Source organism: Pongo abelii, chromosome 2, assembly GCF_028885655.2.
Source record: "Pongo abelii isolate AG06213 chromosome 2, NHGRI_mPonAbe1-v2.0_pri, whole genome shotgun sequence".
In the NCBI taxonomy this organism is placed as follows: Eukaryota; Metazoa; Chordata; class Mammalia; order Primates; family Hominidae; genus Pongo; species Pongo abelii.
In genome coordinates this window covers 31,383,685-31,527,863 of record NC_085928.1, presented here as the reverse complement: position 1 = coordinate 31,527,863, position 144,179 = coordinate 31,383,685, and the positions used below count along the sequence as shown (strand labels likewise).

Here is a 144,179-nt window from a genome sequence, read left to right as displayed (position 1 = left end):
GAGCAAGCTGAAAGGAAAATCAGAAACCTGGGTAGCAATAAATAAGGGATCATCTAAGTAAAATGGTCTAATAGTAGATATTTCAAATGCATTAAGGCAAAACATTGAAGGAAGACAGTAAATTTAGTTTATTTGGATGGTACTGAAATTCAAAGGCATGCAGGGACATGGTGACAAGTATATCAAGAGCTAAACAACAGTCTTAACATCAAGGACATTTACCTATTTTTCTTCAATTGAACTTAAATGTGGGTAACTGTCTTCTTGCACTTGCATCATTTTCTTTGAGAGAGGATCAGGAATAACTGCCTAACTACATTGAACAGAATTTGGTTAGTATTACTTTCTCCTTCAATTAATAAAAAAAGCAGTTCTGGATATTCAAGAAAATTAAAATATTTGGTTCATTTTAAATATTTTGGGGTAGTTTTCAAACAAATTGAAATAATGCTGATGTATTTTAAAAGTTTTTTTATTTCATCCTATCAATATTCCATGAGGTAAACAGGGTAAATACCACTGTCACTATTTCATTTTAAAGAGAAGGCACAATTATGATAAATGAATGAGGTAATGATAAATGTTCATAATTACATATCGAATCAGTAACAACATTCTTTTATTATTTTAAAAAGGAGAAAAATATAGTTTTCTTAACCTATACCTTCAAATCCTAGTTTCTAACATTCTCTAAGAAATGTATGCTTCCTGCCAAAGAACTCAGATATCATTTGACACAAATATTTATTAATATTTACGAAATTCAAACAAACAAAAAAAGAAATATAGAGACAGGGAAATTATTTTATTTTTTCCCTTCCCAATATTCTCCACTTTCTTTCTTTCTTCAGTTTTCTTGTTTTATTGTTTCTCCCCTGCTAAGGGAAATTGCAGGGAAAGGGTGAGTGTATGTGTGTGTGTGCCTCTGTGTGTTGTGTTTGTGTGTGTGTTTGTGTGTGTTTGTGTGTGTGTCTTCCTTAGGTTAATAAAGCCAAACCAAATAGATAAATAGATTTCTGTTATTCACAGTACTGCTAAGTCAAAATTCACATTTTCATCAGGTTACAGGAAACTTAATAGACCGTGACCTGTAATAAGTAACAAAATAAGATGAAGAGGCTTTAATAATTATATGTTCATTTTTAGAGAGGCGGCCAAGGCTGTTTTCATGGTAAGGCATTACTAAATGTCACTATTCGCCTTTCTGTCCTAATTCTCTGTAAATTTGTATTTGAAAAGCCTCAATTATCTAATGAAATTATTTGGAAATTATTCATTGAAATAAGTAGTTTTCCAAAAAGCACTCTGGTTTTCCCTTTCATAACTGTCAGTGGAAATCTGTTCTTCACCAAGGTTTAATGTACATCAATGAATAGCCCTGGAGACAATTCTTCACCCTTTGGGCAATTTTTCATAGCAGAGGGCAGTACTGTTTGAATTTAAATGATGTTGCACTCGAGGCCAATGGTAATGAGCTAGCTCTCAACTAGACATTCATTAGATATTTTTATCATCTGAATATAACCATAAGTACTTGATGCTAGCTACCACAGCCTTCATATGAATTATAAATATAACATTTAAGTTTCTTTTTAGAGGAGAAACTATATTTCTTCTGTGAATGCAGAAGCAGATAGAGTTAAATAATATGATCTGTTTACCAAAAGTGCCTGCCATCAGAAGAAAGCAAAATGTTTGCAAAATGAGAATTGGCATGACAACTTGCTGTTTTTTAAAAAAATCATTGTCTACACTATGAGATGCATTTCTGAATACAGAATTAACCTATTAGCCCAATGTCAAATAAAGCTTCCAACTGAATGCCCAATTACTCACTCAAGAGACCACCTCCAAAATCATCTGGGCAAAGGTTTCTTTAAATACACCAGCCTGAAGGTCGGCAGTGGAGGTCTATGATGCAATAAGGGAAAAAAGAAATGCACAGAGAATTCAAAGCACTCTCATTATTTTCCTAACTTAAAAACAACAACAAAGAAACTTTTTAGTCTACAATTAACCACACATCTATCCCAGTAGATTTTAACTCCACCAGTGGGATTGTATGGAGACCATGTTTACTACCAGGAGAATGTACTCACCCTAAGACAGTACAGTAAGTCCAGGGTAAATAAATCTCCCATGCTAAGGTATCCTCCCCTGAATTTCAGTGATTGTCCAGGTGTTGATATCACTAATTGCTTTATGCACATGACCTATTGTTCTCTGTGCTAGCTAAATTTTTAGTAAAGGAAAAAGCCGGTGACGCATCTAATTTTAGTAATGAAAGCCCTGACTATGCCATCTGCTCACCTGCTGCATATATGCATAAATGTGTCATTGCAAAAAAAGTATTTAAGTAAGGGTTATCAGCCTTTAAGAATTGTAATGAGACCACCAGGTAAAGAAAAAGGTCACAACTTACATGCTATGCAAAGTTCCCCTTTTTGGAGGCCCCATCCTAAATCATCTCTGCTATATAAAGACTTTCACAGTACCGCTGTTTTCTGTACTTTGAAAATATTCCTCAGATTCCCCAAGCTTCCATTTTTTCCTAATAAACTTCAACCCACCTGACTTCATGTTGTTTCATAGTAAATCAAATCCTGAGGGAAATATGAAAATTAATTTTAAAAGAGGTATAAACCTCAGTGAAAATAATCATCTACAGGAGTTCCATTCTGTCACAAATTCACATTCAGGCCAGAAGACTGATGCAGGATTTTTTGGTGCTGCTTTGCCAGCCAGAGATCTCCATGGCCTGACACACCCCCGCCCGGGCCTCTCTCAGCCCTGGGATCACTGCAGGAGGCACCCCTCCCACTCGGCCTACCAGTAGGAGCTCCTAGCTTGCACTTTGGCCTGGATCCCACGCTTGCTGTGGGATCCGTGCTCAGCCCGCAGCTGGGCCAAGCGTGCTGCAACCTGTCTCCACCTTGGGTGCTGGCATCTGGATGAGAGGAACATGGTGGCATTGAACAGGGATGCCAGCCACAAAAGTGTTGTTACAGCATGCTAAGAGCTCTTTTAGTCCCACTGTCCATAGCCTAACAAACAGGGGTGTGTTAACAGTTTTTTCGGTCCCATTGCCCCACTCCAGGCTGTGGCTCTGGGGCTGGCCTCGCCCCACCACTGGGGTCACGTGGGGTGGCCACTGGGTGGGTGTCAGCAGAGGGCAGAGGGCCACAGAAGTACAGCCTTTTCTGTACCCGCATTCAGCAGGTCCCAAGTTCCTGTCCCATGTCTAAGAAGAATGAGGTTACGCTGACAACCGAAGGGTGAGCAGGACAGAGAGTTTTATTGAGCGACAGCCCTCACTGGAGAGGGGACCCAGAGAGGGCAGCCCCTACCCAAAGTCATGTAGCTCCAGTCCAAAGGTGGGGCAGTCCCCAAAGTGTGCCTGAGTTCTGGGCTTTTATGGGCTTAGAATGGGGGAGTGCATGCTGATTGGTTTGTGAGTATGCAAAAAAGGCCAAAACAAAAGAGCTACTCAAACGTTGGCATGACAGTCTAAAAAAACAATTAAGGTCTGGGTGCAGTGGCTCATGCCTGTAACCCCAGCACTTTGGGAGGCTGAGGTAGGCGGATCACGAGGTCAGGAGATCAAGAATATCCTGGCTAACATGGTAAAACCCCACCTCTACTAAAAATACAAAAAAAAAATTAGCCAGGCGTGGTGGCGGGTGCCTGTAGTCCCAGCTACCCAGGAGGCTGAGGCAGGAGAATGGCGTGAACCCAGGAGGCAGAGCTTGCAGTGAGCTGAGATCGTGCCACTGCACTCCAGCCTGGGCGACAGAGTGAGACTCTGTCTCATAAAATAAAATAAAATAAAAATAAAAAATAAAAAAACAATTAGGGAAGAGTAGGTATATGTAAAATAGGTGAAAGGTGAGGATCAATCAGAGGAAAGCACACCAAATGTGAAGACAGTTTCTCAACCCTCTCTTTAAGTCCATGGATTTATCTAAGACTTGTAGCTTGGTTTTCAGGCTTCAGACTCTCTTTGGTTTGAAGGTTGGATTTCACCAGGCACCTGTCCCATCTGCCTAGGCATTTGACTGCCTCCTGCTGCTATCAAGATCAAAAGATCATGAGCAAAAGGATAGTTCCCCACATACAGATTACCTAATCATCTACACATTGAAAACATCAGAAAATTGACACAATCCTTGCAAGCACTTGATGAGTTCTATTATATAGTTAAACTTTGATCTCAAGGATCAAATTGTTCAAATTTTGACTTTGCTATGTGTGGGTTAGATGACACAGGACAGATTATTTAACCTACGTCTCAACTACTTGTATCCAAAATGAAGATAACAATAGTGTCTATTTCAAATGGTAATGGTCATGAAATGATTCCAGCTGACTAGTTGTAACAGGGACCACAAGGCCCACAAAGCACTTAGCACTGTTAGCATGCATTAAGTGTTTATTTTTATAAAAATTGTTGTTATACTGTGAACTAGACAAGATGCAGATATTCTAATCAATTTCTATGATTATTTCCTCCAGATACCACTTCCTTGGAGTTCAATCTTCTTAACTGCTTTATTTTAACTAATTAATCAATGTTAGGCGTGATCCAGTTTTAGTGAAGTCCATAGATATAAATCATGGGACATTTACGTTCCAGCCTAGGGTTTGCTAATGTTTTTTCTGTCACTAGACGGATAGTAAATATTTTAGGCTTTGAGAGTCAAATAATCTCTGTTGTAACTAATCAATTATCCCATTGTAGGGCAAAGTAGCCATAGATGATACAGATGACACAAAAAGGAATAAATGTAGCTATAGTCTAATAAAATTCCATAAAAATTTATGGAATCTGAAATTCCAATTTTATATTATTTTCATGTCACAAAATATTATTCATCTTTTGATTTTTTTTGCAAAAATTTAAAGTAAGAAACATACTTAGCTTGCTGGCTACACACATAAAGCAGGTGAGATGTATTTGACTCTCAGGCTATAGTTCATCTAATTCAGTTTTAACCCATTATTTGTGTTAACACTTTACCTGACGTATCTTGTATTTCAAGAAAAATTATATATAAATTCTTTCAAAATTACTGACTGTTTAGTAGTCAAATTAATAAAAATGCCATAGTAATTGCCTAGTATTGTGTGGTGATATTAACATTCCTAAGAGTTACCAATGCTAAGTATTCAAAACACAATTTGGCATATTCCTTAATTTTATTTTCCCTGAAAAGCAGAAATAAAGTAAAAAGCACTTTACACATCAGTACTGTGACTGCCCAGTCTGGTATAGAGAACGTGAACCTACCTGATCAATTTAATGAAATATCAACTCTGGATTTCAAGTGAACTCTAGAACTGACGCTAGATAATTGGAAAAATAAAAACATCTGTCCAGAAGGGGGAACTTGATCTTGACCCAGAAAAGGAAAAGAACTGGATACGGATAATCTAATAATATATTTCATCCTTGATTTCCAACATTACCTGCTTGATTAATTACGTGGCTTCATTTGAGGATGTGGAATATTTGATGTTGAAAAATTAACAAGGGAGAGATTGTCCAGTGAATAAAGGAACTCTATTACTCTACAGCTTTGCTCTTTGAGGAGTACTCTGAGGGTTTCATGAATATATTTTATCTGATGTTTATATTGCCTAGAAGCTCTTTAACTTGGAAAATGAGGGAAGGAAATGAAGACACCAGGGAGAAAAGGAAGGAAGTATGATAAATGTAAATTGGGCCTATATAAATTTATATTTAGAAATTCCAGAGGCTGACAGTCATTGATCATTCAAGAATTTAATCTCTGCCATATTAATTTTGAGGAGATGCAAGTTTTGAGTATAGATTAGTTGATTACAAGAACATCCATAGTTCCCTAAAGCAGGTGTTAGCAAATTACAGCTCAGGAGCCAAATTCACTTTCATCCTGTTTTGGTAAACATAGTTTGACCAGAATACAGTCATACTTACTTATTTATTAACTATGATGTTTTTGTGCTACAATGACAGAATTGACTAGATCTGACAGAAATCCTATGACCCACAAAGCTTAGGATATCTGGATCTTTACAGAAAACGTTTGCAGACCCCTGCCCTAAAACCTTACTACTGTAAGTGTGGTCTGGAGGGAATAGCTTATGCACCACAAGAAAGATTATTAGAAATGCAAAATCTTGGGCTCCACTTCAAGCCTCTTCAATCAGAATCCGTACTTTAACCAGCTCATCAAATGATGTAATGACACACACACGATTGAGTAGTACCATCTTAAAATAATTTCTTTTTATTTACAAACACATAGAACATGAGTTCATAAGCGGACATAAGGTTTGCCATTTTCTGGCATATATTTGTGAGGTGATATGGTTTGGCTGTATCCCCACCCAAATCTTATCTTGAATTGTAATTCCTGTAATCTCCCTGTATTGAGCAAGGCACCCAGTGGGCAGTGATTGAATCATGGATGTGGTTTCCCCCATGATTTTCTTGTGATAGTGAGTGAGTTCTCACCAGATGTGATGGTTTTATATGTGTTTGACAGTTCCTCCTTCACACACACTCTCTACTGCTACCTTGCGAAGAAGGTACCTGCTTCCCCTTTGCCTTCTGCCATGACTGTAAGTTTCCTGAGTTCTTCCCAGCCATGTGGAACTGTGAGTCAATTAAACCTCTTTCCTTTAAAAATTACCCCATTTTGGGCAGTTCTTTATAGCAGTATGAAAATGGACTAATACATGAAGATTAGACCCTAATGTTTTCTACGAGTTTTAAATCTTGGTCTTCATAAAGATTGCTTTGCATAGTCCACAACCGAAACTTCTTTTTATTTTTTTGAGCTGCAGTCTCACTCTGTCACCTAGGCTGGAGTTCAGTGGCATGATCCTGGCTCACTGCAACCTCTGTCTCCTAGGCTCAAGTGATTCTCCTGCCTCAGCTTCCCGAGTAGCTGGGATTACAGGCGTGCACCACCATGCCTAGCTAATTTTTGTATTTTTAGTAGAGACAAGGTTTCACCATGTTGGCCAGGCTGGTCTCAAACTCCTGACTTCAGGTGATCTGCCCACCTCAGCCTTCCAAAGTGTTGGGATTACAGGCGTGAGCCACTGCGCCCAGCCCACAACCCAAACTTTTTATGTGAAGATTGTGTTGAGAGGTCAAAATGAAGGTTGAAATATCTATAGGAACAGAACATTCTGAAAATACATAAGTTAGAATCTCTGTGAGTGTTGGAAGAAGGTGTTCTTTAAATTGCCAACAGGCAATGAATGTACTAAAACTAGTGGTGGTTCACACTCAGAAACCATCTAATTGAAACACTATTAAGCTACAATAATAATATTTTTAAAAACTGTTTATAGTTTTATAGTTTAATCAGTCTGAAGAGTTTCTTTATTCTCTTAATCAGATAATAAAGAGAGAACTTGCATCTCATCAGCATAGGTACATGTTTAAAATGGAAAATACAGAAATATGCTTATTGGATGATGGAAGTATAGCTCTATTTAATAGATATTTCATATTTAGTATTTTATTATTAAGCTTAGTTCAGTATAAGTGCACATTTTCAATGTCATGAATACATGGCATGAATGATGTGAGAAGCAATTTGCATTTATATAGCACCTTTCAAAGGCTTAGGATAGCAAAGCAAAGCATAAATGCTTGTGTAACTCTGCAATTAAGAATTCACTTCTAATTACTCCTACTTAAATGTGCAGTCTCTTTTTAATCACGACATTTTTACACCTGTGATTAAGTGCTCTGACAGAGCCTTAACCTTATCTCTAAAGCATGCAAATTGCATGACTGGATTTTGTAATGAAGGCTTAGTTTGCCAGTGGGGAAATGATCACAGACATGTAACACCAATAACAATATTAAAGACATAGCTAAATTTAAAAGTATCATTCTCTTGTATTATCTACTCATCCAGATCAAAACACACACACGCCAATGACTGTCCAGCTCCGGAGTATGCTTAAGATTCAGGCCCAGATGTACTTCTGCAGGAAGTTAAGAGATGAGATCTGTAAACCATGTTGTAAACGTATGCTTGCCTGTAGTAAATCTTTAGCTACTGGAGCTACAATTGCTAACATGTGTGAGATTCCTAGTTCTCTTGTATAACCAAGGGACTAGTAAATAACATGGTGTTAAAAAAAAATTGATATCCTACTACTAGGGGAAAGCACAATTCAGCTGCAACATATGGTTCTGGGAAGCTGCAGCCTCGTAAATGGAGCTGAGGAAAGAAAAGCAATTCTGGAAAGGTGGTTGTACCTAAAGAGAAGGCCCTGGTGACAGCCATCTACATAACTGACTGCAGTAAAGCTTGAAGCCCCATTTTCAAAAGCTGATTAGAATGAAGATTTATTAGGAACCTATGGTGATCTGGGGACCAGCGTAACACAAATAGACAAGGTTTTGTTCCTGAACCTTGAAAGGCTGCCAATATACAGCAGAATTGGGTATGCGTAGAAGCACAAATTTCAAAAATCCGTAGTCAATTGTGAAGAATTAGAAGTCAGAAGTTCTTGGATTTTTGTAAAGTATTTAATTGTGTGAAAAATAACTTTGAAATAGATCATCCATTTCAAAATCAGATATTGAGCCAGTCCAAAATATCAAGTATTGTGTGCATCTCCACTGATTAAAATAATAACATTAACAGCAATAACAATAATAATCAAGTAGGTGTGTACTTTCTGTACTCAGTACAGTACAGTACTTTCTGTACTCAGGAAGGTCACAGGATAGAGAAAAAGGGAGGAATAGGTAAACAAAGTGATGTGTGCTTCCATAAAGCTTTTGCAGTGTGCTATGAGAGCAAACAGGAGATATTTAATTCTGTTCGTCTTTGGAAAAACTTCAGAGAGGCAAGGCAATTTCAAATACCAGTAGGATTCTGCCAGTCATAATATTGGTGAAGCAGGAGTGAATATCAAAGAGTAAGAACATTCTAATATGAGTATTCACACAAATTCTTTATGTGACCCTTGACTTTGACCCTTGACATTGCCGTTCTAGCATATTAATTAGGAGTACAACCTCAAAAGTCAAATTGTCTCTATTTACTTCTAACTGTGTTACTCTGAACAAGTTACTTAACCTGCCTGAGTCTCAGTTTCTTTATCTATAATGGGGAAAGATAAAATATGCTTTAGAGAAATGTTGTGAGGACTTAACAATATTTAATGTAAAATAACTAGCATTTTGACACACGACTAATATTCAGTAAATGTTAGCTGTTGTTTTTCTTTTCTTTTTTTTTTAACTTTTGTTTCCTTTTAAGTAATGTTCCATTTAAGTAATTTCCAATATATGGTGAAAGAAGCAGCAAAACAAAGCCTCCTTTGCTTTAGGAAGTCTGCCTGTTTCTAGCATTAGGAGCAAAAGGTAGTGGTGCTGCCGTTTGAGATAAATAAAATATAATATCAACCACCATCTTTAAACCCACTTTATTTCCCACTCACATTTTTCATTATACATATCCAGTCTTTACAATAATCATATGAAGCAGGTAATATTACTATTATTCCCATTTTGCAGATGAGGAAACTAAAGCTTAAAGAAAACAATTCTCAAGTTCAAAGAGCCATTTTATGAAGTCATTATTAAAATTTGGGTTTCTAGCCAACACCTAAATGTTCATTAAGAACACCTAAATTTTAAGGGTGACAGTTCTTAATCACTTTTTTGAAATGTTCTTAGATAGACTTTGGTCCAAAATAATCATTCTTCACGAACTGAAGCATAAGGGGAACCTGGCTTCCATGTCCAGCAGGGTGGGTGGTCTAGGAATTATGAAAGACTCCCCTAACTAAAATTCTAAAATACTCAGAAAAAAACATATTTTTAATGACATGGGAGAGTTCATAAAAAGTCAAGAATTATGTGAAAGCAGAAATTCTGGGAGATAAATGATCAACAATACCAATTTTCAACAAGGAAATCTCTATTGAATCTTGGAGACTTGGAGATACCATAGTAATGGTCAAATGGTGTAGGGGAAAAATGCTAAAGCCTAAAGCTAACCAAACCTGGGTGACTTAATAGATGACTTCCACACACAACTAAGACCTTCAAAGGTAATCAGAAAAGAAGTGAGAGGAGCCCACGTGCCATGGCTATGATATCTCTCCATAATCCACAGCACAAAGAGCCAGAATGGATGGAAAAAAACATCATATTAGGATGGTAGTGAGTTAAAGGCTATTTTGCTAGTTTACTTCATGCTGCCAACCAATGGAGCTGTAGATTCATGCAGTAGTGTTCCTTTATTTGCCTTCATCTAAAATTTTACTATATGAATACTAGATTGCAATTGTATGGAAAGTAACTTGGACTTCCAGTGTAGGCTTGTTGACTAAACGATGATAATTTGGTAACAACAACAACAACAACAAAGTATCAGAAAGAAGAATCAGTCTCCAGTCTCACCTATCATTTCTCTGACCTATATTTGGAAATGCTCACTAGGACCCAATAATTTTGTTTCAGAACCGACATTCTTAATTTAAAGAAACTCCAGGAGTTAATATAAGTTCTGAGTCAAATTTGGGCTTTATGTTTCTTGAGTAGACAGCACCTTACCCTCACTGTAATGTTATCTCTCCATTTCATTGTTGTTAATTATATTGTACTTCAGTTTATGGCAGTTCCATTCTTTATATCCTTGTTCTTAGCCCAAGTAGTCCAAATGTGTCGACTGAAGAATATCAGAGACATGAGTCAGAAAAATGTCTAAGGACAAAACAATTTGGAGGTAGACATGAATATTTCCACTAATGGAGATCAGCCAGGATGTCCACACAGAGTGACTAAGTACATGAAGGGAGACAGAGAAAGTAGGTAAGAGTCGGTCAGAAAATTCATGTTTTTCTTACACACTAACAAAGCATAGACGTATCACTTGGGGAGTTAGAAACAATTACACATGACTCACACCAAGCATTTTAAAGCCACAAAATTTTCACAAAAGTATTCTACTGTTTCTCTTTCCTTCTATTCACACTCAAATATTCCCCCCTGCGTTTCACAAAAATATTCTATTGTTTCTCTTTCCTTCTATTCACACTCAAATATTCCCCGCTGCGTGTCTACTCTTAAGTTGGATGGTTATGGTAGGTTAGATTATTAAAGACTTTGAAAGCTAAGAAAAACTGTTTATATATGAGACGTTAGGGAAAAGACAGCCTTTGTAGATTTCTGAACAAAGGAATAGCATGAGGAATGTGGAACTAAGGGAACTTCAGAGTGGAAGGAATCTGTTAGATGAACTGGAATTCAAAATGGAAGTAAAAATTGTAATTCAGATCACATAGGGATTCTTAATATTTTCTTATATCAAATAGATTGACTACTGGTTGTTATGAGGTAGAGATTTTGTGTTTAGTTCAATTTAACTAACACTGATATTGTGCCTTCTGTGGGTCTGAGTGTCTTGCTAGCAGTTTAAAACATGGAGACAGGCATTATTGAGCTTTGCTTTGGGTTTTATCAATTTAAAAAACAAAATCAGTAGCCATATGTGCAGTTTTCTATGTATTACACTTTAGCCAAGAAATTCTGTAGAAATGTTTCATAAAACTTCTTTTCATCTGAAGTCGCTCAGATTCTCAGAATGGCAACTAGAAGGCTGAAGAGAAAATAAATTGAGAGTCAGATTATGAATCCACAGAAATTTACATGGCTAATAATTTTAAATTTTGAAGTCAGAAGGACATACATTGAATTCCTCGTTCTGTCATATATTAGCTACAGAATTTTGCATTTCTCTGGTAAAATGGGGATAGTAAGGTGATTCACAAAAGGTTTTCTGGGTGCAGCAAACTAGAAACTTTTGTCAAAATTATCTAGAATAACATGTAGCCCAGAAAACTCTCAGTATGTATTCATTTACTTCCTTCCTCAATATTCAAAGAAAAACTGGAAGCATAAATTGGAATTTCCAGACCTAATGGTCTTCCTTACAATTTCACACATCAACAGCTGATCTAGCCACTATTTTATTTTCACCCACAGCCACCAGCTTCTTACATGCATAGACAATTCTCTTATTGTTTTAGCGTGTTACACAGCCCTTTGCTATTTTACAAATCACTTCGGTTCACCTAGAACCAAATTTTTATCCACCAAAAGGATAAAAATAACTTTAAACAAAAGAAACATAATATAAAACTGTATCTCCAAAGCCAGAGAGCCCAGACTAGTTGTCCACATTAATGCAAAGAAAAATCATTAAAGCTCACTACAGGATAACATTGTAAGGAACCACTGCATATGTTCTTTTGCTTTATTCTGTTCTTGAAAATGGAATAAAATGAGACTTGCATTTAAAAAATCTCTCCCAATCTTAAAGTACCTTTCTATGTTGCTATGTAGGTTTTTATAATATTAAATATTCTGTTTTTCCTCCCGTTTTTCTTATCTTTTCACCATGCATGCTGGCGCATGGGTTCCAGTATTTAGCAGACCTGATTCAAATCCTGTTTGGCCAATTGCTGTCTCCCCTGAGAGAGTTACCTCAGTTCTCTGAGGCTCAGTGTATTTATATGAAAATGGACAAAAATATGCTATGGCATAGTTGTGAAGATTAAGTGAGATAAAATATTAAAACATTTGCATAGTTGTCTGATATAGGTAAAAATGCTCAATAAATATTAGCAGCGATTCATAACTATTATTACCAGGCATAGGGAATGGATGTAGTAACACCTATGTAAATTCACACAAAGTTTGAACTCCCTGAATTTCTTTAAGGCATTATATTGATAGAACTCTGAGAATCTAAAGGTTCCAGTCCACTCAGAGTCCTGGAAATTTGGACCTAAAACTGAATATTTTACCTACAATTGAATGAATATTTAGACAAAAACTGAAAAGCCAGAGACATTATGATATATACATAGGAAAATACTCGTCAAGATAGTGTAAAGAAAAGAGATATGAAGGCATAATCTTTAGTGGAAATAAACTGATTTGTTTCATGCACTCTTTAAAATATGTTATTCTGTACAGAATATAAGCAGTGTGATATCTGCTATAAAATGCTCACAGATATTTACAATCACACTTTCTAACTTATTGCAGAGCCAGCCAGCCTCAGGAAGGTGATAGGCCTGACACATACTGAGGTATGTTTCCTAAAAACCCCTCACAAAGAAAGATTTTAAAAATTGATACAGTTAAGGCTTTTTTATTAATAACAATTAAAGATAACTTTCAGTGGAAAAGAGGGGCTTATCACCAAAATAAAAACTCCAGACTGAGGAGTTGGTATAAAATTGGAAGTGTTGGGTTTTCAATTTTGTGTTTTCTGTTTATCTGGGCAACCTTAGACAAGTCACCCAACCTCTCTGAGCTTTAGTTCCTCCCCTGTCTTAACAGGTTACTGTGAGAAGCAGAATGAGATGATGAGGGTGAAAGGACTCTGTTAGTGTTTCTAACATCACTACTCCCTTGTATGCAATAGACACATCCACCCAGTTGCCACAGACATACATAAAGTGGCTTCTGCCCTATTCTAAGATTTCTTCTGATCCTCTTATTTTTAAATTTCTAGTATCTGCCCTTATATACGGTCTTGCTTGACTTTGCACCTCTAATTCCCTATTGTTTACCATGCCCCTATCTCATTCAATAGCAGACATCAAATGTCACACTACTAGGCTCAGACCCACAATCCCAGAAGAGATTGTGTTTAGAGGCTGACCTTTGGCTCCATCAACACTCTGCTAGCCAACACTTTGGCTGCAAGTTCACTCTGCTAGCCGCAGCTCTGGGGCACTTCTCTGGCTGTCTGTTAGTAACCACTAAGCTAACCCAATCTCATTGGCCAGGGAAAAGCTATGGAAAATAAACTGAAAATTGCTATCTCTATATGTCCATGAGGTTTAATACAGGAAAGCTGGTAGTCAAAAGTCAAGTTCAAATGCATTGGTCTCCACAGTGAAGAATGTCTTTAGCTGAATACAAGACTGGAGTCAACACTGACTGTCTCAGAGTTTTATCTCCCTTCCCTGCCACAGTCTAAATCATTCCAGTTCACAGAACCCTCCACAGCACAGGGAATAGCATTCGGAATATACTTCTCCTGGGACTTAAGTCCTGACCTAAGGATATGTGCTCAAAAGGCACAGGTAGAAGGAGTGAGCAGCTTCCAGGTGGATTACTGATTCTTGAGAAGGAGCTCCCATACTAGAAATGGTACAGATCATCCTGAGGACAGAATACTTGGCTGGATAACAGTGATACTGTCTATGCCACACTGCCTGTGGCTCATAAATTCCAGTAACACCAGGTTGGAAGGTAATGAAGAAAGCTCAGTTTAGCAAGAATATCCCTTCCAAAAGTATGCTAAAAGTCTCCATTAAAAAAGAGGACATTAAAGATACAACTACAAAAGAGCACTCTGCGTGCCTCCAGGGCTCTTCTTCAGGCTTGGATTGGGCACCCTCTTCAGGTAAAAGCAATCTTTCTCACCTCTCCAGGAAGTCCTGGGAACCTCTAGAGTTACATCATGGACCCCAGCTAACCATTAACTTGTGAGATATTGATCAAGTCACTTCATCCTCTTGACTTCAGTTTGCCCTTTTGTAAAATGAAGAGTTTTCTTCGATCTAAATGTCTGTGATGATATTCAGCCTTAAGATAGCAATAAGAATTAAATTATTCTTTTGTTTCAAATTAATGATTTTATGTTTGGAGTGAATGAATCTGTTCTGCTGAAGAGAATTCAGCATCTCAGACTTTGAGTGCTCTGCAAAAGCATTTTATGAATCAGTGACTCCCAAACTTTTCCCAAATCAGCATACTAAGAAATGAAACACATTCCCATTAGTAGCAGTGGCTCACCATAGTATTCATGCATATGGGTTAGGTTGGTTAGGTATCAAATGTATGTGTGAGCTGAAATTCTGCAGGTAATTCCTATATGTTCTTTTCATGTCATATTGAGAATCACTCTTACAGACTGACTTTATTACAGAAACAGATAGACTGCAAAAGTTTCAGAAGAAAAGAACTTCCAAGTGGCCAGTCTGACTGAAAGAATTAAAGATGAATCTATTCCAGGATGCTGACTTACATAGTCATTAGACAGCATCTGTGCAGCAGACTAAGGTATAAATATAAATCCAAAGAAAGGAAAACGTGAATGTAGAAGGCTTTAATTGTTAAGCTTTGTTAGTTTTTTAAATTAATAAGAAAGTTAATAATACTTGATTTAACAAATTCATTAATACAGAAATGTGGGAGGAAAAAACTTAGTAGCCTCCACCTATACTTTTCTTCAGTCCACTCTACCGAAGGTAATATTTACAGTGTGGGATGTATACATCTACATCATTCTCTGTGTTTGCACAAGCATATGGATTTGGTTTCAACAAAAATTGGGTAATACCATTATATATTTACTACTACTTGTTTTTGTGCTTTTAAATATCATGGCTTCCCTTTCTGGTTATTATATAGATAGTGATAGAGGTAAAGATGTAGGTACAGATAGAGAGGTAGAGAGAGACGAGAGAAACAGAGACAGTACAGAATATATTCATTAGTGAACCATTTCCTACTGATGGATATTCAGGCATTTTCAGCTTTATTTGTTAACATCAAAAATTACTGGCCAGGCAGGGTAGCTCAGCTCTGTAATCCCAGCCCTTGGGGAGGGTGAGGAAGGATAAATCACTCAAGCCCTGGAAGCAGAGGTTGCAGTGAGCCATGACTACACCACTGCACTCCAGCCTGGGTGACAAAGACAGACTCTGTCTCAAAAAGAAATTACTTAAAGAAATATCTTTATACATCTCCCTCATATCCTTATAAAAAGAAATTACTTAGAAATGTCTTTATATATCTCTCATATCCTTATATATCTCTCTCTTATTTCTTTAGGTTACAGTCCCAAAAGTGGTATTGTTGGACGAGGGGATGTGATAGTATAAATTTTAAATAACTTAAATTAATTTATTTAATGTATTAAAGAAAGCCAAATTTTTTCCCAAAAAACTTTGTGCTGACTCATAGTCTCACAAATAACATATAATGGAAATCTTCTCCTACATCCCCCAGCAATGGATACAATAATTTCTATAATTTTTGCTTAAAAGTGAAAATGGCAACAGCACTGTTGCCTACGTGTGATTTTTGACTAGTTTATTTGCAATTATTTTTCTCTAAATTACCAATTTGTGTTTATTTTTACATTTAGTAGCTTATTCTTTCCTTTACAATTTGTGGGAAATTTTTGTACACTGAACACATTTCCCTTTTGTCTAAATTAGTAACAAAAATTTATTTTGAGGGCTAGGCGTGGTGGCTCACGCCTGTAATTCCAGCACTTTGGGAGGCCGAGGCGGGCGGATCACGAGGTCAGGAGATCGAGACCATCCTGGCTAACATGGTGAAACCCTGTCTCTACTAAAAATACAAAAACTTATCTGGGCGTGGTTGGCCAGCGCCTGTAGTCCCAGCTACCAGGAGGCTGAGGCAGGAGAATGCCATGAACCCAGGAGGCGGAGCTTGCAGTGAGCCGAGATCGTGCCACTGTACTCCAGCCTGGGCGACAGAGCGAGACTCCGTTTCAATAATTAAAAAAAAAAAAAAAAAAAATTATTTTGAGAACAGATTTTTTAAAACTTAAAGTAACAAAGCTTTCTATGTCTAATTGTAATTCAAAATCTTGATATATTCTCAATTATATTAAGGATCATCTTCATGTGTAAATGAGCATTCACATAATTTGACTATTCACCACCGATAAATAAATATAAAGACGTTGTTAATTATTACGTGCTTGTACAAATTAACAACACAAGTTAGAAAGAAAATAATTTTTTCTTCTCAGCCTGCAAATGTAACCTACTGAAAATAGTTTCAAATAGCTAATATGGCTCTCAATAAAAAAAAATTTAATGAATGATTCATCCTTGGGTAATCTTCCACACCTATTCAATCAGCATATTTAAAAAATGGTACTTTCCTTTTCTTTCCCATTAATATTGTATTTTAATGCCCTATTTCAATGAAGTTTTATTTCTCCTTCTCCCATTCTTCCTTTCTTCCTCCTCTCACTACTTTCTTCTTTCCTTATTTTAACAATGTTACTTTTTTGATGGAATATTTCAATTTCAGTTACTTTCTTCCCTTTATTTTTTCTTTCTTTTATTTTTTAAATCAAATAATAAACAGTCCTTCAAAAGGAAGAGCAGCTAAGAATATATATTCTATCCTGTTAGAAAAAAGTATTCATATTGCCCACATTCAAAAGACAGGTAAGTGAGAAAGACTTTAAAAGTATCTTAAACATGTTTGAGACACATAGGTCAACTTGAGAAGATATCACTTCATTGTTTTCTAAATGTATGAGTTGAAGCAGGAAGTATTATTTCAGAGAAAAGAAAAGAGATTAATGAGGACAACAGCAGTGATGAATTGCATGTGCCTGTGATAAAGTCTGTTTGCAAAGAAGTCTAGATCCTATCAATCTAATGAAGATGCATTAAAACAGAATTCAAGGACTTGCTTTAAAAACATAAATTTTTCAAATTTTTATTCCATTAGACTTATTTTATTTTGGATTCCTATCATTTTAACGTACCATAAGTTGAATTATGAAATATTGGATAATCTTTCTCTTGTCACATTTTGATGACCTTGATATAAAAATGATATTTATTATTATTATATTATTCAAATGAGAGATTTCTCACAGAGAGACATCCATAAGATTCTTAGGTATTTATCATCATAGCAGATTGACCCTAAAAATGACATTATTCTGGAAAAGGCACTTAAGATGGGAGACAAAAATAAATAAAATGATACCTCAGTTAAAGGTCAGGACATGAATCTACAGAAAAGTTGGTCCTTTATACAATTGGCTATCATAGAAAGCACAACCAAAATATCAAGATACATCTCTACTGAGAAAGTAAATTGTCAAGCTGTGCACAGCCATATTTGCCATTCAACACATTTAAAGGAATTTAGTATTACTCGTAAAATTTTGCAGACATACAGACAAGAATTGTGATCCTCCATTAACTGTAATGATACCTATTATTATTGCTGACAGTGATTGAGCACTTACTATGTGCCTAGCACCTAAGGAATATATGAGATTTTCCAACCGGTACCCTAACAAGCCACTTAAATGAATCTGACTCCATTCATTTTATAGGGAGGAGAGGAAAGAGGAACTGACAGACCTCCATAGAGCAACACTACCTTGGGCTCATAGGAGGATAACATCTACATCTTTGGGCTAGTCTGATGACAGAAAGCTATAATGCCTGATTAATTGTGCTTCAAAAATGTATGGTGGGCCTGGCGCAGTGGCTCAAGCCTGTAATCCCAGCACTTTGGGAGGCTGAGGCGGGCGGATCACGAGGTCAGGAAATCGAGACCATCCTGGCTAACACGGTGAAACCCCGTCTCTACTAAAAATACAAAAAATTAGCCGGGCGTGGTGGCGGGCGCCTGTAGTCCAGCTACTCGGGAGGCTGAGGCAGGTGAATGGCGTGAACTCGGGAGGCGGAGCTTGCAGTGAGCCAAGGTCGCGCCACTGCACTCCAGCCTGGGCGACAGAGCGAGAAGCCGTCTCAAAAAAAAAAAAGTATGGTGACTGGTACCATATGAAGGTAATGGATCCTCTCCACTCTAATAAAGATAGTAGTAATCTTCAGGCTTTCTCCTCAGTAGCATCAGTGTTATATAACTTCGACATCTTGAAATGAGAATGAATAAAAAGAGAGAAGACAGAAAGATAGGGAAGAAAAAAAGAGACCTATTTAAATTTTTCTGAAATTTTACCTGCTGTTATACTCAGTGTCAATACAAATGTGTCCCAAGCAATAGATACAGTCAAGTCTGAAATAGTCAATGCTGGATGGTAAAACCTATTGAAAGACTGGGGCAGTAGTTTCAAGGGCTTCCTGATCAATGATCAATAGCTAACAGCATTGTTAGGAAGGCCAGGCAAGGTGATAATGAATTTCCTGATAACCTGAAGGAAAAATTAGAAGAATTAATTGAGGGTCACAGACACATTTACTAACAAAGGATTAGAGGACTGTATTGTATATAAACAATACAATATATATACATATACACATACAATACCACATACACACACACACACATTCACAGGTCAAAAGTACATGCAGCTCTCTACTCTGGCCTCATATAGAAAGTGACAACATTGTATATGTCTTCAATTAAGTCCAAATTCACTATCTTTATGAGGCTGATAACTTGCAACTTCTGAGTATCATGAAGATGACAAAGCTCCACCATAGGCTGTTTTGGAAAAAATATAACCCAAAAGGCAATGCTATAGACATAGAATTATTATACTGTTCTCTCCAAGAGATAGTCAGATTTCTTTCTATAATTCTAAAGTATATTTGAATTTATCACAGCTCAAGGGGCCATTTTCAGAATTAAAGCTGGTTCTTTCTTTTTCATTTCAGATTGGCTTTTATCCTAGCTACAGGGAGAATTATCACATAATTTTGATGAAATACTATTTGCACAGTTGTAACTTATATAAGTAATGTGTACAACTGCCTATGCAAAATCATTCCTATATTTGTGACAAGCTTAATGGCAAGAATTATTTAGCTATAGCTAAGCCCAATTTTCTATATATGGTAATATTTATGGTATGATAAGATGCAAACACCATTACACAGTTGAAAACAAAACTTTTTTTTTACTTTTTATTTTGAAATACTTTGAGCTTACAAAAGTTTCAAATGTAGTACAGAGTAAAGCTGTATAGGTTTAACTCCACTTCTCCTAATGCTAACATCTTATATAGCCACAGTATAATCATCAAAAGCTGGAAACTAACATTGATGAAATAATATTAACTAACTACAGACCTTATTCAAATATCATCAATTTTTTACTAATGTCCTTTTTGTCTGTTGCGGTATCCAATCCAGGACCTCCACATTGTATTTAGTTGTTGTGACTCTTTAGTCTCCCCCAGTGCAACAGTCTTTCTTGTCATTCATGAAGAGTACCGGTCAGTTATTTTATTTAATTTGTATTTGTTTGTTTTTCCTGTGATTAGATTGAGGTCATGTATGTTGAAAAAATAGCACAGAAGTGATATGATATACCCTTCTCCTTAATTTATAGCAAGGGGTACATTATGTTGATATATCTCATGATATGGTGATGTTAGCCTTTGTCATTGGATTAAGGTCATACCTGCCATAAATGTCTACTGTAAAAGTCATATCACATATCATAAGTATGTTATAAATACTATCATCCTGTTTTCTTGTTGCACAAATTGTTACAGCTTTGACATTTGATATTTCTTTACCACTTGCCCCATCTTTTATCTCTTTTCAACACTTCTTTATTTTCTGGCACCAAAAGATATTCCAGGATCCTCATATTTTTTTGCCCCAGTTCTGGAATCAACCATTCTCCAAAGAGCTCTGATTTCCATTATTTGAGAATGGACTTTGAAAGCATAATCTCAACATTAAGTGCTATCCTTATTACAGAGTTTTCATGGCTATGAGTTGTTGTTCACAGAAAGTTAGGAAATGTATGAATATATACTAACCCATGCTTATCTACACATCTACATTTAATTCATGCATACGTATCTATGTATGTATGAATGCATGCATCTATCTGTCATCTATTTATCTATCTATTCATCATATCCCATGAGTTGATACTCCTACCTCCTATTCCAATCCAGCAGAGTTTTTTTAAGCCTTCCCCTTTGTCTTATTTATATCATGTTTCTCCACCAGTGAGAAAGCTAGTTCTCATGATCTACAATATATTTGTTTATTTGTTCAATCTTAGTATACACAAAGTATTTTCAGAATTGATAGCCCATACTCTTGCAAAGAAATAGTGCAATAACTAGAGTACAGTACTGGAGTAATTTGTTTATTTAGCCTTACAGTATAAAGTCAAAATATTGTTTTACAAAGTTTTTTAGGTTAGTTCATTTCATCCAACTCTCTTCCATGTGATTATGTGTGATGGAAGGTCTAAAACTTAGCCCCAGTATTACGTGGTACCTTGGCATCTAGTAAAATTGGGAATGCTCAAATTCCCAGCCTCAAGTTCCCTGCTAACTCTTCCCTGACAAATGAGACCTGTAGCCAAATAATCTTAAAGGGAGCAGTTGCTCTTCCTGTTGATCCCTGAGTGGGGGATTTCAGTTGTCTGCCAGGCCTCAGAATAAGTCAAACAAGCCAATCACATCCTTGCATGGGAACCAGGGGTTTCTACCTGACTTTGTTCATTTTACATTTGAAAAATTTTTATGGATTGTTTTCAAAGTTTTTTATTTTAGTAAAGTAATTTTTTTTTTTTTTTTTTTTTTTTTTTTTGAGATTCGCTCTTGTTGCCCAGGCTGGAGTGCAATGGTGTGATCTCGGCTCACAGCAACCTCCGCCTGCCAGGTTCAAGCCATTCTCCTCCCTTAGCCTCTGGAGTAGCTGGGATTACAGGCATGTGCCACCACGCCCAGCTAATTTTGTATTTTTAATAAAGACGGGGTTTCTCCATGTTGGTCAGGCTGGTCTCGAACTCCGGACCTCAGTTGATCCGCCCACCTCAGCCTTCCAAATTGCTGAGATTACAGGCGTGAGCCACCACGCCCAGCCTTAGTACAGTGATTTTTTATGGCTTGTTTTTAAAGTTTCTGATTTTAGTAAAGTCCAGATATTTTAGTAAGTTTTTATGTTTGTTTGATTTGTTAAGAAGAAAGGCTGCTAAGTCTTCTTTTTCTCATAGAACCCTATATTTTCTTTCCCCCTTTACCACCCAATTGCCAAAAAGTACTTCTGTCTAGCTTTCCTGTTCTCCTCTAGAAGCTATGTCTGTTGAAGATACCCCTTTATTCATGCATATGTTGCCCATATCCTGTAGCTCACGCTCTTTTTATTTGAAAAGGATTCTCACTCTGTCATCCAGGCTGGAGTGCAGTGGCCCAATCTCAGCTCACTGCAACCTCCACCTCCTGGGCTCAAGTGATTCTCCTGCCTCAGCCTCCTGAGTAGCTGGCATTACAGGCACCCACCAACATGCCTGGCTAATTTTTGTATTTTTAGTAGAGCCAGGGTTTCACCATGTTGGCCAGGCTGCCTTCCAACTCCTGACCTCAAGTGATCCTCCCACCTTGGCCTCCCAAAGTACTGGGATTACAGGCATGAGCCACCACGCCCAGCCTGTAGCTCTTGCTCTTAACTACACGGAAGCTTTTGTAGTATTTTCAGACCTATGGTGAGAGTAGTCTTCATACAACAATTTTAGGTTAACATTAAGTCCCTCCATTCTCTAGTTTCCCATTTGTCTTCCCCACAGATTTTTATGGTCTATCTTGGTGCTCCAAGAACCCGGGAGGCACAGCAGGGATGGGGTCAGAAGTATGAAAGCTCATACATGAGAATGTGGGAAATTTTTTCTCTTTATATTCATAATTATTTGAACGTTCCAGCATTCTCTCTCTTCAAGTTATTCTGAGGTGAAGATATCCATGCAGCTTCATTTTTCCCTGCTTGTATTTTTTTGTATGATTAGTAAAAGACAGCAAGCTATAGGTGGCTGTCATTGCCTTCAGTCCTTGGTCATGCTTAACAAGATTTCTAAAGTTATACAATTTTCTATAATTAATGTTTCCTGTGCTGACTATTTAATATCCCCACCTCTGTCTAAGTCATTAGGTAGGAGAGAATTCCTGCTACTAACGATTTTCCAGAAAAGCGGAACCAGAAATGGCTTAGTGTAGATATGCCGAAGGAAAAAAATAGTAGTGATATATTGAAGAGTTAATCTAATCAGTTCTCTCTGCAAAAGTTAAATATTAATCCTGCCTGACAGCATTTGGAGAAGAGAAAAAGGCTAAACAAGTAATGACTAAAAAGAATGTCTTCTCATGCATCCATTACTTCTACTTGTGTGCTTCTGAATATTCTGTTTCACGAAGCACACAGAAATGAATATTGAAGTAAGGATCCATTACAGCCACTGACATGCAACAGAAGATGACTTGTTAACCCAAGTGAGCTTGCAGTAGAATTGATTCAGGGCAGTAATTGTTCATTTCCTGAAATCAAGGAGTCTGATGATTTTGACAGATTTCCCATTTGTAGATATATTCAGCTCCCAGCTTGCAGTAGTGCTAGTGAATAGCTACATCTTCTTAAATTCAAGTTTGTCAGTAACAGGGGCTGATAAGGCCGTTCTTCTCTTTGACCTTTCGCTATTGAAGGCAGCTCTAATGTCAGATTGCCCTGCACTCAGTGCATCAGTTAAACAAGGGTACAAATTTTAAAATATGTGTTTCATCCTTCATCCATCAAGCTTTGTGGAAATTTATCATGTAGTCTCTACTGAAAATGATTTACAAAAAATGATTTATGTGCTTCACGTGTTTGTAAGTCTGACATCATGCAGGGCAGAACATTTTACAGCTGTACAGACTGTTACACAGGCAGCCTAAAATGCTATTAGCAATCTGGTTGGATAGAAACAAAGATGGGAGAAATTTATTACAACTCAAAATTGATGATAGAAGGATCAAGGATCCTAAGGATCAAGAACCCTCCATATTCTGTTATCAGCATCTACTCACAAACAGCTAATGGGAAAGGGTAAAGGTGAGTATCAGAAACATTCGAGTGTTGGTATTAGGTGACCAAGAGAAAATTGAGTCTTTACTATATATCTTAATTATTTTATCAAAATTATGTCTAATTTCTAGACTCCAACTAAATCAATGACATATTTGGAAAATTATTTCTGCAATATTTTAAGTAATACAGCTGTTCCTAGGTATCATACTTGAAGACACTAAAATGAAACTTGGAGCCAGTTTAGTCAAAGACATCAGCCAGCCATTGTGAAATAGCAAAAATAAAAAGTTTTCTCAACCGATTCAAAGAATTGTTCATGGACCAATTAAAAGATTTGACTTAAAGCACAGAGCATCCAAATGACTAATGTACCTGTAACTTGAGACACTAAAGCGCAAAAAAGTGACATAACGAAAAATATGTCGTCTTAAGAATATTTTATGAGGCAGTTGGATTCTGGAGGAGTTGCAAGAAGTTGTAACACAGGCTCAGGAAATGGTTTTTTCTATTTGCACATTAAGCTTTAGAGGCCAAATTGACATTGCCCACTTGGGATAATGCTAAAATATACAGTATGTCCATACCCTTCAAGAAAAGTCCACTAATATGAAAATTATCAGTTCACAGGAAAGAAGCTCATGAATTGTTTTGCCAGTTTCCCTTGGTATTTCAATAGATTGTTTAGTTCTGTTTTGTTTTCTTTTTTCCTGGAACCATTTCTTTTCAGGGTGAGATGCCAGCTACTTACATGTAAAGAGGATGCATTTTAACTTATTTGTTACCAGTCAAACTTATGGGTAAACAGATGACTAAAGTGAACACTTCTGTTTGCAAATTTCTTAGAAAAAAGTATATATTTCAACTGTCTCACAGCTTCATCTATCACACTCTTACTGTTTTAAGTGTATTCTTATCCAAATAAAACCTCATTTCACTATTTTGTATACCATAATTTCGAGCAGTAATCTCCTTTAGCTCACCTGTGAATACCCAGTTGCTTACAAACTTCTGATGTCTAGAACTATGAAAGAATAAATTTCTGTTGTTTTTAGCCACCAAGTTAATTAGTAACATGGTACAGCAGCCTTAAAAAACTAATACGGTGTGGAACCATTTTGTCTTTCACTGTTAAGTGTGATATGGGCTATAGGTTTTTTATAAATGTAGCGCCTGAGTTTTAAAAGGAAATATGCCAGGGAAAAGGAAAGAAGTCTCAGGCCCACTGGAGAGAGAGATACCCCACATACAGTAGGTCTGCCGAAGGCTGCTTTCAACTGGATTAACTAGAACAAAAACACAGCCTGATACCAAAGCCGGGCAGAGACACAACCAAAAAAGAGAATTTTAGACCAATATCCTTGATGAACATTGAAGCAAAAATCCTCAATAAAATACTGGCAAACCAAATCCAGCAGCACATCAAAAAGCTTATCCACCACGATCAAGTGGGCTTCATCCCTGGGATGCAAGGCTGGTTCAATATACGCAAATCAATAAATGTAATCCAGCATATAAACAGAACCAAAGACAAAAACCACATGATTATCTCAATAGATGCAGAAAAGTCCTTTGACAAAATTCAACAACCCTTCATGCTAAAAACTCTCAATAAATTAGGTATTGATGGGATGTATCTCAAAATAATAAGAGCTATCTATGACAAACCCACAGCCAATATCATACTGAATGGGCAAAAACTGGAAGCATTCCCTTTGAAACCTGGCACAAGACAGGGATGCCCTCTCTCACCACTCCTATTCAACATAGTGTTGGAAGTTCTGGCCAGGGCAATTAGGCAGGAGAAGGAAATAAAGGGTGTTCAATTAGGAAAAGAGGAAATCAAATTGTCCCTGTTTGCAGACAACATGATTGTATATCTAGAAAACCCCATTGTCTCAGCCCAAAATCTCCTTAAGCTGATAAGCAACTTCAGCAAAGTCTCAGGATACAAAATCAATGTACAAAAATTACAAGCATTCTTATACACCAATAACAGACAAACAGAGAGCCATTCACAATTGCTTCAAAGAGAATAAAATACTTAGGAATCCAACTTACAAGGGACGTGAAGGACCTCTTCAAGGAGAACTACAAACCACTGCTCAAGGAAATAAAAGAGGATACAAACAAATGGAAGAACATTCCATGCTCATGGGTAGGAAGAATCAATATCGTGAAAATGGCCATACTGCCCAAGGTAATTGATAGATTCAATGCCATCCCCATCAAGCTATCAATGACTTTCCTCACAGAATTGGAAAAAACTACTTTAAAGTTCATATGGAACCAAAAAAGAGCCCGCATCGCCAAGTCAATCCTAAGCCAAAAGAACAAAGCCAGAGGCATCACGCTACCTGACTTCAAACTATACTACAAGGCTACAGTAACCACAACAGCATGGTACTGGTACCAAAACAGAGATATAGATCAATGGAACAGAGCAGAGCCCTCAGAAATAACGCCGCATATCTACAACTATCTGATCTTTGACAAACCTGACAAAAACAAGCAATGGGGAAAGGATTCCCTATTTAATAAATAGTGCTGGGAAAACTGGCTAGCCATATGTAGAAAGCTGAAACTGGATCCCTTCCTTACACCTTATACAAAAATCAATTCAAGATGGATTAAAGACTTAAATGTTAGACCTAAAACCATAAAAACCCTAGAAGACAACCTAGGCATTACCATTCAGGACATAGGCATGGGCAAGGACTTCATGTCTAAAACACCAAAAGCAATGGCAACAAAAGCCAAAATTAACAAATGGGATCTAATTAAACTAAAGAGCTTCTGCACAGCAAAAGAAACTACCATCAGAGTGAATAGGCAACCTACAAAATGGGAGAAAATTTTTGCAGCCTACTCATCTGACAAAGGGCTAATATCCAGAATCTACAATGAGCTCAAACAAATTTACAAGAAAAAAACAAACAACCCCATCAAAAAGTGGGCGAAGGATATGAACAGACACTTCTCAAAAGAAGACATTTATGCAGCCAAAAGACACATGAAAAAATGCTCATCATCACTGGCTATCAGAGAAATGCAAATCAAAACCACAATGAGATACCATCTCACACCAGTTAGAATGGCAATCATTAAAAAGTCAGGAACCAACAGGTGCTGGAGAGGATGTGGAGGAATAGGAACAGTTTTACACTGTTGGTGGGACTGTAAACTAGTTCAACCATTGAGAAAGTCAGTGTGGCGATTCCTCAGGGATCTAGAACTAGAAATACCATTTGAGCCAGCCATCCCATTACTGGGTATATACCCAAAGGACTATAAATCATGCTGCTATAAAGACACATGCACGCGTATGTTTATTGCGGCACTATTCACAATAGCAAAGACTTGGAACCAACCCAAATGTCCAACAATGATAGACTGGATTAAGAAAATGTGGCACATATACACCATGGAATACTATGCAGCCATAAAAAATGATGAGTTCATGTCCTTTGTAGGGACATGGATGAAATTGGAAATCATCATTCTCAGTAAACTATCGCAAGGACAAAAAACCAAACACCACATGTTCTCACTCATAGATGGGAATTGAACAATGAGAACACATGGACACAGGAAGGGGAACATCACACTCTGGGGACTGTTGTGGGGTGGGGGGAGGGGGGAGGGATAGCATTAGGAGATACACCTAATGCCAAATGGCGAGTTAATGGGTGCAGCACACCAGCATGGCACATGTATACATATGTAACTAACTTGCACATTGTGCACATGTACCCTAAAACACAGCCTGTAGAAAGCTGGTGAGAATATCTTTCAGTCTTGGCCTCAGCTCCAGAAGGAGCAGAAAACTTTTTAGAAACATATGTCCCCAAAGACACAGTAGCCAAAATATTCTTGAAAAAGAAAAAGTTGGAGGATTCACACTCTCAATTTCAAAACTTACCACAATGTTATAGTAACCAAGACAGTGGTACTTGCCATGTAGAACAATGGAATAAAAATGAGAGATCAGAAATGAATTCGTACAATATGTTCTGTTAATTTTCAATGAGGGTAAAACCCTCGTTGAAAACCATTCAATGGGTAAATAGTCTTTTCAACAAATGGTGCTGGAACAATTGGTATAGACATGACAGAGAATGAAGTTGGACCCCAATCTCAAACCACATATAAAAGATAACTCAAAATGGATCAAAGATGTATATATAAGAGCCAAAACTATAAAACTCTTAGCATAAAATATAGGTGAAAATCTGTGACTCTGGGTTGGGCAACAGTTTTTTAGATATGACACAAAAACCACAAACAACAACAACAAAAAATAGATAAATTGGACTTTATCAAAATTAAAATCTTTAATGTGTCAAAAGACACTATCAAGGAAGTGAAAAGACATAGACCGAGACAAAATATTTGTAAACCATATCTGATAAAAGTCTAATATCCAAAATATATACGTAACTATTATAATGTAAAAACAAAAATACACATAACCCAATTAAAAATAAGCAAAGTACTTGAATAAACATTTCTCCAAACACATTACAAATGACCAATAAGCACATAAAAAGAGTCTCACCGAGAACAGACAGAATTTATAAAATTCACCATGAAGTAAGCCATAATCCTGAACCAGAAACTAAGCAAATCCCACCAATTTTTTTAAAAAAAGTTGGTTTCATGCAGACCATTCTCTAACCAACATGCAATCAGAAATTGATAACAAAAAGACAGTTGGACTAAATACATTGTTTGGAAAATGAGATACTTCTAAATAGCTAACAAGTCAAGGAATAAGTCATACTAAAAGAGAAAATAGTATTTAAAAAAATTAGGCCGGGTGCGGTGGCTCACGCCTGTAATCCCAGCACTTTGGGAGGCCAAGGTGGATGGATCACAAAGTCAGGAGATCGAGACCATCCTGGCCAACACAGTGATATAGAAAAAATACAAAAAATTAGCCGGGCATGGTGGCGGGCGCCTGTAGTCCCAGCTACTTGGGAGGCTGAGGCAGGAGAATGGTGTGAACCTGGGAGGCGGAGCTTGCAGTGAGCTGAGATCGCACCACTGCACTCCAGCCTGGGTGACAGCAAGACTCTGTCTCAAAAAAAAAAAATTTAATATTACAGATCATATCTTATAGACAGCAGCTAAACCTCAAACACTCATATTAGGAAAGAAAAAAGACTCAATATAAATGACTTAACCAACTTAAGAAAGTGGAAAAAGAACAGAATACATTCAGATATAACAAGAAGAAGAAAAACTAGGAGCAAATATCAGTGAAATAAAACACAACTGTGTCTATTAATAATAAGAGGCGTTGGAAGTGGTTGCTCTGGATTGACAGCTGAGGCTGGGACACAATAACCCAAGGAAGTGCAGAGGCAGATCATGCTGAACACCATCTGTAGTCTTTCACCACATCCCCTGTACAGGTCATTTCTTTCTCATATCTGGAGCTGGTGGGAAATAAGTGTCCACAGAGTGAATAAGAAAGAAGGTGGTGAGAGAACAGACAGAATCTAGAGTTGAGCTCAAGATGCTTCCTTGTGCCTCTGTGACCAAAAATAAAGGAGCACTAGATGCCACGTGGGACTGTGCTTTTCTACCTGCCTGGGAGAACAAACAAACTACTATACAGACCTTGCACCAGCTCTGACTACAGCATTGTGCATTGCCCATCTTTACCCAGGCTTTCAGCTGTGTGCTCTCAGCCATTGCTAACTACTTGAAATATTTATAGCTTAACAGTGGTGTTTTATGATGTATATGTTCCCACAGGCCTGGTGAGTAGCATGGCTTATAAATCTATTGAATTTCAAAATAGATTTATATATTTTCTTTTGGCTATGCTTTACTGGGTGCTTACTCCTAAACCAACACACAGAAGATGGTGCCCTGTCAGGAGGGTAACTTGCCAATCACTGCAAGCTAACGAGCTAAGTGAGAAATAGCAAAGCATTTCAAGCTGAATAGAAATTCATCTTCAGATAAGTACTTCTTTCCAACTGAGAACAGAAATGTTGAATGCTTGCTTATGAGCAAAGTGTGCTTGTAAATGAGACACTTGCTTAATGCTACCTAGTAAATAGAGATGGTGATTCACAACTTATGACCAACATGTAGAAAAAGAATTCAAGTTGTGGAATATTATGCAAAATGCAAGTCTGATGATAGGTAGCAAACTATTATATTGTGTTATATCCTAGAAGACTGAAGCAACATAGAAATTCATAAAAGAGCTTTCGGGAACACTTGTCTGCACCCTTTAAACCACCAAAAATCTTGTATGCCCATGCATGTATGTGTATGTGAATATACATGTGTGTATGTATGTATATATTCATAGACATATTCATACATATTATTTTCAAAGTAACAAGGAATAATGCAATCTTTGCCATTGTTATTAACAAAAACTCTTACGGTTGATGTCTATCTTTCATAATAGAAGTATTTCTATATCACTTGGAGTTGAAAGTTATAGTTTCTTCTAAATCTTGAATTATTGGAACAAGCAAATAGGGATTTTGTTGCTTGAGTCTTCTTTTAGTCGGGCATTTGGTTATTACTTCCTTCTAAGGAAGAATGTTTCAGAGAATAGAAAATAGTTACATATATGGGGTCCAAGGTCTTTGAAAGCATATCTGCCTTAGGCTCCTCTATAGTCACAAATGCAGGCTGAATTCACTGGAATGGCAACCACATAGCCGAAGGGATACCCTGAAGGAATCTCAGAAATAGTTGTGTTTCAAAAATCCTTCTGTTTTCTTTCTGAGATCTCTTTTTTGAAAAAATCAGCATCAATATTTTTAGTAGTTTTAAATTTGACCAAAAAAAAATTGTTCATGAATGAATCAAGTCATATTTGAAAGCCAATTATATCTTTAGAACAAGAAGACCTTTATAACTCATTCATTTCTAGGAATTACGACATGTTTTCTTTTTTGAGACAGAGTGTCGTTCTTTCGCCCAGGCGGGACTGCAGTGGTGCTATCTTGGCTAACTGCAAGCTCCGCCTCCCAGGTTCATGCCATCCTCCTGCCTCAGCCTCCCGAGTAGCTGAGACTACAGACGCCCGCCACCGCAGCTGGCTAATTTTTTGCATTTTTAGTAGAGACTGGGTTTCACTGTGTTAGCCAGGATGGTCTTGATCTCCTGACCTCGTGATCTGCCTGCCTCGGCCTCCCAAAGTGCTGGGATTACAGGTGTGAGCCACTGCGCCTGGCTGAATTATGACATGTTTTCTAAACATGGAAGAAATAATAGCTCAAGGGCAAATTTTTGTATGGATTTAAAGTTTTATAAATATATATATGTATTTTTTATCCTATGAAAGTACTGTAAGACTGTCTGTTTCAGAATTTCTTTACTGTCATAGAATAATAAAACTAATTTGAAAAGTCATCAGCTGGCCAGGTGTGATGGCTCACACCTGTAATCTCAGCACTTTGGGAGCCCGAGCTGGGCGGATCACAAGGTCAGGAGTTCGAGGCCAGCCTGACCAACATGGTGAAACCCCGTCTCTACTAAAAATACAAAAATTAGCCTAGCATGGTGGCACACACCTGTAATCCCAGCTACTCAGGAGGCTGGGGCAGAAAAATGGCTTGAACCCAGGAGGCAGAGGTTGCAGTGAGCCAAGATCATGCCACTGCACTCCAGCCTGAGGGACAGAGGGAGACTCCATCTCAAAAAAAAAAAAAAAAAAGAATGAAAGAAAACCCATCAGCTATTTATTCCATTAGTATGTGTATCATTTCTTCTCTCAGTGGTCACCTGAGATGGATGTAATAGGCAAATGCCTTTGGGCACTGTATGTTATCTATAATTTTTTTATGTGCATCTCTGGGCTTTGGACTCTAACAGACCTCATTGTTCTTTTTTAACTAATTTAACAGGTTTATTTTGTTATCTGACTCTGAATTCCATCAGATCTCCATTCCTCCATTCTACAATTCAGAGACAAAGGAGAAGAGTGTATATTCACAGCATATTTTGGCAGCTCCTTCAACTAATATCTAGAGCATACCAGATAATAGCCAACCAGCATATTGAATTAGTTTTCTATTGCTGTGTAACAAATTACCACACACTCAGTGACTTAAATAATACCCATTTGTTAGTCACAGTTCTGGAGGTCAGAAATCTGTTATGGAGTGACTGGGATGTCAGCTTAGGGAATCACAAGACTGAAGTCAAAGTATTAGCCAGTCTGAGTCCTCATTTGGGGACTGGGAGGAAATCTGCTTTGAAGCTCATTCTCCTTGTGAGCCGAACTCAGTTCAATGTAGCTGGAGGACCGAGCCTCTAATTTTTTTTTTTTTTTTTTTTTTTTTTTTGCTATGCATCTGCAGGGGCTTCTCTTAGTTCCTAGAGGCTACCTGCATTTCTTGCCATATGGCCCTCTCTAAGTCCAAGTCAGAAATAGTGTGTCAAATCCCTCTAGTGCTTTGAAAGTCTCCCTCCAAGGAGAGCCCAGTCTCTTTTAAGGTAAGAGCTCATCTAATTAGGTTAGGCTCACCCGAGGTAAATTTCCTTAAAAGTCAACTGATATGGCTCCTTAATTACATCTGCAAAATATCTTCACATGGCGTCCTAGATTAGTGCTTGATTAAACAACTGATATGCACAGGATCATCTTAGTATTAATAGTTGGGATCCTGGGGTCTATTTTAGAATTCTGTCTGCCACACATATATTTGAACATTTTCTTAACAGCTACGTTATTACCTCCAGAAGCAACTTGTGCCATCTTTGGATAAATATAAAACTAGTTTTCTCCTTGATTATTAACTCATTGAAGGCAGCAAGCATGTATCACTTAGACTGGCATGCCAGGAACTCACACCAATCTTTGCACGATAAATGATAGTTTGATAGATACATAAAAACTCACATTGTTTAAAAACAATGTTTGTTTATTTAAAGTTTCCATTTTTGTGACTGAAAACCATTCCATTTTTGTGACTTAAACCCATTTTGTGACTTAAAACCATTTGGAGTCATATACAGCAAAGCTAATTTCTACTTTAAATATTTGAAATCATCTGATATTAATCTGTCTTCAAGATTTTTTACATTTCCAGACCACACATTTCTAATGTCATCAGTTTTTCATTACACATATTGCCTAATCACCACTGCCATCATTGTGATTTAATTTAATTTTACTGCTTTCAACTGGACACAATGCTCTAGATGATTTTTCCAATGTTGTTGTGACTGTTTTATTTGTATATTTGTTTCATTTGCGCAAATTATAATAGAGCTATCATCAACTGGGCTTGAACTCCACACCTCTATAAAGCAGTACAAGATGGTAATAGCATTTTTAGAAATCACATAAAACGTTGACTTATTGAGCCTATAATCTATTAAATTTCTTAACTTTTTAAAAACATGTACTGCTGTGAATCACGGCCTCTCGATACAAAGTGTACTGATTCTTATTAAATGTCATCATTAAATGTAACCTTTCATTTCAAATCCTTTAAGAGTGCTTGAGATCCTGATTGTGTCATTGAATGTATCATTGGTACATCAGCTCTTTCGTTCCTTTTGCCTCATGGCCCCATTGGCTGCGTGTCCTTTTGCATCTACAGTTTCCACTTACTCACATATGTCAAACTAAAATGTGAACTCAAACAGAACCAAGGAGAACAGTTCTCTGGACTTTATGTTGACATTAACTCAAGAAGCAGCACTCAGCCAGTTACCAATATACTTCATTATATTATGTCCCAACAGACCTCTCCGTATTTTAGCTACTTTAACTTTTAAATACTTACCCAATTCAGGTAAATTCAGATAGCAGTTTTCTAGCCAGTCAATTAAGTCATTTCAAGACACTACATCAAAGACAAAGTTATTATAAAACATATATTAAGCAATTTATTTATTTAACATCAATTCTGAACTGATCATTGAATTAGTTTATTATGTCGTTGTTCTTCCACTTTTAAAGTTAAACAGATAAGACCTGCCCATAAAAGGCGTATTTGAGATATAATTTTAAAATGTGAATTTGACCGTAAGATGAGATAGGAAGAGCTAATTCATTTGGTTAAAATTATATAACAAATGCAGACAAATATATTGTACAGATCTTTTCTAAAGCATCCATATATAATTTTTACTTAAATTTATATACCCATTATTTACCAATTAGTCAGAATTTATATTTCATTCTTACTAGCATTCTTTTATTATGCATATTTAATTGATTGATTGGCTTAATAACTCATTCAGTCATCAATTATTTATAAGGTCCTGGTATAAGTAATACACTATGCTAGGAAATTTATAGTTAATTTGATGAAAATTAACTATAATTTGTAATTATTAAAATATGTAACTATAACTTCTAATTGATGTTCAGGCTGGGCATCAGAGCAAGACCCCAACTAAAAAAAGTCTTTGTGGAACTGGTGACTTTTGAGTTATAATTTAGACGATAGTATGTGTGATAAATATGGAACAGAGAAATAATGAAGGTGAAGAGACCATTTAGAGGCAGACAGAATTGTCCTGACAAGAGACAATGAGAGTATCAATGTATCTGTGTGCTAGAGAATCCATATTTAGAAGCCAGATGTGAGAGGTTAGATTGGACTAAATATTCACAGAATCTTTTCTCATGGATACTAAAAATTTGACATGCAACACTATGAAATGTCATAAAACAATTCATAGTTTAATATTGATTAGTATCATCAGAAAGATAACAAATACTCAGAACTTTCTGCTGGGAGAGAGAGAGATAACATCCATTTATCCACTTACTCAATAAGATCTTAGCATTTACTATGTGCCAACTACTGTTACAAGCATTGGAGATAAAGAAGTTTTTGAGTCCTTCTCTTTAAGGCCTTTATAATCTACACATAGCATAATAAAATTATCTGTGGCATGATAGCTCATACCTGTAATCCCAGCACTTTGGGAGGCTGAGGCAGTAAGATCATTGGAGGCCAGGAGTTTGAGATCAACCTGGGAAACATGGTGAGACTCTATCTCTAAAAAAGAAAAAAAAAATTAGCCAGTTATGCACCTGTAGTCCCAGCTACTCAGGAGGCTGAGACAGGAAGATCACTTGAGCCCAGGAGTTCAAGGCTGTAATGTGCCAGGCACTCCAGCCTGGGCATCAGACAGAGACCCCATCTAAAAAAAGTCTGTGGAACTGGTGACTTTTGAGTTATAATTTAGACAACAGTATGTGTGATAAATATGGAACAGAAATAATGAAGGTGAAGAGACAATTTAAAGGCAGACAGAATTTTCCAGGCAAGAGACAATGAGAGTATTAAGTGTGTGCTAGAGAATTCATCTTTAGAAGCCAGATGTGAGACGTTTGATTGGACTAAATACTCACTGAATATGGGGGAGAAGGAAATGGAATAAATCAAATATGCACCAAGTTAAGCAGCATGTCTAGGAGAATGAGTCCTTTAACAGAAACACTGCATTTAGGAAGAGAAACTTAGGTGGAAAATACAATTATTTTAATTATTTGGATTGAAACGATAGAATATATATGTTGCCACTAAATTTTTAATTTCCAGGATGCTTCTTTCCATGTATAAGAGATTCTGACATTGGAGAAACAGTACTGTATGATGTTTAAAATCATGGGCTCTGAAATCAAACTGCCTGTACTCGAATTCTGACTTTGCCCCTTACTAGCTAAGGAATGTTGAGCCAGTTGCTTAACAACATGTACCTGTTTCCTCCTCTGTAAAATGGAGATGACCTCGAAAGTGTATATCTCATATTATTCTCATGAAGAATACATGAATTAATGCAACTTAAAACAATGCTTGGTGCATAACAGGCACTTAATACATCTACTCAGTTTATAGAGCTCCATCTTGACTAGACTCTTGAATGCCAAACTTAGATGTCCAACTTACTATTTGACTTCTAGCATGAACTCGACAAGAACAAAAATGAATGTATTAATAAAATTCTTCTTCATTTACCTTAAAAAAAAACTTGCTCCTTCTCCTGCATTCCCTATTGGAAGAAGAAACCTGAAAGTCTTCTCCCCATATATCCAATCAATTAGCATATCCTGAAGTCTTGATCTCCTTAATCAATCTCTGATCTGTCCTGTCTATCCTTATCCATGGTCACTTTTTTGTTCAGGCCACATTAACTCCTCTACGAGCACTACAGTAAGCTCCCAATTTGTCTATGGCTTTCACATCCACTAGACATTTGATATCTCTAAAATCCAAACCTTATCATAACCTTTCTCTGAATAGAACTTCTCAAAAGCTTGCCATTGGCCACACAATACAGAACAAACTCAGAGAAACATCCTCTGCTTGTTCTGCATGCTTGGACCCCTGTGTGTCATAACGCTACCACTCCAATCACCACCTCCAGTCACAGCACAGCTGGTAGTTCTTAGACCAAAACAAGGTGTTGTCCGCCTGTCATATTTGACACCATTTCCGAGCTAATAATATCCCTTTCTTTTTTCTCCTCAGTCCTTTTCACTAGGAATTCACAGGAATTTGTCAAAACTCAGGTCAAGGGTCACCTTTTACCTGAAACCTTACCAATTAATCCTCCTATCCACTGTCCAGCACTTTCTATGATCTGTCTTCTCTGAGGCCTTCATTACGTCCTTCGCATTTGCCTATTGGAGCACATGTTACCCTAATTAAATTAACATATTTAAATGTCAATTTCACTTAATTAGACACTAAACCTCTCAGATACACTTACGTTAACTTGTAACACAGCCTGGGACATGGGACACCCAAAACATGTTGATTGAATAAATGTTTGATACTTAAGGGGGCTTCATAACTAATTTAAGATAAAGTACAGTAAGGATCACAGCTATAGTTTTCATAAAAGAAAAAAATTAATCAAACTAGAAAGAAGATTGGGAATGGGTTTGGGTTTCCAGTTACTTCACAGATTACTTAGATTAAAGTTATACAGCACACTGCTAGAGAGAAAACATTTTGATACAGAAACACAAATGGGCTAATTTTTAAGTTAAAATAATTTCAGGATTGTTATAAACTCCCACCAAATGGTTTTGCACCAATTATTTTCTTCAAATTTTTACCACCTCTTTTCAAAGTAAAAATGTCAGCAATAGAATTTCACGTGCTCTTCTGTTTCTCCTAAATGTAAATTTCTACTGGTAAATTCTGCCCAATTAAGACACTTTATAACTTCTCATTAAGTAAATTTTCAAGGACAGAAAGAATTGTTAATAAAGATTTTCCTCCCTCAGTTATGTTCTTCTTTCCATAATACTTGAAAAGACAACAGTTGTAATGAACTTTGAGATCTTATATCAAAATGTATGCACTATATTTACAGCCTATATAGTTTCAGCTCAGCCAAAATATTTCCTCCTCTACTCCCTTACATGCTGAAAAATCAGGCAATATTTTAATCAGAGAAAATGTAGATGTACTGACTTTCTGTAAAAATAAAAGCAAAATTTAAAAATTATTATGATAGGCCAGGCGCGGTGGCTCACGCCTGTAATCCCAGCACTTTGGGAGGCCAAGGCGGGCAGATCACGAGGTCAGGAGATCGAGACCATCCTGGCTAACATGGTGAAACCCCCATCTCTACTAAAAGTACAAAATGTAGCCAGGCGTGGTGGCAGGTGCCTGTAGTCCCAGCTACCCAGGAGGCTGAGGCAGGAGAATGGCGTGAACCCGGGAGGCGGAGCTTGCAGTGAGCCGAGATTGTGCCACTGCACTCCAGACTGGGACTCCGTCTCAAAAAAAAAAAAATTATTATGATAGTACTGTAACACCAACATCATGTAACAATGCAAATACCTCTGCACAAGAATGTTCACGGCCAGGCGTGGTGGCTCATGCCTGTAATTCCAGCACTTTGGGAGGCCCAAGGTGGGCAGACCGCCTGAGGTCAGGAGTTTGAGACCAGCCTGGCCAATATGGCGAAACTCTGTCTCTACTAAAAATACAAAAAAAAAAAAAAAAAAAAAATAGCTGGGCATGGTGGCGGGTGCCTATAATTCCAGCTGCTCAGGAGGCTGAGGCAAGAGAATCACTTGAACCCAGGAGTCGGAGTTTGCAGTGAGCCGAGATTGTGCCACTGCACTACAGCCTGGGCGACACAGTAGGACTCTGTCAAAGAAAAAAAAAAAAAGCCAGGCGCAGTGGCTCAACGCTTGTAATTCCAGCACTTTGGGAGACCGAAGCAGGAGGGTCACAAGGTCAGGAGTTCAAGACCAGCCTGGCCAACATGGTGAAACCCCATCTCTACTGAAAATACAAAAATTAGCCAGGCTTGGTGGCGCATGCCTGTAATTCCAGCTACTCGAGAGGATGAGGCAGGAAAATCGCTTGAACCCAGGAGGCAGAGGCTGCAGTGAGCTGAGATCGGGCCACTGCACTCCAACCTGGGCAACAGAGCAAGACTCTGTCTCAAAAAATAAAATAAAATTCACTAATTAGGCCAGTAACAGAAAATAGTCTTTCAGAACTATTTAAATCTTTCTAATATAGATTCTTAATTTTTCTGTGGCTCTGAGTCATAACGATCCAAACTAATTTGTAGGTAAACACAATCAGTATCTTGGTCCTTTTTTAAAGGTCAAATAAGTTATTGTCAATTTTGTACATTTCCTAGTTAATGGCATAGAATTAAATTAAAATACATGACATTAATGGTATTAACATACTCTGTGATTGAATCACTACAAAAAATGGTATTGTTAATTAAAGTTATGCACTACCGGTTATGAAAATGCCCAAACTGACACAGAAAGCTGAGGAAATCATTTTTTTCTCTCCACAAATTAGATTGGGAGTTAGTATTCAAGAGATTAAAAAAAATTCTACAAGATAAGTACCTTAATGGTTTGCAAAACTGCTACATCAGATAACAAGAAACAGGTTTACAATAAAGAGTGAGGCTGTATCCCATAGCCTAAATACTGCCCTCGTTTTTGCCTTCTTTTCAGTGTTGAACATCTCAAAAGAGTTCTCTAAATTTGTTTACTTCACTTAGTATCCACTCCTCAGCCCACACCAATCCGGATTTTCTCTCTTCTGTAACAAAAGACCACTTGTTAAAGTCATTGATAATCTTCATGTTATGAATCCAATGGACCTTCCCATGGTACACTGTTGAACACGTTCTTTCCCAAGCTTCTGTTTCTTATCCAATGTGGGCTACTCCATTTGAGTTTCTTCTGCAGACTTTATCTTCACTGCTTGGACACTCCATGTTAAAATTCATAACATGTGGTCACAGAACACTCTCTTTTCTCTGTTCTTTGCCTGTGAAATTTAACTATAACTACGGCTTCATTAACAACCGGTCCTAATCCAGTGTTTTTGTCTCAATCATGGTACCACCAACCATCCTGTCAATTTTAATCACTACCTATTTCTAAGATCTGCCCCTTCTTTTTCATTGTAACCACCATCACCAGAGTACAAGCCAACAGTGTATCTTACTCTTAGTAATGCAATATACATTCTAATTGGCCTCCCTGCCTTCTTGTTTTCCCCAATGAGTTTTCTACACCACATCTAGAGTGATCTTTTCAAAATGTAAAAGAATACCATCACCACCACACCTTAAAACTTAGAAAAAACTTTCCACTGATTTTAGGATTACAATACTACTTTACCTTGTCCTTCAAGCTATAAAGTCTTGCTCTTACACACCTCTTTAATTTTATCCCACACCAACACCCCACCTCAGTCTGTGTTTCAGCCACAATTTCCTTCACGTCCTTAAAATCCCACTGCTCGTGAGCTGAGATCACGCCACTGCACTCCAGCCTGACAACAGAGCGAGACTCCGTCTCAAAGAAAAAAAAAAAAAAAAAATTCCTCCTGCTCCAGCTCCCATAGATCATTGCAGGGCTTTCTTCCCTACTCGTTGGCCCAGTTAATTCTTCCTCATCCTTTAGATGTCAGCTCACTAATCACTTAATAGGATACCCCTTCTATAACTACTCAGATATCCCTACATGTTTTTGTGGAAACTTGCAAACTTAAAGAAATTTTAGAAAATAAAACTTACAAAATGTAAACTAATGTGCCAATTTACCAAGTCCGCTTTGTTTCACCACCTCTGTCATGATCCTTTTTTTTTTTCAGGTGTTGTCTGTTTTAAGTATCTAACCATTGCTAGGCTTAATTCATTTATTGAAGAATCAACTTAATAATCCTAAATCTCAATTATAGCATATTATGTTGCAAAGTTATCTATTTTGTATCAAACACTGAATTTGGAAGGAAATTCTCATAGTAATCTTTTTATACTAGTAGTATGTTTCTGCTGCCAACTAGTCCGCTCTTTTTTTGAGTGCTCTAATCTTTTTCCTTCTACTTGGTTAAGTCCATTGAGGAAGAAAACTGACCAAGCTAGGGCAGTGGGTTAGCAAGAACATACTTTCAATGTTTTTTTTTTTATTTTTATCATAATTATATATTACATAATTTTAATCTTCACAATATTACATTGTCCCCCAGATGCCATATCAACTTGAGAAAAAAAAGTTTTTAAAAATAAAATATTTGGGTCTTATCACCAGAAAAATGTCTACTAGTATAATCCAAAAGATTTTATGTTATACAGACAAGAAAGCTTTTTCAGTTTCACCTTGTATTCACAATGCGTAGCTGAGTGGTAATGTGGCAGGCCAATTCTCCCTGACAATCACACAGTCACATCTGCAGGACAGTCACACAGAAAGGCCTGCATTGCACCCATTACACAGACAAATTTCTACAGCACTGCCTTAACATTGAACAAATAGTTAAACCTGGGGAAATCGGTGCCCAGACATCAAAGTTAGAAATGAAAAATACGGTCAGTACAAGCCTTGAATGGGCTTCTCCCTTGCTGGAGCAAGCCAAAATAATAAAAACAGTTTTACATTCCTACTGCCAGGACCCGTCTTATTGACAAAACCTGAGACAAGTCAAGGTAACAGAGGCAGTTGTCTGAATAGATTCACTAGAGAGTCTAAGGCAGCTCTCCGGACGAAGCAGTAAAGGAGATAAGATAGAAATAATCACTCTGGTACCACAGTAGACAGGCCTTGAAGGTACTAAGACCCTTTTAATCAGACTTAGCAAGCATTTTTTTGCCTCTGACTTCTAGTTGAAACAAAATTAGTTACCGATAGACTTAGGCAAATGCTATGCTGAAGGTAGGCACATAACCCCAACCTATATAAGCACTAACAAAATTGTAACACTTTGAGTTGGTCTGGTGGAATTATCTCCGGCCTTCTGCCTGTATCAGGTTACAGTAATAAATTCCCTTCTTTCTTAGTTTGTCTGCTTCTTGCTTCTCTGGGCCTCAAGAAAATGCAGCCAGACCCGGCTTGGTTCCAGGAACAATAAGGATAGTATTCAACTTTTAAAAACTTTTATCATGATGTTATCAAAACATCAGGACTTCAGTCTAGGCCTTGCTGCTCCCCACACAGAAAGCCAATCACTGAGACAAGTATTGCCAGTGAAGAAGTCTTTAATCAGGCACTGCAGCCCAGAGATAGGGAAACAATCTTGAATCCATCTCTCTGACTAAAATAAGGGGTTTGTACATAGCAGGGAAAAAATGTAACCATGTGTGGTAAAACAGGAATTGGGGGTGGTAAGAGAGAGGAGTTGGTCAATAGGAAGCAAATGGTCACTTAAGCAATCATGATGGGTGAGGGGTCTGACATCTCATCGTCCACATGTGAGGATCTAGTAAGTTTCAGTTCCTTGATACAATCTGGGAGTCCTGATGGTTGCCTCCCTGAGAAAGGAACTCAAATAAAACTAATGTAACCTTCTCAAATTTCAAAACTAGGAGTGTTAGTTTCTATGTTAATTCAAGAGAAATCATAACATCAGTTCTTTGGGAAAATTGGATGTTTTGTTAATGTATGTGTAATATTTTATGAGACTAATGTTCTATGGAATATACTCCAGGGAGGTTTGTTCAAAACAAATTAGAAGAATATAAAGATCTTTGGCATGTTATATGGTATAAAGACTTAGCACATAGTAAATCATTTTAAGAAGCAACTAAGACTTTTTCATAAAGAGGTCCATGAAAAATAACAAATAAAAATATTACAGTCAAATCAAACAATAAAATATCAGAACAAAACAAGAAACAGCACTGTACTTTGGAGTGTTTACAAAGTATAAGAAGAGCCTGAATAATGCAGGGAAGATAAATCCAGTCTGGATCAGAGATAGGTCCACAACAATCTAAAGATTTTCATCAATTTCTTAGCCATGAAGAAACTGAAGATTATTATAAGAATTATATGTATATTTGTCTCAATTTTCCCTTACAATAACATACAAGGAACTATATTGAAAATCAGTGTTCATTATTCGCATTCCAGAGTGTTGCTTCGCTGATCATCAACTAATCATTTCATTGTCTTTTCACAAAGTTTCACATTATGAAAACATCCAGATGTTTCAGATACACATCTGGCTTTAGTGGACCCTACTGACTATTGTAGTAAAAATTCCTAGTCATGTTGTAAGAATTCATATATGATAATTTCCTAGTTCTCAAGAGATTTTTTAAAGTAATTCAAACTATTAGCAGCTTATTATTATATATTATATATTATACAGTCATGTTCAGAAGCAGGCTCACTACACACACACACACACATGCACACACACATTCTGACTACTGCAGACATGAGCATTCAGAAATTTACACAGGAATGTTATTTTATTTATTGCAAGAGAACTAGGAGAGGACTGACTTCCAAAAATTGGAAGAAAGACTTCTCAATCGATTTTATTGAGTTGGGATTGCCCTCACACCAAAAGCAAGGACCATATAATTTTTTAAATGAGATATCAATATCCATAGTGACTATAAATGCAAATACCATTACAAAATATTAGCTAATATAATTCAGCAATATAAAAAAGAATCAGGCTGGCCGTGGTGTCTCACGCCTGTAATCCCAGCACTTTGGGAGGCCGAGGCGGGCAGATCACGAGGTCAGGAGATTGGGACCATCCTGGCTAACACGGTGAAACCCCGTCTCTGCTAAAAATACAAAAAATTAGCCGGGCGTGGTGGCGGGCGCCTGTAGTCCCAGCTACTCAGGAGACTGAGGCAGGAGAATGGCTTGAACCCAGGAGGCAGAGCTTGCAGTGAGCCGAGATCACGCCGCTGCACTCCAGCCTGGGCGACAGAGCAAGACTCCATCTCAAAACAAAAAAAACAAAACAAAAACAAAAACAAAAACAAAAGAATGATACACCAAGTGGGTTTATTCGTTTTTTTGTTTTTTTTTTGAAACAGAGTCTCCCTTTGTCACCCAGACTGGAGTGCAGTGGTGCAATCTCTGCTGCAACCTCTGCCTCCCGGGTTCAAGTGATTCTCCTACCTCAGCCTCCTTGAGTAGCTGGGACTACAGGCACATGCCACTGTGCCTGGCTAATTTTTTTTTTTTTTTTAAATTTTTAGTAGAGATGGGGTTTCACCATGTTGGCCAGGCTGGTCTTGAACTCCTGAACTCAGGTCATCAGCCCGCCTCGGCCTCCCAAACTGCTGGTATTACAGGGGTGAGCCACCATGCCCAGACCAAGTGGGTTTATTCTCAGGATGCAAAGTTCATTCAATATTTGAAAATTAATCAATCTAATCCATAATAGTTGTGTGAATCTATATAGAGAAAGCATTTGACAAAAACTAAAAACCCTAGAAAAATAGCATGACTAAAAACCCTAGAAAAACAGCAGTTGAAGAAAACTTACTCAAGTTTATGAAGAGCATCTGCAAAAAGTTACAGCTAATATTCTAATAAATGGTGAACTACTATAAGGCTTCCTCCTAGGATCAGAAACAAAATATGATGTGTACTCTGTTATTCTTTTTGTTTGTTTGTTCTGTTTTGCAGGTTGCCTTTTTGTTTATAAAAATTTTTTACTGAGGTAAAATATATGGACATAATTTACGATCTTTACCATTTTAAGTGCACAGTTCAGTGGTGATAAATATGTTCATATTTTCCCCCTTCATCCCTCCCTTCCTGGCCTCTGATAACCATCAGTTTAGTCTCTATCTTCATGAGACCCACCTTTTAGCTCCTGCATATGAGTGAGAACATGCAATATTTGTCTCAATGTGCTTGGCTTCTATTCAATATATTACTGGAAGGAAGTCCTAGCCAGAGCAATCAGACAAAAGAAAGAAATAAAGGGCATCCAAATTGGTAAAGAGGAAGTCAAACTGTCAGTTTTTGCTGATGATATGATTGTATACCTAAAAAACCCTAAAGCCTCATTCAAAAAACTCTAAGAACAGGTAAATGAATTCAGCAACGTTTCAGGATACAAAATTAATGTACACAAATCAGTAGCTCTGCTATAGACCAATAGTGACTAAGGTGAGAATCAAATCAGAAACTCAATCCCTTTCACAATAGCTGCAAAAAAATAAAATACTTAGGAATATGTCTAACCAAGGATGTTAAACACCTGTACAAGGAAACTACAAAACACTGCTGAAAGACATTAGACAACACAAACAAACGGAAACACATCCCATCCTCATGGATGGGTAGAACCAATATGGTGAAAATGACCATACTGCCAAAAGCAATCTATAAATTCAATGCAATTCCCATCAAAATATCATCATTATTCTTCACAGAACTATAAAAAAAATCCTAAAATTCATATGGAACCAAAAAAGAGCCCACATAGCCAAAGCAAGACTAAGCAAAAAGAACAAATCTGTAGACTTGACATTACTGGAACTCAAACATAATACTATAGGGCCGTAGTCACCAAAACAGCATGGTACTGCTATAAAAATAGGCACACAGACCAATGGAATGGAATAAACAACCCAGAAATGAAGCCAAATACTTACAGCCAACTGATATTTGACAAAGCACACAAAAACATAAAGTAGGGGAAAGAAGAGCCCATTCAACAAATTGTGCTGGGATAATTGGCAAGCCACATGTTGGAGAATGAAACTGGATCCTCATCTCATCTTATACAAAAATCAACTCAAGATGGATCAAAGACTTAAATCTAAGACCTGAAGTCGTAAAGATTCTAGAAGATAACATTGGAAAAACCCTTCTAGACATTGGCTTAAGAAAATACTTCATGACTAAGAGCCCAAAAGCAAATGCAACAAAAACAAAGAGAAATAGATGGGACTTACTTAAACTAAAAAACTTCTGACCAGGTGCGGTGGTTCATGCATGTAATCCCAGCACTTTGGGAGGCCGAGGCGGGTGGATCACGAGGTCAGGAGTTCAAGACCAGCCTGACCAACATGGTAAAACCCCATCTCTACTAAAAATACAAAAATTAGCCAGGCATGGTGGTCTGCGCCTGTAATCCCAGCTACTCAGGAGGCTAAGGCAGGAGAATCGCTTGAACCTGGGAAGCAGAGGTTGCAGTGAGCCAAGATTGCACCACTGCACTCCAGCCTAGGTGACAGAGTGAGACTCCATCTCAAAACAAACAAACAAACAAACAAAAACCTTCTGCACAGCATGAAATAATCAGCAGAGTTAACAGACAACTCACAGAGTTAGAGAAAATCCTCACAATCTATGCATCTGACCAAGGACTAATATCCATAATCTACTAAGGACAAAAACAAAGCTGACTGTTATTCATCATAATTCTGGAAGTTCTAACCAAAGCAATAAGGCAGGAAAACAAAATGAAAAGCATACAGACTGGAAAGGAATAAATAAACAATTCCTATTAGTAGGTAACATCATTGTCTACATAAAAAATTCCAATGAATTTACAAAAAAAACTTCTAAATTAATGAGTTAAACATGAATGCAGAAGAGAAGCTAAGCATACAGAAATTAATTGTATCTCTGTATACTAACAATGAACACATGGACATCAAAATTAAAAATACCTTACCCCTTACTAGCAGTCTGAACAAATGAACTACTTAGGGGTAAATCTAACAAAACATATACAAGATTTCTATGGTGAAAACTATAAAATACTGATGAAAAAAATTAAAGAAGACCTAACTATATCGAGAGACAAAGTTCATAGATTGGAAGATACAACATAATAAAGATGCCAATTCTCCCCAAATTTAACATACAATTTTAAAACAAGTTCTATCAGAACACAAACTTTTTTTTATATAGACATGCTCACTCTAAAATTTATATGGAATGGCAAAAGAACTAGAATAACTGAAAAGAATTTTGTAAAAGAAGAATAAATTGGGAGGAATCAGTCTACCCAATTTCAAGACTTATTATAAAACCCGTAGATAATAATTAAGTCAAAACTCAAAAGATGCTTAAATGTGAAATGCATAACTATAAAACTTTTAGGTAAGATCATAGGAGAAAAGCTTCAGTGTCTAGGGCTAAGCACAAAGTTCTCAGGCTAGATACCAAAAGCATAATCCACAAAAGGAAAAATTGATAAACTGCAGTTCTTCAAAATTAAAATATTAGCTCTGTCAAAGCTCCTATGAAGAGGCAGAGAAAACAGCTACAGACTGGGAGAAAGCATTTGCAAACCAATTAAAGGCTATTATCTAGGCTGTATAAATAACTCTCAAAACTTAGTAAACCAAAATAAATAATTGAATTAGAAAGTGGGCTTAAGATACAAAAATTTCACTAAAGATAATATGTAAATTGAAAATGAGTACATGGAACAACATTCGACAATTGATAAATTATGAAAATGTGATTAAAACTCTAATGAGCTATCACTATACACCTATTAGAATGGCTAAGATAAACTGTGACAATACCAAACGCAAAAACATAGAGAAATTGGATCCCTCAGACATGCTGGTGAAAATGCAAACAGCCACTCTGGAAGACAGCTTTCCAGTTTCTTAAAAACTAAACACACCACTACCATATAACTGGTAATTTGCCTGATATCCCATATTCCAGAAAAATGAAGACTTCTATCCATGCAAAAACATGTACGTGAATGTTTATAGCAGTTTTATTTGTAATAGTTAAAAACTGAAAACAGTTCAGATGACCTGCAACAAGTGAATGGTTAAACAAACGGTGATGCATTCATACCATGGAATACCACTGAGCAATAAAAAGCAACAAGCTGTAGATACATCCAATAATCTGAATAAATCACCAGACAATTATGCTGAAGGAAAAAAGCAACCCCAAAAGTTTGCATACTGTATGATTTCATTTACATGAAATTCTTGAAATGACAAACTATAAAAAGGAGCAGATTAATGGTTGCCAGGAATTAAAAGGAAACAATGGGGACAAGACAAATGAATGTGGCTATAAGAAAATGATATGAGGGATGGTTGTGGTGATGACAGTGTTCTGTATCTTGACTGTATTAATGTCAATAGCCTGGTTGTGGTATCATATCATGGTTTTTCATTGCTTCCACAGGGAGAACCTGATTAAAGAGTATATGACATTATACTTTTCAACTCCATTGTGAATCTATGATTATCTAAAAATAAAAAGTCATTTGGCCGGGCACAGTGGCTCACGCCTGTAATCCCACTATTTTGGGAGGCCGAGGTGGGCAGATCACAAGGTCAAGAAATCGAGACCACCTTGGCCAACATGGTGAAACCCCCATCTTTACTAAAAATACAAAAATTAGCCGGACATGGTGGCCTGAGCCTGTAGTCCCAGCTACTTGGGAGGCTGAGGCAGGAGAATCGCTTGAACCCGGGAGGCGGGGGTTGCAGTGAGCCGAGATCATGCCATTGCACTCCAGCCTGGGCGACAAAGCAAGACTCTGTCTCAAAAAAAAGTAATTTAAAAAATACTATAAAAGAGTAGGCAAATAATAAGAATTATATGTCTGAGAAACAAGAAAATATTTTTGAATGCTATTAGTAATAAAAATGCTACAAGTTCAAATGACAATGAGCCACTATTTTTTCCTATTAACTTTGAGGAAGTTTTTAAAGGTGGTGAGACCTGTACTTTTTTCAAAACCAGTGACATAATTTAGTTGACTGTGTTTTCTCTTTATTAGCAATGCATTAATTAATAGTACAATGCATGGCCTTTTAGAATCATTAAAACATGGTAAATGTGATGATTGACAATTTATACATTTACACATTTATTCATTCTTCCATTTAATAGACGTTTATCTAGAACATACTATGATCCACATACTTGGCCTTGGAAACTCAGGAAAACTTTTTATCCTAAAGTTTAAAATTATTTAAAAATGGGGGAGTAACACTGTGTACCTATTTTCTCATCAATAAAATAATGAGTTCAAATAGACAGCTTCTAACATTGGCTTTAACATTTTATAGTCTTTAAAAATTAAAGTATTTTTATCCATGAAAGGATTTTGGAACATTTTTTGTTCCTAAAAAGGTGAGACCCTGAACTTTTATACACTCTTGGTAGCAATGAAAAATCATGACAGACCTTCCGGAAAGCAATTTGTCAAGAATATTAAATGTGATATTTTTTCTTTTGATCCATTAATTTGATCCAAAGCTCAAAATTTTTCCTCTTAGTTCTATTCTAAGAGTCTATATGAATGAAATTATAACACATATATACACAAGTAACTTTGACATGTATCACAGTTAATAATTGGAAAAACAAAAGAATGGTTAAACTGTTGCACATTCATATAATGACGAACTGTGTAGCCAATAAATATGTTCTTTCAAGAATCTATAATAATGAGAAAATTTTCATCCCATAATTGTATAATGAGAATATTCTTATTGATTTTTCTGATGAATTTTTGTTAAAAAAATTAAAAACAATAAATGATCATGCCTCCAAAAAATTAGGTAAACCAAGCTTATTAGCAGCTTCTATAGCCCTAAAGGTCATTATAGAAACAGATTCACTACACACACCCACACCCACACACACACATACACACAAACACAAATATTCTGACTCACCCAGAGTATTCTCACATTATTGTTTTTTCATTTTATTGCAAGAGGGCCAAGAGAGACTATTCGGAGAGCAGAATTATACATATCAATATTCCTTTGATGGTTTCTTATTTCTCCTCTTCAATCCTTTCTTCCACAACAGACAGTTGATCCTTGGAGTCTACCTTCTAGGGACTATTAGGACCTTCCCATAGAAGACTGTCACTCAACGTCTTTTAAATTAAAATATTAATGAGTGGGAGCTTAAGGTATTATGCCTCCCAGATATGTATTATTTTTAAAAGGCATGTTAAATTTGGATAACACCTAAGAACCAAAAGAATTTATCACTGTTGGCGGAATTGCTGGCACCCTGGTAGATAAGATTATTAGGAGCATATAGCTGCATAGGATTTCTTTAAAATCACACCACATAGCCCACTCCATTCTGAAAAATGTGTAGATGTTTCACATACTGGAAAACAATGTGTGGCTGGATCAGCACAATCAATTCCCGTTACTGAGAAAGTAATTCAAATTCATATCAATGTGATGGTGAGTCAGGTTATAAAGGGATGTACGAAAAGTAGCATCCATATGGCCAACAAAATGTATTTTAATACAATGTGATAATAAAGGCATTATAAAGCAACTGATTCACCTTGAAAAGATTTTTATGGAGAATATGTTAAAGAAAAAAATAAGGCCAAGTTCATCAGTAAACCTCATCTTAATGTCAACCAAAGAGTAAGACAAGGTCCCCAGATGGACCTAGACAAATTCAGAAATCTTTTAAAAAAATCATTTAAGCAGAGTCAATTTTAATAGCTACATCTGTACTGGCCTCATGGGGTTCTCATTTATCAAACAAAATTAAAACTTTGTTTGATCAGCATTATGAAACCAGTCAAACTCCACAGTGCTTTGAGAACTATTCAAATCCAGTTGGGTAAAAAGGGAATTTACCAGGGAACACTGTGGGCTGTGTTCATTTCCTTACCTCCTTCATTCCAAATGGAACACTACTCTTGTTAATTTGAGAAAATTATAAGACTAGAATGAAAATAGCATCAGATGAATCCTGGCTATTTTCCCATTTATCCAAGTCCTATAACTCATCACAACTTTCCTTGTCTATTACAGAGGTTCAGGAAGGGGTTTTGTAAGCTGTTGTCCTAGGGGACCAGGCATTACTTAATATGCAGGTGCTTAAACCTGATCCCTGCTGAACAGGAAGAGACAGATTCTGAGACTCTATAGTGGCTGGTATTTGTTTTGCTTAAAAATGCTTCAAGCGTTGAGTCTCTGGAAAAACACAGGAGAAAAAATCATTTTCAACATTTTCTCTTTTCTTTCTGACAATGCCATTCTTAACTCAGTGAGTTAGAGATGGGCAAGCACAAATAACACCTTCTCAGCTTCCTCAAAATGCTAACAGAAGATAAAAATGTTATGCAGTGATGCTTAAAATGTAATGTCATTTTACAAAACTAAACCCATGAGTTCCTAAGTAGAAAAAATTGTTCCGCAAGAAAATGCTATAAATGCAATGCAGATAAGAGAGACATTGAAATGTAAGTAATCCACTCCCTAACAGACTCCCCTCATCAACCCATCCCTCCTCCCCACCTGTTTTACACAGAGAAAGAATAAAGATTTGTTTAAGATGCTTATATGATTTTCCTTCTAGAGTATTCTTTAGGTAGAGTGCTTAAGCAAGAATATGCATAAGTATAAGCAATAAATAGGAATGAAGGTTAGAAGGAGAATAACAAGATAAATAGCATGCAGGAAAGATATTAACTTTAAGAAAAAGAAAATAAAAACATTTTCTAAATGACTTTAACTCATTCTGAAACCTATAAACTACCATTCATCCATAAAATAGAGAGGTAATATACTTAGAGATTTCTAGTAAATATATATTGTATGCTCCATTTGTGATACTGCTTTGTGTTATTTTAAATATCAAATTTTAAAGCAAAACCGAAAAATCCCCAATCCCAGAAGAGTAATCTTCCCTTAAGATACAAATTATCTTTGAAGAGGCGCACACACTTTTTGTAGTAAGTTACCTCCATTTTAAATTAAAATCACCAAATTTGTGATTTGCTGCTCTCAGTCTCTGCAGTTTCATCATCTTTATCTTTTAATTGTTCTTTAAGCAAGACTGAAACCAGTGGCTAGTGCTTATTAGCACAATTTGAGGACTCTAGATAGATACTTCTGAAGAATTGGCCTGACATTAAATCCACCTTCTTCCTCCATGGCCTTCCAGCCACACACAATTAGGACAGATAATGTAATGATAAACTTTACCTGGGGAAAAATTACAAAGTGCTTTTTTAATCACAAGTATAATTTGCCAACTCTTTCTCATGAGAAAATAGTCATGGTGCTATTAGAATTATTATTTTTTACTGCTTGAAAAGTCTACTGTCTCTAGCTTCCTTTCAGTTCTAAAGAGAGGGCCCAAATTATTACATGACTATAATTTTGGTGATTTAATAAAGAAAATCAATGTAGATGTTTTCATTTGTTTCTTATTCTTGTAAATATAAAGTATTTCCATTGAGATTAATTGCAAAAGAACTTGGGAGCTGATACATAGAAGGATTTTTGCTCCTTTAGATGAAGTAGCAGTATGTTAGAAGGAGGATTATTTGTAAAGTTTGATGTGTTTTTTGTAGATATTCTTTAATAGTTACAATTCAGAGACTATTTTCACCTAAAATAAGTCCTATTTGTGAAATCCTAAATCACAATTATCAGTTCCAAAACAAGTAAAAATTAAGACACAAATGATTATTTTTTCAAAGTATAATCTGTTGAGTTGGCATCTGAGCTCAAATAATAATTTCAAACAATTTGAAAGCAGCTTTTATATAATTTCATGCTCTATGAAAAATCCATTTGGAAAATCATGTGTAGCCTTTGTTATAGAAGTAGTGCATTCATACATACATCCCTTTGTTTTTTCCATTTTTCAACTGCTGCCTAACATATTTCTAGGAGGGGCAAGAAGCTGTCATCACTGTAACCACTAGGATATGGTTTCAATGGGAAATCATCATTCAGGCTTCTAAAACTATGTTTTGCCAGAGAATCTAAAGAATATACTGAAAGAACCTACTGGAAATCAGAAGATGTGCTTCATTATGGTACAGACCTCATATAAAGATCTGGCTTTCTCTGTACTTCTTTCAGAAGATATTCACACATGCATTGAATAGGAAATGTGCTAAATGCTAGGAACGTATCTTAGCCTTTGGTCAGGTTACCACACTGTTTTATTTGCTCTTTAACTCAGATATATTAATGATAAAGTTTGAAGAGAAAAATATATTAACCAACTATGAAGGTTAATTGTTCTTTAAGCAAAACTGAAAGAAAATGAGAATGCTGAATGTTTTTCTTCTAATTCTTGTTAATTGTATAATTTTACATACTTATTGCTACACTACTGTAAGATTGTCCTATACTATCTATAGTTTTAAACATTAGCATAAACATGTAAGAATGAGTAATTTATTAATTTTTCTTGAAGGATAGCTATCACTAGAATAAGAGTTATTTAGTTTCCCTGGTTGGTATACCCTGCTAAATAAGCTCCATCCAGATTATAACCTTTATAGCTCACGGGTTACACGTGTTGCTTTGTTCTTGGGTTTCATAGTTTACATGGAAAGACATTGTGTATATATGTTTGTATATGTTAACATGCTGCTGACCAAGATCAATAAAAATAGATCAATGGAAATAGAACAGTCAATTATAACTACTAATTGTGAGTCAAAAACCTTCACTTTTATATGTCATCAAAATTATTGAAATTGACAAAAGCAAGAAAAAAATATTATCTGCCTATCTCTAAGAATTTAAAATCTGATGCAGGATAAGAAGTGTGAGGATCACAAACCTATACAGAAATAACAATAGCAGAAATAAAAAATACATAGTCAACATTGGCTCTCTTGTACAGAGCTGTGAGTGAGAACCAAGGCCATTGCTCTCTGGATATTCTGACCTTCCTCTACATTTTTTGGTGACTACATATCGGCACTTTATCATCAGGAACACATGTATGACATATTATATTCATTATGTAGCATGTATGAGGAGGACATAGTTTCAAGTATTAACATAGGACAATAAATCCTTTTCAACACATATAGATTATCCAAAAACTATTTTATTTGTATGTTTCTGACATCATAATGATTTTATTTTTGCCTTTAACCTTACAGACGTGGATGTGGTTTTTAGAGACTAGAGAGTAAGAATAGGGTTAGGAAGGGGATGATATTCATTAATTAATTATACTGAGATTATTAGCCACAAATCTCTTTGTTTAACAAAGGAGGAGTTTAGAATTATACATGCATTTCTCTCTGATATTATATCCAAAGCAGCTGGCTCCTTGCCTGGCACATAGCTGCATTATATCGATGATTGCTAATTCCTTTTATTTCTATCTTCATATATATTTGCAGGATTGAAATATCTTACTGAGCTTTTAAAAAAATAAATAAGTTCTGCAACATTCTGAAACATTTATTTCTCACTGGAAGTCATTCTGCAAGCATTTCTGGAGTTATCGTTATGTGCCAGTTTTTATTACATCGGTGTAATCTATACAGCTCAGTCTGGAAGTTAAACAGAAATAAATAAGGCATTGCAATGTGGCGTTGATGGTAAAGGGATACTACAATTACTTTAAAATGGCCTAAGAAGAAGATTGAGCCAGGGAAGATTCAAGTCAAGAGACAGCAGTAATACAAAGTTCCCACAGAAAGGGACAGAAAGCATGAACATTCAGAGAACGGCAAGTAGTCAAGGGATTTCAGGAACTAAATGAATTATGAAAAAGCTACATTTCAATGATATACATGTGAAGATCAACCAAGACTCAAAATTACTGAAATCTGAAAATCTAGATTAGCTATAGAAATACAATCTTCTACATGACAAAGAAGCTATATGGTTTAAACTTGAATAAATTTGTGCCACCTAAATATTTAGTTGTTAACTGATCTTCAACAAAGCTGACAAAAGCAAACAATGGGGAAAGACTTCCTATTCAGTAAATGGTGCTGGAATAATTAGCTAGCCATATGCAGAAAATGGAAGCTAGACCCCTTCCTTACACCATATACAAAATATATACATATACAAAAATCAATTCAAGATAGATTAAAGACTTCAATGTAAAACTCAAAACTATAAAAACACTAAAAGATAACCTGGGCTGGCCAGGCGCGGTGGCTTTCACCTGTGGTCCCAGCACTTTGGGAGGCCGAGGAGGACAGATCACAATGTCAGGAGTTCGATACCAGCCTGGCCAACATGGTGAAAACCCATCTCTACTAAAAATACAAAAATTAGCCGGGCATGGTGGCCGGGGCCTGTATTCCCAGCTACTCGGGAGGCTGAGGTGGGGAATCGCTTGAAACAGGAAGGCGGAGGTTGCAGTGAGCCAAGATCGCGCCATTGCACTCCAGCCTGGGCAACAAAAACAAAACTCTGTCTCAAAATAATAATAATAATAATAATTCAGGCAATACCATTCTGGACATAGGAATAGGCAAAGATTTCATGATGAACATGCCAAAAGCAATCGCAACAAAAACAAAAATTGGCAAATGGGATCTAATTAAACTAAAGAGCTTCTGCACAGAAAAAAAATATATATCAACAGAATAAACAGGCAACCTACAGAATAGGAGAAAATATTTACAAATTATGCATCTGACAGAAGTCTAATATCCAGCATCTAGAATTAAGTTAAACAAATTTACAAGACAACCCCATTAAACAACCCCATTAAAAAGTGGACAAAGGACAAGAACAGATACTTTTCAAAAGAAGCCATACATGCAGCCAACAAGCATATGAAAAAAAGCTCAAATCACTGAACATTAGAGAAAAGCAAATCAAAACCACAATGAGATACCATCTCACACCAATCAGAATGGCTATTTTTAAAAACTCAAAGAAACAACAGATGGAGTGAGGTTGCAGAGCAAAGGGAATGCTTATATACTGCTGATTGGAGTGTAAAGTAGTTCAACCACTGTGAAAAGCAGTGTGGCAGTTCCTCAAGTAACTAAAACAAAACTACCATTTGATCCAGCAATCCCATTACTGGGTATATGCCCAAAGGAATATAAATCATTCTACCATAAATATACGTGCACACATATGTTCACTGCAGCACTATTCACAATAGCAAAGACATGGAATCAACCTAAATGCCCATCCATGGTAGACAGTATAAAGAAAATGTGGTATATCTACACCATGGAATAATATGCAGCCATAAAAAAGAATGAGATTATATCCTTTGCAGGGGCATGGATGGAGCTGGAGGTCATCATCCTCAGCAAACTAACGCAGGAACAGAAAACCAAATACTGCATGTTCTCATTTATAAGTGGAAGCTAAATTATGAGAAATCATGGGAACAAAGAGGGGAACAACAGACAATGGGGCCTACTTGAGGGTGAAGGGTGGGAGGAGGGAGAGTGTCAGATTAAATAACTATTGGGTATTAGGCTTAGTGCCTGGGTAATGAAATAATCTGCACACTAAATCCCTGTGACATGAGTTTACCTACATAGCAGACTGCACACGTACCCCTGAACTTAAAAGTTAAAAAACTAATAACAAACAAATAAATATCTAGTTGTGATAAAAATAATTACGTCATTATGATTGAATTATCATTTGCTGCATATTATGATTTTTTTTTTTTTTTTTTGAGACAAAGTCTCGCTCTGTCGCCCAGGCTGGAGTGCAGTGGGGCGATCTCAGCTCACTGCAAACTCCGCCTCCTGGGTTCACGCCATTCTCCTGCCTCAGCCTCCCGAGTAGCTGGGACTACAGGCACCCGCCACCATGCCCAGCTAATTTTTTTGTATTTTTAGTAGAGACAGGGTTTCACCGTGTTAGCCAGGATGGTCTCAATCTCCTGACCTCAGGAGCCATCGCGCCCTGCCTGTAATTTTTCTTAATGAAAATAAACTTTTAACAAAAAATTTTTCAAACTGATATGATTACATTAGTTCATCATTATATAATACTTATTCACTAATACAATTTATTCTTCACTGAACTTGTAATAGTCTTCATATTAAATTATTCTTGGTATGATTTAATTTGTCATTCTAATGCTAAATGATAATTGTTAGTGGCTGAAACTGCAGATTGGATACTAAATAAGCAGAGTGGGATAATGCCATTTTCTACAATGCACATAAACAAAGTGTGTATAGGCTAAGAATACTTATGTTTGTACATGGAAACAAATATTCTCCTTAAAAGCATATTTGCTTAGATCTAATTGAACTTGATGATGTTTAGCTTGTACTGACAACACTGCCATGCAGAATATCACAAAATTATTTTTAGCACAATTTCTTTGAAATCTTTTCCTTTGTGTTTCTAATATTTCCTGAAGATAAAGGGCACATTATCTTTATAACTAGGAAAAAAAATACCTGCTAAAAAGTAATCAGTTTTCATATTAATTTGACAGCTTACATTTTGGTCTATTGAACAACACTAAGGTCATGAGAGTGTCTGTCACAGCCAAAACAATTCTCTTTTTTATCCTTTAATTTTTATGCCTTGATGGAGGATTGTAAAACTTCAAATTATTTTTCTGGTTGGCATTTTTTCTCATTTTTATTATTTTGCTTACAGGAAATTCTAACCTCTTGCTATTGTTAGCAAAATTGGACAAGTAGAATTAACAAAGAAAATCATTGTGCTTTGAAAGTTACTCTCATTTCAATAAATGGATTTTACCTCCAACAAACTAAAATTAAGAATGATGATTTTCTGGAACATTTGAAAGACTAAGTATCCACAGAGTACATTTAAAACCAGCAAAGTGGAGGATGGCTAATATAATTTATGACACATATCTTAAAACACAGAAGACTTGTGATATAAAGAGAGAGAGTTAACAAATCTAAGAAAAAAAGATTTCTAACCAAGTGGTTGACTTGCAAAGGTACCAAAATATGCCATAGAACAACACAGTTTTTTAGAATTTCTCATTATTTGTCTTATAAATTAATTGTATTCATTGAGAATAAAATATTACTTAAGTAATGCTGACAGGTAAAATTAAGTGTAGCAATATGCAAGTTGCCCTAGTCTTAAAAAATGATTAGTGGCTGGTGGAAGTGGATGACGGAGAGTAAGATAATATTCGTTCTAACATCAAAAAACATTTTCCTTTCTTTTTAACTCAGGCTTATAGTGCACGGAATAAAGATACCAGATTCTGCATTCAAATACCCTGCTAAACTTTAAAAGAAGGTAATGGAGTGATACCCAAGAGCACCATTGGACCAGAGGAACTTTATGGCTATCCAACATGTTTGTGAGTAGGAAAAGAGTGGCATAGAGACAAAGGGAGACTACAACTAGCTCTGCCACAATATAGGATGTGCATATATCCAGGCCTGAAGACTAGTCCTGGTTCTGGAGAAATAGGACTAGTCTGCAATAACTGTTCATGTAAAGGAAGAAAGTAAATATAAATTGTCTACAACCCATATGGTAATGCCTTCTATAAACATTTCCACCAAACATGACTTTTTTTTTTTTTTTTTTTTTTTTTTTTTTGAGATGGAGTCTCACTCTTCTCGCCAGGCTGGAGTGCAGTGGTGCGATCTTGGCTCACTGCAGCCTCTGCCTCCTGGGTTCAAGCAATTCTCCTGCCTCAGCCTCCCAAGTAGCTGGGACTACAGTCACGCACCACCACAACTGGCTAATTTTTGTATTTTTAGTAGAGACGGGGTTTCACCATGTTGGCCAGGATGGTCCTGATCTCCTGACCTCGTGATCTGCCCACCTCGGCCTCCCAAAATGCAGAGATTACAAGTGTGAGCCACCACGCCCAGTCTATGACTCTTTTATGTGGAAACACATAAATAAATTTTTTTAATTTGGGCTTTGATTTGGAATTTGGAATAACTGCAGCAATTTGAATTAGTTTACTTTGTAAATAAGTGTTAGAAAAAGTTCTGAAGACTAGTGCAGTATGGTGGAAATAATAGCAGAATGAATAGGAGGCCAAACTTTCAGTCCTAACTCTATTGTATGGACATAATCTAGTGACTTCAACTTTTTGCATGGTAAGTCCAATATCCTCATTAACTCTAGAGATTAAAATATATTAGGCCATCAATAAATGGTTAAATAAAAGCCCTTTCCAAACAACTCTGTTTAGCAAATTTAAACAAATTAATACTTTAAAAAGTGAAATATCAGCAAACTTCAAATAATGCTCTAGAAACACTTTGCTTTTAAATGATGAATCTCCCAATGGATAATTATGTAAATATACAAATAATATTTTATATGATATTTCATATAAACTGCCCCTGTGAGCATTTGCATATGAAGAATAAAATTGAAATTATTTTAAAATGTTTTTATATACTCACTAAATTATACTCTAATTATTGAAAGCAGGTTTCTAGGTTGGGTAGTAACTATAATGATGTGTATTTGTTTTTTGTTTGTTTGGGGTTTTTTTTTTGAGACAGGGTCTTGCTCTGTCCCCCAGGCTGCAGTGCAGTGGTGTGATCTTGGCTCACTGCAACCTCCGCCTCCTGGGTTCAAGTGATTCTTCTGCCTTAGCCTCCCAAGTAGCTGGGAATACAGGTGTGCACCACCACGCCTGGCTAATTTTTGTATTTTTAGTACACACAGGATTTCACCATATTGGCCAGGCTGGTCTCGAACTCCTGACCTCAGGTGATCCACCCACCTTGGCTTCCCAAAGTGCTGGGATTACAGGTGTGAGCCACCATACCCAGCCAATGATATGTATTTGTTTTAATCAACATGGTAATGATATACATCAAAATACCTTGGAAATACTATTATATATTTCTGATGATAACCATTGGTAGGCTCAAAACATCTGTTCAAAACAAAAGATATATATTTAATTACTGTAGAGAAAGCATGAATTAAAAGGGAAATGAATTACAACATTTCATTTAGCTGAATATGATTAAAATCTTGTCTATTTGAATTCACACTTCAGTCTCTTCTAGAAGCACTCTGGATACAAATAAGCAAAATAAGGAATGGGGGGTGAAGAGAGTTTAGCAATAACAGAAAAATACTTCCTAACCATCTAGCAATAGGAAACCTTGCTGAAAGCATGCTACCCAGAACAGTTCAGCAATCTGAGGGAAGGGAATATTTACAGAAATCTATGTAAGAAAACATCACTAGCTAAACCATAAATAAAGTGCAGCATTCTATTGTAATATCAAAGTGTTAGGTGATTCACCCACTGAAGAACATCTGGGCTGTTTCCAGGTTTGGCTATTATGAATAAAATTGTTATGCACAATTATGTACATGCTTTTCTGAAAGCATAACTTTCCATTTCTCTGGAATAAATGTCCAGCAATAAATTGCTAGGTCATATGGTACTTGCATGTTTAGTTCTTAAAGAAAGTATAAGTTGTCTTGGAGTTTGTCTTTCATCCTCTTCATTTGGGCTTTCTCGGGGTAATTTTTAATTTTGATGAGATCCAATTTATTGATTTATTTATGTATCATGTTTTTATGTCACATCTAAGAACTCACCTAGCCCAAGATCCTGGCTATTTTTCTCTTTTTTTTTTTTTTTTTAGGTTTTATAGTTTCACATTTTCTTGGAAGTTTATGATCCATTTTGAATTAATTTTTAAATAAGGTATGAGGTTAAAGTCAACGTTCATGCTTGCCTATTGATACTGAATTACTCCAGAACCATTTGTTGAAAAAGATTTTTTTTAATTGAATTGCTTTTACATTTTGTCAAAAATCAGTTGAGAATTTCTGTGTAGGTCTATTTCTGGGTCCTATATTCTGTTCTGTTGATATATGTTTCTATCCTTCCACCTATATAGTGTGATATTGTGAGATATTGGATATATCACACATAAAAAGGACATTGGATATCCTTCCAATATCACACTATATAGCCCTTAATATGCAGTCTTAAAAATAAGCCTGGCAGGGAAGGATAGCGCCTCCACCTGGTTGGTTTTTGTGGTAGAGGTCCCAGTCAATTCTCCTTGTTAGTAGTGACAGGTTCCCCTGGTGTGGTCAGAGGGACTCCCATTAGATCCAAGGACAGGTAAATGGGGTCGCCTGGGCTGTCTTCAGTTATTGAGTGTCCAGAAATGCCAGATCTGAGTGAGCTTCCTCTGGTAGGTGGGAGTATTCAGGATGCTCTTGTGCTGTGCCACTTCTTTAGCTCTGGGGTCCCAAGCCAGCTCACTCTCCTCTAGCATCTTTTAGAGTAATCTTTGGTTATTTCTTCTGCTTTATAGCTGTGCTTAACAGGGAAGAACAGGGAAAAATGGGTACACTATTTCGTTCTGACTGAAAGTTATGACCCTATATATTTTAAGAAGTTTTTCTATATTGCGATGCAGGCAAAGGCTAGATGCAGCTCTGAATGATAGCAGCGCTTTCCCTGAAAGGAACCAGAACTAGCGAGCTAGCATGACTCTTCCCTATTCATATGCTCACTGCCTAACACTAGGCTTCCCTGAGCTCACCTTCCCCAGAAGAGTTGGAGCATCAAGAACTCTGATCACATCATTTCCTCCATATTTCCATTCCATTTCAGAACACATAGCCTACTCTAGTGTTTGAAAAATGGAAATCTACTTCTTTTTTTTTTTTTGAGACAGAGTCTTGCTCTGTCCCCCCAGGCTGGAGTGCAGGGGCGCGATCTCGACTCACTGTAAGCTCCGCCTCCCGGGTTCACGCCATTCTCCTGCCTCAGCCTCCTGAGTAGCTGGGACTACAGGCGCCCGCCACCACGCCTGGCTAATTTTTTGTATTTTTAGTAGAGGTGGGGTTTCACCATGTTAGCCAGGATGGTCTCGATTTCCTGATCTTGTGATCCGCCCGCCTCAGCCTCCCAAAGTGCTGGGATTACAGGCATGAGCCACCGCACCCGGTCATGGAAATCTACTTCTAATCAACTTCATATGCTGAGAATTATTTTAAAATCATTTTTTCTCTTCTTAATATGACAACACTGACTTAATATATGGATAAGAATGCAAGCCATCATAATAAAAGTTATCCCACATTGATTTTTTTATTCAACCATTTATCATAGTTTTTAATCTTATCAAAAACAACACAATTTTTGCCATTGTTTATGCCTGGACTTTGCTCAACCAACTGGCAATGGATCTCATGCCACATCTGATGAATTGTAAACAGTTATTTTGATTGAGACCAATGTGTGCGATTTGAAATAAGCTACTTCCCAGTTGTTCATGTACATGTTCTTGAAATAGCAAGGACTAACTTCCTTGCCCTCCATTAACCTTGCATACAAGATAAATAAATGTGCTCAAGTGAATATGCAAGTCTGTGGCCTGCACATAAATTAGAACTAGTGCTCTGAATGGTGTCCAGTCAGAGAACACTGATCACAGTAGGAGAGAATAAGGTTTTCTTGGGACCAAGCATCACCAGAAAGAAAAATGCTAGATCCATAGACTTTCAAATTAATTTTACAGAAAAGCAGATATGTTATTGTGTTCCACTGTGGAGTTACATATGCTTCCTTTAGTAGTCAAAGAAAAAATGTGACTTCTAGGGCCATTTTAAATAAGTTGCAGGACAAGCCCTACAGGGCTTCAGCATATACTCATTCTTATGCCCCAAATTATCAACTCTACGTCTGTATATTTGTCTTAGTCTGCTATAACAAAAGACCATGGACTTGGTGGCTTAAACAACAGACGTTTATGTTCTCATAGTTCTGGAGGCTGGAAGTCAAAGATGAGGGTGCCAGCCTGGTCAGTTTCTGGTGAGGTCCCTCTTCCTGACTTGCAGATAGTTGCCTTCTTTCTGTGTTCACACATGGCAGAGAGAATGAGGGAGACACCAAGCTTCCTTCTTCTAAGGGTAATAATGCCATCATAAGGCTCCCACCCTCATGAGCTTATCTAAACCTAACTACATCGCAAAGGCAGTTACCTTCAAATACCAACACATTAGGGGTTAGCCCTCGAATATATGAATTTTGGGAGACAAAATTCCGTCCATAGTATTCTCCAGATGTGCAGGTGCCTTCATCAAAACAATCTGAGTCATCAACACTAGATGGATTAGTATTACTAGTCCTACACTGAGGAGTCTGTAAATTGAACTTTATTATATAGAATATATAATAGTATATGGATAGTAAAACATTATAGGAAAACTCTACACACTACCAAAAAAAGTAATGATAAATTATTTGCTATATAAAGAGGAACATTCATTATTCAATAAACTCAAAGTACTTGTTTTAATAATGTCAGTATGTACTAAAGCAAATTTTCCCTTCCCTTGTCACTCATCACTTCTCTCTGACTATAAGCATGTCCAATATAGCCCTTCCATGTCAAATCTCTTCTTAACCCTGCTATCTCTTTTAACTAATACTTTTTTCATTACTGGTGCTCTCATGTTCAGGGATGGTCCTCCTTCCACTTTTCTCCCCTAAAACCCACGTAACAAGACAACCTGATTCCAAAGTTGTAAAACTCAGCTTTTCAGATCTCCATATACACATCATTGATCTTTTCGTGTGTGAATTTTCTTGAGCAAATCCAGGCCTAAACAGCCTAAGCCCTAAGAACATAAGCAAAGAGCTGATTAGACTTCGTTCCCCTTCATTCACTGATAACCTCCAGACTTACACAGGACCAGTTCCAGATTAATGTGTATTATGAACAAGCATGGTCAGGCTGTCCTAACATTTTCCAGGCCTGGGCAAGAGTACAAATGGAAATCCTGCTTGGATCTAGAGGAACATGCATGGGTATAACTGGAAGGATGGATATGGGGAAGAGGTTCATGTAGGCACCGGACATGAAGTGATGGTTTCTGGGATTGCTGGGGCATAGTTTAGAAGGAGGGTTCTGGGTGGAAACATTCCCTTAGACCCAGAAAATCCTTCTACCTAGAAGAGGAGCACAGTCAGAAGACAGAAGAGTGGGACTCTCCACCACATAGAGACCCAGTGCTGGAGTCCTGGTTTCCTGGGTTTGTGGTGGCACTCGCCAAGGTTGTCTCTTCATTACTCTACCTTCTTAACCTACTGCATTAAATGTCTTGGTACACAGTCTTAACCTTAGCCTGTAATATTACCACCCTTCTTGTAATTTAGGGGCCATTTAATTTCCTTTCCTTATATCTTTCATCTTTCATCGACAGCATCCTCATTCCCTGCCTGAAGCAGCTAACAGCTAAGCATGGAAACTAAAGTGTCTCATGCAATGCTGCACAATGAAGTCCAGGATAACCTGTGGATATCTAATAATATAAAGGTATTAAGTGAAACCTAATAATATAAATGTATTGAGAAACCCTGGACAGCCTCTTCCCTCTTTGAGAGAATAAAGTTGCTACTTCCAGTTCTTCACCATGCCCTCCTTAATTCACAAAGGAAATGCATCTCTAAGTGGGGAGTGTCAGTTCTCAGGGATGGGCAAGACACTGTTCTTGGGAAGATGAACCTGGTGCGTGCTCCTCAAATCTCACAACACAAATAATCTCCTATTTTTACCTGAAAAAAATCTTTGATCCTATAAAAACAACAGAAAATTTTTGGAATCATAAAAATGTTGGAAAGAAAAAAAGGAATCATTAGCCACTACTATTTTCTGTTTTATTTTTAAAGTAATATTATAGGTTGTTCTACCAATATTTTTAAAAACTACTACATTAGTAGTCAAATATATTACAGATTATCTAAGAAACATGTAACTTATCTAAGAAACATGTATCTAGAAAAATCAGGGTTTTAAGAAGGCTTTGCCTGGTGTAGTTAGTGCAACAAAAGGAAGACAAGTGGAGTTCTATCCCTCACCACTCTTCATTTAGTGTGGAAGAGGCTTCATCACCGATTTTGGTGGCAGGAAATAGTGATAGAACTTGATTTGTGGATCATAGGTTAATTTAGAAATCTGTCAATTTATAAAGCTATCTGTTAATGCATCAATTCTCCATACTAATCTTATTTATAAAGGGCACATTTTTTAATCCACCAGGTAGAGGAACAGCTGAAAACTTCAGACGTTAAGTAAGCTTGACATGATACTGCAGGAGAGCAAAAACTACAACTAATAACTTCATTTTTACCCTCTCTCACAAAAGGAAAACTACCTTCTCAAACAAATGAAACAGGAAAGTGAGAAATCATGACTTGTTGCTTAATGCCTCCCAGGGGGATTATTCTGAATTCTGCAGACCTGCTGCTGCACAGGGAATGCAGAAACTCTTTTCAGGTTTCAATCAAATTCTCTACAGCAATTCTAATGAAGTCCCACTGAGTCCTAGTCCAAGCTAAGATTTTGAATTTGGATCTGAAAATAGCTGTAAATATTTTCTTTTTGTTACTTTTTTTCTTTGCAGAAAAAGCCAACGTTGGGGTTCCTAGTGCAGCAGATGTTTGCTAGAAGACAGGAATACATTATGCATAAACCAACTTGTTTTATTATAAACACTGAATTTAAGTTGTGTTTTTTTCTATGTCCTAAATAATATTAATCAATGAAATTCATCTTAAAAATTTAATACAGAAAACTCTTTGTATTTATAAGCATGAAGTGATTGAAATCATGGGAAATAAGTAGAAACTATAAGCTGTATATCATAGGGGTCTACAAATAAACCATGGCAGCGAGGCGCAGTGGCTCACACCTGTAATCCCAATACTTTGGGAGGCCAAAGCAGGTGGATTACCTGAGGTCAAGAGTTCGAGATCAGCCTGGCCAACATGGTGAAACCCCGTCTCTACTAAAAATGCAAAAATTAGTCAGGCATGGTGGCACATGCCTGTAATCCAGCTACTTGGGAGGCTGAGGCAGGAGAATTACTTGAGCCCGGGAGACAGAGGTTGCAGTGAGCCAAGATAGTGCCACTGCCCCCCAGCCTGGCCGACAGAGTGAGACTCTCGATAAATAAATAAATAAACAAACAAACAAACAAACCATGGCATGAAAACATGGCATGAAAAGTTTAATGGGCTATTAAAAGGAAATTGAAAGGAGATTTGGAAATTTCTTTGTCTGGTATTCAAACATCTACACATTTCCTTAGTCAGCAGCAACCTTTCACAGCATATGGGAACTCTAGTGTTTCTTATAAATTAAGCTTGTATACATCTCTGTGCCTTTCTCAAAATTGTTCCCACTGTTTAGCCTTGTAAAAAACCTATTTTAGAATGAAAAAGAACTCTTAATTAATTTTTTTTCATTAAGGATTTTTGGTTCTGGAATTCAAAAAGTTTAGTTCTGGACCTACCTCTTACTCATAGGTTCCACCTTGATCTACCACCACTAGGATTCAGAAAAAGCAAAGAACCTGCTTGCAAAAGGCACCGGAAAAACCATTCCTAGGGAAAGGAAGTCTAGCAGGAGTTTGAATAACAAAGTCTTAATAATAAGAATAAAGGAGGCAAAGCCAAGTACTAGTGTTTTTTCTTACCTAAGCTCCTGGTGAACTCATATCTTAAATCTTGAAATTGGCATGTGACAACTTAGACGCCAGGTTGATAGGTGCAGCAAACCACCATGGCACATGTATACCTATGTAACAAACTTGACATTTAGCACATGTATCCCAGAACTTGAAGTAAATAATAAATAAATTAAATTAAAAATAAAAGAAATTGGCATGTGACTAAAAACTGAAGGCATAGTGTGCTAGTGGTATGAGACCAGTGAAAGTGACAGCAAAGGCATTCTTGAGTGGTAGTACCCAGTAAATGTGACATGGCAAATGAAGTACTGGCCAGAAGAAACCCTGCTAGAACCTGGAAAATCAACTAGCTCCAGACTGGTTTATAAACACATATAAGATACTGCTTAGGGACTTTAGCAGCTCTTGACGGAACTTATGTTATTATACGGGGTTGAGGTCCTATATTAGTATGTAGGGCAAAAATTTGGAAAACAATGTTTACAGATCTTCTCATCAGCAAGAGAAGATAATACTTCTGTACTTAAAGATTGTTACAAGGATAACATGAGATAATATAGATGAAAGCGATTTACACTTGAAAACGTCATCAACTATTCTATGACACATAGTAGTTATGCAGCAAATAGAAGACAGAAAGGAAGAAAAGGAGAGGGAGGGGAGAAAGAAAGAAGTAAAAGCAAAGATATTTCTTTATATGGTTGCTATTATTAAACTTTTAAGAAATTAGTCAAATTCCCCCCATGAAATCTTCCTCCTGATGCTAACCCATATTAACCAAACCCTCTCAAACCTTTTCCTTACCTGGTGTTGCATTCCTCAATTAGCATTTAAGTAGAACAGTCCTAGAGTCTAATCATATAAACAATAGAATTTATGATCTCTGCATAAGTAGTATCCATGTCTCTCTGTTTTGTATTTTAGAGCTTTAAGTATTGGCAATGCCTGGTAAAGAGCTTTAATCAATCCTCAATAACTTACCACACAATCATTGGATGAAGGTTAAAGGATTTTTATCTTAGTTTGTTTGAGCTGATACAATAAAATTCCTAAGACTGGATAATCTATAAACAGAAATTTATTGCCCGTGCTTCTGGAAGCTGGGAAGTCCAAGATCAAGGCCCCATCAGATTCAGTCTCTGGTGAGGGCCTGTTCCTCATGTATGGCACCTTCTATCTGTCCTCAGATGGAAGAAGGGGTGAACAAGCTCCCTCAGGCCTCTTTTATAACAGCAATAATCCCACTCATGAGAGCTCCACCCTCCTGATCTAATCACCTCCTAACCTCACCTCTTAACATCACTGCATTGGGGATTGTGTCTCAACATACAAATTTTGGGGGGACACAAACATTCACATAGACAGTAAGGAGACTCCTAAAGTTTGAATGAGAAAAACTGACTTTCAAATCTCAGCATTGACACCTAATAGATGTGTATATTTGGCCATATTACCTAACTTCTCCGAGCCATTTCTTATCTAAAAAATGAGGAACATGGACAGTGCTGAAATTGTAGTTTGTGATACTATATAGAAAATAATGCATAACATATAATAGATAATATATGTTAGGTAAATTTGAATTTAACAGTTTTTTAAACTAGTATTCTTTGACTTGTATGTAAGCCAAATATGCCCCAAAAGACAAAGATAATAGTGTCAGAATACAACATACTCACAGGTGAGAATTTATCTCAAAATAATATATTTTAAAATTGGATTTCCACAAGCACAGTAAAAGCAGGACCTACCTGCATATAATATGTGAATATGTCTCATTCATGAATTATTTTATATATATGAGTTTTGTGTCCTCAAATAAATTACGAGTTTTTGTGGGCAGCAGTTATATCTTATACTCACACATATTATTTGATAAATTACATAGCACTGGGAGAAGGTTTTCAATACTATGAATTCATTCATTCATGGATACAAAGCAACTGTCTAGGAAGAGACAAATTGGAACCCACAGCACTAAACTCTGTAATTAGATGAATCGGCAAGTTTATATTCAATTTCTTGATTACATTGTCATTTATCATTTTTTCTTCTTTAACATGAACATAGAACAAAACTTTAAACTAGAGTCACCATGTGGCAAAATAATGACCAATGACATGTGTTATGTCTTTCTAAATGGAGGGGGAAAATAATATGATCACATACCCGTTTCAAGAGAAAAGCCATAAGACAGACACAGCACGCATGTGTGCATGTGTGTGTGCAAAATTTTTGACTTAACTCAAAATAACATTGTCTCGCTAAAGACTAGGGTTTTAGAAAAGTTTAGCTTTGCAATTCTTCCAGAATAAAGATACATTTTAAATGTGATCTCTTTTAGAATTAGAATTTGGGTTAGGGTTAGGGTCAGGCTGAAATATAAATATCTCTTTCTGTTGCAGGAAGTCAGGGACCCCAAATGGAGGGACCGGCTGAAGCCATGGCAGAAGAACATGGATTGTGAAGATTTCATGGACATTTATTAGTTCCCCAAATTAATACTTTTATAATTTCATATGCCTGTCTTTACTGCAGTCTCTAAACATAAACTGTGAAGATTTCATGGACACTTATCACTTCCCCAATCAATACCCTTGTGATTTCCTATGCCTGTCTTTACTTTAATCTCTTAATCCTGTCAGCTGAGGAGGATACATGTCACCTCAGGACCCTGTGATAATTGCGTTAACTGCACAAATTGTAGAGCATGTGTATTTGAACAATAAGAAATCTGGGCACCTTGAAAAAAGCACAGGATAACAGCAATGTTCAGGGAATAAGAGAGATAACCTTAAATTCTGACCGCCAGTGAGCAGGGTGGAACAGCCATATTTCTCTTCTTTCAAAAGCAAATGGGAGAATATCACTGAATTCTTTTTCTCAGCAAGGAACATCCCTGAGAAAGAGAATGTGCCCCTAAGGGTGGGCCTCTAAAATGGCCCCCTTGGGTGTGGCCATCTTCTATGGTGGAGCTGTAGGAATGAAATAAGCCCCAGTCTCCCATAGCGCTCCCAGGCTTATTAGGATGAGGAAATTCCCACCTAATACATTTTGGTCAGACTGGTTGCTCTCAAACCCTGTCTCCTGATAAGATGTTATCAATGACAATGGTGCCCGAAACTTCCTTAGCAATTTTAATTTCGCCCCGGTCCTGTGGTCCTGTGATCTCGCCCTGCCTCCATTTGCCTTGTGATATTCTAGTACCTTGTGAAGCACGTGAGCTCTGTGACCCACATCGTATTCATACACTCCCTCCTCTTTTGAAAATCACTAATCAAAACTTGCTGGTTTTGCGGCTTGTGGGGCATCATGGAACCTACTGACATGTGATGTCTCCCCCGGACACCCAGCTTTAAAATTTCTCTCTGTTGTACTCTGTCCCTTTACTTTTCAAACCAGCTGACGCTTAGGGAAAATAGAAAAGAACCTACATGAAATATCGGCGGTGAATTTTGCCCAATATCTGGCTGAAATTTCCCGGATATCTGTCTATACTTACAATGGCACTTTTTCCATTTCCTGGCTTATCACATCTAGCTCCTCCTGTGTTATGTATTTTTCTAAGTGAAAGGAGTATAATCTCTTCCTATAGTCAAATATGTCCTGAGTTTCTCTTTAAAAAATTCCCTTACTAATCAAAATGAAAGGTATTTTTAATTGCTTTTCTAAAAAATGATTTTTAAACCCCTATCCAGTTATTTAATAGGCACATGGGACAACTATATACCCTTAACTATTGTTTGTTAAGTTATGGACTCAAGAACAATCAGTCTAAAGTCTTGGCTTGCTTTAGAGAGCTGCTAGTTCCTGTTCTCACCCTACCTAACCAAAAGTGTTTCCACTACTGTTCTAAGCATGCTTTCTCCCTAGATAAAGCAGATCTCTCCGAGCCCTATCCTCACTGTGTTCATCAGCATATCTGGGTTGTCTCCAAATGTTCCTTCAATCCTTATCTTTTTATTTTCAATTTTTCAAATTCCATACTTTCTTCAAAATTTAACAGCACATTATGATACTTGCTATGTCTTATCTCATTCCAGAGGAAACTGCTAGGACCACAGTTCCTGTTGTAGGAGAAGCCATAATGAGTAAGTCTAAATTGAATGCCTATTGGCTTCTGACCCAAGCATTGGCTTGGGACCTATGACATAATACAGTATGAAGCTGAGTAGGGATAATCAGAAGTTCCTTCTCTGGAATTTAAATTGAGAAATTTTATAAGAGAGTGGCTCATAAAAGCAGGAAATAAAAGAATGCAATTAGTAGAAACAAGATGAAATTGAGGCTTTGACAGGTGAAAAGTTGTAAAAAAAATTTATAAGTAAGGAGAAACTCAGATATAAGAACAACAAAGCAAAAACCAACTCAACAAAGAGAAAGAAAGAATAGTCTGATGAAAATATGTCAGGGGTGGAGTTTGAGAGTAGACGGAGGCACTAAAACGAACTGAGCTATGTTATTGTGAAACATGAGGGTTAAAAACAAGAAATCCTGTTTAGACATCAATCTCTGTGTTCTTGCCCAAGCAGGATTTGTGTTTCCCTTGAGGTACTACACATGTATATGATTAGGTGTTGCTTACCGACCTCTAATTCATTAAATTATCTTTACCACCAGATTATAAGCATCTTGAGTTCTGATATCCTGTCTTACTCTTTCTCTTTTTTTCTCTTTTACCCAAAAACCTAGCACTAAGCAATACTTCTCACATAGAAAATGTTCATTAAGAGATTCAAAACAAGTTAAAGGCCCTACATATTAATTTTATCCAGAAATCTACAAGATAATGATTCCAAGTCCTGTTATTTCAGTTTATAAAGTAACAAGGAATGCAATTTAACTTCTAACATGTTTATTTCCCCCTTTTTTGTCATTATTATTAAGGCTTGGCAATAATAACTCACAGCATAGCTGGAGCTAAGTAACAGAAGACTTCAATCCACAGATTTTTGAGTCTGATAAATGGCAAGAACAAGTCAAAGGTTGTTTATGCCAAGAAAAACAATACCATCTTTTCATATATAAGAAGAAGAAAAAGAGAGTAATACTATTTGATTATCTCTTCCTAACACTTATTCTTTCAAATGGAAGAATGCCAAATACAAGTTCAGACTTTTTAAATGGAAAAAAATTATAATAATTAGTACAAAATGAGTCAAATATGCTAGTTACAGAAAGATTTTAGAATAATTCGTTAGTAGTTTCAAACTCTATAGAAATGGATAAAACAGAAGTAGTAGTCCTGTTGAAATCTGAAGATAGTTATTAAGTTACCATTCAGCTTTCTCTTCTTTCAAATAATACTGGGTTCTTCAGAGTTTTCAAGCACGTCATCTTTTTCATCCCTTTAATCACTGTGGTTGGTCTTTTCTGAGAAAAACAATTTTTCCACATTCTTCTCAGGTAATTTTCATGACTTTACGATGGCTTGTGTTTAATGGCAGAGTGAGCCAAAGGATCAAAGATTTATTTGGCTCTTATTAGCTTGCATTACAATAGTGAGAGAATGTTCTGGCTTATAGACAAGGAGGAAGCAATAAATATAGCATGTCTGACCTTCAGGAAACGTTTTGATTCTATTATGAATACCATTTTACTCAGCAAGCCAGAAAGTTAATCATATTCATTACATAACAAACGGGGGTTCATGGAACCTCACCCTTCTAATTCTTATGATGCTGAACCAAATAAAGTGGCCCTTGTACTCACTTGTATACCTTTGAGGGGGCAGGGGCAATCTAGTTGATGTCCTGTTTTGATGCTCTCCTGAAGTACAGCCTATTAGGTCCTGAGTTCCTCTGGCTTATCACTCAATGAACCAGGGTTCACTTTTCCAGACTGTACCTTTCTGCTACTCTTCCTTATACTAGTATAACATTTTTATAGGGTTGATATAAGCTTTGCTCATAAAAATATGGGAAGAAAAATCAGAGAATATAACAAATGGAGACATTTTAAAATCACAGAGACTTAGTGTTCTCAGTGTCCCTGGAAATTCACTCACTGATTTAAGTTCCTAATTATCATAAGTTTTAGTTGCTATCTTGATCTGCGTCTAAAATACTCCCCTTTGGTATCATTAATGTTCCAAGATCAACACTGAGAAGCAACACAGGTGAGGTATTGAATAGGAAAACAGGCTGGGAGGGTCTTTTTTCTCCTGGGAATGCTGAATAAACTGTGGATTGTATGCCTGCATTTTGACTGAAACTCCTTACATAAGGTCACATGTGGAATTTTCCATTTTTATCATGTTGGTGCTCAAACACTTTCAGATTTTGGAGGATTTCTGATTTTAGATTTTCAGATTAGGGATGCTCAACCTGTACTTCTAAAAGCTTAGCTAACTATATGGGTCCTCTTCAATTTAAAACATGGATTATGTGTCCTTCAGCATGTTCCATTCCACCTCACATGAGTAATGCTCTGGGAGGTGTACAAGTTTATATCTCACACTCTTAAGATCTACTGATCAAAAATCTAGCCCAAAAGTTCATGAGGGCAAGGGTTATGTCTTATACCTCTTTATAGCCCTCTTTGTGCTTGGCATTGTTCATTTTACCCTGAACTTAATAATTTAGGGACAGAGCAGGATTTATACTTAGGATGCTGGACCCAGAGTTTATACCTGGGTCACTGCCCCTAGGCTGGGATGGAGCCAGGTTTTCACCAGCCAGTCTAGACAAGGAATGAAGTCTCATCTGTAGATATAGTGAAACCCCTTTGTCCTACCATAAGCTAATTAATGAAATGAAACTTTTTGAAAATTAATAGTATTTAGATGCAATACCGGAATTTATAGTATAAATAATTAGGATAAAAACATAACTTTTTAACTTACAAAGTGCATATGGTGTGGCAGAGATTGTTCGGCAAGTTTGGATTAGAGACTATTTGCTGCTTCACTTGTCTTTGTTTCCTAAAGATAAATTTAGTACCATGCAAGAAATGCACATTACACCCTTTCAGTGCAATAATATTTCACATAAATTTGATTTGCATGAAGCCAATACTGTAAATAAAGCAAACATATTCTGTGTTTCATTTTTTAAAAAGAGTGATGAATGCAGTTCCTGGGCTTATTTAAGCTTCCTGCATTTTATAACTTTTTCAGTGGGATGAATTAGCATGATGTGGTGAAACAGGCTGGCAGATGCCAGAGGAAATTAAGACTTCCTGAGCATACAAGTAAGAGAACTCCACATATAGCAGAGAAATAAGAACAATCTGATTTTCAAAGCAGTTGCTAATCTTATTTCTGCTCATATCTACTCTACATGTTTCTCCTGATGTGAAACTTTCATGAAGTTCCAATTTTAGGGTTCACTAAAGAAAAGACTGCCAATAATCCTGAACCCTGCCATATTTTATCAAAGCTTAGACAGACAAATGGTCATAAGGAACTGAAATAAAAGGAACTCAGTATCTCAGTGGACTGCTGTAAGTAGGATTCCTAACCCAAAGACCAAATACTGAGAAGTCAAACCTAAATATGTATGTGTTTGCATGTATGCACATAGACATATATGTGCATACGCATATATGTGTACGTGGAGAGAGGAAGAAAGGAAGAAGAAAGAATGAGAGAGGGGTAGGGGAGATTCAGAGACAAAATTGGGAAGAGTAAAAGTAGAATAGTAGCTTCAAATAGAGTTGGTCTGAAGGCTAATTTGTGGAAGTACAATTAGAGAAAGACAATGACTGCAATTATAAACCTCATTATCTTTAACAGTTAAGCAATTGTTAAAAGACACAAAAAGTAATTTAAGCTTTATGTGCTATAAACCATGCAAAAGTTATGAAATTCACTATTTGTACATATGTGGAAATACAGACATATATTAACACCTTATATTTAAGAATATGTTGAGCAGGTATGTATTCTATAGTAAATAAATATATAACGAAAAATAGATATAGAAACCAGTGATTGACTTTGTAAACAAGCAAAAGGAAAAAACACCTCCTCTCTTTCTCTAGCAGATATTCTCATCATCACTAACAGGTTAGTATAACAGTAAAAATGTCAGCAATTATTTTAAACCAAGAAGCAATACAATTTCATTTATTCTAGCCAAGAAAAGAAATCACTATATTTAAAAATATAATAAAAGAATGATTAAAATTGATAGCTGGTAATGCTTTTTATTCATTAAACCATTAAATTCTCACTGTAACCCCATTGGATTGGAAAGGAAAGTAAGGCTTCAAGATGTTGAGTAACTTGTCCAGTCACAAAGTAAATGATAGATACGGGATGTGAATTCAGTTTCCTGTTGTTCCAGAGCACGAGTAGCAAACCCTACAGTTACCCTACAGCAAATTCATTGGGAAAATAGGCTCTCATTGGCCAGTCAAATGTTTTAAAAGAATAAAGCCTTTTAGCAGGGCAGGTATGTATGCTCTGTTGACCCTATTCTGATTCTTGATTACTATATTTAAAACTACCTCAAAATGTCGTGGCATAAAATCTCTACTATTTTATCGGGCTCACATTTTTATATGTTAGAAAGTCAGGAAGTACTCAGGTGGGTGGCTCATCTCTAATCCATCTGCTATTAACTGGGGTCAGCTGGTGCTGAAAGATCGGCTTCCAACTTGGCTTCTTCATTTGCAGGTCTGGCACTTTTGTTTTCCCTGGGCTTTCTGCTTCTAGCACAGCCTCTCATCCTCCAAGCCCTCTCCACATGGGCTTGGGTGAGAGTAGTCACACTTATTAAATGGTGGTTAGCTTCCAACAGGGAGGAAGTACAAGTTTCCAGGCCAGTTAAGGGCTGTACCTGTTACTGGCAGTGTCAGTTCTGCATATTGTATTGGTCAAAGCAGTCTGGGGCTGTCTCAGATTCAAGCAGGTGGCAAAGTAAACTCTACCTCTTGATGGAAGAGTTATAACAGCTCAATGCATATAAGAGATGTTGTGCTCCTCTTTGGAAAAGACAATCTGTCACAAGCCCTGTAACTCCAAATTGCTTTAAATCTAGTACCTTCAGATATTGAAAATACTTGCCAACCACACAAGGACTAGAGTTTATGTCTATACAGTAGAGCTTATTTTTATAACTACTATTAAATCATCTTCTAATCTTAAATACTAATTATATACAGATAAGAAAAGAAAGTCAACACTGAAAATAAATATAAAACAAATAGGCACAAAATTACCAGAAGAATTTAAAATATGTTTATGGAAAATAATATTAAAGGTTATAATAAAAAAATTAATGGGTGGGGCACAATGGCACATACCTGTATTCCCATTACTTTGGGAAGCTGAGGCAGGTGGATCACTAGAGCCTAGGTGTTCAAGACCAGTGTGCAGCAGCATGGTAAAACCCCATCTCTGCAAAAAATACAAAAATTAGCCAGATGTGGTGGTATGTGCCTATAGTCCAAGCTACTCGATGGGGTAGGGGCAGCAGGTTGGGGTGGGGGGATCCACTGAGCCTCGGAAGTTGAGGCTGCAGTGAGCTGTCATTGCACCACTGCACTCCAGCCTGCATGACAGAGTGAGACACTGTCTCAAAAAAAAAAAAAAAAAAAACCAACAAAAGCTATTAAAAGTCGTTTTTTTAATTGTGGACACAGCCATGCCTACTAATTAAGAATAACAATTTATAAAGGCCAGGGATTTTGTATTCTAATTTGACACTTAATAGAGGTATGCACTTGAATATATTAATTTACCACACTGAGACTGCATAGAAGAGAGAGTATGCATAAAATTCTTAGTATAGTGCCTGCACAAATTGAATTAGGACCCAACAACTTTAGTTATAGTTACTTGGAGGACGGCCAGATAATTTTGTGTTTTTACAAAATTCTTTATATTTATATATACAAACTTGTATCACCTAATACTGACTTGACAATCATAGGTCTATTTTAAAGACTTTTCTATCCAAGCAAAAGATGGACATCATTTCGTTAATTCAATGTTTATCTCTGTGTAGATATTTTATTAAATACTCAGTAAAGTGCCTAAAAACTCAAAACAGTAGAGTCAATCCTCATTATTTTCAGACTGCATGTATTTTATCTACTACTAAAACGTATTGGTAACCCCCAAATTAGTACACCATTATGTGGTCATTCCTGGACATGTGCAAAGCAGCAAAAAATTTGAGCACCTGGCATGCACATTCCTAGCTGAAGGCAACCTCTTCCTTCTTATTTCAGGTCTCATAGAGTAAACAAGTTTCTTTTTGAGGGCCTATTTAATGCCGTGCTTTTGGAATTTTTGTGCTGTTTATTGGTGTTTTGCTATTTAAAATGGTTCTCAGGTGTAGTGCCAAAGTACTGCCTAGTGTTACTAAGCACAAGAAGGCTACATGTAATGTGCTTCATAGAAAAGTATCTGTGCTAGATAAGCTTAGTTCAGGCATGAGTTTTCGTGCTATTGGCTGTGAATTCAATGTTAATGAATCAACAATATATATTAAGTAAGGCATCTTTAAACAGAAAGACACATAAAATAAGGTTATGTATTGATTGGTTGAGCAAAATGTGAACATAAGCTCCCAGGAACCTAACCCTAGATTTCCCCTAGAACTAATGCTTTAGCACTCACTAATTCAGCATTTGTGGTAACTTTATAGAACATGAGCACTGCAAATAATGAGAATTGACTGTATTTGATATTTCAATATACACAATTTATCTGGGGTGGTATAGGTAATATAATGTAAACAAGAGCATTGGAAAGAATAACTGATAGATGTAGGCACAAAACAATATAAAAGAAGTCAATTATCCAGAACTCAGATTTATGGTAGCTATTTGGAACATAGCCTGGAGGCTGAAATTCAGGAAAGGAGGCCCTGTTCAATAAATGGTGCTGGGAAAACTCAATAGCCATATGTAACCATATGTAAAGAATGAAACTGAACTCCTATCTCTCACCATAGAGAAAAATTTAACTCAAGATGGATTAAAGATTTAAATGTAAGATCTGAAACTATGGAAAGAAAATCTAGAAAAAATTATTTAGGACATTGGCCTAGGCAAAGAATTTATAACTAAGATCTCAAAAGCAACTGCAACAAAAATAGAACTGGACAAATGAGACTTGATTAAACTAAAGGCTTTCCGAATAGCAAAATAATCAGTAAACAGACAACTGACAGAATGGGAGAAAATATTGGCAAATTATACATCTGAGAAAGGACTAATAACAAGAATCTACAGCAAACTTAAACAACTCAACAAGAAAAAAACAAATAACACAAATAGAAAGTAGGCAAAGGACATGAGCAGACATTTCTCAAAAGAAGACATACATTTTTGCAGCCAATGTTAAGTTGGCATCGGTTTAAAGTAATGGGTTATAAAATGTTATTTGCAAACCTCATGGTAACCCCAAATAAGAAATCCTACAACAGATACACAAAAAATAAAAAGCCAGGAATTAAAACATACCACCAGAGAAAATCACCATTATAAAAAGGAAGACAAGAAAAAGGAAGAAAGGAAGAGAAGACCACAAAACACCAGAAAACAAAAAACAAAATGTCAGGAGTAGGTCATTGCTTATGCATAATAACATTGAATGTAAATGGACTAAACTCTCCGATCAAAAGTAATAGAGAACCTGGATTAAAAACAGCAACAACAATGATCTGCTATCTACAAGAAACACACTTCACCTATAAAGACACATATAGACTGAAAACGAAAGGATTCAAAAAGATATTCCATGCAAACAGAAAACAAAAAAGAGCAGGAGTAGCTATACCTATATCAGACAAAATAGACTTCAAAACAAAAACTATAAAAAGAGAAGGAGTCAATAGACTATAGACTATTGGTTATAGTCTATTTCCTAGTAGTCAATAGATTAAAGGCACTATAGAGCAAATGAACCTAATAGATATTTACAGAACAGTTCACTCAATGATTGCAGAATACACTTTCTTCTCCTTAGCACATGGATCATTCTCAAGGATAGACCATATGTTAGACCACAAAACAAGTCTTCTAAAATTCAAAAGAATTTAAATTAGATCAAGTATCTTCTCTAACCACAATGGAATAAAACTAGAAATCAGTAGCAAGAGGAAATTTGCCAACTATACAAATGGATGAAAATTGAACAAGGGCTCCTAAATGATAAGCGGTCAATAAATAAATTAAGAAGAAAATTTAAAATTTTCTTAAAACAAATTATAATGGAAACACAACATTCTAAAACCTATGGGATACAGTGACAAAGCACTACTAAGAGGAAAGTTTATAGCAATAACTGCCTACACAGAAAAAGCAGAAAAACTTCAAATAACTTCCCAATGCACCTTAAAGAACTAGAAAATGAAGAGCAAATAAAACCCCGAATTATTATACGAAAAGAAATAATAAAGATCAGAGCAGAAATGAATGAAATTGAAGCAAAAAATATATAAAAGATCAAAAAATGAAAAAAGTTCATTTTTTGAAAAGATAAACAACATTGACTAAACTTTAGCCAGACTAAGAAAAAGAGAGAGAAGGCCCAGATAAATAAAATCAGAGACAAAAGAAGGAGACATTACAACTGACACCACAGTAGTTCAAAGTATCATTAGAGACTGCTATGAGAAACTATATGCCAATAAATTGGAAAACCTAGAATAAATGAATAAATTCCTAGACACATACAACTTACCAAGACTGAAATATAAAGAAATCCAAACCTGAACAAAACAATAACAAGTAATGAGATTGAAGGCATAACAAAAATTAAAAAGTCTCCCAGCAAAGAAAAGCCTTGAACCTAATGGTTTCATTGCTAAATTTTACCAGTTAAAGAACTAATACCAACACTACTCAAACTATTCGGAAAAATAGAGGAGTAGGAAATATTTCTAAATTCATTTATGAAAGCAGTATTACCCTGGTATTTTACCCTGGTATTTTCAAAACCAGACAAATACATACCAAAAAATACAACTATAGGCCAATATCTTTGATAGTTACCAATGCAAAAATTTTGACAAAATACTAGCAAACAAAATTCAATAACACATTAAAAAGATCATTCATCATGTCCTATTGGGATTCATCCCAGGGATGCAAGCATGGTTCAACCTACGTGAATCAATCAATGTGATATATCATATCATAGATTGAAGGACAAAAACCATATAATATTTCAATTGATGCTGAAAAAGCATTTGATACAATTCAACATCTCTTCTTGACAAAAACTCTCAAAAAAACTGTATAGAAGGAACATTCCTCAACACAATAAAAGCCATATACAAAAGATTCATTCATAGCTAGTATCATATTGAATCAGCAAAAACTGAAAGCCTTTCCTCTAAGATTTGGAACATGACAAGGATGCCCACTTTGACCACTGTTATTCAACACAGTACTGCAAGTCCTAGCTAGAGTAATCAGATGAGAGAAAAAAATAAAGGGCATCCAAACTGGAAAGGAAGTAGTAAAGGTATCCCTGTTTGCAGATTACATGATCTTATATTTGGAGAAACCTAAAGACTCCACCAAAAAAACTATTTGAACTAATAAAGAAATTCAGTAAAGTTGTGGGATACCACAATAGCAACATGTAAAAATCAGTAGCATTTCTATATGCCAACAGCAAACAATTTAAAAAAGAAGTCAAGAAAGAATCCCATTTACAACAACTATGAATAAAATTAAATACCTAGGAAGAAAATCAAAGAAGTGAAAGATCTCTACAATGAAAATTAGAAAACATTAATGCAAGAAATGTAAGAGGACACAACAAAGGAAAAGATATTCCATTTTAATGGGTTGGTAGGATCAATATTGTTAAAATACCCACACTATCCAAAGCAATCTGGAGATTAAACGTAATCACTATCAAAATACTGACAACATTCTTCACAAAAACAGAAAAAATGATTCTAAAATTTATATGGAACACAAAAGACCCAGAATAGCCAAAACCATCCTGGGCAAAAAGAAGAAAACTGGAGGAATCACATTATGTGACTCCAAAGTATACTACAGAGCTATAGTAATCAAAACAGCATGGCACTGGCATCAAAACAGACAGACCACTAAAACAGAATACAGAACCCAGAAACAGGTCCATACATCTACAGTGAACTCATTTTAACAAAAGTGCCAAGAACACTCATTGGGGAAAGGACAGTCTCTTCAACAAATGATGCAAGGAAACCTGGATACCTATATACAGAAGAATGACTCTAGACTCCTATCTCTCACCATACACAATAACATATACAAAAATCAAATAAAAATAGATTAAATACTTAAATCTAAGATCTCAAACTATGAAATTACTAAAATAAAACATTGGGGAAACTCTCCAAGACATTGATCTTGGCAAAGATTTCTTGATTAATACCCCACAAGCATATGCAACCAAAGCAAAAATGGACAAATGGGATCACATCAAGTTAAAAAGCTTCTTGCATAGAGAAGGAAACAATCAGCAAAGAGACAACCCACAGAATGGGAGAAAATATTTGCAAACTATCAATCTAATATATAAGAAGTTCAAATAACTCTATAGGAAACGTCTAATCTGACTTTAAAATGGCAAAAACTGAATAGATATTTCTCAAAAGAAGACATTCAAATGGCAAATAGGTAAATGATAAGGTACTCATCATTGATCATCAGAGAAGTGCAAATCAAAACTGCAATGAGACATTATCTCACACTAGTTAAGACGACTTTTATTCAAGACAGGAAATAACTAATGCTGGTAAAGATGTGGAGAGAAAGAAACCCTTATACACTGTTGGTGGGAATGTAAATTAGCACAGCCTTCATGAAGAACAGTATGGCTGTTCCTCAGTTAACTAAAAACAGAACTATTATATGATCTATTGATCCCACTGCTAGGTATATACCCTAATGAAAGAAAATAAGTATGTTAAAGAAATATCTACACTTCCATGTTTATTTTAGTACTATTCACAATAGCCAAGATTTGGAAGCAACCTGTGTCCATCAACAGATGAATGGATAAAGAAAATATGGTACATATATACAATGGAGTACCATCCACCCATAAGATAGAATGAGATCCTGTCATTTGCAACAACATGTATGGAACTGGAGGACATTAAGTGAAATAAGCCAGACACGTCAAGGCAAATTTTGCATATTTTCACTCACGTGTGGGAGCTAAAAGCTATGGTTTCTATTGAACAATAGAAATGCATACAAAAATATAGATAGAATAAATACAATAGTATTTGATAACACAGCATGAAGATTACAGTCAATAATTTATTGTATATTTTAAAATAACTAAAGAGTATAATTGTGTAACACAAAGTAATGATAAATGCTTGAGGTGATGAATACCCCATTAACCCTGTTGTGATTATTACACATTGTATGCCTGTATCAAAATGTCTCATGTACTCCATAAATATATTCATCTATTATGTACGTATAAACATTTAGAAATAAAAGGAACACATACAAGTGGCCAAAAAGCATCTGAAAAACTGCTCAACATCATGAATCAGAGAAATACAAATTAAAACCACAATGAGATACCGTCTCACACCAATCAGAATGAGTACCATTAAAAAGTCAAAACAACTGATATTGGCAAATGTGTCAGTCTGTTTGCACTGCTATAAAGGAATATGTGAAGCTGAGTAATTTATAGAGAAAAGAGTGTTATTTGGGCTCACAGTTCTGCAGGCTGTAAAGGAAGCATGGTGCCAGCATCTGCTTCTGGTGAGGGCCTCAGGAAGCTTCTAATCATGGCAGAAGGCAAAGGGGAGCCAGCAAGTCCCATGGCCAGAGAGGGAGCAAGAGGCAAAAGCAGAAGTTCAGGTTCTTTAATACAGCCAGGTTTTGAGTGAATTCATAGAGTGAGAACTCAGTCACTACCATGAGGACAGCATCAAGCCATTCATGTGTGATCCACCCCCATGACCCGAACAGCTTCCACCAGGCTACACCTCCGATCATTGGGGATTACATTTCAGCATGAGATTTGAAGGGGACAAACATCCAAACCATATCATCAAGGATGCGGAGAAAAGGGAATACTTATACACTGTTGGTGGGAATGTAAATTAGCATAACCTCTATGGAAAACAGTATGGAGATTCTTAAATAACTAAAAATAGAACTACCATTCAATCCAGCAATCCCCACTACTGGGTATCTACTCAAAGGAAAAGAAATCATTATGTCAAAAAGACATCTACATTTATATGTGTATTGCAGCACTATTCCCAACAACAAAGCCATGGAATCAACATAAGTGTCCACGAAAATATGACTGAATAAAGAAAATGTCTTATATATACAACATGGAATAGTATACAGCCATAAAAAAGAATGAAATCATGTTTTTTTGAAGCAACACAAAGGAGTTGGAGGCCATTATTCTAAGCAAATTAATGCAGGAACAGAAAATCAAATACTGCATCTTCTCACTTATAAATGGCAGCTCAGTGGGTACACATGAACATACAGAGGGAAATAATAGACACTGGGGACTCCTAGTGTCTTCAGTCTATTAAAAAAATTAAAGAGAGAAGACATCTAAATAGCAGAGCTTTGTTGATCCTATGCTTCCCCCAGCCTGTGCCTGCTTACCACCTTGAGCTCTGCCTCACATATTCATGGTTACTGAGACATTAGAATTATGGCGATTGAAGTAAGGGGCTGAGGATTATAATTTGTGAGGCACAGAAAAGCAAGAACTAGCTAAATGTAATGGTAAGTTATCTCTGTGAGGCTGGAAATCAGTCAGAGCTAATTTGTGATATCTGAACCTGGAAAAGTTGATGGTTAGTAATGTGGTTAGACCATTTTATCATACACTCACAAAAACCATTGTTACTGGTCCATTATAGCCAATTTACGCATCAACAGGAAACAAGGCAAAAATCAGAATTGCAGCTATTACTCGTTAAACATATTCTTACTTTTCTCCCTATTTTGACATGTGTGTCTCCCCCAATCTGAGAGTGGTTTTCAGTTATTCATTCAACATTAATTAAGTACTTACTCTTTGTAGGCATTAAATGTTTGAGGTAAAAAGATGAAAAGATTCTGTTGTTGTTGACTTGGAACTCACAGTCTAGTGAGAAAGACGGTTCTAGTATAATCTCATAATATGCTTATGAGAGCAGGTGTGAAAAATAAGTACTTTTTCACCATTTCAGCAGAAAATAGCAGAGTAAAAGTGTCTCGTAATAATAGAAACTGACAAATGGATCCTTGCATATGTGAGTCAATTTATAATTTAAGATGGTAGTGATAGTTCTGAAACATCAATGCAATGATTTTCAGTTCTAAAGTGCATTTAAATCCCCTGGGATCTTGTTAAAATACAGATTCTGATTCAGCAGCTCTGAAGTAGGACCTAAGACCGTGCATTTTCAGCAAGGTCCTAGGTATTGTTAATGCTGCTTATCTGCACACCACACCTTGAAAAGCCACTGGTTCATGAGTCCTATCTTTATATATTCCAATTCAATAGTCCCAGAGTGGGCCAAAGTGTCTTCACTTTAAACAGCAATGCAAGTTATTCCAGTGCAGATGGTGCTCACACACTTTCATAAAGCATTGACTTATGAGCTCATAAGATTTCTCCATTAGCAGTCTCTCCTTCTAAGATTAACACATGTTTTCTAATTCCTGCCACCTGGACATTTTCTAACACACCTTGTTAATTCAGAGAGATGCAAAATAAAACTGAAAAATAACACATTATGCTCAAAATTAAAGTGGAATTTAGAAGACATGTTCAGATTTACTTCTTCCAGAATAAATATTTATTCAGGATTCATTATTAGTTAATGCCTCGGGTGTTGTATTAGGTGCTAGGGTTACAAAGATTGAGAAGAAAAGATCCATGCTCTTTTAAATAAGCATGTTTCAAATGAACAAATATGTACTGAATGCCATGCTAGACATCATGCTAGGCACAGAAGCATTGCACAGTCTTGCAAGAATTAGTCTTACTTGTTTGGAAAATATTGCTTAAATAACTGAAATTTTCTCTTGGGTTTCCTCTGATTAGTTCCAAAACTATTCCGAAAACTTTAAATATGTGTGCCATATATAACTTCTTATATGCCCATTTGAACTGCCATCACCTAGTACACAAAAAAGAAGCATATATTCAACAAATCTTGGTTGCATTTAATATAACTAAATTTCTAAATGCCAAAAATTATTACTGAGTTGCTTATCAAAAATAAAATAGCAATTCAAGCTTGATACTGTATTACAATACTAGTCTGTAATTACACGACTTGTCTGCAAGCAGCCAACAAACATATGAAAAATGCTCAGCATCGCTAATCATCAGAGAAATGCAAATCAAAACCACATGAGATACCATCTCATACCACTCAAAATGACTAATTAAAAAATTCAAAAATAATAGATGCTGGCAAAGTTACAGAGAAAAAGGAATGCTTATACACTGTTGGTGGTAATGTAAATTAGTTCAGCCACTATGGAGAGCAATTTGGAGGTTTCTCAAAGAACTAAGAATTGAAAAAACATTTCACCCAGTGATCTCATTACAGGGTATATACCCAAACGAAAATAAATCATCCTACTAAAAAGACACATGCACTTGTATGTTCATCACCGTGCTATTCACAGTAGCAACAATGTGGAATCAACCCAGGTGCCCATCAACAGTGGATTAGATAGAGAATGTAGTATATATACACCATGGAATACTACACAGCCATAAAAAAGAACAAATTTATGTCCTTTCCAGCAACACAGATAGAGCTGGAGGCCATTATCCCAAGTGAATGAATATAGAAACAGAAAACCAAATACTGCATGTCCTCACTTACAAGTGGAAGCTAAACACTGAGCACATATGGACATAAAGATGGGAGCGATAGACACTGTAACTACTAGAGGAAGGAGACAGTGATGAGAGGGATGAGGGCAAGAGCTGAAAAACTATCTACTGGGTATTATGCTCACTACCTGCTTGATAGGACCATTCCTACCCCAAACCTCAGCATCACGCAGTATTCCCATGTAACAAACCTCAACATGTATTCCCTGAATCTAAACTAAAAGTTGAAATTATTTTTTAAAAAACAAATGTCTTTATGTGGCCTGTTTTACTCTTGCTATTTAAATTTCTACAATAGTCTTGATTTTTTCTCTACCATGTTAATAAAAGAATAATTAATTAAGAGAAGAATGCAAAACACACAAAGCCATGCTTTTCTTCCCCTCCCTGATTTTATTTCTAAATCGTCTCTATTAAATTAGAGCAAGAGACGCTACATTTAAAATTGCTTTATATTTTGTAACGGTGCTATATCCAAACAGTAAGTTTTTTGTCAGATGGCTGTGTCAAATATTGGAAACACAGCAAAAAATCCCAATAAAAGTCATTTTAGTTGCAAATAAAGAACATGGTTTCTTCTGGGCAAAGTCTATGATCTGTGACATTACTAGCTCAAGAAAGGCATACTATTCTGTTTTCATTTATGTTCCAAACATGATCAGTTAACCTTAAAAATACCAAATAAATGCCACTGAAAATAGCTCAACCTAGAATTCCTAGAGGAAAATAATTTCAGGTCTATTTCTGTAGTTATTACCAAAATAAGAAATGTGGTTGGTTATGGGTAAAAAAGTCACTGCAGAGAGGCCGAACTGATGATAATGGAAAAGCAACATACAGGAAGAAAGCTGCAGCCATACTCAGAAGTGTAACTTGTAAATGCTGCCCAAGGCAGCAAACTAACTTTTATTTTTACCCTGACTTCTGCCTTACAGGTCTATAAATTCTTCTAGCCCCAGGATCTCTGATCTTAAAATGATTTCCTAGATATGAGTAGAGAATACAGTTTTCTCTTCAAACAAGGTTAGATATAGCACAACTTCTCATTTTTGTTCAAACTGATACATTAGCAGATTCAGCCTTGACCCAGGAAATAACAATAGGGCTAGAAGGGCGTAATGCTTCTGTGTTCTTAACCTACTTCAGCCAATAATTATTTCCATTTCAGGGCCAATTACTTAGGTAATGAAGGACCTGTTTACTTACTCCCATCCCATCAAAAAAAATTAAAGTTTTATTTACATCATTCAGTTTTTAAAGATCATATTAGAAGGGGATCACTTATCATAAGTAAACAAAAGACAGGCTATCTCAATGCATGTATACAACTCTGCAAAATAATGGAAACTGATGTTTTAATGATGGTGATTAGGGCCGGCCGCAGTGGCTTACACCTGTAATCCCATCACTTCGGGAGGCCAAAGCAGGTGGATCACTTGAGGTCAGGAATTCAAGACCAGCCTGGCCAACATGGTGAAACCCCATCTTTACTATTATAAAAATACAAAAATCAGCTGGGCATGGTGGTGCATACTGGTAATCTCAGTTACTTGGGAGGCTGAGGCAGGAAAATTGCCTGAACCCGGGAGGTAGAGGTTGGAGTGAGCCAAGATCTTGCCACTGCACTCCAGCCTGGGTGACAGAGCGAGACTCCGTCTCAAAAAAAAAAAAAAAAAAAAGATGGTGATTGGTTTTCATATAAGCATGCCAATCTGTCAATTTGAATTTTCAAAATTCTCTTCTATATTCTACTTAGAATAATTATGTGTCCTTCTGTGGAACTCCTCGCCTCATTTGTAGTAACAGCTAATTGTATCTCAGATATTTTTACCATTCTGTTCATTACATAATGGTTTCATTACATATTAGGATGAGGAAGGGCTAATAAAATCCCCAAGATTTATTTAACCTTGTGCATTTTATTTTTAATATAAAAATTATTCTAGAGAATGATACCTGATTATTACCCACATTTTAAGGGGGATAAACAAAACAACCTTGCATTTTAACACTGAAATATTCTTAAAAGTAAAATTTGAAATACACTAATGTAATTATACTGACATGTTTTGTAAGTGATAACACATAATTGAATGGCTCCTGTACCAGAAGAATCACAACTATGGAAAAAGACAAAGAGCCTAATTTATTCTGACTAATCAGGATTGATGCTAATTAAAGAAGAGTGCAAGATAATGACTTCTCATTACTACCTGATAGATGGAAATAGATTGTTCTTCTAGGTAAAATAGCAACTAAATAACTTTTTTAAAAGGATTTCTTTTCTGAAGACTTTCTTCCATAAATGATGAAGTATTCATATAAAGGTCTTTTTGAGAAATCAACTAGAAAATATGGATTTCATCAAAGGCTGTTTATTCTTTAGTATTTTGTCACATTTCTTGGATATGCACAAGAAAAAGACAGTATCTGAACAGGTGGCAATCAGAACAAAATTGACTTACATTATTCTGTGGAATGTTTTGCATTAAGAACATAGTCTAGTGAAGTGATTAAAGCACAAGTTCAAATCCTAATTCCTTCATCAATCAGCTCTGTGACCTGCAATCAAGTGTTTTAACCTCACTAAGGCTTCATTTTCTCACCTGTAAAATTTTTAAACTAATAGAACCTGCTTCATAGAGCGGCTTGAGTATTAAATAAAATTATCTGTGTAACATTCATAGCACAGAGCATGGCATTTAGAAAGAGCTAAATAAATATTAGCTAAAGTATTAGTTTTCTCTTGGCGTGTAACAAATCACCACAAATTTAGTGGCTGAAAACAACACAGTGTTATTATCCCACAGGTTCCATGTGTCAGTACCCTGGGCTTGGGCTTGCTGGGTCGTTTGCTCAAGGTCTTCCCAGAGGAAATTAGGGTATTAGCTGGGACTGCAATCTCATCTGGGGCTCAGGGTTTCTTCCCGGTTTACCAGTTGGCAGAATTCAGTCCCTTGCACTTGGGAGACTGAGGTCCCTAGCAGCTGGAGGTGTTACCCCATTCTCTGCCAAATGGCTCTTCCAGAGCATGGAGGCTTGTTCTTCAAAGCCAGCAAGAGTGCAACTACCGCTGCTTTCTTCTACCTACCTTCTTCCATCTCTGACTTCTAAATTTTTTTTTATCTTTTTTTTTTTTGGTGGGGAGCTTTGTCACCCAGGGTGGAGTGCAGTGGTGTGATCTCAGCTCATTGCAACCTCTGCCACCAGCGTTCAAGTGATTCTCCTGCCTTAGCCTCCCAAGTAGCTGGGATTACATGCCCGCCACCATGCCCAGCCAATTTTTGTATTTTTAGTAGAGACAGGGTTTTGCCATCTTGGCCAGGCTGGTCATGAACTCCTGACCTCAGGTAATCTGCCCACCTTGGCCTCCCAAAGTACTAAGATTACAGGTGTGAGCCACCATGCCCGGCCCTAAATTATTATTGTCGCCCAGGCTGGAGTGCAGTGGTGTGATCTCTGTTCACTGCAACCTCTGCCTCTCGGGTTCAAGTGATTCTCCTGCCTCAGCCTCCCAATTGGATGGGATTACAGGTGTGTGCCACCATGCCTGGCTAATTTTTTGTATTTTTAGTAGAGACGGGGCTTCACCGTGTTAGCCAGGATGGTCTCAATCTCCTGACCTCGTGATCCACCCACCTCAGCCTCCCAAAGTGCTGGGATTACAGGCATCAGCCACCGCGCCCAGCCAAATTATTTTTTAAAAGAGCTCACCTCATTGTGTCAGATCCTCACAGGATCTTTTGATCAATTTAAACTAGCTGATTAGGGACCTTACTTACATCTGCTAAATGCCTTCACCTTTGCCATTCAAGGTAACTTAATCATGGCGGTGATATTCCATTATAGTCAGAGTTCTCCCCTGCACTCAATGGAAGAGGATTCCCATCAGGGAGGATGAATTGTGAGGCTCATCTTAGAATTCTGTCTACCAAAGCTATAATTTTATAATTATTACTAAATATTAAGTGGAGTGTTTATTTAAAATGAGTCTGAGCCAGGTGAGGTGGCCCGTATTTGTAATCCCACCACTGTGGGAAGCAGAAGCAGGTGGGTCACTTGAGCCCAGGAGTTCAAGACCAGGCTGGGCAACATGACAAAACCCCATCTCTTCAAAAAATACAAAAGTTAGCTGAGTGTGGTGAGGTGCACCTGTACTCCCAAATACTTAGGAGGCTGAAGTGGAAGGGTCATTTGAGCCTTGGAGGTTGAGGCTGCAGTGAGCTGAGATGACACCACTGTACTCCAGCCTGGGTGACAGAGTGAGGACTGTGTCTCAAAATGAAATGACATAAAATAAGTGTCTGAGATTATGATTAGATATACCTTAACATTTCTTCAAGCACCTGCATTTTAAACTCTGATTGAGTATACCATTGAGAAAACAGTATTTTAATTTCTTGAGGATTTAGCACATCATCTCAACAATTTATTCAAGGTTGCTTTTTCCAGGTGTTTACATCATGGTGAAAAATAATAGCAGCAGTGAAAATACAAATACCACAAAATTATAAAATATCCAAATACAGGCCTAAAAGACATTGCTTCTGGTATAGTTATAAGCTAAGCTGCAGAAGCATCTCTGAAAACTGTAACTGAAAAGTTATGAAGAAATTTAAGAAAAATAATGATTACTAGCACTCCTAGATGATGATTAACACACCTAGATTGCCAAGGGAGATTATTACCTACAAAATGATAAGATTTTTCATGTATACATACACACACAAACTGCTCTGAAAAAAAAACACTATTTGCAAAACAAAAGAAAAAAATGTGAAAGAATGTTTGTAATGGGTAGCTTTGATTTTGAAAGAAACAAAAAGCCTTTCCATGATTAACAAGATTACCTTAATCAAAATTAAAGTAAGAAATGACATAATGGTTAATTTATGGCTTGATTAAGGTATAGTAAGGGAACAAACTATAGTAATATTTTGAGAGAATATAATTGTAATGGAAATGGCTGTGCTTTAGTCAGGAGTAGACCGAGGTGGCCTTCTGGTGAAGTGTGACTCAGTGGGTTTGGAGCGCAGGCACACCACCCCCACAAATTATGTAATCACTCCACGTAAGGCACATTAGGAAACCACTCACGCGAGCTCATACTTGGCTCAGAGCCACTGTTGTCTGCAAAAGGTATAATTACCCTGCTGCCACTGCACCTATGGCTCACACCCAGGCTTGCACCCAGAGAGAGAATAAGCCATGTCAAAACTGCCTACGATTCCTCAAGTGTTTTTCCAGCTACTCACCACTCACCCACTCACCACTCACCCACTCACTCCCCTCGGACCTTAGCTTGGGCTGGAACCTGACACTTCGCATGATGATAATTTTCAAAAACAATTATCAAAACTATTGAATAATGGAGTTTTTCAATTTCTGATAAGTCCATAATATGTATGGCAATTAGTTCATTGTAGGCAAAAAAAATTTAGGGCAAGAAAAACAATAATTATTTCGGAAACTCCTGCAGGAATAGGTATATAGTAGAATTGATTGGATGAGGTCTATTCAACTGAATGAAGGGAAAGAATCGAATTATAGGAGTTAAATGAGTCAAGGTAAGACATTTAGGAAAGTATATGCAGGTCAAAAAGTCCTTGAGGAAAAACAGAGCAAATAAGGAGAAAGAGGCAGGAGAGCTACAAAATAATTTACATTTTTGCTTCTACAAAATGAAATGGAATCTGACCAAATAGAACTAAAGTTTTAAGAGTGAGCTGGACATTCACCTCTCCTAGTAAACTTGGTAGCAGGTTCTTCATTTCATTGTAGTGATTTATAATGAGGGAAACTCTCAGGCAAATTGACTAACCCTTAATGATAGAACCTGGTTAAACCAGGCTCTCGTTGGAGGAAAAACTCAGAAGTCTTCAGGGGCTTTCTGAATCAGATTAAAAGTGAGACCATTTAAATATGAAATCAAAAATAAGATTTATGGTATAATATAAAAGAGCTTAATTAAGTGTACATGCCTATGAGATTCCAGATACTGAGTGTGCTTATAATTGATGCCATTGATTTAGTCATGATCAGTACTATTGACTTAAATACTCTAATTGCATATTATTTCACTGGTTCTTCTCTTAGACTTTGCTTCCTTAAGGAAACTTCTCCAGGGAAAAAAAATGAGAGATCATTCTGTTGGTCACTATTGTAAACGGGTTTGGATTGTCATAATTGCTGTTCCCAATATCTGCCAGGAAGAGGTGAGGGTAGCATAAGAAACACTAGGAAATCATTAGAAGAGAAAAAAAAACTTCCCAAAATCTAGTATCCTCTTTATTTTGTAAAATTTTTTTTTTTTGAGACAGAGTTTCGCTCATGTAGCCCAGGTTGGAGTGCAGTGGCACAATCTCGGCTCACTGCAACCTCCCATGTTCAAGTGAGTCTCCTGCCTCAGTTTCCCAAGTAGCTGGGATTACAGGCATGCACTACCCTGCCTGGCTAATTTTTGTATTTTTAGTAGAGACAGGATTTCACCATGTTGGCCAGGCTGGTCTGGAACTCCTGATCTCGGGTGATCCACCCACCTCGGCCTCCCAAAGTGCTGGGATTACAGGCATGAGCCACCCTGTCCGGCCCTATTTTGTAAAGCTTCATGCTGATGAAATTATTGATGCATCTTTATCACTGTAGTTGGCAGAATAATATCCTTCCTCCAAAGATGTCCACACACTAATTGCTTACACCTCTGACTATGTTATCTTATATGGCAAATTGGATTTTGCAGATCTAATTAGGGTCAAGGACTTTCAGATGGAGATATTATCCTGTGGGTGGCACAGAGATTATATTGTGGCTATCAATCAACCTAATCACATGAGTCTTTAAAAATAGTCTTTCCCTGGCTGTGGTAAGAGAAAGAGATGTGATGATGAAAGCAGACTTGGAGGGATGTGACATTGCTGGCTTTGAATTTGGAGGAAGGGGCCATCAGCCAAGGAGTGTGTGCAGCCTCTAGGAGCCAGAAGAAGCAACCAAACAGGCTCTTCTAGATGCTCCAGAGAAAAACTCCACCCTGCTGACACTTCTATTTTATCCCAAATAGGACCTGTATCAGACTTCTAACCTACAAAACTGTAGGATACTAAATGTAGGTTGTTTTAGGCATTAATCTTGTGGCAATTTGTTACAGCAGCAATAGAATACTACTATAATTACTAACAGAAATTTAGCAAAAACCATTCTACTTGAGTAAAAAGTAGTTCCTTCAGAACTACTCCTTCAGAAAAGCAAATCAAAACATAGGAAATAAAGAGTGAAAGAAAGCCAATTATTGCTCCCATCTGTTCTTCCTTTCAACCAGTTCCCACTACAATACCTCTATTAGGTTAACTGCCCTGTCAGGACACTTAGGAAGTATAGAGCTGTAAGGTGTGACAGTGAGGAAATCTTAAGCTGAATAATTCAATAAATCTGAGTTTGAATTCTACCTTTGTCACATAGAGGACTTGTGGTATTGAGCAGAGTATTTAAAAAGCCTGATCCTGAGTTTCTTTATCTCCATGATAAAGATAATTATCCCCATAAGGGTTGTCAAAATAATCAAGTGAGCTAATATTTAAATAATGGCTAGTGCATAGTATATCCTAACTGAATGAATTTTAGCCTGTTATTATTATTATCACTTTTTCTAGTGAGTTACATAAACCATAAAGAAGTTACATGAGTAACGTAAAGTTCACATTAAGAAAACCACAGGAGAAAGACTAAATTTCCAGGACTCTAGCCTCTAATTATTTTTTTCACTATTGCCTGCAGCCTCTATTGGTCAAAATATGTGTTATCATATTAGAGAGTTCCGGCTGGGCACGGTGGCTCATGTCTGTAATCTCAGCACTTTGGGAGACCGAGGCGGACAGATCACCCGAAGTCAGAAGTTTGAGATCAGCCTGGCCAACATAGTGAAACCCCGTCTCTACTAAAAATTCAAAAACTATCCAGGTATGGTTGCACACACCTGTGATCCCAGCTACTTGTGAGGCTGAGGCAGGAGAATCCCTTGAACCTAGGAGGCAGAGGTTGCAGGGAGCCAAGATCGCGCCACTGCACTCCAGCCTGGGCAACAGAGCAAGACCGTTTCAAACAAACAAACAAAAAACAACGAGAGTGTCTCAAATTGCCATCTTAAGTGTAAAAATTCACAAAATATTTAATTACATTTATAGAAACAAAATGAACTTGTCTTTATCTATGGGCATACCTCAAAATTATCTTTTACTAACTCTTCCACTAACTCAAAGTGTAAAACAGTATAAGTCAATTTTCGTATTAATCTCTTTAGATCCTTGTTCTTTTTAATGGATATCATCAATAAATATAGATTTAGAAATGAATCAGTTATACAAGAAATAACTGACCTTCATACTATCACTGGTCTTTCAAAATAACATTTATGAATTCATAAGCCACAAATATTAATTTACTGACACATATATTAATGCAATCTCAGCATGCTGGATAATCTGTTTCCAGATAGGAACATGTGGCAAGTAAGCATTACATTTTCTACAAGACAGGCTAGATTCTAAAATCAACATGTAAAGCAAAATAGAGAGAGTTGTTTAATAACATCAAAAGTGCAAGACCTGTCCTGGGAGTCTCCCTAATTAATCATCTCATCCTATATTCTTTATTAAAACTTTAAATGAATTAAGTGTTTGGCTCACTGATATGTGGGATGCACCAAAAGTAATTGAATGTGGTAATTGAAAATTTGTTAAACCTGTCACTGTACATCATTATCAGCTTTAAATCCAACAGAGAACAATTAGCTTACAACAGTTATAGTTGAATCAAGTCCACTTTATGGTTGAGTGAGTAATGCACATTCATCAGTAAATTAAATTAGACTCCAAGTAGATGAACAGGATAAAGGTTGCATGTGTGAATGGTGTAAATAGAGTAAAACATAGGATTTATGGAGTGCTAAACCTATTTCCGGAAGCAATGTGGGCTAAATAGCCTTCATTACAGCCTCTTAACCAGCAGACAGGTCATAGATCAAGCAAGAGTCTTAAAATAAAAATCTACTTAACTGTAGCCCCTGGCTTATGATTGATATGTTAAAAGTAAATAATCAGATGTGTAACTATTAATAGATAGCAGATACCATCATCTTCCCATTGCCACACAAGACTACTACAATTTATAAAAGCAGAAAACTAACAAACTCTATTGTCGGTTATATTTTACAGGAGAAGGCTTTGGGGCAAGAATGCCCCATTATGCTCTCTCAACTGATTAGTATTTTTAATTAAAAGTTACAGTCACGCTCATTAACAAAAATTTTACTGCAGAGTTTCTGCAATGATGGAAAATATTTGAAATATTTGGTAAGGATACATTTATTTGGCAAGAAAATTAAAGTTACTTTGGTCTATAATGGTGTATTTTTATATACACTCATAAAAGGTTTTAGGTGCAGACATACGTTCTTTTGAACGACTTGGAGTTGCCATAAATATAATGCTGAAAAACATAACAGATACTTGTGTTACTGATGTGTTTGAGAAGCTGAGAAATAACAAACATTGGATAATTGTGTAAATGCCAGATATAACTCAGTTACAATATCCTACAAGTCTGAAAATTTGTATCCTTTGATCCAAGGGTCATCTAAATTTTAGGTTATAGACATAAAATGTGCACATTTATGCTGTTTAGGGCTAAAAATTTGATTAATTTAAAACTAGCAGTAAAACTTAGAAGTGGACCTTAATGTTTATATTTCCTACCAAGGTTACCTCCCCGCCAGTATTATGGTATCTGAGAAATCAAATTAGAAATTTTAATTTCTTCTGGTCATTATGTTTATAGTCTCAATGAATGTTTTATTGCATTCAAGCTAAGTAAAAAACATATGGGTGCCTTTGAGTTTCTAGAGACAGACTGCTATCTCTCTTAGATAATATATTTAGGAAAATATTAACTATTGAGAAGTTTTTATTTCTCCCAGCTGCTCCCACCAGCATTTTCTAGATTTCTTGAATTAATTTTCAACATATTTTCATCACATGACACATGTTATAGCATTTTCAACAATTACCTTCTCCATTGATCATTTCCTGTTGCCTTATAGCCAGCCTCCTAAATCTCAACAATAATGTCTACAACTCTAAGTACAGAACTGATTACTTCTGGAAAACCTTCCTGAAGATAGCTAATCTTGGCCTTCTAGGTTCTTGTTGCTTGCAATAATAAAATGGCAGCTCTTGGTAAGTGTCCTGGTGTATTTTTGATTTGTACTTTAGGCATGTTTTTAGGGTCTTCCAGTGACAGTTGAGCTAATAACTCCATGGCCTATGGATTTCCAAAGAAATGTATAATATTTAATTGTCATTTTTACTTATTGATAAAAAGGTATCCCTTTTATAAGAGATTTGGTTCCGAACAGTTTATATAGAAGGGAGAAAATATGTCTTAGGTTGATTCAGAACTTATATTTCTATATAATAATGTCTCTCATTTTTTATTTTAAGCATTTCCCCTAAAAATTTTAAAAGTAGACATAGTTTTAAAGGGAATTTCATTACTTTGGGGCTACAAACCTGAATATGCTTTTCTTTTTCCCATGACTAGTTAAGACCCATAATCTCACCTGATCCCGAGTTGTCTTTGGTTTACTGGCATTTGGAGGCTTGTTTCCATCTGGGTTACAACCTTTCATTGGCATCCTTACGATAGACATATTGGGAATGTAGGAGAACCTTAAATCCATCCAGCGGGCTTAAGTTGCTGTTGATACTTTTTTTCCTCTATAAAATGAAATTAATACCTTATGTGAAAAATATTTGGAACATTCTACAATATAGATTTTTTAAAATTAAAGATTGTGTAGTTGACTGAAACTATATAATCCTTGTTCTAGTGAGCCAAATGCTAAATTCTAAGCCTTACCTAAATGGTTCAAAAGGTTTTAAACACCAAAATAATATACATTATTTTCATTTAAGTACCCCCTGTGCGTATGGCACTGTACAATGTTCTTTGGGTGGAGAATGCAAAATAAATAGAAGATGGATCCTACCATTGAGAAATCAATATGCAAATGTATGAAATGAAAGCCAATCAGTAAAAACTACCTATACATTAGTTCCGTGTGGTATGGTTTCAAGTCAGGTGAAGTCCTTAAGGGTTATAGGATACAAATATATAACGTCAAAAAAGCACAACCACCTTCATCACATTGAAGACCCTCTAGGCCAGCACACAGACAATAATAAGCTGCAAGAAAAGACAAGCACTATAATAGAAATTCAAGCCAGACAGTTTCCCTCAGTCTTTAGCACTGGAAAACTACCTGCATTATGAGTGAGGCTGCAGGAGCTCAAAACAGATGCTCAACATTCATACAAAACTGAAACTTCAATATCATAGCAAACCAGGGAATAGTCTAAATGGTTTTAAGTGATTAAAAAAAAAAACTAAGTTGGTTTTGATCATCTGCAGTTTTTCTTCCAAGTATTCTTTCATAGATTTAAAAAAAAAAAACACACAATAAACTTTAAAAAAGATTCAGTAAACTTCTGTATCCTAACCAGTAAAGACTCCAAAATTAATACTTTTCCTTTTTTGTCTTATTATAGATCTATTCACCTGTATCCCTCTGTACATGCATCAATTTATCTATATTTTAATGAATTTCCAAATAAGTTTCAGACATCAGTATGCTTCCTACCTAAACACTGTTATATAATTAGTTTACATTTTTTAGGTTAAATGTACCTGCTATAAAATGCACAAATGTTTACTATGCCATTTAATTAATTTTGACAGATGCATAACCTGTATAACCTAAACCCCCATTTTTAAAATATTCACTCTTAGTACTTGATGTAACATATCAAGAGGTTGAATACTACCTCACCTAAGAAAGTTTCCTCATGCCCCATCCCAGTTAGTTCCTACCCCTAGACCTCCAAGAGACAACCACTCTGAAATTTGTTTCCACCAAAGATTAGTTTACCTGCTCTATAACATCATAAAAATGTAATTACATAGTATGAACATTTTACTTAAAGCTTCTTTCACACAGTATTTTTTAAGATTCATCCATGTTGTTGCATATGTTTTTTTTCATTTTTATCACTAAATACTACCCCATCATATGAATACGCCATAATCTGTTTATTCATTAATGTATTAATAAACATTTTCAGCTTTGGACTTTTATGAATACAGTTCCAAATAACATTCCTATATAAGCCTTTCTGTGCATATATCTTTTGATTTCTCTTGGAATGAATCCAATGAATCACAGAATAAGTGTATATTTAGTTTTATAAGAAAATATTGTATACTCCCAACAACAATGAATCAGATTTCCAGGTGCCCTACAACCTCACTAACATTATCCAGCTCTCCCTCTCTCTCTTTCTCTCTATATATATACATATATATGGACATACATATTGTACAAGTATGTATATATATGTACATATATATGGAGAGAAATTTTATATAAACATATACATAAAACTTTAGACATTCAAGTGCACATATATGTAGTTGTATCTCTTTCTGATTTTAATTTGTACCATCTAATGACTGTATTAGTGTACATTCAACAAGAGATAGAAACCACACATTGGGTTAGACTACAGAAGTTTAATATAAAGAATTATAAAACTATGATAAAAGAATAACTACAACATTTGAGAAAACTCTCTATGGTACCCCAAGATGGAAAGTAAGTACCACAGGAAAGACAAATTTGGTAGGGGGCTTCCTTCCCAAGGCTGGTGTGATGGTTCATACTGAGTGTCACCTTGATTGGATTGAAGGATGCAAAGTATTGATCCTGGATGTGTCAGTGAAGGTGTTGCCAAAGGAGATTAAGAGTTGAGTCAGTGGGCTGGGAAAGGCAGACCCACCCTTAATCTGGGTGGGCACAATCTAATCAGCTGCCAGCACGCCCAGAATAAAAGCAGGCAGAAGAACATGGAGAGATCAGACTGGCTTAGCCTCCCAGCCTACATATTTATCCCATGCTGGATGCTTCCTGCCCTCAAACACTGGACTCCAAGTTCTTCAGCTTTGGGATGCGGACTGGCTTCCTTGCTCCTCAGTTTGCAGATGGCCTACTGTGGGACCTTGTGATTGTGTCAGTTAATACTCCTTAATCAACTCCCCTTTTTATATACATTTATCCTATTAGTTCTGTCCCTCTAGAGAACCCTGACTAATACAGCTGGGGTTCAGATCTTGCTAGAGGAGTTATAATTTAGCTTGCTAAAGAGTGGAAAGTTGTTTTTTCCATACTAAAGCTGATCTGCACAACTGGGTCAGTACAGTGTAGCCTTCCAGAGTGCAAGTGGGGAACAGGCCATCAGTAACCAGGGCAAGCAGAGGAGGTGGGGATTTTCCAGGCCCCAGGCCAGACATGTTGGTCTGGCAGAGGGATCAGCATCCAGAAGGGATCCTCTGGGCCTCAGGGACCACTCTGGTACCTGCAGAAGGAATCAGGGCAGTTGTGCCAGCAGAAGGTCTTTAGAGCACTGGTTTCTCTATTTAGGGTCATGGAAAGGTTATCATCAGTCCAGACTGAGACTTCCAGGTGTCTGTGGATCCACGCACTCTGGGCCTGTGGTTGTGGCAGAGCTCCACTGGATGTCATCCCAGCCACACCACCCTACCCACAATTCAGCCACCAGCACCTGCAGGAGACCCTCTTGTTCCTACAGTGCTCCCACAGTACCCTTTAATGAGAAAGCTTAATAATGTGCTCACTTTAAAGGAAAAATGCTTAGAGGAAGCCCATAATCACAAAGCATATGTTGAAGAGTGAATTTGGAGGTGAATAGCAATACAAATACAAACGAACAAAAGTAGATTTAAAAGTTGGGATAATTTACCCAAGATCATACAAGGGGTAAAGTAATTTAACATTTTAACTCTTGGAGTCTAACCCTTCAGAACTATGCTGTCCTGTCTCTCAGAACAGTGTGAGCATTTTATATTTTAAGCACATACCCAAAGTATCAACAATACTTTTAATCTCTATATTTTCAGTTCTTCCATTAGAGATGGAATCATGGATGATTTTTATTTTGTGTTTTATTTTCTAAGTTTTTGAAAATAACATGTATAATCATTATGATACAGGGAGTAGTTTTTCTTTGTTGTCGTAATGATTTAAGATAAAAATCACAGTTTCTGTTTATCTTGATTCATATATAATTGTCTTAAATGCAGAACTCATGGAAATTTGCCCAAGAATATGAACTTACTCTCTTTACAGCCCAATTGTCATCAAAACTTCAGCTTGTTGAAATTCTTATCCTTAAACATTTATATTTAATTTACTTTTCTAGGTAGGCTAAATTTCAGATTAGACAAGACTCTCAGAGAACCATGTGCTAGGAACTAGATGTCCTTTATATGATTGTTTTTACAAAAATGAAATTTGGAATTTTTCCATCAACTTTATATTGAGACATAAGGAAGTAATCTTACAAAATATATGTCCGCATTTAGTTTAGATTGTAGTTTATAGCTTGCCTACTATACTGCACCTTGTATATATGGGTGTATGTGTGTGTATGTGTGCTATTCAACTTCACCTGATAGTATGGTTTAATACCAACCACATTAGTTAGTTTAAATTTCTTCCAGATTTAAATATTCTGGGTTGCTCTAAAGCAAATTATCCTATTTGTTTGCTTTTCTCTTGTTCTAGATACCGGAGATCTTAAAACTGATCATTTTTCTTTTTCTGGGTTTGTTACTTGAAAACTCAGGGCCAAGTTGGGATGCCCATTTAGTAATACCGTAGGCTTTGTGGCATGGTTTCTATAAACCACCAGATCTATTGTATTTTTGCATTCTTATTTTTATTTTGTTACCAATTTATTTCTTTAGCTGTATTTCCCGATTGTATTATATTCCTGTAACTTATATAAAATTCCTTTAGGAGGAAATCAAGGGGTGTGCATGTGTGTGTGTATGCGTGTGCGTGTGTGTGTGCACACGCGTGCAGTATTAAACTTGATGGTATTTACCCACACTTTTTTCCTGAAATATATTCTACAATTATCTAAAACAGTGCTTATTTCCACAGTAAATGGTATTCCTTTTTTAACACATGTGAGGTTAAATTTCAAACATCAATATTTAGTGACCTGAAAGGTCATCTGAACCATCCTTATATCTCTAGAGAGTATTACATTCAAATTATTACAGATCAATGGCCAATTATTTTGCTGAAGTTTATATTTTGATAAAGAATGCTGCATACTTAGCTTTTCAAATGGACATTCACCCATGGTTAGTAATGTCAAAGAAAAATTATACCCGATGAAGTTAAAAAGACAAGGAAGATTTTATGCAAGTTTATTGCAATAGGAGTTGAGACTACAGCAATAGGGAGAGAAACTGAACTCAAACTTGATCAAAAGGCAGAAGGGATTTTAAGTACTGAGATGAGCTACTGGAAAAGTACTGAAGAACTTTAGGGGGGTAGATTGGTCAATGTGATTAGGCCATATATATTTGCTAGTTAGCACTTATCAAAATTAGGCTCCTACCCTCCCACAAGGACTGGGAGAGAAGGGCACTATTATTGATGACATTTCAAAGGGATGGCTCCCAGATCCTTGAAAAAGATATTCCTGGGTTGGACAACTGGCAAGAGGCTGGAAGAAGATTTATATCTCAAAGGGACAGACAAAGAATTTGCAATTATTAGTTTTCTAAAGTAAATGTTCTAAGAAAAGGGAGGTGGGGGCCTATAATCAGAAAGAAATCTGTCAAAAGTTTAGGCATGCTGTGGGGAACCTAAGGCCATCTTGGATAGCAGTAGTAGCAGTAATAGTAGGAATAGTAGCAGTCAATCTAGGTAAACAAAGCAATATTAGTTTTACTATGTATTTAGACCAATAGGAGGAGGTAGCTTGGTCTTTTTTAAGCTATATTTTAATATTTAAAGCACAAACTTTAATGATAGTACAGTATTTAACACATGTGGTATAATCCACATTTCTCTCTATCTGTCCTGTCCTCTTCCCTAGTGAATATCTCCTATTCTAATCATTGCTGAGAATTTCCCGGGCCCATTCTCAATCATCACTGCTCACAGTTAGTCTCAGGTAACCACTGAATTTTGAAGCTTCAGTTGCTAAAGCTACCTAAATTGACAATTTCATACCCAAGACACTCATGTAAACCTCACAAGGTTGTGAGAAATGAATGTGATAATGTATGTAAAAGCTCATGGCACAGTCCCTGGAAAACAGTAGTTAAAGGATGGTTTTCATTGATTCAACATATTTATTTCACTTCTTACTAGCCTTGTCACTCTTCTTTCTCTTCCTTGTTCCAGGCTTCTGGCTCCTTGTCTCTCACCCTTACCTGTGGGAATGTAACACCCTTGCTAAGAGCAGCACGCACATCTCTGGGCTCATGGACCCAGCAGTATCAATGCCTTTGCTCTCAGAATCTGCTCTTAGTCCTACCCATCATATATGCACATTCCAGTTTTGATTCCTACTACAGCTTTTTATGCTGCTTAGCACTGAGGGAAGCAAGGCAGACCAGCCCCATCAGCTACAAGAGTAGAATCATCCGTGGCATCCATAAGTTGATATAGGTGTAGTCGGTTCTCTGGCACATCACACACCTGAACAAACACTCACAGAATGTTCTGAATATTATGATTCTGACAAAGTGAAGATAAAGGAAGGACCAAAAACGACAGAAAAAGCTACAAGGCCAAAAAAAAAAAAGATACAAAGAAGGGCAAATGGAGAAATACAATGATCACTACTTTAAGCATTAAAAGTAGGAGAAAGCTTTTGTTTGTTTTTTGTTTTGTTTGCAAGAACTCAAGGATTAAAGAGTTACAGCATGAAAAAGAGCTGAGGGATAGAACTAGGTGACAAGCTGCCTTGGGGAAACACTGGAGAAGAGACATTCTGCTGTGAACAGACTATAAAGCTCCTAACAACAGGAGGAGCTCCGTCTAACTTGCTTTTTATTTTCTTCTTTCTTCAGGTCTCCACTTCTACATTCATGTAATGGCAAAATAACTCAATCCTTGGTTTACTGATTAAAGTGAGACCATTGAGAACATTTTTGTCTTGTCTAAATCTCTTCTACTCCCTCCTGTTCTTCTACCTATTCTCTCAACTTACGTCCCGTTTCAGAGTAATATCTTCCTTAATTATTTTTAGGATACTCCTTTAAGCCTTCTTAAGTTTTCATTCCTTTTATTTTTCATCAGTTTTCTGTCCTTGTAATTAACATCCTTTCTCTTCAGAAGCAAGATCTAGTATGTGTCCAGTGGAGTAAAGAATGTTTCAGTCTAATACATAAACAACTCTATTGTAAATATTCGGGAAACTATATTATGATCTTGCATAATATGTACTAAGAAAAATTTAATATACGTAGAATAAAAGAGATGGAATAAAAAGAGTAAATGCTAAGTACAGGGGAACATTGTCACATTTCTCGTGCTCTCTCTGCCATGACAATAACTTCATGAATGTATTTATAATGAAGGACGGACTGAATAATGACCCAAATGAGATTTTAATTTTCTTTCATTTTAAGTCTATTGAGTAGTTTTTATGCTCAGCCCTTAAAAAGGATAAAACAGTGCTTTCCATTATTCACAAAAGAATTACATTTGTGTGAATGCTATTTTGCAATTATTCTATAGATCTCTGCTGTGACACTCAAGGAGTTTCAAATAGTCAATACAAAATGGGATTTTGAATGTTGAGGAAGTCATATAACAATAAGCAGGGGTGGTTCAGAAAGAATATTCATTACTGGGAAACATTGAAAATGTGTTTATGGAAGAATTGATCACAGAGTCAAAACTGGTATTTTTCAGTGGAATTGGTGCATTTTTCCCATTAAACTTTTAATGACTCGGATCCAAAGCATATTTAATTCATGGATCACTGCTGCAATATTGTGTCAACATGTACTTAGGGAGTCTTCAATGTATGGATCACTGCAGTGATAGACTGTAATGGCCCCTTGTCTATCAAGTTAACGCATTTATCATAGAACACTAATACAGGGGTAATTGATAAGATATTTCATAGCTTATACCTTATAAGAAAGTGTTGTCAGCCCCCTAAGATTATCAGTAGTAAAAGTAACAAAAAAACAGAATTAATTACTAAGACTTTTTAGAAAAATAGCATTTACAAAACATAAGCTTTCTCCAAGTTCACTCTATGCTTAGATGATCATTTCATTTTAACATTATTTACTAAATTCTATTTTATTTTATTTTATTCATTTACTTATTTATTTATTTGAGACAGGGTCTCCCTCTGTCACTCATGCTGGAGTGAAGTGATGCAATCTCAGCTCATATTTATTTATTTCTTTGAGACAGGGTATCCTTCTGTCACCCAGGCTGGAGTAGAGTGATGCCATCTCAGCTCACTGCAACCTCCACGTCCGGCACTGAAGTGATCCTCCCACCTCAGCTGCCTGAGTAGCTGGGACTACAGACATGCCCCACCATGCCTGGCTAATTTTTGTATTTTTTGTAGAGATGGGATTTTGCCATGTTGCCCAAGTTGGTCTTGAACTCTTGGACTCAGGCAATCCACCTGCCTCATCCTCCCAAAGTGCTGGGGTTATAGGCGTGCGCCACTGTGCCCAACCCCTAAACTCAATTTGATTTTAAGGTATATTCAGCTATGCTGCATCTTTTGTACATTAATGTGGGTCATTTTCTTAGACTACTTCATAGGAATAACATCACTTATATGAGGCTCAATAACTAGGAAGTGGGAGCTCTGGTGAATTAAACAACTCTGATGAATTAAACAAGGAGACTGTAGGTGGTATACTGAGTTTGATGCCTCCCCTCCCTTAGGCAATGGAAAGATATACTACTTTACACTTAGTCAAGAGTTTTTGCTGGCATATTGTAATTATTAACAGACATTACTGAGCATCTTTCTTTCTATAAGAAAAGTACAACAAAGACTCTATTTGATAATGCATGTGGTACATTTTAAATTCTCCATAAAATTAAGTTCAGCCTGTCCTCAGTTGATAGTTATTTCAAGAATAATTTTTGCATTATTAAAAATGTCAATCAACAATAGCTGTAAGGAAAGATATGTACATGACAATATATACCAACCACTCTTTCCATTTGTTTTCACTTCCATCTGACTTCTACTTCAAAGTTATAAGACAAAATCTATATTTATTACTTGTATTTGTTAACAAATAAAAATGGAACAATAAAAAATGAACAAACAACTGATTCATACAATAACACAGATGAATCCAAAATGCCTTAAGTGAAAGAAGTCAGACAAAACGTCTACATATTATACGAGTCTTTGTGACATTCTGGAAAAGGATGACTGACAGCTCAATGGTTTCTAGAGAGAGTGGAAATAAAAGCCAGGGGACAAAGGATCAGTATGAGAAAAATTTGGGGGTGACCGAATAATTCTGTACATTATTGTGGTGGTGGAAACATAACTCTGGATTTCCCAAAAACCATGGGACCTCCAAAAGATTGATAAATAAAATTGGTAGGTGGCATTTAACCAAGTGATCAAGAGTAACATCACCAGTAATAACACATATCCATATCATGTATCCCTGATATAATGTGCTGAGAAGTGATAGCCATACTAAGAATTCATAACTTCAACCTAATCATAAGAATATATCAGACAAATATAAATCAAGTAATATTCTACAAAATACTGTCCAGTACTCTTAAAAGTGTCAAGGTAATGAAACACAAGGAAAGCCAGATTAGAGATCTGTCAGAGATCTGTCACAGATTAGAGGAGCCTCAGGAGATATGCAACTAAATGCAATGTTGGATCCTGGATTGGACCCTGGAACAAAATAAGGACACTAGTGGATAAATTATTAAAGCTAAGTAAAGTCTGTAATTTAGTAATTAGCACGTATCACTGTTAATTTCCTAGTTTTGACAAACTTTACCATGGCTATGTAAGATATTAACAATAGGAGAAGAAAGAAAATGGTGTGAAGGATGTATTATCTTTGCAACTCCTCTGTAATTCTATAATTATTCAAAAATAAATTGTTTTTAAAAATCTAACGAAAGGACATGCCATACTGCAGGGGCTATATTCTCATGCGCATCAAGTTGCCATGAAGCTGGGAGAAACCAATAGTCACAAAATGTGACATTGTTTTCACCAAAAAAATACTAATAATAATGTGATTTGGATTAAATACTGTCTAACCCCATCTTTTTCATTCTCTTATAAGACTTTAGAATTAGAACCTGTTTTCTGGCTTATGTTTCTAAAAGCAACTAGGAAAATCAACTGCACTAGTTATTGTTATTGTTTTAACCTCAGCATAAACAGATGATCGGCCAGTTGATATAAGCAGAAATCATAAGACACAATTAACCCTCTCTAAATTATTCCTCTCAAGGTCTAGTCCATGTTTCTATTCCCAGAGAGAATCATGGATTCACAGAATGCTTGAGATATGGCAGACCTTAGAGAAATCATTCAAATCAGAGGTTGCCAACTGTTGGAGTACAAAAATTTCTCAGTGTTTGACAGTAGCTCAGAAGACAAGAATGAGGCCACATGAGCATTACTCAAATCCTTAATGCCCCAGCTGCTGCCAGAAACTTAAGTATTAAGTTTCTTCTGTTTGTCCACTTAGACTCTATGGAAATTTTTGTTCAAATAAATAATTCTAAGCCTGAAAGATTTTTAAACCATCGCTCTATGTCAAGCTTTTTGTTTAAAAAAAAGAATATGAGGTAAAGATGTGAGGTGACTTGTCCATGGTCATACAATGTTTTAATGGTAAAGTTCAGACACCAGAACTCTCAAATTTTGGTGCACTACTTCTTTTCCTAGAGCCCATATTCTAACTTATCTTACCTCTACAATGTGGTAACTGTGACTTTTAGAGAAATCTCCTTAAACTAAAGAGTGTTCCAGGTCAATTAAGTAAAGAAATGTTCAAACTTGATACCATTGTACAGGGTAACTGATTATTCTCGCCTTACTGCACTGGTCATCGATGCCTGCATTAATCATTGAACACACACATAGATCTATATAGCTATACAGAGACATACTCACAAAATTGGTTAAGAGCTTTAACAGTTTTATATGTGTGTCCTGCTCCTCTTCCTAGTAAATGGAAAATTAGGCCTGAGAAAATGAATTCCTGGTCTGAGTTAAAGTCCTATTAGAAAAATGTGTTGTTTCTCCACAATCCTAGTCCCTTAGATTATACATGAAATTTTAACTCCCAAATATCTCTTATGCTCAAGAATGAAACCAGCCAGTATTTTAATGGCAACAACTAATCTCAGAATTTTCATATTTCCTGAAGGATGGGCTTAGTAGAAAAAGAGAAAAATAGCTGGTGACAGCCAGGAGCTGGCCAGTGCTATTCGCTGGGCTTTGATGTACAAGGGGTTGGACTAGCACTCGTGGCTATGCCACGGTATTCTCATGTTGAATATAAACAATTTCACACAACTCCAACGTGAGATAAGACCACTCTGTTTCACTGATGGTCTTGTTTCTTCACAAAACAAGGCCACTGAACTATTTTGTCTGATGACAGGTAACAACATACACATTTCCAACCATAAAAAAAAAAAAATGATCAAACATCTGCTTATCCCGGCTAATGTGAATAGCTGCTGCTTCTTAACAAACAGACTTGCTTCATTCTTTTTAGTTTCTAGGTAAGAATTGCTAAGTTGCACACGTAGAGTTACCCCTGCTTTGTAATGGCATCCAATCCAGAGCCAACCCTGCTTCCTAGAATCCTTCCCCAAAGCACCTAACAGAAGCCAAAATTCTCCAAAGAGTCCTCTCTTACTCAGACACTCCACGGTTCCCCGTAGTGCATGTTCTCCCTGCTGCAGTAAGTCGAATAAACCCAACTCTCTTGAGTGACAGGTGTGTTCCTGGTGGCCTTTGGCTGAAAGGCATTGACAACAGTGTCAAAAGAAGCAAATTCATATACAATTTACCTATATAATAAACCTGCACATGTACCTTTGAACTTAATACAAAAGTTAAAAACACAAAAAAGAAGGAAGTTTATAACATTCTTGGAATGACAAATATGTAACTGGCTAAAGGCCATTTTGAATGTCAGCCCTTCTTTTCCCAACACTCTCCCCATCTCCATATGAGAAACAAAACAAACAAAACAAAACGAAAAACAGGCACACTGGCTCAGGACTGTAATCCCAGCACTTTGGGAGGCTGAGGCAGATGGATGACTTGAGGTCAGGAGTTTGAGACCAGCCTGGCCAACATGGTGAAACCCTGTCTCTACTAAAAATACAAAAATTACCTGGGCATGGTGGCGCGAGCCTGTAATCCCAGCTACTCAGGAGGCTGAGGCAGGAGAATCACTTGAACCTGGGAGGTGGAGGTTGCAGTGAGCCAAGATCACACCACTGCACCCCAGCCTGGGCAACAGAGTGAAACTGAGTTAAAAAAAAAAAAAGCTAACAAGAAAAAACTGGTTATCTCAGGAGTCAGTCTGTAGGTTCTGTCACCTCATAAGCAGTCCCTGACCTCTGCTTTCCCTGTCTTGACCACTTGAGAGGCTGGGTGCTAGCCTACCGTGACTGTGCTACAGGGACAGGAAAGACCCAAGACAGAGAGGTATCTGTTTGCTTTGTGCTTGTCCTAGCCAACCATATAGCTATGCCGTCACTGAAGGAGAAAACTTCCTCTCATGGCACACTGGACTAGTAAGCCCTTGAAACTACCCAAATCATCATTTCAAGTCCAATAACGACTTACTGTTTGACCTTGCATTTTGCAAACCAGCTGAGGGCCTACAAACCACAGAGGGTGAGCCCTCAAGGTAGATTGCTGGTTAAATAAAAATCTAAACTTGCCTAAGGTTATCACTACATACTTCAATGATAGTCTCCTGCTTGGTCTTCCAGAACAGACTAAACTGTCCTGTTTTGATAACTTAGCCTCTTCTAACAATCTCTATTTACAGCTAGCAACATTTATTCACTTACTGGCAAGCTATGCAGAGGAACATTGCCAAATTCAATCTATTTAGACAGCTGTGCTATACTGCTGTCCCCTCCTCACAACTCTATTATTCCAGAATGTTTTTATCCATACTTTCTATTGAATATTCTGAAGTATAATCAATTCATGAAAGTGATTTATTGTCATATATTAGGGATCAGGTAGATTATTTTTAAAATGTCACCATCAAAACATTTTGTTCTTCTTTTCCATGTATATTTGCATTTAGGAAAGTGAGAAATTCCTTTCTCCATCTCCCTTTAACTATTTGTTTGGGTCCCAAAAATTTAGGAAAGGTACAAGAAATTAAATGAGAGAAAGGGATGTCAACATGAAAGGTTATAAGATTTGCAAAGGTGGCAGCAAGCCATAGTAAGTTATTCAGAAATTCATTAATTCACTCCTTGAATGCTTAGATTAATTGCATCAAAATTAGTGTTTGCCTCTGGAACAACTAGGTGGTGATAAATTCATTAAATGTCTTTTATCCTGACAAATCCTAAATTGCCAAATGTTGCTTTGTGTATGTATGTAAATATATGCAAAGTAATTCAAACTTTACTTTGAAAGCCTTCAACTTTATTTATCACTAAAATTGCCTGTCAGCCACAGACGAGACAAGCATGTAATTTGTTCATGGTTAGAAGTGGAGCCCAGGGACATGTGATTAACCTGGCTAAAGGCAGTGGGGATTTTCTACATGTAGATCAACAGATTAATACTGATCTTTCATGATTTTTCAAATTATGGTTTTCCTTCTCCTAATTGTCTAGGTTGAAAATATTCTGTCTCTTACACATGACAGGAGCCAATTTATTAATTCTTCCATCTTAAACACGTGGGGTCAAACAGATATCTTAGTTTGGCACATATCTTAGAGGTGGTGGCCATATGCCACCAGATCTGTTATGTCATTTAATAGAATCTCAAAACTGCTTGTCCTTAAAAACTTAGAAAGGCTGTGCTATACACAAGCTTTGTAGGCTCAATAAACAGTATGTATGCATAGGGGTGAAGGAGGGAAGTTCCCCTTGGTTCTCTGAAGGTTCACTGGAAAATCAACCTGTAAAAAGCAGATTAATTGGAGAAAAGGCATACAAATTTATTTAACATGTATTCATGGGAGCTTTCAGGATGAAAGATACAGGGGAAATACAAAGATTTCCCCAAAGATACAGGGGAAATTGTTCATTTTTATGCTTAGGTTCAACAAAATATGGAAAGCTGTACAGAAATGTGATTGGACAAAAAGGTTGGGATCTAATGCTAATAGACCGGGTAGGGAAAACCAGCAATGCCTGTCTGTCTAGATTCTTTTTGGCCTCTCTGAGCATCCATTGTTTTTCCTGGGTTAAGGGGAGGTTAGGACCCACTCTGGAATGGTGTCTTACGACCTACAGTCAAACAAGGTAGCTCAGATATTTTTTTATAGGCAGTTTTTACACAGAAAGGTGGAAGGAAAGAGTAATTTTTTTTTTTTTTTTTTTTGAGACGTTGTTTCACTCTTGTCGCCCAGGCTGGAGTGCAATAGCGTGATCTCAGCTTACTGCAACCTCCACCTCCCAGGTTCAAGCGATTCTCCTGGCTCAGCCTCCCGAGTAGCTGGGATTACAGGCAACTGCTACGAAACCCAGCTAATTTTTGTATTTTTAGTAGAGATGGGGTTTTGTCGTGTTCGCCAAGCTGATCTTGAACTGCTGACCTCAGGTGATCTGCCCGCCTCAGCCTCCCAAAGTGCTGGGATTACAGGCGTGAGCCACCATGCCCAGCCAGCAAAGAGGAATATTTTTAAGTTTTATTGCCGGTTTGGGGAAAAAGGGATTCTAGTTTCTATGACATGCCTTGAGGAAAAGGGATTCTAGTTTCCATGGATAGCCTTAGGAGAGAATGGGACTAAGAGACAGGAAGGCTAGAGAAGGTCAGAGAAATACTTTTCTTCTGAGGCTGCTGCTGAGGGCTTCTTTTTGGGATATTGTTTTCTTAGACCCAATATACGCCCCATATATAATAATAATTTCTCACATATACTGAGAAAGTAAGTTCTAAGCACTTACTTTGTTCTAAGCACTTTATATGTAATAATTTACTTAATTCTTAGCGCAAACTTACAAGATAAGTACCATTGTTGTGTTCATTTTTCAGATAAAGAAACTGAGGCATGAAATTCTTGGTTAGCTTGCCAAAGGCCACACAACTAATGAGTGGCAGAGTCATAGCCATATTTAAATCCAGGCAGCACAGCTCCAAAGCCTACATTTATGATGTTAGACTGTCTTTCTTACAGTAAACAAGTATTTTCCCAAAGTATGTAGATATTGCGATGACTGATCAAAAAACAAATTCAAGAGACACAGGTACTAATTCTCAGAAGCCAATGAATGTCAGCAGTATGACTGCTTTTATGTTGCAGTTTCTTGAAATTATCACGGTCTTCAAAATGAAGTTTTAATTCTCAAACGTCTGGAAAATGTGGACCTAGCACAATTCATCCAACTTGGTGAGCCTCTTCTTCACCTCTCAAGGACAATCAGAGGCTGAATTTTCCAAGAATAACAAGTGGACTCTGGTTATTTCTGGAGAATAAGATCACCTGGGCTGGGTGCAGGAAAGAGACTATGAAAGCATGAACTCCTGGAAGTAGGGGCAACTCCAGAGGTGCACCTGACCTGACCATAAAGAGAGAAGCAGAATCGGGATAGATGCATCACCAGGACAGGGATCCACGGGTAACTAAACCAATGTCTGCACACCATGGGTCAACACTGAGATGAGGATCGTGTGTCACCATTCTAAGGCATCTAGCCATCAGATGTAGATTTAAGGCCTTTTATCCACACCTGCCTGCAAAGGCTTGGATCTTTGGATCCTCAGGAGAAGGATGTCCTACTAGAACTGTGAAAGCCACAGTCTGTGTACATGGCTGATAAGGCAGTGATGAGAACCAGTCCTCCATTATAACTACACAGCTATAATGCATTACCTTCAAAATATTACCTTCAAAATACCTGGCAATCTTGTTAGACAAACATTTTCTGGGGCAACTAATAGCTAGGATAATGTTCTTATTCCCTTAAGTTTGTTTTAGTTACTGTTTGTACATCTCTTTCCTATTTCCCAGAAATGTGGTAAAGACTTTATTGAGTATAATTAATAGAAAAACAATTATGTATGTGAAAACAAGAGTGAAGATTCTCATACAACACATGAAAAAGAATGATGGGTTTGAATTTTGATAGAGTGTTCACAACATGATTTTAATCACACCCCCAGCTTACAGACTCCAGCATACGTGGCCAAAATGTATGTTTAACAGAGTAGGAGGAAGCATTTGCTACTACACCAGCTATAAGAGTATCCTAAACTAGTAATGGCCACCATGACTAGCACTGCTCGCATTCCAGTTGTGTTTTCTAATGTAGGCAAGGGTAATGGAATTGATGCACATGTTCTTTTTGCTTGCATCATTTTTTTTCACTTATCCCAAAACTTATCATTAAGGTCCCTTATCATTTAGTCCAATCTTTGCCTGCTAACTAGTCTATGTACTGATAATGATATGAATAACTAATCAGCCTAAAATGATCTATGTAAGCCCATTTGTTCCATTCCTCTTTGGCTTTCTTGCTGGCTGAACTTTTGTGACCTTTTGAAAAATGGCTGTTTTATCTGAAAATATGTTTTATTTCTAGGTAATGGAGTATGTCAACTTCCATTTCTTATGGAATTCACAGACCATAGTTCAGCATAGCATTTCTTACATTCTTATGTGCTTGTTCTTTCCCACTATATACTTAAACACAACGGACATCCCAACCTTTACTTATAGCTCTTGATTTCAACACTTGGGTTTTCAATTTCTACAGGTTTTCTTTTATGTAGCACAGATATTTGCTATAGAACAGTCCATTTAGTCTTCCACTCACGTAGCTATGAAAGTGCACCTATTTCTTGAGGCTTTCTCAGTTAAGTGAATTTGGCTCTATCTTCCCAGCTCTTAGTTCTTCCATTAGTGTTAGAGAAAACTTCAGTGAAATTTACTTGTATTCCCTGTAATGGAGGCACCTTTACTCTCATTTTATTGCTGAGAGTTTTAAAACTGGGTTTTCAGAGTTGTAATTATGAGTTTTTTCAGAAAATTCAGATTCAAGCTCTTATTGTTATTGTTGTATTGATTAGTTGTATATGTCTGAAAGAGTTATATATGTTGTTATCACTAATTAATCTGACATAAACTATGATATTTTTATCACTGATAGAGTCATTTGGTTAGAACTACCCCCACTGAAGTGGCTTGAAATGATTAATACATGACATGTCAAGATTCTTAGTGGGTTTTTTTTTTGTTTTTTTTTTGAGATGGAGTCTCGCTCTGTTGCCAGGCAGGAGTGCAGTGGCATGATCTCTGCTCACTGCAACCTCTGCCTCCCTGGTTCAAGTGATTCTCCTGCTTCAGCCTCCTAAGTAGCTGGGACTACAGGCATGCGCCACCACGCCCAGCTAATTGTTGTATTTTTAGTAGAGACGTGGTTTCACCATGTTGGCCAGTATGGTCTCGATCTCTTGACCTTGTGATCCACCCGCCTCAGCCTCCCAAAGTGCTGGGTTACAGGCGTGAGCCACCATGCCCAGCTAAGATTCTTAGTTTTCAATTGCAAGTTAGACTCAGTAAAACTTTTCTTTTTTCCCTTTTTTTTTTTTTTGAGATGGAGTCTCACTCTGTCCCCAGGCTGGAGTGCAGTGGCACAATCTCAGCTCACTGTAACCTCCGCCTCCCTGGTTCAAGCGATTCTCCTGTCTCAGCCTCCCAAGTAGCTGGGACTATAGGCGGGTGCCACCACACCTGGCTAAGTTTTTGTATGTTTAGTAGAGACAGGGTTTCACCGTGTTAGCCAGGATGATCTCGATCTCCTGACCTCATGATCCACCATCCTCGGCCTCCCAAAGTGCTGGGATTACAGGCATGAGCGACCGCACCCGGCCCAAACTTTTCTTTTTTAAATGTCTGAATAAATGTATATTTTTTGGAGCCCATGGGGCTACAACCACTTGGAGACAGGAATCTAGATCATTAGGAGATACAATGAAATTATTTTATTTTTCACTGTCACTCACTTTGTAAAAATAATTGAAGTTTTAAATTTCAATCTATCAGTCTCTCTGTGTAAGAGATGTTCTGTCTATGAAGTAGTCCCCATACTACTTTCTTTTAGAAGTAAATATTTGCTCAGCTAGATGATATTTAAATTAAAATAAAATGTTTAAAATGTTTGTTTCCTGTTTGTATTTCTGGTCATTGAATCTCAAAGATGAAATAATTTTTAAAACTTATTTATAAATGAGGTAAACAGCCCCCAGTAACTAGCCTTTATCTGCACATGTTAGTGACAGCACTAGACCAGATACTGAGCTCCTGATTCCTGAACCCCGGTTCTTTAATATGTCACTTTGCTTCTGAAATCTCCAAGGGAGTGGGTGTATGTAAATTCCGACATTTACTTTAAATGACAATTTGAGTTTATAAAACATGGGCATTTCATCTGTGAGCAAAGAGTCACAGCTAACTTCTAAGTCGAAACTTCTATCATGGGATTATAGCAGAAAAAAGACTGTACAGAAACGGAGTCGAGGCCTAAAGAAAACAAACTATCTATCTTCCCCAAACCCAAACAAACAAATATCTAATGCCAAAATACATATGGTTTTTATGTTAATTACAATTTAATGTTCACAGAAAGTCTTTTTCAGTTTCTTAGTGTGTGGCCTGCTCCACGCACTACAAAATCCACCATTTCCTGCTTTCTTATTTTGTGAACGATGTGTATCCACTTATCTGTAGCAAGGCATCTGTGGCCTATGGATTTGTCTCAAAAGATAAAGGAAACTGACATTTTGTTTTAGTCAAAGATGTTTCAGATAGAATACTAAAGATTTAATACAGATTATTTTATTTACTCCTCACTGTAATTTGTGACATAGCTATCATTCACTTTTAAAGACAAGAAAAATGAAACCGAAGGTTATGTGGATGATATAATATATAATAGTAAAAATTTAGAAAATATTTTAAAGTTTAATAAACAAGTCAACTGTAGTAAGCTCACTTTTAGTGCAGCCATTAAAATGATGATTATAAAAAATAGAGTGACAAGAAAAAAAAAGTAGAGCATATTATGTTAAAAAGAATATATGGAGGGAGAGGAGCAAGATGGTGGAATAGGAGGCTGCACCAATTGTCCCCCCACCAATAGGAACACTGAATTCAACAACTATCTACACAAAAGACAGCACCTTCATAAGAACCAAAAATTAAGTGACCACTCATAACACCTGGTTTTAACTTACTAAAAGAGGCACTGAAAATGGAAAGAAAAACAGTCTTGAATTGCTCAGGCCACCCATCCCCCATCTCCCAGCAGTGGCTACATGGTGCAGAGATCTGTGCAATTGGGGAGAGAGAACACGGTGATTATGAGACTTTGCATTGAACTCAGTGCTGCCTTGTCACAGTGGAAAGCAGAACCAAGCTACATGTAGTTGATGCTTGCCCATGGACGGAGCATTTGGAACAGCCCCAGCTGGAGGGAGATCACCTAACCCAGCAGTCAGAACTTGAGTTTTAGCAAGCCTTGCCACCACTGGCTGCAGTGCTCCGAGGCCCTAAATAAACATGAAGAGCAGTCTAGGACACAAGAACTGCAACTTTTTGGTGAGTTCTGGTGCTGAGTCGGGATCAGAGCCAGTGAACTTGGAAGGCACATGGCCTACTGAGACACAAGCTGGGACAGCTAAGGGAGTGCTTGCACCACCCCTCCCCCAACCCCAGACTGCACATTCATGGCTCCAAAAGAGACCTCTTCTGACCCCTTGAGGAGAGAAGAGGAAGAATAAAAGGAACTCTTGTCTTGCATTTTGGATACCAGCTCAGCCAACAGAAAGCTAGGGCACTGGACAAAGTCATGAGGTCTCCATTCCAGACCTTAGCTCCTGGACAACATTTCTAGACACACACTGAGCAAAAAGGGAAACTGCTACCTTGAAGGGAAGGACCTAGTTCTGGCAGGATCTATCACCTGCTAACTAAAGAGACCCTGGACCCTGAATAACCAGCAGCAATACCCAGGTAGTAGGCTGGGGGCCTTGGGTGAGACTCTAACATGTGATGGTTTCTGCTAAGACTCAGTACATTCCCAGTTCTGATGGCTATTACAAGAGATTCCATCTGCTTGAAAAAAGCAGAGAAAAAAGTAAGGGGACTTCATCTTGTACCTTAATTAGCAGCTTGACCACAGGGAAGTAGAGAACCAGGTAGACTCTTGGGGTCCCTGATTCCAGGTCTTGGCTCTGGGATGGCATTTCTGGACCTGCACTAGGCCAGAAGGGAGCCCATCACTCTAAAGGGTGAGTCTCGGGCCTGGCAACATTAACCACAAGCTGATTGACGAGCCCATGGGCCTTAAGGCAACATTGGTGGAAGCCTGGCGATACTCCCCATGCACCTGTGGTAGTAATGGCCAAGGGATGAGGTTCCCCTGCCTATGAAAAGGGGAGGGAAGAGTGGGAAGGACGGGATCTCATGATTTGACAGCAAGCTCAGCAACAGTAAAATAGAATACAAGGTAGATTTCTAAGGTTTTTGACTCCAGTCCCTAGCTCCTGGACAGCATCTCTAGATCCAGCTGGGATCTGGGAGAACTTACTGCCTTGAACAGAAGGACATACGCCTATCTGCCTTTGCCACTGGCTAATTGTACAGCCTTAGGGCCTTGAGCAAACATAGTCAGTAGCAAGTTTGTGATTACTGTAGGCCTTGGGGAAGACCCAGTGCTGTAATGGCTTCAGGACTGACCCAGTGTCATCTCAGTAGTGGTGGTCCAGGTGGATCAGCATAGAGAGCAAGACTCCATTTGTTTGGGAGAAAATAAGGGAAGAGAACAAAAATCTCTTCCTGGCAATGCAGAGAATTTTGGTATCTTGTCCAAAACTACCAAGGCAGTATCTCTATGAGTCTGCAAGAACCACAGTGTTAATTGGCTGGCAGGGGGGTGCCTAATACAGATATGGCTTAGATCACAACACCCAAGTCCTTTTAAATACCTGGAAAGCCTTCCCAAGAAGGATGGATAAAAATAAGCCCAGACTGTGAAGACTACAGTAAATGCCTAACTCTTCAATGCCCAGAAACCAGTGAATACCTACAAGTGTCAACACCATCCAAGAAGACATGACCTTACTAAATGAACTAAATAAGGCACCATGGACCAATCATGGAGAAACAGAGACATGTGACCTTTCAGACAGACAATTCAAAATAGCTGTTTTGAGGAAATGCAAAGTAATTCAAGATAATAGAGAAGGAATTCAGAATTCTATCAAATAAATTTAACAGATTGAAATAATTAAAAAGAATTTAGCAGAAATTCTGGAGTTGAAAAATGCAATTGACATAATGAAAAACACATCAGTCTTTTAATAGCAGAATTTATCAAGCAGAAGAAATAACTAGTGAGCTTGAACACAGGCTATTAGAAAATACACAGTCAGAGGAAACAAAAGAATAAAGGACACATACAAGGCCTGGAAAATAGCCTCAAAAGGGCAAATCTAAGAGTTATTGGCCTTAAAGATGAGGTAGAGAAAAAGACGGGGTAGAGAGTTTATTTAAAGGGATAATAACAGAGAACTTCCCAAATCTAGAGAAAGATATCAATATCTGAGTACAAGAAGGTTACAGAACTCCAAGCAGATTTAACCCAAGGAAAACTACATAAAGGCATTTAATAATCAAACTCCCAAAGGTCAAGGACAAAGAAAGGATCCCAAAAGCAGCAAGAGAAAAGAAACAAATAACAAAAAATGGAGCTCCAAAATGTCTGGCGGTAGACTTTTCAGTGGAAACCTTACAGACCAGGAGAAAGTGGCATGATATATTTAAACTGCTGAAGGAAAAAAAACTTTTACCCTAGAATGGTATATCCAGTGAAAATTTCCTTCAAACGTTAAGGAGAAATAAAGACTTTTCTAGACAAAAAAAAGCCAAAAGACTTCATCAACACCAGACCTGTCCTACAAAAAATGCTAAAGGGAGTACTTCAATCAGAAAGAAAAGGATAATTAATAAGCAATAAGAAATCATCTGAAGATAGAAAACTCACTGCTCAGAGTAAGGACACAGAAAAACCACAGAATATTATGACATTCTAACTGTGGCATGTAAACCACTCCTATCTGAAGTAGAATGACTAAACAATAAACTAATTAAAACTAATAACTACAATAACTTTTCAAGACATAGTGCAATAAGATATAAATAGAAACAACAAAAGGTTAAAAATTGGGAATGAAGTTAAAGCGTACTTTTTTATTGGTTTTATTTTTGCTTGTTTGCTTGTTTATGCAAAGTGTTAAATTATGATCTGCTAAAAAGAATGGTTTATAAGATAATGTTTTAAGCCTCACGGAAACCTCAAAACCACATAAAACAAGAAAATGGCAGGAGTAAGTCCTTATTGATAATAACATTCACTGTAAATGGACTAAACTCTCCAATCAAAATACATAGAGTGGCTGACGGACTTAAGAAAAACAAGACCCAGTGACTTGCTGCCTACAAGAAGCTTACCTAATATATAAAGACACACACAGAGTGAAAAATAAAGGGATGGAAAAAAGATATTCCATGCCAACAGAAACGAAAAAAGAGCAAAAGTCACTATACTTACATCAGACAAAATATATTTCAATAAAATAACCATAAGAAGATACCAAGAAAGTCACTATGTAATGATAAAGGGATCAATTCAGCAAGAGTATATGAAAATTGTAAATACATATATACACCCAAGACTGAAGCACCCAAATATATAAAGTAAATATTATTAGAGCTAATGAGAGAGATAAACTCCAAAACATAATAACTAGAGACCACACACTTCAGCACCACACATTCAGTGTTGGAGAGATCCTCCAGACAGAAAATCAGCAAAGAAATATGAGACTTACTCTTCACTGTAGAACAAATGGACATAATAGATATTTACAGAATATTTCATCCAATGACTGTGGAATACACATTCTTCTCCTCAACACATGGATTATTCTCAAGTATATACCATATGTTAGGTCACAAAACAAGTCAAAAAAACATTCAAAAATTTGAAATAATATCAAGCATCTTCTCTGACCACAATGGAATAAAACTATAAATCTATAACAAGAGGAATTTTGGAAAGTATGCAAACACATGGAAATTAAACAATATGCTCCTGGATGACCAGTGAGTCAATGAAAAAATTAAGAAGGAAATTTAAAAATGTCTTGAAACAAATAATAACAGAAACATAGCATAACAAAACCTATGGGATACATTTCTGTTATTTATGTTCCCATATTAAGAGGGAAGCTTAGAGCTAAAACTGCTTACATCAAAAGTGAAGAAAAATTTCAAATAAACAACCTAATGATACATCATAAAGAACTAGAAAAGCAAAAGAAACCAAAACCAAAATTAGTAAAAGAAAAAAGTACTCATGATCAGAGCAGAAATAAATAAAAATGAAATGAAGAAAAAATACAAAAGATCAATAAAACTAAAACTTTGTTTCTTGAAAAGATAAACAAAATTGACAAACCTTTAGAGAGACCAAGAAGAGAGAGAAGACTCAAATAAATACATTTAGCAATGAAAAAGGAGACATCACAACTGATACTGCAGAAATTTAGAGGACCATTAGAGACTACTATGAACAACTATATGCCAATAAGTTGAAAAACCTTGAATAAGTGGATAAATTCCTAGACACATATAATCTACCAAGGTTGAACCATGAAATATAAAACCTGAACAGACCAAAAACAAGTGACAGGATCAAAGCTGTAATAAAAAATTTCCCAGCAAAGAAAAGTCTGGGACCTGATGGCTTCACTGCTGAATTCTACCAAACATTGAAAGAACAACTAATATCAACCCTACTCAAACTATTAAAAAATGGAAGAGTAGGAAATACTTCCAAACTCATTCTGTGAGGCTAGTATTACCCTGAAATCAAAACCAGACAAAGATAGATCAAAAAAATAGAAAAGTACAAGGCAATATCCCTGATGAATATGGATGCAAAAATTCTCAATAAAACACTAGCAAACAAAATTCAACAAACACATTAAAAAGATCATTCATCATGACCAATTAGGATTCATCTCAGGGATACAAGGATGGTTTAACCTATGCAAATCAATTAATGTGATACATCACATCATTTGAATAAAAGGAAAATAAAACATATGATCATTTCAATTGATACTGAAAAAGCATTTTATAAAATCCAACATGCCTTCATGATAAAAACCCTCAAAAAACTGGGTACAGAAGGAACATTCCCCAACACAATAAGAGCCATATACAACAGACCCACAGCTAGTATCATACTGAAGGGGGAAAATCTGAAAGCCTTTCCTCTAAGATCTGGAACTTGACAACAAGGATAACTGTTGTTACCAGTTATTCAACATAATACTGGAAGTCCCAGCTAGAGCAATCATATGAGAGAAAGAAAAAAGGGCACCCAAATTAAAAAGGAAGAAGTCAAATTACCCTTGCTCACAGATGATATGATCTTATATTTGAGAAAACCTAAAGACTCCACCAAAAAACTATTAGAACTGATAAACAAATTTTGTAAAATTGCAGGATATAAAATCAACATACAAAAATCTGTAGCATTTTTATATGCCAACAGTGAACAATCTAAAAAACAAATAAACAAGTATAATAGCTACAAATAAAATAAAATACCTAGGAATTAACTCAACCAAAGAAATGAAAGATCTCTGTAATAAAAACTACAAAACACTAATGAAAGAAATTGAAGAGGACACCTGCCAAAACAGGAGATATTCCATGTTTATGGATTGGAAAAATCAACGTTCTTAAAATGCCTATACTACCAAAAGCAATCTACAGATTTAATGCAAGCCCTATTAAAATACCAATGACGTTCTTCACAGAAATAGAAAAAAAGAATCCTAAAATTTATATGGAACCACAAAAGACCTAGAATAGCCAATGCTATGGCAAGTAAAAAGAACAAAATTAAGGAGTCAGATTACTTGACTTCAAACTATATTACAGAGCTATAGTAATCAAAATGGCATGATACTGGCATAAAAACAGACACATAGACCAATGAAACAGAATAGAGAATCGAGAAATAAATCCTTTCATCTACAGTGAACTAATTTTCAACAAAGATGCCAGGAATATACTTTGGAGAAAGGACAGTATCTTCAATAAATGGTGCTGGAAAAAACTGGATATTCATATGCAGAAGAATGAAATGAGACCCCTATCTCTTGCCATATATAAAATTCAAATCAAAATGGATTAAAGGCTTAAATTTAAGACCTCAAACTATAAAACTACTAAAAGAAAACATTGAGGAAACTCTCCAGGACATCCAGTGGGCAAAGAATTATTGAGTAATACCCCACAGACACGGGCAACCAAAGCAAAAATGGACAAATGGAATGACATCAAGTTAAAAAGCTTCTTGCACAGCAAAGAAAAGAATCAACAATGTGAAGAGACAACCTACAGAATGGGAGAAAATATTTGCAAAATGCCCATCTGAAACGGGATTAATAACCACAATATATAAGGGGCTCAAACAAATATGTAAGAAAAAATCTGATAATCTGATTTAAAAATGGCCAAAAGATCTGAATAGATCTTTCTCCAAAGAAGACACACAAATGGAAAACAGTCACTTGAAAAGATGCTCAATATCACTGATCATCAGGGGAATACAAATAAAAACTACAGTGAGGTATCATCTTTCCACAGTTAAAATAGCTCTTATTTAAATGATTGTCAATAATAATTGCTGGCCAGGATGTGGAGTAAAGGAACGCCTTTAAATTGCTGGTGGGAATGTAAATTAGTACACCCACTATGAAGTGAAATTTGTAAGTTCCTTAAAAATTAAAATCCAAAAATCCCACTCCTAAGTGTATACTCAAAGGAAAGGAAATTGGTATTTCAAAGAGATATCTACACTACCATGTTTACTGCAGCACTATTCACTATAGCCAAGATTTGGAAGCAACCTAAGCGTCCATCATTAGATGAATGGATAAAGAAAATGTGGTACATATACACAATAGAGTACTATCCAACCATAAAAAAGAATGAGATACTGTTATTTGCAAGATAGGTGGAACTGGAGGTCATTATGTTATGTGAAATAAGCCAGGCACAGAAAGACAAACATTACATATTCTCACTTATGTGTGGGAGCTTAAAATTGAAACAATTGAACTCATGAAGATGGAGAGTAGAAGGATGGTTAGAAGAGTCTGGGAAGGTAGTGGGGAATGGAGGTGGGAGGGAAGTGGGGATGGTTAATGGGAACAAATAAGACCCAGAAAGAACAAATAAGACCCAGTATTTGCTGGCACAAAACCACAATGAGATACCATCTCACGCCAATTAGAATGGCGGTCACTAAAAAGTCAGGAAACAACAGATGTTAGAGAGGACATGGAGAAATAGGAATGTTTTTGCATTGTTGGTGGGAGTGTAAATTAGTTCAACCATTGTGGAAGATAGTGTGGCAATTCTTCAAGGATCTAGAACTAGAAATACCATTTGACCCAGCAATCTCATTACTGGGTATATACCCAAAGGATTATAAATCATTCTTCTGTAAAGACACATGCACACATATGTTTATTGTAGCACTATTTACAATAGCAAAGACTTGGAACCAACCCAAATGCCCATCAATGATAGACTGGTTAAAGAATATGTGGCACATATACATCATGGAATACTATGCGCCCATAAAAAAGGATGAGTTCATGTCCTTTGCAGGGACGTGGATGAAGCTGGAAACCATCATTCTCAGCAAACTAACACAAGAACAGAAAATCAAACATCGCATGTTCTCACTCTTAAGTAAGAGTTGAACAATGGGAACACATGGACACAGGGAGGGGAACATCACACACTGGGGCTTGTCGGGAGGTAGGGGGTAGGGGAGGGATAGCATTAGGAGAAATACCTAATGTAGATGACGGGTTGATGGGTGTAGCAAACCACCATGGCACATGTATACCTATGTAACAAACCTGCATATTATGCACATGTACCCCAGAACATAAAGTATATAAAAAATACAGTAAATAATTCAACAGAATTATAACAAATAAATTCAACAGGAGATGTATGAGATTGAGAAATGGGGAATTTTTTCCTTTTGTGTATCTTCTGATTGATTTTTGTAATGTAGACATATATTCAATAGATAAAATTTCTGTTCTGTGAAAACTAAAATGCATTAAAATGTAGGGTAATACTAAAGATAAAACTAAATATAAATTTTATTAAGTATATTTGTAATAATAAGAATAGGCAAAATGACTTTTCATATGTAAAATATTGGACTAGAACGAAGGTCAAACTTGCCATCTGAATGTTTTTTATGTGCTTAGATTAGCTCTCTTACTTTCCGTTTTGATAAAGATAAAAAAAAAAAAGCCCCCTTATTTTTTTTTGTGCTTTTACATGAAGCTGCATGTTAAATGAATTTTGAAAACAATTTCAACCCAAACCAACATTCTCTGGAATGATTAGGACAGAAAAATAGAAATATTGAAAGATTTTGTCTGCTTTTTTTATTGGAACAAAAATATTTTAGCTGCATATCATACAAATCATGACTTTTATACACTATCCATAAATATTTTGTCCATTACTCATAAACTGAAAAAAGAATGTTTAAAGACAGAAACAGAAAGGTAACTCTGATTCTTAGATGGACAGTTTCCATTTTGGTGCCTGGACTTACAATCACTGTAGTACCAATACTACACTAACCAAAACAGCATGGTGCTGGTACAAAAAACAGACACATAGACCAAAGAAACAGAATAAAGAACCCAGAAATAAGACTGCACGCCTACAACCATCTGATCTTTACAACGCCGACAAAAATAAGCAATGAGGAAAGGAATCTCTATTCAATAAATGGTGCTGGGATAACCGTCTATTTGTATGCAGAAGAATGAAACTGGACCTCTACTTATCACCATATACATAAATTAACTCAAGATAGATCACAGACTTAAATGTAAGACCTCAAACTATAAGAATCCTAGAAGAAAACCTGGAAAATACTCTTCTGGACATTGGCCGTGGGAAATAATTTATGGCTAAGTCCCCAAAAACAATTGCAACACAAACAAAAATTGATAAGTGTGATGTAATTAAACTAAAGATGTAATCAAACTAAATTTCTGCACAGAAAGAGAAACTACCAACAGAGTAAACAGACAACCTACACAATGGGAGAAAATATTCACAAATTATGCATCAAACAAGGGACTAATATCCAGAATCCTTAAGGAACTTAAACAATTCAAAGGCCAAAAACAATCCCATTGAAGGGTAGTGGGAGGATGGGGTGGGTAGTTAATGGGTACAAAAAAAAATAGTTAGAAAGAATGAATAAGACTAGTATTTGATAGCACAACAGAGTGACTATACTCAATGATAATTTAATTGTACATTTTAAAATAATTAAAACAGTAAAATTAGATTGTAACACAAAGGATAAATACTTGAGGAGATGCAGACTCCATTTTATATGATGTGATTATTATGCACTGCATGGCTGTATCAAAATATCTCATGCACCCCATAAATATATACATCTGCTATGTACCCAAAAATTAAAATTAAAAAATTTTACAAAATATGATAAAGTTGGCAAAGGAAGACACACTTCTCAAGAGAGACATAAAAGCATCCAACAAACATATGAAAAAGTGCTCTGCATCACTAATCATCAGAGAAATACAAAACAAAACCACAATGAGATACCATCTCATACCAGTCAAGATGGCTTTTGTGAAAAAGTCAGAAAATTACAGATGTTGGCAAGGCTGCAGACAAAAGGGAACCCTCATACGCTGTTGGTGGGAATGTAAATTAATTCAGTACTGTAGAAAGCAGTTTGCAGATTTCTCAAAGAACTGAGAGTTGAACTACCATTCCACCCGGCCATCCCATTACTGGTTATACACCCAAAGGAAAATAAATTGTTCTACCAAAAAGACACATGTACAAGTATGTTCATCACAGCACTATTCCCAATAGCAAAGACATGGATTCAAACACAGTGCCCATCAATAGTGAATTGATGAAGAAAATGTGCTACATATACATGATGGAATACTACACAGTCATAGAAAGAACAAAATTGTATCCTTTGCAGCAATATAGATGCAGCTGGAAACCATCATCCTAAGCGAACTGACACAGAAACGGTAAACTAAATACTGCATATTCTCACTTATAAGTGGGAGCTAAACATTAGGTACACATGGTCATACAATGGGAACAAGAGACACTGGGGAATACAAGAGGGAGGAGAGAGAAGAGGAGGTAAGGGTTGGAAAAAACTATCAATTGGGTACTATGCTCTAGGGGTGACAGATTCATTCATATTCTAAACCTCAGCATCATACAATATGTCTTTGTAATAAACCTACATATGTACCCTTCATTCTAAAATAAAAGTTGAAAAAAGAAAAAAAAAAACACTGTAGTAAAAAAAATAGTTCAGTAATCCCAGGGGTTTGTGTTACAGGTAAAGAGAGAAAGAGAAATAAAAAAGAAGGAAGAACCTCAGGGAGATGCTGAAAGCCAAGAGCATACATGCTTGGCCAGTGTTCCCTCTAGTCTTTTATACACTGTGGTGAGCAAGACCTTGAATGCAAAAACATGAGAGGTGAAGTTGTTGGCCCTATGGTCAGGCAATTAAAGATACCAATCCTTAGCAGCACGGTAGACCTGAGGATTGTGCTTTAGAGTAGGTGAGCAAAGGGAGAGATTGAAAACAACAAAACAAGCAAAACCAAAGAGATGAGATACTAGCATAAATCATTGAAAAGTACAAGTGTTAAGGCAGTTAGTCTAAACGTATTAATGTGGCTTCTTGTTAGCAGAATAGCCCTCCTGCAGATAATTACAATATCTGAACAAATGTAAAAAGAAAAAGAAGTTGAACACACTGAGAGTGACAATAAGCAGAACTGAAAGGGATTTGGTCCTTGAAGGAAAGGACACACACAAGGTAGAACTAACATTTAAATGGCCTCCTTCTAATGACACTACGAAGTACGTACAGGATTGGCAAATAGAACATAAAAAATTGCAGTTTTTATTTTATATTACATTATTTTGTTTTGTTTTGTGGCTTGTGATGTTTAAGTAGTCTAGGCTACAATAATAGGGAGATACCAAGGAGAGAAATCTTTCATAGAAGGGACCCACAATGGAGGAAGGCCCAAAATTGTCATCTACTCTCTCACATTCTCGGCTGACTACTGAGTGGTATCAGCCTAAAGTAATCAAAAGGGTCAGAATCTAATGTGAAGATATTATTCAAGTGAAAAATTTAAGGATGGCCCACCAGGAAACTCCAGTTTCCAAAAGAAACTTCAAAGGAATAGAGTCAGCATTCCCAAGGAGGGAAGTTAAAGTTTCATTTACACAGGCAGAGACAGGGGAGTTTCATCTAAGTTTAATACATAGTTGAAGCATTTTGACTGGTGATAGGCAGTGTTCATTTCACATTTTTTTAATACAGGGTATAATAGTCATAGGTTTTCCATCATGTTGTCTAAGCAAAGCAGGAACAACAAAGGGAAGTTAATTTATAACAAGGGTTATTAATTTAAAAGGCAGGAAGTTTTTGTCCCTGATGTCATTTAATTCTTTCTAGTCATTGAACAGAACAAGGAAAGTAAGAAAGCAAGTTAATCTATAATCTGAGAATAAGAAGTTGTAACTATATGTGACTCAGATCCCATTCACATCTATCTCAAGGCTTCACAATGGCAAACAGGGAGGACTTGAAGAATTCTAGAAGAAAACATTTGGAAGGCTATATGAATTGAGCAGAGATTATACAGGCTTCCTACTGCATAAAAATTTGGAGTGTAAATCTTTCCAGGTTAAAAAGGCCCTAGTAAATACCTCAGGTTTGCCACAGACCTGCCCTAACAAAGCACAAAAACAAGACTCCGTGAGTTTAATGTAATTAGCAAATAATTTGACTCTGACAGAATAAAGGTAACACTCTTCAGAGGAAAATAACAGAATCAGTAGTTTCTACAATAAATCAGAATTTTCAGAAAAAATTTAGCAGATAATCGAATAAGTAGAAAAAATGTTACCAATTATCACAAGCACACACACATACACAGAAAGCACTTAGTAAAAATAGACAAAAATGACTAAGAGTTGAAATTACCAGACAAGAAATTTAAAGTAGCTATTAAAAATCGGCTCAATGTAGTAAACAAAAATAAATGCTTATAATGAATAAAAATTAGAAAATCTTAGCATACAAATTGAAAATATTTTAAAAACTAAGTTAAAATTCTAGAATAAAAAATTACACTCTATCAAAATTTTCTGTGCTGGGAATAAAAGCAGATTGGAGAGGAAGGAAAACTGGTCAAAGAATGATTAATAGAAATCATTTGTTTTGAAGAACTGAAAAATAAAGGATTGGATAATAAAGATTAGATTGTCAGTGACCTGTGGGGTAATATCCAGTCTAAAATATATAAAGTCCTAAAAGAAACAGTAGGAAAAAGGGGGTAAAAACATATTCAAAGAAAAGTCCAAAAATGTCCCACATTTTGTGACAATGTCAACTTACAAATTCATGAACTAAGCAGGATTAATACACAAAAAGCCCACACCTAAGCATATTATTGTCACACTGCTGAAAACCAAAGATAAAGACAAAATCTTGAAAATGGCCAGACATAAAAAAATAAATTACACACAGAATAAAGATATGAACAGGATCTGGCTTCTTACCAGAAACAATGAAGGCCAGAAGATGAGAGAACATCTCTTAAGTTCTATAAAATAAGTCAACCCAGAATTACTTTTCCATCAAAAATATAATTCAAAAATTAGGGAAAAATAAAGTCATTTTCAGGTAAGCATAACTCAGAGAATTTGTCACCCTCAGATCTGTATTATAAAAAAGAAGTGTAATAGCTAAAGATAAATATATGAGATGAAATATGAGTCTACAGAAACAGCACTGATAATGCTAAATATGTGAATAAATATAAAAACGAAAATTCTCTCTTAATTCATTTAAAAGATATCACTGTTTAAAGAAAAAAAAGTGGCCAGGTGCGGTGGCTCACACCTGTAATCCCAGCACTTTGAGAGGCTGAGGCGGGTGGATCACAAGGTCAAGAGGTTGAGACCATCCTGGCCAACATGGTGAAACCCTGTCTCTACCAAAATTACAAAAATTAGCCGGGCGTGGTTGTGCATGCCTGTAGTCCCAGCTACTCGGGAGGCTGAGGCAGGAGAATCTCTTGAACCCGGGAGGTGGAGGTTGCAGCGTCACTGCACTCCAACCTGGTAGCAGAGTGAGACTCCGTCTCAAAAAAGAAAACCAAAAAAGAAAAAATATATAATGTTATATTAGTGGATTTATAATGTATTTAAATATAAATTACATGAAAACAATAGCAAAAAGAAGAATAAAGTAGCACAATATTAACTTTAAGTAATCTATGTTGAGTTAAGAACACATATTTAATCCCTACAGCAGCCTCTAAAAATAACACAAAGGTATATAGTTAAAAAAGTCAATGGAGAAAATAAAATGGAATATTAAACTGAACTACTAAACTCATTTTTAAGAAGATGAGAAAAAGTACAGAGAAACAAAACAATAGGTGGGATAAATAGAAAACAAACAGCATAATGATAGATAATTCAAAGTGAGTCATTAATTAGACTAAAGGTAAATTACTAAACACTCCAATTAAAAGGAAGAGATTGTTTAAGTTGGTAAGGAAAGTAAAATTTGCTTTCCATAAGGAAGGTACTTTAAATATAAAGAATAGGCTTGAAAGAAAAAGAAGAAAAAGATATGCCACGTAAATACTAATATAAGAAAAATGAAGTGGTTATATTACTAACATAAGACAAAGTAAGCAAGGACAAGGAATATTGTCAGAAACTAACAGAAACTTCTTATGATGATAAAAGAGTAAACTCATTAAGGAGATATAACAATCCTAAATGTGTATAAACATAACAGCAAAGCTTCAACTCACAAGAAGCAAAAAACAATAGAAATAAAGGGAAAAGTGGATGAATCCACAATCATAGCTGAAGTTTTTAACACTTCTTTCTTAGTAATTGGTGAACATGCTGGACCAACTATTAATAAGTTCATAGAATGTTTCAACAACAATATCAAACTACTCATCCTAATCAACATTCGTGGGACATTTCAAACCCAACAAAGGTAGAAAAATCATCTTTAAAGTATACATGAAATGTTTAGTGGAATATGCCATATATGCACAATAAAATAAATCTTAAATTGCAAAATGTTTAAAATTAATTCACATCAGAATTATAAATCAAAAACAAAGTTAATTTTTAGAATTAGTAACACATTTTAAAGCCTCAAATATAAATAAATAAGACAGTCTACTTGAAATTACATAGATTTAAGAAAACACAAAGGACTTTAGAACATATTTCTGATTTGATGACAATTGATAATCAAATATAGTATATCAAAATTTATAAAATTAAGTGCTCAGAAGGAAATTCAAAGCTTTAAAAAACTTATAGTAGAAAAGAAGAAAGGCCTAAATATTTACGTAAGTTATCAGTTTAGAAAATTAGAAAAAGAACTAACTGTAGGCAAAGTAAGTTGGCAAAAGGAAACAATGAAAACAAAAATAGAAATTAATTAAATGGAAAACAAAAATAACTAGACATCCAGAAATCAAGAGAGAGAAAAATTAACAAGTAAGGAATTCAAAGGAGATGCCACTACAGATAGTAAAAACATTAAAACGATATAAATAAATATATTGAATAATCAAATGACAGAAAATTCAACATCATGGATGAGATGAAAAAAACTGAAGAAAAACACAACTTATCAAAACTGACACATGGAAGTTAAGAATGTGAATAGTAGTATAGCTATCCAAAGAAGATGGATTTTTTTTCTTTAAAGCCTCACTACAGATGATTTCAATGCAAAATTCTATCAAGTATTTCACAAAGAAATTATGTCAATCTTACAGGAAATCCTTCAGAAAACACAGAGAACTCCTCTCAGCTTATTTTCTGAGGCTAACATAACCTTTATGCCACAACCTGGCTGAACTATTACCTATAAAAGAAAATCAAAGACAAAAATCTCTCATGATTATAGAAACAAAAATCTTTAATATGTTATTAGCAAATAAAATTTAGCAATACATAAAAAATTGTGTCAAGGTCTATCCTGGAAATAAAGGTTTGCTTAACATTTGAAAATCTATGTAATTTACTACTTAACAAAATATAGAGAAGAAAACTAAATAATTATTACAATTTCAGACAAAACACTTAACAAAATTCAATATCTATGCTTAATTTAAAAAACAAAAACAAACTCAGAAACCTAGGAATAATGGGAGCATCCTTATTGATAAATGGTATCCATGAGAAACCTACAGCTAGTATTAATATAATATAAAATGTTAATGTGAAATCGACACACTCTCTTCCTAAGTTTGGGAACAAGGGAATATTGGTTATTATTTTACTACTTTTATCATTATTAAGGCATAACTAGCTAATACAAATGCAGTAAAAAAAAAAAGACATGGAAATTATAAAAGAAAAAGTGAAAGATTCTACATTTGTTGGGGGCATAGGTGTTTATACAGAAAGTGCTAAGGAAATACAAGAACTGTATTAATTTGCTAGAGCTGCCATAACAAAGAAGTGGTTGGCAATAGAAGCTTATTTCCTCACCGTTCTGGAGGCTAGAAGTCCAAGATCAATTTGCAGCAGGTTTGGTTTCTCCTGAGCCCTCTCTCCTCAGCTTGCAGATGGCCACCTTCTAGGTGGTCTGTCTTCTGTGTCCCTGGTATTTGTGTGTCTAAATTTTTTTTTTTTTCTTTTTTTTGAGACGGAGTTTCACTCTTGTTGCCCAGGCTAGACAGCAGTGGCATAATGTCAGCTCACTGCAACCCCCACCTTCCAGGTGCAAGCGATTCTTTTGTCTCAGCCTCCCGAGTAACTGGGATTACAAGCACACACCACCACACCCGGCTAATTTTTGTATTTTTAGTAGAGACGGTTTCACCATGTTAGCCAGGCTGGTCTTGAACTCCTGACCTCGTGATCCGCCCACCGTGGCCTCCCAAAGTGTTGGGATTACAGGCGTGAGCCACTGTGCCCGGCCTAAATTTTCTCTTTTTACAAGCACACTAGTCAGACTGGATTAGGGCCCAGCCTTATGGCCTCAATTTAACTTAATCACCTATTTAAAGGCCTTGTCTCCAAATACAATCTCATTCTGAAGTACTGGGTGTTAGGACCTCAACACATGAATTTGGGGGTGACAAAATTCAGCTCATAACAAGAACAAGTGAATTTTAAAATTTTGAAGTATATATTCTTAATATACACAATTCAGTTGTATTTTTGTATAGTAGCAGCAAAAAATAGAGAATAAGATTTAAAAAACATTTACAATAGCATTAGAATCAGAAAATACTTATATAAAAATTAAAATATATGCAATGTAATACGGAAAAAATACACCACTGATACACACAACATGAATCAATCTTAAAAACATATTTTGAGTCAAAGAGGCCAGTCATAAAAGAATATATACAGTATTATTTTACTTTATGAAGTTCAACAGAAGGAAAACTACACCAAGGTAATAAAAATTAGAACAGTCTTTGCCTATTTGGGGACTGACTGGAAAGAGAATAAGCAAGTACTCTCAGGTGATTTATATGTTCTATAGCTAGCCTGTGTAGTGATTACACACATATAAATATTTATTAAGGCCGGGCATGGTGGCTCATGCCTGTAATCCCAGCACTTTGGGAGACTGAGGCAGGCAAATCACCTGTGGTCAGGAGTTTGAGACCAGCCTGGCTAACATGGTGAAATCCTGTCTCTACTAAAAATACAAAAATTAGCCAGGCATGGTGGTGCGTGCCTGTAATCCCAGCTACTTGGGAGGCTGAGGCAGGAGAATCACTTGAACCCGGGAGGCGGAGGTTGCAGTGAGCTGAGATCTCACCACTGCACTCCAGCCTGGGGGGACTCCATCTCAAAATAAATAAATAAATAAATAAATAAATAAATAAATAAACAAATATTTATTAAAACTTGTTGAATTGTACACTTAAGATCTGTGCCTTCTCTGTATGTAAATTTTACTTCAAGTGTGTGTGTAAAATTGGAGTAACATGAAATACCAATTTCCAGGAAGGTAGTGTACTATAAAAATTAAGAGAACAAGTTTTGCAGTCAGACAAAGAGAATTATAAACCCAGGTCTGCCATCCACTGGCTTTGTGGTATTAGATGATTTATATCAAGCTTGTCAAACCTGAGGCCTGTGGGCTACATGTAGCCCAGAACGGCTTTGAATGCAGCCCAACAAATATTTGTAAATCTTTTAAAAACATTGTGATTTTTTTTGAGATTTTTTTTTATCATCAGCTATTGTTAGTGTTAGTGTATTTTATGTGTGGCCCAAGACAATTCCTCTTCCAATGTAGCCTAAGGAAGCCAAAAGATTGGACACCCCTGATTAATATAATGTGTGTGAGCCTATACTTTCCAGTCAGAAAACCAGAGGTGTTGTGGGTAGTAATAATATCTACCACATTGAGTTATCATGAGGCTTAAATAACATGTATGGAACAGGCTTACCACAGTGCTAGTGTATAGAATGTACTCAAAAAGTAGTACAAGTTATTATGATTAAAGTGCAATCGATGTTTTAAAGAAAAACAGTGGTTTTACCCTTAGGCTGAATTGTCTTCTACCCAGTAGTGTAACACAATACGAGATACTCACATGGAGAGAGAGATGAAGGATAAAAGAATAGCAGAGCAGACAAGCTGCTGCAGTTAAGGCAGGATGTTTACATTAGCATAATTGAAGGAAACAGAAATTCAGTGCCATTTCTAGGGATATTGTGAAGATTAAATGAGGTGCAACATGAAAAATTACTTGGCTTGATGTCAGGTATTCAGTAAACCTTCAATAGGTGGTCAATATTAATTTATTTGTATTACCATTCAACTTTATTAGCACAAATGTTAATAAATGTTTTCAAAAGCTTTTTAAAAACTTTATTTTATTCAGAAAATACACCATATAATCTATCCCCTAATAGTTTATTCCAATTGACTGCTACTTCTTTGCTCAACAGATATATATTTCTTAACAGATTAATAATTCTTACTTATATAGTGGCTTTTTAAAATTTACAGTCATATAAATTCATATATCTGAGTAAAAGATGTTTTCTGTAAGATTTGCTCAGTTATATTTATTCCATTTTAATTTTTCCCCAAAATCAAGTCCTCAAGCATGTTAATTACTCCTACTGCTCTTCCAATTTATTACCCTTTGTTTATCTAGTTCTAAAAGTATGTGACAATGTTCAGATCTCAGCCAATTTTAATTAACTTCTGAGTTTTTAAACTACTGAAACTGTCAAATAGTTTGCTGGATAGATACGGAAATTTTCATACAATTTGATGAATTTGGAAATTCTCCTCTTAATCATGCTGTTTATTACAAGAGTTATTTTGAATGTGTGATTTCCCTCTCCTTTTTCCCTCTCAATGAAATCATTAAATGCAGTTTTCTACCCTATCTTTGGCCAACTTTTGATCATAAAATAAATTTGTAAGCTCTGGATTATTAGGACTTTTATTTATACATATTTTTGTTTTTATTCTTGCAACCTCTCAATATTTTAATTGTATCTATTTTAGTAATCAACAGAGAATTTCCAAACTGAGGATCAGGAAAAAAAATAATAATAAGGTGAAATATTTAAAATGTTATCAGTTTTATTGCTCACTAATAGACCTCTTAAATAACAGCAATGGAAATAAAACCACCTTAAACCTCTGTCATAAAGTAATTTGAGGAAGGTAGTTGGAAAATAAATGATCGGGATAATATCTCTCAAAAACTACATCAATTTGTCAATCCCAATTTCTATTAGAATTAAACCAGCACTCTGTCTTGGCTTTGGAAACATATTACATGATTAGATAAGGATAATGTGTGATTTAATTAACAAGGTTTTTGCATGCAAACATATCAATATATAGGGATTTCTCTAGGATGCCAATCACCATTCTATTCCTAAAAGTGTGAGTATGTCTCTTGAAATCATATTTACAATAATATACTTAAGAATATTCCTTTTAAAAAAGAATATTCTCAATATATTAACTTTTATATACAAAAGAAAAATTTAGTCCAGACCTTAAAAGAAATTTCACACATTTCACTTTATTTATTTTTATAATTTCAAATTTATTTTAGTTTCATGGTACATGTGCAGTTTTGTTTCATAGGTATATTGTGTGATGCTGAGGGTTTTCTGTTCTTGGATTAATTTGCTTGGGATGACAGCCTCCAGCTGCATCTATGTTGCTGCAAAGGACATGATTTTGTTCTTTTTATGGCTAGGTAGTATTCCATGTTACATATGTACCACATTTTCTTTATCCAATCCACCGTTGATGGGCATCTAGGTTGATTCTCTGTCTTTGTAATTGTAATTAGTGCTGTGATGAACATATGAGTGTATGTGTCTTTTGTGTAGAATGATTTATTTTCCTTTAGGTACATATCTAGTAAGGGGATTGCTGTGTTTAAGGTAGTTCAGTTTTAAACTCTTTGTGAAAACTCCAAACTGCTCTCCATGGTGTCTGAACTAATAATTTACATTCCTATCAACAGCATATAAGGGTTCCCTTTCCTCCACAGCTTTGCCAGCATCTGTGATTTTTGACTTTTTAATAATAGCCATTCTGACTGCCATGGGAAGGTATCTCATTGTGGTTTTGATTTGCATTTCTCTGAATGATTAGTGATGCTGAGTATTTTCATGTTTGTTGACCACTTGTATGTCTTCTTTTGAAAAGTTTGTGTCTTTTGTCCACTTTGTAATGGGGTTATTTGGTTTTTGCTTATTAAATTGTTCAACTTCTTTATAGATTCTTGTTCTTAGACCTTTGTTGGATTAATACTTCACGAATATGTTCTCCCGTTCTGTAAGTTGTCTGTTTAGTCTGTTGATAGTTTCTTTTGTTGTGCAGAAGCTCTTTAGTTTTTATGTTGCACTTGTCAATTTTTGGTTTTGTTGCAATTGCTTTTGAGGATTTAATCATAAATTATTTCCCAAGATCGATGTCCAGAAGAGTATTCCCGAGGTTTTCTTCTAGGATTCTTATAGTTTAAGGTCTCACATGTAAACCTTTAACCCATCTTGAGTTAATTTTGTAAGTGGTGTAAGGAAAGGGTCCAGTTTTATTATTCTCCATATGGCTAACCCAGCTATCACAGCACCATTTTCTAAACAGGGAGTCCTTTCCATATTTCTTATTTTTGTCAACTTTGTTGAAGATCTGATGGCTGTAGGTGTGTGGCTTTATTTCTGGGTTCTTCATTCTGTAGCATTGGTCTATGTGTTTGTTTTTGTACCAGTACCATGCTATTTTTGGTTACTGTAGCCTTATAGTATAATTTGAAATCAAGTAATGTGATGCCTCTTGATTTGTTCCTTTTATTTAGGATGGCTTTGGCTATTCAACCTCTTTTTTGGTTCCATACACACATTCTGTTTTAACATAATCTTAATTACATATTTTAAAATGTTTTCTTCAACTGTGCTGTTCTTTTTCTTCCATTAATATGTTGATCATTTCTAAACTTTTCTTAATATGTGGCAATGGTTCAACAAAATAAAGATGTTCTGTTCTTATGAATATCATATATTTATAGGATACCTTAATTCAACTTTTTAAATGAGCATTATTCAAGCTTATAATTTTGACACAAAAAGTTGATAATGCTGAGTGAAAAAGAAAAATAGGACTAACTCATGTCCTTCTTTGTTGTCAATGTTTATTTTGTTCTGTTTTGTTTTAAGGTACTCTGGTACACTAAGAAAGGATGAAATGCTTGTAGAAGGCAAGCATTTAAAATACATGCTTTCCATAGTCCCTTCATAAGAAGGAGAGTTCATCATTGTGTCTCTAATGTAAAAGACGAATTTTCTAGAAGAGATAAAACCATGGTTCTCATACAAATATAAAATTAATGCATGTCAAAGATTATATTTAACTCACTAGTAAATGAGGAAACCAGTAAGATGTTACAACTCCCTTTAAAAAGAATTTAAAGTGTTTCCACATACAGGTAATCAGGAATTCTGAAATAAATTTTCAAATAGATACAAAATTGATCACTATATACAAGACAATAATCAATGGCATTCCACCTAACATATTTCATTTGCATTTCTGTGGGCAAAAATCACATGAATTATTATCAATTTTCTGACAATCGCTCTCAAAGAAAACAACAAGCAAACATTCTGAGAAAGGTGCACTAGATAGAATGCCTAATAATCTTGTTTGCCCATTTCAAGATCTTTCACAATTTTTCCCTAAACTAAAACGTTTTCTTAAAAGTCTTCTTGGCCGGGTGTGGTGGCTCACACCTGTAATCACAGCACCTTGGGAGGCCGAGGTGGGCAGATCATGATCATCCTAGCTAACGTGGTGAAACCTCGTCTCTGCCAAAAATACAAAAATTAGCCGGGTATGGAGGCACGCGCCTGTAGTCCCAGCTACTTGGGAGGCTGAGGCAGGAGAATCGCCTGAACCCGGGAGGTGGAGGTTGGAGTGAGCCGAGATTACGCCATTGCACTCCAGCCTGGGTGACAGAGCAAGACTCAGCCTCAAAACAAAACAAAACAAAAAAGTCTTCTTAAACTCCTTAAACAACTGTCCTAATTAGAACTGAAATAGTTTTAGTTTTTCAACACTATTAGTTGGGGTGAATGGCACTTTCTGGCTCACACAGAGTTTACGCATTATGTTGGAAGAAAGAAGTAGCTTCTTACATGTAAGAAATAGGATAGAATTTGGGAAGTTTCCACTAGGGGTAAAAACAAAGGTTTGTAGGGGAAAAGGCAAAGAGTGCTGAGGGGAAACTTAATGTCATAATGTTGGGCATGTGTCAGCAGAGAGCGTGACTATGAGGGACAGCACCAGCCCACGCAGAGCAGCAGACCCAACAGAGAACCAATGAAGAAGCTGCTGTTGTAGCCAGAGATGCAATGGTATGGTTTCCACGTCCCATGGGCTAAGAATCAGACCTACCCCTGGTTTCCCAGATCTGTGTAAGCTCAGAGTTTTCAAATGGAGGAACAGATCCTAAAAATGCCTGACAGCAGATTTCTAGTCTAACCTTGTAACTCAAGACTCAGTGCTGAATATAATTTGACTTATAAAAGTAATGTGACATTTGTAGAAAAGGAATATAGTACAGTAAGTTTATTCCCACTATACTAGTTTAGCATTTGGTTAATGGCATTACAAAAAAAGATTATCTATTCTTCATTTCTTTATATTTTCAAGGCCAATAAAGCACAGAATTTTTTACTTTGGGAAAATAAAGATCAGAAATAAAATAGTAAAACACATATTGCAGAATATATTTGATAAAACTGTTTCCTAAAACCCTTGAAGTTTTTAGATTTTGCTAGTTAATTCAAAATCAGAGATTAGTAATCTGTTGCAAAATCCAACTATGTTTGTGAATGAATGAGGTATGCATACCAGTGTGGGAAATTTTTATCAGTTATCGCTTCACTGGAAGAGGTTTTACCTCTAGAGGAGCCAACATATTCCTTTTATGGATATTTCTGAAAATAAAGTCAGTTATCAGCTTAATATAAACCCCCTTAATAGATCATAATATTCACATCTATTAAAACACTCAATTGTTGATCCATGCATCCATTCAACAGGCATTTATGTAGTGATTTTTCGTTGGCAGACAGTGTTGTGAGAGCACAGCAATGGCAAAATCTCCACTCCTACAGAGCGTTTATTTCAATTAGAAGGAAAAAAAGGGAAATAAATAATATGGAGAAAACCTACAAATGCAAAGGATATACAAGTGCCAGGCAGTGGAGAATGAAATTTATTGAAGTCATCAGGAAAGGACTTAATGAAAAGATAACGACTGAGCAAAATTCTAAAATTGTGGACGCAAAATACTGTATGCAGAATGCTAGGCAGAGATTTTCTGCAGAGGAATTAAAAAATAAAAATAAAAAGCCACACCACCAACAAAACATTTACCCTGAGGAAGGAACACTGAGCATATCTGGAATGTTTAGGAACAGCAAAGAAGTATGGTTGAAGCCCGCGAAGAAGGGAGAGCAGTAGTGACACATTGTATGAGTTATTGTACAGACTCTAAATGGAATGGAAAACCATCTCATGTAACATATGATGGTAATGCTATACTTCCAAGATTGCCAGACATTTAAACAAGCATAATGCCCATTTACTACACTTAAATTTGGTAGTTATAAAATATCAACTGGCAGTATGACATTTGCAAATTATTAAATAGCACTGTGTGTTCAGTTGCTGTAGCTGAGATCTAAGTATCAGTAGTTAAAACAAATAAATGTTTATTTTTTCTCTTGCATAAAAGTCTAGACATAAGCAAACTAGGGCTGCAAGACTGTTCCATAGTATCAGGGATCCAAGTCCCTTCTGACTTCTTCTCTACAATCTCCAGTATATTGCCCTGTCAACATGGTCCAGAATGAATTATGACCAAACCACTACTCTAGTGAGTGGAAAAGATAAAAGGGAAATGGAGGGTTATGCCTTTCCTATAAGAGTGCAACCAGGCAGTTGTACACCTCATTTTTCCTATCCCCATTGAAGATTACTTCAGCTAATGCTACTGAAAGCAAAGCCGGAACATGTACTTTCTATTCTGGTTGGCCACATGCCAAGTTAAAATTAGGGGTTATGTTATTAGGCTGGTGCAAAAGGAACTGAGGTTTTTGCCATTAAAAGTAATTAATGCCAGTAAAAGTAATGGCAAAAACCGCAATTCTTTTTGCACCAATCTATTACTAGAGAAAAAGCGGATAATGGATGTTTGACAACTAGTATTGTCTAGTTTAAGCAGATTCAAATAACCATTTTAACTTAAAATGTATTAAACATCTTTAAAAACAGTGTGAAATCAAAGAAAGAATATCTGACAAAGGGCCAGGGGATGTTGGTCCTCTTCCAGATCTACCAAGAACTAGCTGTGCAACCTTGAAGCAGTCACTCAACTCCTCTTAAATTTGGTATGCCATCTGTAGTATTGAACTAAAAATACTCAGTTGCACCTAAGCAAAAGATTCTCCCTAAAACTTTAGAAAAGTCATTTTTATCAAACATATACTAATTCTAAAATATTGAGGCCTATACAATGTTATAAAAACTCAACAGCAGAAATATCTGGTGTCCAGCCCAAGGCGTACCAGATGTGTCTCTTAAAAGCCAAAAGCAATTGTCTTTATCTTTGAAAATTAAGAGAAAAAAAATCCAAAACTCAAAGTGAATATAACTTTTTCTACCTCTGTCCAGATGGAACTTTGCAATTGCCTCACTGATGGGGTACAATGACCCAGCTGAATGCACCATAGGATAACTGGCTGACATTCCTGACATCACAGCTGATAGGCCAGCCAGATAATCTTCCAGCATGGATATAAGAAATGAGCAGTTTGTTTTTGTACAGTTAATGTGGTTGCCACAGTATTTATTCATGGAAAGCTATTAGTTGCGAATGTGCCAGATAACTCTAAGAAGTGCTTTACTTGGGTTCACAAATCACAGAAGATGCTGAGATGTGGTCTTATGTTGGATCTTGTCAGAGATTTTGTTTTCTTAATTGAACACATTTCCTCATAGCCCATTTATGGTTCTGCTCTCTTTGCTATCTGCTTTCCAATGCCAGAAAAACATTCATTCACGGGACCAAAGCCAGTCATGGCAAAAACCAGGCCCTTTGCTCCTCTTTCAATGAATGTTGTGAAGTCTCCCTCCATAAACAGAGAAAGGAAATTTGTCAGTCTTCATCTTGTGGCCAGAGTCAGAGTTCCCAGGAAAACCATCTAGTCTGAAGAAAATAGTATCCAGCCATAAAACAAAAAGAAATATTCTAGTGTCTACTAACATTGTAACCTAATACACATTTAAGAGAAAATAATAAAAAAGAAGGGCCTCACAAACACAAAAAAACAAAAACATAGAATAACATCTCTTCATTTCGGTACTCACACTGTAGTCTATCAGAAACAATTACAGTGACTTAATGCTACACCTTTTTATTTTGATAACTTTTGTTGAGTGAGAAACATGATTAAAATAAATGATTAAACACATGCTGCTTTACATAAATCAAATGTTCTGTGGGAATCAGTGATTTTCTTTAATGGGTTAATTTGGTGTTCTGTTTAGAAAGCACAAACCAGATATGATGACAGAGCACAAAAAGATAAATGTTCATACCTGCAATAGCAACAACAACCTCTACAGTTAATTTGACAGAATGAATTTCTGTGGATACATGTAATAAATGAGGTGCTGAGTAAGTTCAATTTATTCATTCTGGTCTACTTCACACAATGGGGATTGAGTCACTGGAATAAAATTCTGATGCTTCCAATCTCTGCCTTTTGTTTACATTTTCTTTAAGTCAGGCATTTGGTAATATGGGCTGATAAAACAGAAGACAAAATATCAATGCACAGCAAAATCTTTCAGGACCTATAATTACTCATCCTCTCTATAGCTAATTTTGTTATGAATACTTTTGTAAAGTGGAGAATAGTTACCCTTTCGTTAAAAATAAATCTTCAAAAACTACTTTTGGCATCTGAACTACAAAAACAGTTGTGTTTAGTAAAAAGATCATTTACTTTAGAGTCATAAAATTAGGACTTGTATCATGACTCCACCATTATAATGATTCAGTGATTCAAGGAATATATACATATATAATATAAACTAACTGTTATGCTGTAGGCAGTGAACAAATATTAGTTTATATGCTAACTTCAGCATGAGATTTAACATAAAAGTCTTCACAGTACACTGGGTTAAGAGCATTAACTCTGGTGCCAGATTGCTTGGGTTTTACTCCTGGCACTTTTGATTTTATGTCTTCTGTGCCTCAGTTTCCTCATCTGTAAAACTGGGATAGTGTATTAGTCCATTCTTACACTACTATGCAGAAATGCTCGAAACTGGGTAATTTATAAAGAAAAAGAGGTTTAATGGACTTGCAGTTCCATATGGCTGGGGAGGCCTCACAATCATGGCAGAAGGTGAAGGAAGAGCAAAAGGCATGTCTTACATGGCAGCAGGCAGGAGAGCATGTGCAGGAGAACTGCCCTTTATAAAACCATCAGATCTCATGAGACTTATTCAGTATCGTGACAGCAGCATGGAAAAATCCCGCCTGCATGATTCAATTCCCTCCCATCCGGTCCCTCCCACAACAATATGTGGGGATTATGGGAGCTACAATTCAAGATGAGATTTGGGTGGGGACACACCCAAATCAAATCAGATAGCAATAGTATATACTACCTAAAGTTGTTATGAGAGTAAACGGAATTTATTTATTTGTAGTGGGGAGAGAGGGCCAAGGAGATAAGCCAAGAAGGAAGCTACATGGAGTACCAGCCTTCATTGCACACATTTGGGCCATGCAGAGTAGATGACACTTGAGCCTCCTGGCTGGTCATGGACCAATGCAATACAAAGCAGAGCTTAGCCCTAGAGGAAAGAGCTTGAGGATGAGATCACCAGCAAGGGTCAGAAAGAAGATGAGGCAGAATATCTCAAGGGCTAACCATACCTGAGGGACCAGCTTGGGTCTGAATGCCTGAGCCGTGGGGCCTGTTGAGGCCACCAGCCACACACCCTGTATCCTTAGGCAACAGTTTATACCTGTGGTAATGACAAATAGGAAAAGTGATGCCATAGCAGGCAGTCATATAAGAAGACAGATGTCCATTTCCTCTTCCTCTTTCCACCCCAATACAATAAGCATAAGTGCTGGGAAGGAACTTGGTGAATAAGTTTATATCTCACCCTTGCAGAGCTCACTAGCTGATAAGGCAAACATTCAAACAAAGAAATATTGAACAATTAACTTAAGGACTTTATAAATGTATTGTTTGTGTTGGGTCCCGAAGGATAAGTATGAATTCTCCAAGAAGGCAAGGGAGAGAGAAAAAAATTTAAAGTAAAATCTGATGCTAATATCATGAGGAAATTCTCAGAGGCATAAAAGTGCATGACATGTTCCCCCAGAAAAAGCAATTCGAATTATGGACACCAGGAAACAGGCAGATGAGAAAGAAGTTAAGGAGGAGGCAAGAAAGAGGTGCTCCAGGATGGAAGGTGGAAAGAGTTTCATGCCAGGTATTGAAAGGCATTCCCTTTATACCCAGATAAAGGTTAGAAATTTATTCTGTAGGAAATTAGGAACCATTGAATAGCGACAACAAAAAAAATGGAGACTTTTGAGTCTCATGTGTCATAAATTATCTTCCTGACTTTTTAAAACAAACTGGTGTCGAATGATTTCAAGAATATTTGATATAAGAAATCTTAGGAAAAGAAATAAACACCATTACAGTTGCAAGGGAACTTATATAGATGCATTTTACTAGACCAGAAATCTCCTCAGATATTAGAAAACCATCACAAACCATTAATTTCATGGTTGCCTACTCTGTTAAGACCTATTATTTATTTGCTCCATACATACATACACACGTACCTACATACGTACATATGTACCTACATACATACCTAAATGGACTGGCCACACAAATACCCGCAAAATATGTGATACTGATAAATACATAGTAGCATTTGCTGGAGATTCAACTCCATATTGACTCCACTTTAGCTCTCTATTTGACCCTTTCTTTTTTTCCAATTGGGAGAAAAGAAAAATAAGGCAAAAGAGCCACAATTTTTGGCAATGCAGATTTAAAATAAGGTCTACCAAGTTCAAAATTGAAAATGCAGCAGCTGTTTGCACAAAACATGGGCCAAAAAATTCCTGCATGACTGACAATATGCCTTTGCTTCCGGCCTCACAATCCTTGATCAGGGTATTCGTTTCAGCAGCTGTCAGCTAAATCTAGAAGGAAGAAGGTTTCTTCTTACTATAGGGGAGAAGATACCCAAAATGAAAGAATTAAGGGTGCATACTCTATAATGGGAGTGCTTCTAAGGAGAAAATCTGTGCTTCCAATGAGGGGGAAATGTGCATGGGAATAGAAAAGTAACGTTTCTCACAATGTGGGTAGATTCAACACAATGCGTGTCCTAAATATTTGGAGAAGTGTCTTACTTCTGTTGCAGAGGAGAGCGCCAGGGGCCCAGACAGGGTGCATAGGACTAGAAGATACTAGCTGCTTTTGGAGAAGGCACCTACGTCTGCCGTGGCAACAGTGGAAGTGGCAGGAACAAACACTGAGAAGGTGTCTAAGGCAGCATCATCTCTCACATCAGCTCAGCAGCTGTGATGGGAGCAGGCCAAAGGCATTTGTGGAACCAGTTCAACAGGGGCAACGGCCACTGCCTGGCAAGTGCACAGCCAGCAGATGGACAAAACTGCCTAAGGCTCAAAATGTAAAGGAATTCCATAGTGATAATTGCAGTTAAGAGCACCCAAGGACACAGCAATGATTTAGAGAACAAAAACTTGGGGGAACTGGAAGGCAAATAAACAGCCCTTTTTACCTTCCTCAGTCAACTGTAAAACAAATAGGAAGAAAGGAAAGTTGGACATATGGATATAAAATTATCACACTACTGATAAAGCTTATTGCAGAATATAGCTCAAGATCTGTAGTTAAAGTGGCTTGTTTAGGCTTTATCCAAAACCAGACATTAGCATATCTGGATAACCACAAGCCTCGTCTGTTGAGGCAGGCTTGATGAAAGGAACACCTGAATTGTATGTGCTGTGGACAAATTATATCTGGGAAATGATAAGGAGCTGAAATTGACACATTAGGACTTCCATGTTCCAAATAAAATTATTCACTCTCCCACCCATGGGTAGGAATAAAAAGAGAAAGGATAGAGGTTCTCTCCCCAACCCACTGTAATTTTTTCTAGAGCGTGAAGTAGTAATTCTCTCCCCTTCATGGAAACATGAGGAGCATGAAGGGGGAATACTATTATATTAACTATAATAATAATAGCAACTATTATTTATGAAATGTTTGTTGTTTTCCAGCATTCTGCTGTGTTTGCATTATCTTATTTAACCCTCACTATAACCCTATAGGTAGGTACTGTTTTTAAACCTCACTTTAACAGATGAACAGATGGAATCTGGGGATTAGATGTCTTGACCAAGATTACAGTTAAGAGAAAAAGTCTGGATTCTGTGCTTCAAATCCCTGGATACGTTTGTCTCCTACAAGTGAGAACTGTGAGTTCCTTAGTGTTCCACCAGGAAGACAAAGAGACTGGGAAAGGATAGAAGTGGGTTCAAGTTCTATATATTATTGGGGGAGATGAGGGCAGAAGAACTGACAAAAAATTCTTGGGTTGGTTATAACTTACTCCCTCCCGATGCTGAGTCCTCTGTTAGATAAATTCTTCAAAGTAAAAATGTATTTTTTTCATAGAAGCTCACGGTTACTTAATTATATCACATACATAGAAGACATAGCTCCATATTCTAAGCATATACAGAGAAAAAGCTTATAGATATGAATGTGGGTGGTGACCAACTTATCTAAGCCTTGAGTCACCATCTTTTTACCTGCATCTATATCCTTTAAATATTGCTGGTGAGAGACAGTAGTCCGTTTCTATAATAAAAGAATATTCTTTTGCAAGTATAGAGCAAGATTATGCCAAATGGAAGTTCTTACAGTCCAAGACACTTACATTGTCATCAACCTATGAAAAGCAACCCAAAATCTATAGACAATTGGGTGATTTATAGTAAAGCTCTTTTAATTATTACCATGTGGTGGTAAAAAGAGCAAAAATAGGATAAAACAGCTATCTTCATATGTGATTTGAATAGTTAAATGAGAAACAGAAAACACTGGGATATTTTCATCTCTGTAAATTTGTTACTAAGTAGCCTTTATACACTTTTTGAAACCCTAATCTTTTCTCCATCTGGATCATAATGTAATACATATAATATTCCATTAAATAAACATAAAGATGTTTATAGTACTATTTGTATCACCTCTTTTGGCAGATTAGGACAATATTATATAAAAATATCATCTCAAGGGAAGATTAAGTTTTGACAGAGGTGTCAATAACTCACATTAGGTCTTTGGTGTCCCTAATTATCATCCTTGCTTTCTCTGCTCTTCCCTTCCTGTCATTCCTACCTTTCTCCAGGTATACAGAGCTCCTGCCTCTCCAGATTTCTCCTACCATGAAGATAAATGATCTGGTTAATAAATTAATGCATGTCTCTACAGATTTCTGTTTTAAGATTAGTCTACAGCATGACTGCAGAGCTATAACAAGGCAACAGATACATGGAATCCCAAACACAAATAAAGGAAATTTAGAGGAAGGAAAATCTTACTGGTTTCCTTAAAATTATACCACCTACATGACACCATTTGCCCTACCTCTGAAGGTTAAGGCTGATTCATAGAATTATCAGCTATAAAAAGATATTTAAAGTTTGTAAGTTCAGGAATAAACAGAATAATAGAGTCCAGTGGTTCTGAGAAGGCCTCTCTGCTATCCCAATAGCTCTTATACACAGAGAATTGCTAACTAAAATCCCAAAATTAGAAAGTGTCATTTTGTTGTCATCTTTTGAAAATGTACATAATCCCAAGCTAGACAACATTCTCAGCTTAATAATGCATCCAGCCAATATTTTCTAAGATACTTCTATGTACCTGGCTGTGTGCTATGTACTAAGGATACAAAGATATTTATGTAACGAGCTCAGTAATTAGGTGGAAACCCAGACATGTAAACAAATAACTAAAAGGCAATATAATAAGTTCTATAACAGAAGAACCGACACAGAGATGAGAGTAAGTGAGTCACCTGGAAAAAAACCCTTAAAAGACTTCCTATAAAACACAACCTTTTAACTGGATCCAAAATGAGTGCAGTTTTTGATCAAAGAAATCAGCAAGCATGAAGCTGCAGAGACTTGAAAGGACTCTACAAGAAAGAATCAGATGTGTGCATAAAATAATCTCTGTTTATTTACACCTTTTTGGGGTCCTAGAGAATAAAGTAACTCTTTCTAAACTCAAAGAACATTCATACATCTCCTCGATTATAGCTAAAGACATAAATATGCACTAATAAACCACTGTGCTAAAAATATGCAATCTT

At 36.4% G+C, this 144,179-nt stretch overlaps 1 long non-coding RNA gene across 1 annotated transcript; it reads right to left on the bottom strand.

Annotated features, from left to right (window-relative positions):
- Window positions 1–27,918: 27,918 nt before the first annotated feature.
- On the bottom strand, window positions 27,919–70,973 carry LOC134760992 (uncharacterized). Its single transcript, XR_010139147.1, has 5 exons — window positions 70,267–70,973; window positions 64,996–65,096; window positions 34,515–34,607; window positions 33,381–33,440; window positions 27,919–29,048 (listed from the first exon to the last, which is right to left on the bottom strand). It is a non-coding gene; the product is annotated as an uncharacterized LOC134760992 (long non-coding RNA).
- Between the last annotated feature and the right edge of the window lie 73,206 nt (window positions 70,974–144,179).